Here is a 108,960-nt window from a genome sequence, read left to right as displayed (position 1 = left end):
AGTGAAAAAGACATGAAAGATACAATAGTAAAGATTAATAAAACTAAAATCTGGTTATTTGAGAAGATAAACAAAATTGACAAACCTTTAGCCAGACTCATCAAGAAAAAAAGAGAGAGAATCAAATCAACAAAATTAGAATTGAAAAAGGAGAGGTTACAACAGACAATGCAGAAATACAAAAGATTATAAGAGATTATTATGAACAACTATATTACCATAAAATGGATAATTGGAAGAAATGGACAGATTGTTAGAAAAGTTCAATCTTCCAAGACTGAACCAGGAAGAAATAGAAATTATGAACAACCCAATTATAAGCACTGAAATTGAAGCTGTGATCAAAAAACAAAAGCCCAGGATCAGATGGGTTCACATGAGAATTCTATCAAAAATTTGGAGACAAGTTAATGCCTGTCTTAAAAGTCTTTAGAAAATTGCAGAGGAAGAAACACTTCCAAACTCATTCTATGCGGCCACCATCAGCCTGATACCAAAACCAGACAAAGACAACTCAAATAAAGAAAACTACAGGCCAGTGTCACTGATGACCATAGGTGCAAAAATCCTCAACAAAATTTTACCAAACAGAATTCAACAACACATTGAAAAGCTCATACACCATGAACAGTTTATTCCAGGGATGCAAAGATTCCTCACTATATGCAAATCAATCAATGTGATACACCATATTAACAAATTGAAAGATAAAAATCATATGATAATCCCAATAGATGCAGAAAAAGCCTTTGACAAAATTCAGCACTCATTTATAATTAAAACTCTTCAAAAAATGGGCATAGAATGAATCTACCTCAACATAGTAAAGGCCATATATGATAAGCCCACAGCAAGCAAACATTATTCTTAATGGTGAAAAACTGAAAGCATTCCTTCTAAGATCGGGAACAAGACAAGGGTGTCCAATTTCACCACTACTATTCAACATAGTTTTGGAAGTCCTAGTTACACAGTAATCAGAGAAGAAAAAGAAATAAAAGGGATCTAGATCAGAAAAGAAGTAAAGCTCTCACTGTTTGCAGATGACATGCTACGGTACATAGAAAACCCTAAAGATAGTATCAGAAAATTGCGAGAGCTAATCAGTGAATTTAGCAAAGTTGCAGGATACAAAATCAGTACACAGAAATCACTTGCATTCCTATATACTAACAATGACAAATCAAAAAGAGAAATTAAGGAATCAATCCCTTTCACCATTGCAACAAAAAATTAAATATCTAGGAATAAACTTATCTAAGGAGACAAAAGAACTGTACACAGAAAATTATAACACACTGATGAAAGAAATCAAAGATGACATAAACAGATGGAAAGATATTCCATGTCCCTGGTTAGGAAGAATCAATATTATGAAAATGACTATACTATCAAATGTAATCTACAGATTCAATGTGATCCCTATCAAATTACCAATGGCATTTTTCACAGAACTAGAAGAAAAAAGTAAGATCTGAATAGCCAAAGCAGTACTGAGAAAGAAGAATGGAGCTGGAGGAATCAACCTTCTTGACTCCAGATTATACTACAAAGCTACAGTTGAGACAACATGGTACTGGCACAAAAACAGAAATATAGATCAATGGAACAAGATAGAAAATCCAGAAATAAACCCATGCACCTATGGGTACCTTATCTTTGACAAAGGAGGCAAGAATATATAATGGGGCAAAGACAGCCTCTTCAATAAGTGGTGCTAGGAAAACTGGATAGGTACATGTAAAAGAATGAAATTAGAACACTTCCTAACACCATACACAAAGATAAGCTCAAAATGGATTAAAGACGTAAATGTAAGACCAGAAACTATAAAACTCTCAAAGGAAAACATAGGCAGAACACTCGATGGAATAAATCAAAGCAAGATCCTCTATGACTCACCTCCTAGAGTAATGGAAATATAAACAAAAGTAAACAAGTGGGACCTAATTAAACGCTTTTGCACAGCAAAGTAAACTATAAGCAAGGTGAAAAGACAACCCTCAGAATGGGAGAAAATAATAGCAAATGAAACAACTGACAAAGGATTAATTTCCAAAATATACATGTAGCTCATGAAACTCAATACCAGAAAAACAAACAACCTAATCAAAAAGTGGGAAAACGACCTACACAGACATTTCTCCAAAGACATACAGATGGCCAACAAACACATGAAAAGATGCTCAACATCGTTCATTATTAGAAAAACGCAAATCAAAACTGCAGTGAGATATCACCTAACACTGGTCAGGATGGCCATTAACCAAAAGTTTACAAACAATAAATGCTAGAGGGTGTGGAGAACAAGGGAATGCTCTTGCACTGTTGGTGGCAATGTAAATTGATACAGCCACTAAGGAAGATGGTTTGGAGATTTCTTAAAAAACTAGGAATAAAACCACCACATGACCCAGCAATCCCACTCCTGGGCATATACCCTGAGGAAACCAAAATTGAAAAAGACACATGTATCCCATTGTTCATTGCAGCACTATTTACAATAGCTAGAACATGGAAGCAACCTAGCTGTCTATCGACAGATGAATGGATAAAGAAGTTGTGGTACATATAAACAATGGAATATTACTCAGCCATAAAAAAGGAATGCATTTGAGTTCTAATGAAGTGTATACAGATGGAGAAGTGTAAACAGATGGAGAGATATTTCATGTTCCTGGGTAGGAAGAATCAATCTTATGAAAATGACTGTACTACCAAATGTAATCCACAGATTCAATGTGATCCCTGTCAAATTACAAATGGCATTTTCCACAGAACTAGAATAAAAAATTTCACCACGAGAGCCTGTTATACAGAGTGAAGTAAGTCAGAAAGAGCAAGATAAATATCATATAATAATGTGTATATATATGGAATCTAGAAAGATGGTACCAAAGAATTTATTTGCAGGGCAGCAATGGAGAAACAGACATGGAGAACAGACTTATGGACATGGGCAGAGGGGAGGAGAGGGTGAGCTGTATGGAGAGAGTAACATGGAAACTTATGTTACCATATGTAAAATAGATAGCCAATGGGAATTTGCTGTGTGTCTCAGGAAACTCAAACAGGGGCTCTGTACCAACCTAGAGGGGAGGGGTGGGGAGGGAGATGGGAGGGAGGTTCAAGAGGGAGGAAATATCTATGGCCGATTCACGTTGACGTTTGACAGAAGACAACAAAATTCTGTAAAGCAATTATCCTTCAATTAAAAAATAAATTAATTAAAAAATAAAATAGAAAAAAAAGAATGTATTCCAATATCAGACGGCAAATTTCAATTGTCAAAACTGCAATTACTTTTGCACTAACCTAATAGAGAAGGGGTAATCCCCTTCACTTCACAGTTTCATTGTGTGTTTCCAAAATATATACCTCTTAAGGCTGATATGAATTTTGAAGTTGAGGCGTGGTGGGCAGGAGTGCAGAAAGGAGAGAGACCTGCCCCAGTTGGTGTAGGGAAAGGCTATGTGCAGGGCCTGCTTGGGTCTGGAGGGCAATCTCTGTTTCACTTCCCCTCCCCTATTCTCTTAGTTCCTGAGCTCTGACCTCTGGTTCAACCCTCCTAAACTCTCCTACCCCCACCCTCACCCATCCTGCACCTGGTTCCCAGGTTCCCAGCAGCTTGGGCACACCATCTGCCTATCCCCCCCTTCCCCAGGATTTTGGTTCCTTTTATTGAGACGTTTAAATAATTAAATGCCCTAAAGCCTTCCACATACTGATCCCAGTCCCTGACCTGGGGTGTTTTTCAAAGACCAGGAGCTGGGCTGAAAGACTGCCAACCCCACCACTTCTATTCAATTTCCCCGTTTTTTTTTTCCTGCTCAGCTGCTGGGTGGCTAATGGGTCTTTCCTCATGCTCTGGCTGCTCCAGCTGCCAGGCCTTGTACACACAGAAACCAAACAGAAAGAAAAATTCTGTAAGGGCGGCCCCACCTCAACCTGGGAAACGAATAGGAAGAGAGGGTAGGCAGAGAGACAGAAAAGACCAGGGCAGCTTTTCCTGCTCCTCATCCCTGCAAAGGAGCCGGGGCCACCCCCTCTAACCCCAGGGAGCTGCTTGGCCAAAGCGGAGGTGAAGGGGTGTGTGAAGAAGGAAGAGGGCTGGGGTTGTCAGTCATTAGGGTGTCTGGGGGCTTGGGCAGCTTCCTCGTGTCAATCACCCTGATGAATCACTGAAAGTTTGCTCCAGACACAAAGCAGCTGCTTCTCTCCCCCCACTGCCTCCCTCCGCTGCCCACGGACTGCAGCCCCACCCGCAGTCGACCAAACAAAAGGCCAGAGCCCAGTGGTGCGTGAAGGAGTGAATGGGCAAGGCCATCCGCGCAGCCGTCCCACCAGACAGATGGCAGCAGCGGCCCCACACGGGCTTCAAGCCTCTTTTCATCCATCTGCCAGTCATAATGGAGAACGGCCTCTGTCCCTCCAGAGTGCATCAGCTCGTCAGAGCTAGCCGAAAGACAGACGGCGGGTGGGGTAGGGTAGGGGGAGAGGCTGGCGGAAGCCGGAGGTGAGAGGGGAACGGACCCCGGATGTGTGGCTGGAAAAGAAAAGCGTTATTCAGAGTGCTGACGCTGCGGCCAGCCAGCCCATCTGCTGTCCTTTGGGGCGCTCTACCCCACGCTCCTCCTCTGCTTCTGGCCAGCTCTGTGCAGGGTCAGGCCCCGGAAGCGAGGCTTCGCTTTGGCGCAGCAGTGCTACACTGTGGTAGCTTGGGGCTTTGTGCTTGGAAGGTTTTCGTTCAGTAAAAATGCCTTGACTGGCTGTTGTTTTGCCTCTTCAAAAATAGGGCTGAATGGAAAAACCCAAGACTGGGAACAGGTGGAGAATGGTGGGATCTGGGTACTCTGTCATTAAGTAAAATAGTTTGGGTTGTTCTAAAGTGGGATCCTATCAAAATAACACATGGGTGCTTTCAAACATTAAGAGGCTAGGTGAAAAGGAGTGGACCAAGAATCAGGAGACCTGGCTTCCACGCTCAACTTATCATCTGCCTGCTATATAATTCTGGGCAAGTCATTGAGCTTGTTTAAGCCTCAGTTTCCTCTCCATAAATGGCAAAAAAATTACCTGCCACCTGTATATCAAAAGTAAGCTGATATGCAATCCAATGCTCTACAAACAGCAGACGCTCCACAAATAGGAGGCTTTGTTTTCTTCCTTCCTTCCTTTCTTTCCTTCTTTTTCTTTCTTTTTTTTTTTCCTGGTGGGATCTTAGTTCGCCAACCAGGGATCTAACCTGTGCCCCCCTGCAGTGGAAGCGCAGAGTCTTAACCACTGGACCACCAGAGAAGTCCCCCATGGAGGCTTTACTTTCAATTTCCTGACAGCTATAACTCCCAGGAGGTGGAGTGGGCAAGGGACTTGAAACATTTTTCAAAGTTCTTCGCATCTATTATTTTGTGAGGCAATTGAGACCAGAAAGGTCCAGGCAATGCAAAGATCTTTTTTTTTTTTTTAAAAGAGTAGGGGTGAACAGTCCTCCTGTTCCCTAATCGCCTGAATTTCTGATTTTTGTCTCCTTTCTCCCTCCACCCTCCAACATCAATCCAGTCTGGTTTGGGAGGATTAATGGGAACTCTAGGTTAAGGTGCTAAGAGATCTTAATAAATCCAGAATAAAAGGCATCATTACCTGTGTCTTAAAACAGTAAAAAGGTATAGCATATGCAAAGTTATGATTCTGAGGCCACAGTCTGCACTCTTCTGGGCTGAATGCCCCAGGTTGCTCTTTCTGCTGAAGAACTCAGCTGTAGTGCTGGAGTGAGGGGCTGGGGGGTGGGGTGGGTAGAGCGGCTCAGAGAACAGAGCTCACTGCTTTCCTCTTACCTGGCTCCCCACCCACCCACCTTGTTAGTGCTGGCCAAGGTGCCTGTGCTCAGAATTGTGTGGGGTTTCTTCTCTCTGCCATAAGATAACAAAGGCATTTCTTAAACCTCTTTCTCTCAATCCTTACTCAATCTAATCTTACTCATTTCTAATCTTTTCCATTTGTCTAGCAACCATCTAAGCATTTATGTATAATGTATCATTCTATATAGTTCCATTAGTTTGTATTTAATCCCATATTAGTGTTTTATGTATTCACATTTATAATTATCCCATCAACTCCTTTGGTCTGGCAACATCCTGTGGACAAAACCTCAGCTCTGCCCACCCCTACACTGTGTTTCTCACAAGGAACCATCTCTGGACATAAGAGAGCCCTTACTCCAGGACACATAATTGCCTGCCAAGCAGAAAACTGAAAACTCAACAGCATAAAAATGTCCTTCAAGCTGCATGTGCAACTGGCCCTGTGCTGGAGCCTGGATATAGACCCTGGATCCCAAGGCCTACACTGACCCATTTTAACCCCTCATATTCAAATAACACTATAATCAAGTGCTTTTATATCCTGTTCCACTCTCCTGGGTATCTTTGAATCTCATCCCAGGACACAGTGTTCCATTTTTTCTTTCTCCCCCCTGGAAGGTGCCATGGGAAAAGTCTATTGGTGACTATGACAGGGAGATTATTTTCCTTTTGCAAAAACTAGAGAATCCACAGAGACCTAGGCTTCCACCCTGAGCAGGTCCTAATAAGAAAGGAAGTGGGTCACAATAAACACAAGGAGTTCCTTTCTTTTGTACAAGAGCTGGGAAGTCAGCAGCTGAGGATGAAGCAGTCCATGTGGCCGGTTGGTCTCTACTGGATTGGGATTTCTCCAGCCGGATAGATGCAAAGAGCAAAGAGGGGAGAGAGGGAGAGAGAGAGAGGCAGATTGAGAGATATCACTGTGCAGTCGGGGGAACTCCACTGAAGGGCATAGACTAGACTATTCGGTCCTCCAGCCCTTATTGCGCTCAGGCTCACACCCAGGTACTGTATCAGACCCAGATGCTGTGGTGGCTACTGAGAAATACTAGAGGTGATCTCTAGGACCTTAAATTGAAATATGAAACCTAAAAAAGAAATTTGAGGAAGACATACACAAACAAAAGATCAAATACATGAATAAGGGAGGGAATGGCAACTTCTTCCTATAAGAATTCAGAGGGCTGTTATATAGTTAGTCAAGGCTAGGATAAACAGCAGGATTTCAGAGGACAGGCAGTCTGAGTTTGGACATAAAATATATGTAAGGTTAAGATTCCAGACTTCTTACCTTTTTTGACTATTTGCAATATGAACTGTGGCTCAGTATAAAAGTTTCCGGAATCCAGAAGACCAGAGGACTAAAGGGGACAAGGAAAATTAGAAGACAAGACACCCTGTGTCCAGTTTTACCTTAGTTTTTCTTTCTTCTTCTTTTTGTCCCCTCTATTCAGCCAGTCCTGGATTTGACCCAGTTCAACCACTTACTAGCAGTATGCCTGAAGGTAATTTGCTTCACCTTCCCTGAGTCTTAGTCTCTTCATCTGTAGTCTAAGAGTAATAATGTCATCCCATGGAGTTACTCTGAGGGTTTAATGAGATTATATTATAGCATTATATCTCATTTGGCCTTTTGTATGTGTATGTCTTCCTCAGATTTCTTTTTTACGTGTCATATTTCAACTTAAGGTCCTAGAGAGCCCCTCTGATGCTTCTCAATACCCAGACCACAGCATCTGGGTCTGATGCACTATATATGAGATTATATGCACTAGTGCCATTTATTATTGTGTTATTCTGTTAGCCCATTGCAAACACAAAGGCAGAAAAGAGGGAGGTAACATTCCCATTCATCACTTAATATTTTTTGAGATTTTTTTTTCTTTCTGATGTGAACCATTTTTAAAGTCTATGTTGAATTTTGCAATACTGCTTCTGTTTCAAGTTGTAGTTTTTGGCCACAAGGCATGTGGGATCTTAGCTTCCCGACCAGGAATCGAACCCACTCCCTGTATTGGAAGGTGAAGTCTTAACCACTGGACCACCAGGGAAGTCTCCAGAATATTGTTGAGAACCTACTAGATGCCAGGCCCTATGCAAGCACTGGAGATACAACGTAGCATCAAGATAGACAGCCCAAGCTCCCAAAGCCAACAGCCTTCCTGGGAGACATAGATGGAGTAATCATCCAGATGAGTGGATCACTTTGACTAAAATGGAAACACTTGAACTGCAAATACTGCCCTACCTCCTGGGAAGAGTGGCTAGGGAGAAACCCAAGACAGCATTTGTCTCCATACTGACTGTCTGGGGTTGGAGAGGTTTGGTGAAAACGGACTGTATGGTCGCTTCAGCTCTTCGATAAGATAACAGAGGCTCTGTCAAGATGGCCCCTTCTACTCTCGCCTGTGTGTCCAGCAGCAATGCACTCCACTTAATGGAGGGTGACCCAGCACCACCTGCCCTTGTCATGTGAGCACGAGTGTTGAGGGCGACCAGGCCTTTGTCCCGTGGTCCCTATGGCCCCACACTTTAGACCCCGATACTCTCCTCTGGGGAAAGGGGTATTGGGGTGGGAAACTAGTGGACATTTCACTTGTGAAATGACCGCTCTGTTCTGACCCAGCTGAAGCCCCTGCCCTGCTCTGCTTCTCCCTCTCGGCCGAGCACTGCTCACACACTCTCAGGAAGGCAGGTGTCAGGAGGCAGCTGCTGCCTGTGGCAGTTCCCCCAGGTACAGGCGGCCGGGCCCACCCCCACACTGCTTCCATTGGCTAACAGGAAGCCAAGCCAGACTCCCTCTCGCAGCCCGCAGCCCCCAAGCCAGCAAACAAAGAGCTACAGGAAACACCTGGAGGACCGGGCAGCTGGCAGGGAGACGCTCTGCCCAGAAGAAGAAAGGGTTTTCAGGATTACTGGGGTCAGCCAGGAGCTGGGGGAGGGGCGCAGCTGCTTAACCGTCCTTCTCTGGGTACCCACCAGCTGCTGAGAACTAATGGCTGAGTTGCTCAAACGCATGTCACTCCCCCACCACACACACACACACACACAGGGAAGGGGTCAACTCTCTCCAGCACCAGCTTTCCTGGAACTAGGGCAAAAACACTCATAAAGGAAAGACTCTGAGGAGTCTTGTGCCTCTGGCCCTCTCCTTCCTTCAATAGCCTCCTCAGTCTCAGCCAGAATGTTTAATCCCTTTCAGACCATGTAAATTTAAACCCATGGTCTAAGCATGAAGACAAAATCCTTAAATGATGTATCAGCCTATGGAATGTGAAAGCATTTTCCTGAAGATGTCTCCATTTATTTCCAAACTTATTTATCTAGATGTGCGCATACCTGCCTCGTGCTTATGCATGCTCTTGTTCGCTCAGTCAGTTATGCTGACTTGTGCTCAGCTGTGTCTGACTCTTTGTGACCCCATGGACTGTAGCCTGCCAGGCTCCTCTAGTCCATGGATTTTCCAAGCAAGAATACTGGAGCGGGGTTGCCATTTCCTCCTCCAGGGGATAGTCCCGATCGAGGGATAGAACTCAAGTCCCCTGCGTCTCCTGCACTGGCAGGCAGATTCTTTACCACTGAGCCACCTACTTACTGCTTATTATTTCAAGTTATGGTTCCAGTTGTATGTGGAACAGACCTAACTGAAAAGACCAAATGAAGTCCTACCGTCAGAGCTTGCTGGTGTGTAGATCATATGTTGGGAACTGTGTTGTAGGCAGGGGGTCTCAGCTCACAGAGCTTCCTCACCCTCTCTTAGGAAACTCCCAAATTGGAGTTTCCTTTTCAGGTCCCGAGGAGGATTAGAAGAGAGCATGAGGAGAGGTGGCTGCCCCACAGCCACCTGTGGGCATACCACAGTTCACTCAGCCCAGATCCTTTCATTCAACTGCCAGTGTACTCAGGCAGTGTGCTTAGACTATCTCATGCAAGTGGTGAACAGCACATGGACGCATAAAAAGAAATAAAACACAGTGGTTCCTCCTGTGGTAACAACTGGAGACGGGATGCAAGCTTGCAAAGCCACCAGACATCAGCCAAAAGCGAAACACGAAGATGTGCTGACTCTTTGTTATGAAAGTATGAACGGTGAAAAGTGACACGTATATATCATTAAGAGATTCTGAAGTAAGAAATGTGTAATAAAAGTGTACAAATATTGAAAAGCCCTGAGATAAGAATGTTTTTAAAGAGGACTAGTAGGATTATCCAGGGAAAGTATTTTGAAGAGGCAGCAGAAGAAACCCTAGAGTGTCCCCTAGGCTTTAAACCTGTTTCCACTGCCTCCTCCTCTAGGTACTGGTGCTTTGCTCCATCTGTGAGCCTGAGGTAACAGTATCTCACAGTGCGCTGTGGACATTTCAAGGGACAGTCCATGTGTAAGGCACCAGGCAGAACGTCTGGTAATAGTTGATGCTCAGCACACGGTCAGTGCTCATATTCTAGGAGAAAGTGTGTCAAAGGCTTTTCTATGAGGAGTTTTTGGCCATAATTATCAGAGTAGAGAAACTTGCAAATGTGGACAGGACCACAAGGAAAGGTGAGCAGGTGAGAACTGACAAGGTGAGGGGTCCTGGTGCAGATAGGCCACTGCACAGAGTGTTTGAGGTTGGAAAGACTGGACTAAGGGACTCAGAATGACCAAAAAAGGCAGCAGGAAGGAAATGGCATGATAAGTACAGTTTGCACTTATCCCAGGCTGCTGACCAGGCCAGGTAGTAAAGCAGGTAGAAGGCTGTTGTGTTATTTCAGTTGTGACATGTCCAGAGCACAGACTTGGACTCTGTGCTGGTGTAATGGGAGGGGAGAATCAGATTTTCCTGTTATATGGAAATGGAATGGTGAGAAGGCAAGTAAGCATAAATAGCTCATTTCACAGATGAGAAAACCAAGATTCAAAAGGGGGAAGTGACTTCTAAGTTGTCAAAAGTGTCTATTACTAGATATTATCAGACCTGAAACTAAGGCCCCGATTTCTCAGCTCCTAAACCTAGAGTTATTTTTGCCACCCCACAGCTAGACACTGGGAAGGATTTCTGCAGACAGGATCAGTGTTCAGAAATTGTGGAGTCTATTGTCTTTCCTTCACCTCAGTCAGAATTCCTGTATGACAGCAGCCCAGCCTTTGTTTTCTCCAGGTGATTACCCTCCAGGTAGACCCATTTAGGGAGTTAATTGTTAACTGAGGCTCTCCCAAATTATGATTTAAAGTGTGTCCACCCGTCTCTAAGTGATATTTACATTTCAACAACAGGTGCTTAAAGATCTACGAGACTGCAAGAGTCTAAGAATTTTTTTTTTTTTAAGAAGGAGCAATCACAGGTTGGTATTTTGAGCTGGGACCTCTCACTGAAAGACCTTAAGGGGACCTGAGTTTTTCTTCTACCCCTGATCTATTAATAAATCCCTTTCATCTATTAGCCTCTGCTCTTGGGCTTCCATAGAAAAGCATTCGCCTGCAATGCAGGAGATCCCTGCATTGTTCAATCCCTGGGTTGGAAAGATCTGCTGGAGCTAGTCCATGGGGTCACAAAAAGTTGGAGACAACTGAGTGACTAACACACACACTCCCTGGCTACTCTGACATTCATTCAACCAATATTCAAAAGCACCTACATCAGACAAACACTCCTCAGGTAAGGCCCTGGCCTACACTCTAGCTGTAAACTCAGGTTACAAGGACTAGGACAGTGGAAAAAACCGAGTATCCTGGGAACGCACATCCCAGGTCTACATCTTGATAGACAAGAGTTAACCAGATCAAGTGAGGGGGTAGGAGCGGGCAGAGCAGGCTTGAGAAGAGGCCCAGAGACCACAGTCCCAGGCACATGTTGAGGGAAGGGAGAGCTACTTCTAGTTGAGTCCTTGGAGGGGGAAGAGGCCCCAGATGTGCCTTTGTCTCTATCAGGGGTGTTCTTTCCTAAAGACCACGGCCACCGTGGCAGTCCACACTGGTGTCCTTAGTGCAGAGCCTCACTGTGGGGGCGGGGGTCAGAACCCCCACACCCTAGAGGTATCATAGGTCACAAACTGGCAGCCTAGGCAGATGTAATCTTCGTGATTAGAACTTAGGGAGATGTGAAATAGAAATCTACATTTCAGGTTTCTCTAGAAAAATTACAGTAGCTGGTATTACTGGTCTCCCAGGATAACTAGAGCTAATAAATGGGGTCCTATTCAGACAAGGCTTGCGCTAGCTCTGCAAGGTCACTGCGTGCTCTGTCCAGCTAGCCTCATCCATTGACTGGTCTTTCCCTCACCTCCCTGCTACCCACCAAACTTTAAAGGGTCCCTCCCTGCTGGTAAATCAAGTAGCTCTTGCTCCAGCCTGCCCAACCATCACCTCTTACCTGATGTGCTCTGGGCAACCCATCAGGTGTACTAGGCTAGGATTGAATTAAGACCCATCCTTGTTTATGGGAATGAGGGTGGGCAGTGGAACAGCCAGGGTTCTGGTGGGAACAAAATGACCTGGAGCTGATGGGAGATCAGAGAACCTGGCTTCTCTCAATGCCAGGGGAAGGCCTGGCTGCATATGTGGGGTACACTTGTTTGTATAAAATCGTTGTTATCCAGCGCCCTGGTAATCTTTTAGACTAAGCTCAAACATTTTTCTTGCTAGCTCTGTAAACAAATGGTGCAGAAAGAAAGGCAGAACTCTCTAGAACTCATCACCCTTGCCTTTCTCAACTTCCCCATTTCTCTGTCTTCTGGGGAGGGAGAGCAGGTAGGTGTGATTCCTTAAGTAGGCAGGATGGAGGTAAGCAAAGTCGTTATTGGAAAATTTCTTTCTCCACCCACTTGGTGTGTGAATGAGCATGTAGCCACTTTGGTATAAATCCACAGCAGAACCTGAAGCCAACAGGTTAAAACTGTTTAAGTTCCAATGAGATCAGCTGTCTGCAAAGAACACTGTCCATTTCAGCAACAATAACAAAGGTCAGACATCAGTTCATTCATTCATTCATCAGGTACTTAGAGAGACTGCTTGAATGGGGTTCTCTGTAGCTGCTCTTGGAGGCCCTTACAGGAACTATGACTTTTATAATGGTTTCCTTCCAGTTATCAGAATGTCAGAGTCCTTACTCATCCCGGGACCAATTCAGAGCCCTTGAAGAGATGAGGTCAAGTTCTACTTAAAACTACAATTCTCATTTGTTTAGTAATTAATAGAATACTGCAAAGCACTATTCAAGAATATAGATAGAATATGGATCTCATTTAATCCTCACAACATTTTGAGATGGATTCTATTCCTAATCCTATTTTACAAATGGGGAAATGAAGGCCTGGTGAAGTAATGTGCCCCAGGTTTCACAGCCAGTAGGTAGGTGGTGGTGGTGTTCAGTCGCTAACTTGTGTCTGATTCTTTGTGATCCCCCGGACTGCAGCATGACAGTGCTGTCCTTCACCATCTTCTGGAGCTTGCCCAAACTCATGCTATTGAGTTGGTGATGCCATCCAACCATCTCATCCTTTGTCTCCCCCTTCTCCTCCTGCCTTCAGTCTTTCCCAGCATCAGGGTCTTTTCCAATGAGTTGGCTCTTCACATCAGGTAGCCAAAGTATTGGAGTTTCAGCTTCAGCATCAGTCCTTCCTATGAATATTCAGGACTGATTTCCTTTAGGATGGACTAGTTGGATCTCCTTGCAGTCCAAGGGACCGCTTTACGGTCCATCTCTTACATCCATACAAGACTACTGGAAAAACAATAGCTTTGACTGTTTCACTTTGTTGGCAAAGTGATGTCTCTGCTTTCTAACACACTGTCAGGGTAGGTGGTGGAGCTGAGCTGAGATTAGATTAGGTTTCTAGGCAGTCTGACACTAGCGTCTGGGCTCCCAACCCCCTGGCAGCACTGCCTCACTAGACCTGGGAGTTGAAACCTTATCAGGCAGGAATCTGATCCAAACAAGGGAAGATTATTACTGATCCCATTTCCTAGCCCAAATGAACTTTCGGTTCAACTAACTGAAAATAATGAATAAGAAATGTGCTAATTTGCCTTCCAGTGATTGCCAGGATAAACAAGATGATTTAGAACCAAAAGCTGAAGAAAGGAACAGAGGTCACCTCCTAATTTCTGAGATAGGAAAACTTAGGGACTTATCCAAACTTACACAGTCAGTTGGGAAGAAGAACCTGGACCACAACCCATAGATTCTCCCTCCCAGCCCAGAACTCCCTACTGCACCACTCTTTTCAGCACTCTCCTGGAAGCCAGGATTTCCCACGATCTTTCCTGACCACAGGCTGGTAAAGGAGCAGACGTCAGCCTCACTGAAGTGGGTTTTTTTCCACTGGGGCTCATTTGCTGCAGCACCAAGGACTCTCCCACCCAAACCTTCTTATCAGGAGCCAGGATGGGCTGTTAATCTGCAGCTCCTAGAGCCCTGTCTACACTCTCTGGGGTGGTGCCTATCATCCAGAAACAGCTGACCGAGCACAGGTCTCCCAGGCTAGCACTGTTTACCAAGTAGAGAAGCTAGGAGCAGAATGGACCAACCAATACTTGGGCCCTGAACACAAAAAATCCACCAACTGCAACTCTTCAAGCAATTCCTGTTCACAGCCTGTTTCCTCACCTGGCTAAGGGCAGCTCTACACTCTTATTGACAGATCTAAAGTAAATAACACACTGCTCGATCACAGAACCCTCTATGTAAATTGAGGGACTACTAGTCTGTCCAGAACCAAGAGCAACTCCAAGACCAACCTGCCATTCTACGGTTTCCCTGGCTTGGAAACAGAAGTGGTTGATGGTATCCTCTTAACTTTCAGACAACCCTTCCTGAATTTCAGGACTTTGACTAAACAATGAAATATCCTTCATGAGAGGAGTCTATTGGGAAACAAGAAGATAGATGCTGATTTTGTACCTAATAGGAGAAGAGCAAAAATTCAACCCTAACCTCATTTGTCAAGGACCTACCAAAAAAGTAGGTCCTTGACAAATGAGTACCTAGGACATTTGTGTTAGAAGGTAGCCATGGAAATGGGGCCATTTCTTTTAAACAACTCCTCAACACAAATGGGTCTCTAACCAATTCTATCTGTGATACAGAAGAGCTAGCTTCCCTGACTGCCATCTCCTGGCTCACCTACCCTCCCAGTGTATCACACATAGCTTCCCAGGCCTACTTCCTATCTAGGACACCTAGGTCAAACTGCGTGTTTGTTGATGAAGGTCATGGAGGTATGAAGTATGCATATGGTGGGGGTATGCCACTGCTCATGAGTCGACATGTTTAAAATTAAGTTTAAGTACAGTTCACTTATGCAGTGGTCAAGAATCTGCCTGCCAATGCAGGAGACACAAGAGACTCAGGGTCAGGAAGATCCACTGGAGTAGGAAACAGCAACCCACTCCAGTATCCTTGCCTGGAAAATTCCATGGACAGAGGAGCCTGGCAGGCTACATAGTCCATGAGGGTCATGAAGAGTCACATGACTGAGTGACTAAGCACGCATGCATAGCCCACTTATGGCCAACAAAAAGATAGCCCAGGTCAAAAATTCACTTGTGACTTCAGTGTGAACTGCAGAGCTAGCAAGTGAAGTGGGCGTGGAGAAGCCTGTTTCAAAACAGACAAAAGTCAGGGACAAGGAAGGCTGCTCGTATGTCCTTACACAGATCCCATCCGTAAAGTCAGAGAGTCATAAATGGGTAACAAACCTTTGCTTTTGGTGTTTGATGTCAGAAGTAGCCACATTTTAGTTAACTGGTAACATTAACCTTCTGTCACATGTTCAGCACCAATGCCTGTATCCTGAGGCTCAACTGCTCTCACATAATAAGAATAGTCAGTGTCATGTGGGAGCCCCAAAAGATTACAAGGGAACAGGACAAGAATTTTAAAAATTCTGCCCCAATCTGGAAAGGGGTTCAGTGTCCTCTGTTCACTACCCCAGTCTGTGAACGGACCTTGTCTTAATCATTTTTAATATTTTTAGTACCTAGCACATACAATAAATGCTTGCTGAATTTAACTAATGAGTATGGCTGAGCAAGAACAGGATGCGTAAGATGAGCCCTGGGTAACCTAGGAAAGCTCAGATTAGATCATGGGCCCATCTAGCATTTTCACATGGAAGTTAGAATATGCATTAAAGGAAGGGAGTAAGAAGCTATTTCCCAAGAAAGAGGAAATGCTTGGAAATGTCCCTACCACCTATGCCACAGGACTTCTGAATCCAGCTAAAGAGAAACTCTATGAGACACAAAGGATTTGGATCTGAGGGAAATGCAAATTAGCGATGTGGGAATTTTATCTTCTCTACACCACAGGACTTCATCTGCTACATTTTTATTAAAGTAACCACAAAAAGTGTACATGTGTCCATAAAGCTGTACATTCTTCCATATAACAACACTGTTATACAATTAGTAACCTTTGTCATTTCTGTCAGAATAGCTTACAAATATATTTATTTTTACTTAAAAGGAGAGACAGGCCTGCTCAACAGTCCAGCTCTGGGTGTTTATTGTTTTTAAAGTGAATTTAAAAAAAGAAGAAGAGAGAAAAGATTAAGTATGAAACCATGAGGCTGCTTATAAAAAGGCAGGAACTTGTTTGCAGACAAGATGTAACAACAATCTGCAGGGATTCACAGCTTTGTTTCAACCCATATGCCAGAAAATGAGCACTTGGGTCTACGGGCCTGAAGTCAACATTAAAGCAACAAGGACTGGAAACAGGGCCTGGGAAGGTAGCTTGGGATTTGGAACGTTCAAGAGGCAGAACCGGCAGGAATGGGTAGGGAGAGTGTTTGGTAAATAGCACCTCTGAGTCAGAATTGAGTAGTTAAGCAATCCAGGAAAGGGGACCGGCAGTGGAGAGCAAAGTCCCTCACTACGGGCCACAGCCAGACAGCAGCCAGGTTCACCAGACTCCCAGCTGTGGCCTTCGCAAGGGGACTTGGGTCTGGGAAACTCAAGGCCTTAAAGACCCCTCACCAATGTCACTGAGAAACTGAAGCAATGGGATTTCTTCCCTGTGAAATTCTCCATTTTCCTCAGACCCAGAACAGTAAATATTGCACAAGTCTGTAGACAAACTTGGATTGTACGGAGAGAGACGGCAGCCTCTCCCACGGGTGCTCTGAGCACCAAGGAGGAAAAAACAATGCCCAACGTCTGGCTGTTAGAGTCAATTCTACAAGAGTACCAAGCAGTAACTTGGGGCATTCTCTCATTCAGCCAAGAAATACCTGCAAGGCTAAGCATAAAGCCATAGTCCTGAGGACAGAGGGAGAGAGAGTTTCCTAAGCCTACCAGGGCGGCCAGGAGGTTGTGACAGCCAGTTCTCCTCCAGCTCCTCCTGGGACCCAGAAGGCCATATTGCACAGTGAGAACTCTTGTCCTAGAAAAAAGGGTAGTTCCATGACCCAACCAGAAGGGGAGGGGTGTGGGGTAGGGTTGGTGGGTTGGGCAGGGGGGGCAGTTGGAGAGGAGTGTGTGCTTTTAAAAAGAAGGCAATAATCAAGGACCTGAAGTTCCCGTAGCTTTTGAGCTACTTCTCAAAGAGATAATGGTAGCATCATTAGGACTTCCATCTGGTTACAAAAAGAAGAGTTTTGGCCAAAAAAACATTCCAGTGGATACTCTTTGGATTCTAAAATTCCATTACAAGTCACCCCCAAGTTAATCGCCACACAGAGCAGCATTACAGCAAGGCAAGGGTCGGTACATGATGCCCTTCTGTCCCGTTAACCTCCAACCCCTGCCTCACTCCCCTGACCTCCAGAACAAAAAGCTTTATATTCTTGGTGGGAAGCAACATCTACAGGTCTCTGAGAACAGAATTAGAAACAAGTCACGGTTTCAAGAAAAGCTACTCAGGACAGAAGGAATTAGGAAAGGCCTTTTCATTCTGTGCCTAGGATCTCATAAAAAATAAAAATAAAAGAGAAGATTAGGCAATATAGTATGACTTGAGTCCAGGCTTGAATGCCCTTGAGTAAGAGAGGGGCCAAGGGTGCAGGTGTCCTGGCTGGGAGAGTGAGAAGTTTGAACTCAGCCTCTTTTCTGTCCTGGGACAGATCCTGAGCTCTCTTGTTCACAGCTGCTAATCCTGTTTGCCCCCTCCCACACCTCCCTAGGGTGTTAGCCAAGCTTCTGTCACCCTGACCAGGACACCGTTCCCCCCTCCCACAGGCAGACACTGGCTCCCAGATAAAGCACACAATTCTCTCCAAAGGCACCTGCGGAGGCCACTTCCAAGCAGCGTCCTTTAAGGATTTTTTTCTTTAAAAAATCTTTTGGTTTTTTTCTCCCCTTTTCTTAAAAAAAAATATATATATATATATATATATATATATATATATATAAATAGCTCTTCATTTAAAATACAGTTCCCCAGGTTGAGATATGTGGCCTGCTGTCACAGCAGAGTTGAGTACAGTAGAGTGCCAGCTGGGGCAGGCGAGGGATCTAACTGGAGACTGCCATGATGTAGTTCTTTGAAGGACTGCTCCTGCCCAGTATCATTTGGTTCTTGCAGGTAAGAAGCCCATAGGATGTGGCCACTGGGGCCTCCTGGTACAGGACGCAGATGGAGCCATCCTCCCCAATGCGGTAGGACACCTCGTAGGGGTCCACCCACAAGGTCAGCTCACTGGGCAGCAATTGGTGCAGCTGAGGCTGGCTGAGTCCAATCTGGCTAGCCACTTTACTGATGATGGGGTCCATCTTGTGGTTGATGCGGATGCAGCGGTAGCCAGAGCCCTTGGATGGTTTTTCAGGAAACCAATGGTGTTTGTAGTGCTCTGTGGAGACAGGATAAGGGGGAGATGCACTGGTTAGTGGCCATGGATGCGACCACAAGGGGTGGGGGGTGATGGGATGTGTGCTAAGTCGCTTCAGTTGTGTTTATGCGACCCCATGGACTGTAGCCCTCCAGGCTCCTCTGTCCATGGGATTCTCCAGGCAAGAATACTGGAGTGGGTTGCCATTCCCTTCTCCCTGGGATCTTCCCAACCCAGAGACAGAACCCAAGTCTCTGTCCTCTGTACTGGCAGGTGCGACACCCGGGTGAGGGTGATGACAGGAGAGGAAAGGGCCTAGTTATTTTAGGTAAGCAACATGGTTTCTCATGAGTTTTATGACCCTCCTGAAACCCTCCTGACATTGTAGCAAAAAAAAAAAAAAAAATTATGGAATCTGGAAAGACCCCTCCTTCTAAGACATGGGTGTATGTGTATCCAGAGGGTGTCCCAGAGCTCTGGGGCAATCCTTTGTGGCCAGTATATTGCCTTTGGCACATTCCCGGTTTAAGGAGGAGGATATGCCTGGGACTGACATGTCCAGGCAGGGCCTCTGGGAACCTCTGAGCCAAAATTTCAAGGCCAAGAAGGCTGTCCTCACTGTCGGACCCACAGCAAGTCATGTCTCCCACCCAGTACCTCGGTGGTTTCCTCTGCCTTGAAAAGTCAAAGACCTGTCACAGTGGCTAAGGGAGGCAGAACTGGGATGTTTTAACGAAACATACGTTGTCCCTCAGAAAGCGGGACTGTGTGGGCACGTTTAAATGTGGCTATTGCTGCCCAAGCCCGCCAGCCAACAGCTAGGAGCCAGGTCTCTCCCCAGCCAGCAGCTGCTTATCTCTTGCCCACCTCCTCATCTCACGCCGCGCCGCCCCCAAGCCCAACATAGGCCCGCGGAGCGCAGTTACTGCGTACAAGCCTCTCTCGGTACCAGAAAGGGTGGCAGATGGCTAAGAGAGGCCGGAGGATAGAAAGGGGACCCGGATTCTAACTTGAGGTGCCAGCCACTGCCCTAGGCACGGCGCGGCCGGCGCGTCCCGCGCGGCCGGAAGAGCCTCGGCTGGGAGCCCGAGTTGTTTGGAATGTTCCACTGCGCCTTCTCGTTCCATAAGGACCCTCGGCTGGTCGGGCTGTCGCCTGCAGGGTCTTGGGTCCAGTGAGAGAGAAGAGCCCGCAAGCAGACCCACAGGCACCCCACTTCCGCGGCACCCAGCGGCGACCCGGGGTCGCAGTCAGGACTCTGCGCCCACGACAGCGCAGAAGGCAGCAGCCAGCTGGAACCACAGCGCACCCGGCCCCAAGCACTGGGCCGAGGACCACGACCCGAGGGAGCGAACGGGCCGGGGCCGCTCGGCGGGGAGCCCGCCCTCCGTGGGGACTGAGCCCGAGGGCGCCGGGCCCTCCGCCCCGTGCTCACCCGTCAGCGCCGCCTGGAGAGCCCCGCGGAACACCTGCAGTCGCTGCTCGTTCACGCAGCCCCGAGTCCTCAGAAGGCTGGAGAGGAAGCCCACGGCGGCGGCTATCTCCGGGAGCATGTCTGCTCTCCTCTCGGCCCTGCGTGTCTGGCTCCTGTCGTGGGCCTGAGCGGTCTCTGACTGGACAGCCTGCCCAGGCAACCTTTTCTCGCTTCGCCGCCCCTCGGCTCTGCGGGGACTCGCCCGGAGACGCGCTTTTCAGGCCACGGAGAGAGGCGGGGATGGGGGGTGGGGCCTCCGGCGCCGGTGGGGGTGGGAGGGGGCGGTGCCTGGCGTCCGCCCCGCCCCGCCCCGCCCCCTTCGCCCTGAGGTCATCGCCCGCTGACGTCAGTGCTGGTAACGCGAGCTGAGCTTTTCAGGCCGCGGCGAGAGGCGGGGTGCTGGCGGCGGAGGTCATTGGCCGGCGGCGCGAAGGGGACGGGGCCTATATAAGCCCCGCCCTCGCGCGCTCGCCCCCGCCACCCCCGCCGCCCCCGCCGCACTGAGGTCATCGCCCGTGACGTCAGTGCTGGGAACGCGAGCTCCGCTTGCTGGCGAGGGAAGCAGGGGAAAGGGAGGCTGGGAGCGGCCGGGGTCTCTGGGAAGGAAAGCAGCGCGTCAGGCTGGGCGTGGTCTGACCTCCCCTCTCCTCCCTTCCACACGGCTTGAGGAACACCTCCGACGAGAGGCCTTCCTTGACGCCGCCTCCCCCAGGCGGTCCCCTTTTCTGACTCCCACATCTTCAGCCACACCCTGTCAAAGCCACTCACCCGTTTTACCACTTTCCCACCAGTCAGAGTGGCTTCTTGACTCTCCGGAAACGGAGACTAGCCTGTTTACTTCTACGATAATGCCAAGTTCCCCGAGTTCTGCTCTTCCTCTCCAGAAATGCCTGTCCTCTTGCCTAGAACCGTGGCCTACTCTCACCTAATGCTGCTGGGCGGGGGTGGCGGCAGTGTTGGCGGCGGCAAGACTGGCGGGTCCTGCTCTTCCACATGGGGGCCATCCTCAGAACCTGGCGCCGCCACAGGCTCTCCTTGAGGTCTGCTGAATGAAGATAACGCCTAACCAACATCCCAGGGTTCAGAATATGTAGGTGCCCCGTACATATATATTAATATCGAGTCAAACCCGATGGCCTCTGTAAATCTTTATTTTCCTTCACTTTGGGGGCAGTTTCCTCTTTTCTTCCCTTACCCCAGATTCCTCTGCCTCCTTCCTCCCCGGCTGTGTCTCCCATGGATCCCTTCCTGTTCCCCTTTCCTCATTATGTCCACTGGTTCCTCTTCCTTTTCTCTCCACTTTTTTTCCTCACAGAGATCTGGTTCATCTTGTCCACTTTGATATTTACTTTGTTTTTACCAGTGACTTTCCTATCCGCAAGTCTGTTCACATGTCCGTTCATCCCGCTCCTCCTATCTGCTCTGCCTCTCCTCTTGGATGTCCAGCCACTACATCAATGTCAGTATAAATTCCACTGACTTCTCCAAGGCCAGCCTCCTTCTTGACCTCCATTTCTATCAAATACCATCGGTTCCCCACTCACTCTACTCAGAAAACTCAGACTCACTTTTGGCTTGTTACTTTTTCGTTAGATCCAGTCTCAAGACCCGTTGTTTCTTCGTGTCTAGATGACTGCGGTAGACACGATCAAATCCAGTCCCCAAACCACACTTCTCACTGTTAGTAGATTTACTTTCCTAAAGTTCTGCACTCACGTGCTCTTCTTTTGCTCATATCATTCTGAGATATCCTCCATTTGTCTACTGCATTAAGTATGGACCCCTTTGTGTAATAGTTAAGAATTTTCATCATTTGGCTGCATCTACCTTTTTAGGTTTCTGCCACTTTGTGCTCCCAGGTGACTCTCCTCACTGTTCTCTAAGCATCAGAGCAGTTCTGCATCCCAGGGCCCCCAGCATTTGCCCATGATCCCTATCCCTGCCCTGTAATATGGTCCCCATTCCATGTGCTATGAATGTGCATGGCCTTGCTGCACTGTAACTCATGCCATTACCTCTTGGACACCTCGCTGCCTCCTTGCCATCTTTCCCAATCCCTCACACTCCTGAAGGCACAGCTTAAGCTGGGTCCTCCACTTTGAAAACTTGTGCTGATCATTCTCTCACTACAGAATTAACATTATCCATACCATTCATTTGGCATTTATAATCTGTTGTTTGATAAGATTAATGATCTTTTTAGAGGCTCACATCTTGTTTGCAGACTACTGGAAAACAGGTCACTATGCTCATATGTTCTATATTTCTAGGACAGTTCGGGTTTAAAATATTCTGCTCCATTGCTTCATATAACCCATTAAAATGCCCTGGAATTCTAGTGTTTTGGCATTGAACAAATCTCTTAGATGAGCTCTTCACTGACTCCTCCCCAAAGCTGGATCAGGCTGTACCTCTGCTCATTGAGGGGGAAAAAAATGTGTGTTCAGAGACAGGGCTGGAACTGGAAACAAGATAACTTAGAGAACATCAAACAAAAAGATCAGCTGTCAGCAAGACCAGGGAAACAGGGCAAGGTATAAACATGTGTGCAGAGTGATTTAGCACCAAAATCTGAAAATAACATCTTCCTGGGTATGCTGTTGACAGGGGTCTGCTGTTCTGGGCCTTGCTCTAGTCCATAATTGATGGGGAAAAGTTTTGTGACAGATCATCACCTGTTTTTTGCCTTAGGAAATAGAATTCTGTCCTTATGTAGGTTTTTTAATATCACTCACCAGGTCACACAGCTAGTGCTCAGTAGTGCCAGGACTAGCAGATCTGTTGACTTCAGATATCATGCCCTTCTCATTAGACCATGGAGCCCCTGTTCTACTACAGTGGCCCCTAGTCCCACCTCATCCCACAGAGCTGTTATTCTAGATGATGATGCAATGAATTGGAGGGGAATATTCTTCACTTTCGGAGAAGGCAATGGCACCCCCACTCCAGTACTTTTGCCTGGAAACTCCCATGGACGGAGGAGCCTGGTGGGCTACAGTCCATGGGGTCGTGAAGACTCGGACACGACTGAGCAACTTCACTTTCACTTTTCATTTTCATGCATTGGAGAAGGAAATGGCAACCCACTCCAGTGTTCTTGCCTGGAGAATCCCAGGGATGGGGGAGCCTGGTGGGCTGCCGTCTATGGGGTTGCACAGAGTCGGACACGATTGATGCGACTTAGCAGCAGCAGCAGCAGCAGCATTCTTCATTTTGAAATAGGAGCAAGGTCTTATCCCACAGATTCCCCCATTACCCAGGGAGTGTCTTAGTCTCATCATTGGTGGTTAATTTCTGAACTTTGTAGAGGGCATTGATAATAAGAACCAGAAAGCACTTCATGTACTTTCTCATCCTCTCTTCTTTCTACACACAAGCCTAGGGAGAGGAAGTTTAATGTATCCAACATGCAAAGTTTCCAAGTCACTTTACAGGATTTGGATTTTCAATCAGTTTGTTTTAAAGGCAAATACATTATAATAATCCAAATTACTTTTGGAATTCTCTGAAACTTCCCTTAAACTGCAAGGACCAGGGTCCTGAGAAGCTCTGAAGTCCAGATTTCACTTCTGTTGCCTGCTGCCTCCCATTTCTTGGCATAGCCAAGGTATAGTTCTAGCATCTGGATAAGAACCATGGGTCCCTCCCTCTCTCTTCTCTTCTTCCTGTTCCTCTTCCTCCTTACTCATCTCTTCCCCTCTCCCCAAATGCCTTGAGTTGAATTTTGAACATTAAATGTCCTAACACTCTGCTGAACTATGACTCTACCTACTGCCATGTTGGGCAGGTAGTGTGGAGGTGGGGGTGAGGCCAGTGTATGCCTCAACTGGACCTGAAATATTTCTGTGCATGTGACCCCAACCCACTGTTTCCCTGGATGCCCATCGCACCTACTTGCACAGCTTACCTGTGTGGCCTCTCTAGAGTGACCCACAGCTTCCCAAACAACCCTCCTCAGATCGAATCCCTACCCAGAACTGGGTTCCTCTCCTCAGTTCTCAGCCCTAGCTTTGTCTGTGGGGTCATCACGCATGCTCTGCTTTCCACTTCCCAATGTGGCACAATCAGATCATTGTATGTGACCATCTCTCCCAGCAGCCTGCTGAAGTTCTCCCTGCAGGGCCTTAGCTCGGTTGTCAAGACTACCTCCCAGTTTCCTGACCATATGTTGAAACCTGAGGTTAAGTAAAGTTGATCTGCAGGCTGAGGCTGGGCTGTGATCTTCTAGGAAGATTATATCAGCTCATTCTGACACTGTGCAGTGCATAGTTTCAGTAAGTCAGTGTGTGAGTGTGTATGTGTATGTGTGTATGTATGTGCGTATCCGTGTGGGTAGGTAGGCAGTATATATGAATGTACATGCTTAAATGTGTATGATATTTGTGGATAGAAGGGACTGTGGATATATGTTTGCAGATATTAGCATGTACATAGTATATATTGATGGAGAAGGCAATGGCACCCCACTCTAGTACTCTTGCCTAGAAAATCCCATGAATGGAGAAGTCTGGTGGGCTACAGTCCATGGGGTTGCTAAGAGTTGGACACGACTGAGCGGCTTCCCTTTCATTTTTCACTTTCATGAATTGGAAAAGGAAATGGCAACCCACTCCAGTGTTCTTGCCTGGAGAATCCCAGGGATGGGGGAGCCTGGCGGGCTACTGTCTATGGGGTCGCAGAGTCGGACACGACTGAAGCGACTTAGCAGCAGTAGAAGCAGTATATATTTAAGGACATCATTTTGTGAAGTGTTTGTGTTTGGGTGGAGTGTATATTTTGGCAGGTGTGTCTAAGTGTGGCTGGTATAGATGTTAATTTGATCTTTCCTCTCTTCAGGCCTCATCGGTGATAACCTTGCTCTGCTGCCCAGAGCTGATAAGAAACATCACCCAGGGAGGATGAATGCCTCTTCTAATCAGAGTGAAAATATTGCTAAGTATATTCATAATTCTTTGCAAACATCATTGGATAATGTTCAGGACATGTTTTTGAGTTCCCTATCACTGTCTCACAAAGTTGTACCCTTCAAGATCAGCTCTAGACCATCAGTCTAAGAGTTACTCTTTAGAATCAGGAACAGGAATCAAGGACAAAAAGAAGATAACATTGTTCCTAGAACTTGTTAAAGAAGACTAAGAAATTGGGGATGTTAGTGATTTTTAAGTATCTGTCTTTAATTCCCTTTCCTCACCCCAAAGTGAACTGAGAACAGGGACAGAAACATGTAGTGCAAAGATGATTAGGGTTAAGTGGAAAACTACCCATCTGGACTGAAGGAAGGCTTGGGAAAATATAAATATGAAAAGGACTTTCTAATCCCCTGGTCACAAAAATTTTCAAGTCTGTAAGGATTATTTCTGAGAAACTTTTGAGGGTTGGAGAAGAGTCAGAAAGCTAAAAGGTAACCCACTTCCCAATGGCTCTGAAGGAAGATGCAAAAAGAAGATGCCATTGCACAAAAAACACCTAAATTTGGCAAGAGAACTTCTTTATAGGAAAGCGAGCAAGTAGATCTGCTAAACAAGATATCTGCTTCAGGACTCAGACGCTCTGAGGTACACAAAATCTTCAGAGTGAAGGCTGAAGATCGCCACAGAGGGCAGCTGCTGGCGGCGTGCACCCTCTAACCTGCACTGGATCACCCTCAGTAGCTTCCCACACAGTTTCCAAGTGATGAATAGAAACAGCCATGACAGATACAGCCTGCCACCCAACCTGGGAGCCCATCGGACACCTGGTGGCCAAAATAACAGGCCTGCCTAAGCTTTACCGGGCTTACCTACAGGCAAACTTGGGAGCTGAGGAGGGTCTTGGTTCTGCATAGTACACAGTCTCTGGATTTCCTCTCTCTACCAATTACTGTCCATATAGCTCAGAAGTCACAATTTGGAAGCCTGTGAAGCAGACTCAATCACAATATACATTGTTTGGTTTGAATAGTGCTTAAGCATTTAAAATATTAGCTCTCAATTTTTAACTATTAGGTAGTGTCGTATCCGGAGAAGGCAATGGCACCCCACTCCAGTGTTCTTGCCTGGAAAATCCCATGGATGGAGGAGCCTGGTGGGCTGCAGTCCATGGGGTCACGAAGACTCGGACACGACTGAGCGACTTCACTTTCACGCATTGGAGAAGGAAATGGCAACCCATTCCAGTGTTCTTGCCTGGATAATCCCAGGGATGGGGGAACCTGGTGGGCTGCCATCTTGGGGTCGCCCAGAGTCGGACACGACTGAAGTGACTTAGCAGCAGTAGCAGCAGCAGTGTTGTATCAAAATAAACCCCTAGAATTATAATTTCTATTTAAAAATTAACATATCTGTTTACACTGATTCCACATTCTTATTTACCGATGACTGGTACCTAAGACAGGGAATGTGTCCTTCAATTTGTCCAGTTCCCACCCACTCTTTATAGCATCCCTGCTAAGACCAAGTTGTGATTATCACTTACCATGGCTGGATGCTGGGGTTGATTATTATAATTATTATTACTTGATAGGAAAGTAGGATTTATTGGTGGGCATGAGTAAGGAGGGGATAACACCAAGGATCTCGTGAGTACAGGGCTCACCATTTGTCCAAAGGCCACAACTGGGGATGTATTTGAGCCTATAGCCATCCAGGATGAGCTGCTTTTCTGCTACACTGTCTTCAAATTTATCCACATTAAACTTAATAAAGCCCCACTTCTTGGAGATGTGGATCTTCTGGCAGCCAGGGAACTTGAACCTGGCCCTGCAGAGTTCAATCACATGCTCCTTGTTCTGCAACTTGGTGCGGATGGACATTATGACTTGGCCAATGTGGACCCTGGCCACTGTGACCTGGGGCTTTCCAAAGCAACCACACATACCTGTCTGGAGCCTATCAGCTCCAACACAGGACATCTTGTTGATGTAGGTGACAGGGAAGGGTTGGAGCCACATTCGGATGTGGAAGCCACCTTTGCCACAGCTTTTCACCATGTACTTGTTGGCACAAATGGAGGCAGCCTCCAGGGCTTCGGAGGAGAGCTGCTCACACTCATCTGACACCATGTGGCCACAGAGTGGGAACTCATCCACTTTTGCCTTCTTCCACTCCAGGTCAAAGATGTGGATCTTACAATCAGGGATACCTCGGCAGAAGGAAGACTTTGAGTACGGCTTGTTCGTACAATATCTATAACACCGGGTGGGGCAGCGGCCCATGGTGACACCAGGATTTCCAGTGGTGAGCCGAAGGGAAAAGGCTGGGATTTATTATGATTTTTGTATACTTAATCTTCATTTGCATTATCTACCTTGATCCTGGAAGTGTTTGAATTAGCATCTCCCTATACAGAGCAAATGTCAAACTATCATTTCTAACCCTAACTTTCCTGCTGAACTGCCAACTGCTTTTTATTTCAGCTGAGAACTGGACATTTTGAAATATTTTTTCTGGTGTTTTAATCTCAGCCTGTAACAAGCCTGTAACAACAATGGTAATGCTATTTTGAGAGAATGAAATCAGAAGTTGAGCATAAGGGAAAAAATTATCTTGACTTGCTCAGTTCAGTTCAGTTCAGTCACTCAGTCGTGTCAGACTGAACAAGTCAAGATACTTTTTTCCTTTATGCTCAACTTCTGATTTCATTCTCTTTCAAAATAGCATTAATGTTCATTGTCTAGACACCAGGCCGAGTTTGGCCGACATCTTTAACCCTTCCCCTTCTGATCAGTTGCCAAGGCCTAGAGTTGGACCATAAAGAAGGCTGAACATCAAATAACTGATGCTTTCAAGGTGTGGTGCTGGAGAAGACTCTTGAGTCCTTTGGACAGCAAGAATATCAAACCAGTCAATCCTAAAGAAAATCATCCCTGAATATTGACTGGAAGGACTGATGCTGAAGCTGAAGCTCCAATACTTTGGCCACCTGATGCAAAGATCTGACTCACTGGAAAATGCCTTGATGCTGGGAAAGATTGAAGGTAAAAGAAGAGGGTGGCAGAGGATGAGATGGTTAGATAGCATCGCCGACTGAATGGACATGAATTTTTTTGTCCCTTCTAGGGACAAAAATCCCCAGAAGGCAGTGAAAGACAGGGAAGGACTGGTGTGCCGCAGTCCATGGGGTCACAAAGAGTTGGACATGACTTAGCAACTGACCAACACAACAACACAACTACATTTGCAACATCGTTCCTGCTTTTGCCTCTTACCATGGGCAAAATTCTCCCTCCCCAGTCCTTCTGTTCCATCTAGACTATTGCCATAGCCTACTGGTCACCTTATGGTAGAAAGTGGAAAAGAACTAAAGAGCCTCTTGATGAAAGTGAAAGAGGAGAGTGAAAAAGTTGGCTTAAAGCTCAACATTCAGAAAACTAAAATCATGGCATCCAGTCCCATCACTTCATGGCAAATAGATGGGGAAACAGTGGCTGACTTTATTTTTGGGGGTTCCAAAATCACTGCAGATGGTGATTGCAGCCATGAAATTAAAAGACACTTACTCCTTGGAAGGAAAGTTATGACCAACCCAGAGAGCATATTAAAAAGTAGAGACATTATTTTGTCAACAAAGGTCCATCTAGTCAAGGCTATGGTTTTCCCAGTAGTCATATATGGATGTGAGAGTTGGACTGTAAAGAAGGCTGAGCACCAAGGAATTGATGCTTTTGAACTGTGGTGTTGGAGAAGACTCTTGAGAGTCCCTTGGACTGCAAGAAGATCTAACCAGTCCATCCTAAAGGAGATCAGTCCTGGGTGTTCATTTGAAGGACTGATGTTGAAGCTGAAACTCCAACACTTTGGCACCTGATGCGAAGAACTGACTCCTTGGAAAAGACCCTGATGCTGGGAAAGATTGAGGGCAGGAGGAGAAGGGAACGACAGAAGATGAGATGTCTGGATGGCATCACTGACTCAATGGACATGAGTTTGGGTAAACTCTGGGAGTTGGCAAGGACAGGGAGGCCTGGTGTGCTGCAGTTCATGGGGTCGCAAAGAGTTGGACATGACTGAGTGACTGACTGACTGACTGACTGGTTATTCTGCTCTCCAGTCTCTCTTTACTTCAATCCACACTGAAGACTTGACAGAATAATTTTCTTTGAACAATATCCTAAACATGTCACTTTTTCAGCTTTTAAAAGACTTCAAAGTCTTCCCATTGCCTACAGCATTAATCAAGTATCCCTTTTCTGGCATTCAAGTTCCCGCACCCTAGGACGTCTTAGTATAGTAACTCAGATCACTAGAGAGTTTGGTAAAAATTCAGATTAAGCAGCCTCTTTCTTCCCTGAGGCTCTGATTCTGTGGTTTGAGATGAGATGTAGGCCTATTTGTCATAAGAACCCAGGCCACTCTGATGCAATGGTCCATGAAACTCACGCAACACAGCCTGTCTCAGAGGCACTCTTAGGGCACCTAAACACCTGCCACATCTGCCCAGACCCCGTGATCTGTGTCAGCGCCTCCCTTGCTGCAGCACCGGGCTCATAACTGTTGGCTGAACTGGTGGGGATCAGGCCTATGCAAAAAGTGGTCTGTACCCCCAGACAGCATTCTGAAGGCCACCTCAGAGTCACCTTGTTTATCCTTTATTTATATTATCTACTATTGCTGTTGTTTTGGCTGCATCACATGGCATACAGGATCTTAGCTTCCCTGACCAGGGATCAAACCTGTGCCCCCTTCAGTGGACTGCCAGGGAAAGCTCCCTCAGAGGCCTAGTTTAGAAGAGCAGATAGCAGTCTCTTTTAAACAGGAGGCCTCTTTCATCTTGATACTTGAGACACATTCAGACACACTTGTTTTTGTTGACCACAACAAAAACAAGTTTTTGTTTGGATTCTAATCCTGAATCGGCCACCTACTATCTATGACAAGGCAAATCTTTAATTTCTTTTATCCTCAACTGTTTTCATCTTTATAATGAGGACAATAAGTTCTTCCCAGAGTTATTGGGTAGATGAATAGTAATATATAGAAAGTGCTTAGTGTAATGCTTAAATATCATAGATAAGTATGTATACTTATTTTTGACATAAATATCATAAATAAGTAAACCACAGCCTGGTATTGCTAACAGTCAGAAGCAGGGTTTTCAGAAATCATCTACACAAAATTTTTAATTTTTCAGATGAAGAAAAAGAGACCATGAGATGGGAAAAGATGCCCAATGTCACACAGCTATTTAGGGCAGGATTAGGACTAGAACCTCTTGTCTCTCACCTCTAGAGAGCCCTTCCCATTTTTCTACATCCCTTCTTGTGACACATGCTTCATTCATCCCCTCATTCATTTATTCTCTTACTTAGGGAGTATTTATTGAGTACCCTTGGTGCCAGGCTCTGGAGGAACAGTGGTGGGTTTTGAAGTGGCAGCTGTTGGGAGGCTGAAGGCAGGAAACGGTCAGGTGGGGTGGGAGGTGGAGAGCCCACGGGGCAGAAAAATTCAGCTGTGCATACACATGGTGATGTTTCCTCAGGGGGAGGCAGAAATTTGGGACAGAGAGAAAGACTGGGAGCCTTGCAGGGGCAAGACACGGGGTCAGTGAGAAAGAGTGACCAGGAGGGTCAAAGACGATGGTACAGCAGGATGAAACGACCTTCAGAGAAAGTGATGAGGAGCTATGGTTGGAATAGGGAAGGCACAGCAGGAGGATGCAAACTCACCAAGTGGGCCTGGAGGGGTGTGGGCTGTGATGGAGCAACAAGCTCCCCTCGAGAGGGTCCTGTTTCAGGTAAGGTCAGGAGTTGCAGAAAGTGCTTGGATGAGGTTGAGGTTAGCAAGGACTTTGCTGGATGCGAGGGTTCGGGAGGGAGGTGGGGGGAGTCATGTTAGTGGAGGGCACTTACACAGAGGTGTGGGAGTGAGTGTGTTTGTCCCTTGCACAGTGGCCAGTGTGGGAAGGAGTGAAGGTTCAGTCCTGCCTGTGCCTCGGGAGACAGCTGAGCCTAGGGTCTCAGCCATAAAGACACGAGGCCCAGAGAGTTGCTCCCAGGGGTCAGTCAGGGGACTGCAGGTGGCCTCTGTGGCTTGGAAGACTGAGGCCTCCAGGTTCCTGGGGCTGGGCTCTCAGGGCCTGCTTTTCACTTCCCAAAGCCACCTTTCACACCTTCACGCCATCCTTCACCGCACTGGCTCATGCAGGCTCTCTCTCCTGCTGGGGGGAGTGATGGAAAGTGTTACTAACTCATCAGACTTGTGACACAGGCTGACGGTATGAAGGGGATCTGCTCCCCCAAAGACGGCGGTGCCCTTGAGGGTCGCTTCTCAACTGCTGACCCATGAGAGGAGTGCTCCAGCTCCGATCTCCTTCACCAGCATGGGCCTGCGGTAGGGCCTGAGTGTGCGTGACAGAGAGTGAAAGAGTGGCGGGGTGGGAGCTTGAGCAGGGAAGATGTGGACAGATGGTCAGACCAGGATTTGGTTGGAAAGGTCCCCAGAGATGATTTTTTGCTTTTGTAATTCCCTAGGTGCATCATAAGAGCAAAAGGATAGAAACTGTTAAAAGTCTGATATCCTGGAGGCCCCTTCCCCCAAGAATGTGACCTCCACACCTTCACCCTCCGGGCCTTCTCCAACAGTGCTAGAAGGTGTGACTGCAAGTGCCCAAAACTCAACAGTGGAACACATGGACTTGGGGACAGCAGCACATCTGAAGCTGAATTTATTGCCTCTTTCCCAAACTGAGAGGACAGACACGTTGTAAATACTCCTCATCCTCACTCCCTGAAGCCCAGGACAAACCCCCTTCATTTCCAGACAGAAAACAAGAGAAGAGCTGCCGCAGATGTTGTTTTGGCAAAACCTTAATGGGCTGGGCCTCCTGTGGCTAGGTGTCTGGGGTAGGCAGGAAGCTGGCATCACAGTTGTGATGACCAGAAACCCCCCGGGGAAGGGGCTAACGTGTGGGGAAAGACAGACTCAAGAAATGGGGACACGAGGAAGAATCTAAAGAAGAGGTACCATAGTGGCCAGCTCTGGCTTCAGGGCCCAAGGTGTTTCTCAGCCACGCATGGCTCCCAGCCCAGGAAGGCTGAGCATTTCATCCACGTGGTTCACAGAAGGGAGCCTGGTGGGCAGACTGGGAGTCACCTCCCTGAGCCACACTCTGCATATCTATAATAAGAGAGTGTGGGCCAGGAGACCCACCTTGCCGCTTCCATAATCTGTGTGAATCCCTAATGCAGGAACATGGGATCTGAGGAATCTGAAGTTATTCTCAGTAGCATTTAGTGTCATCCTCAACTGACCTTTAGTGAGAGCCCATAATGACAAGAGTAATCAGGTCAGGATAATAGCTGGGAAAATAATAATCAACATCCTTTCCCATGTTTCCTTCTGTGCTCAGCTCAAGGCTTCCTTCATGGCTCAGGAAGCTCCCCTGAGGTCAGGGGTTGAGTCCCACTGAGTCAGAGAGTCAGGTGGTCCTGGGTATTTTCAGCTGCTTTTCAGCATTAGAGATGTGGTCCCACGGTGAAAGCTCCTGAGGAGAGTGGAGACAGGGATATTATGAGATATGTCTAATAGGGCTTCGAGAAGGTTGAGCCCCTAAAGTTGAGCAGAATGAATTATGTTCTTAGTGGGGATGGGTAAGCTCCTAGAAAGAGAACAACTCCCTGACCCCCAGGTTTTGAATTCAAAGAAGAATTTAAGTTGTTCAGTCATGTCTGACTCTTTGCGACTGTATGGACTGCAGCATGCCAGGCTTTCCTGTCCTTCACTATCTCCCTGAGTTTGCTCAAACTCATGTCCACTGAGTCAGTGATGCATCCAACCATCTCATTCTCTGCTCCCCAACTTCTCTTTCTGCCCTCAATCTTTCCCAGCATCAGGGTCTTTTCCAAGCATCCTTATTTAAAAATGCATGTAAGTCCAGGAAGACACCAACCACCCTTTTATAGCCAGATTACAGGAGGAGGGAATCTGCATAAGAACTTGAATAGACAGAAGGTTTGGGGCCATCTCACTGAATTTGTAGAGAGGCACAGAAGTGTGGGTAGGGATTAGAAAGAGCTGAATTACCGTGCAAAAGAAAACAGGAAGAATCTGTAAGGAAAGGGCCTGCAATCAGCTCATATAGCAAAAACACTCATGGATCAGCAACACAACTCCTAAACTAATTTGACTTAAGAAAAAGAGAAGCTCAAAACTAGAGCCAACCTTGCTCCCAGAGGAATCTGGAATATTTTGAGGAGGGGCACTGGATTTGCTATAGGCCTTAGAATGAAGTTCTGAGCCAATCTTGGCTAGCACCTAAGAAGCAGTGGACCTCAGCTGACAAACACCCATTGGGAATATGGCCTTAGGTGTCACACTCACGCGCCTGATCTTTAATGAGGACAACCACCTCCAAAAGGAGGGTAACTGCCAGCCCACTGTGCAACTTACTTCTCAGCAACTCAGCACAGTTCTCCCTGGCAGGGAAGGGGTTCTGTGGGGAATCACTGAGCCAGGAAGTGGAGAAAGAGGGCGAGGTGAGTATTGCGGAGATTCATCTTGTCTGACCCTCCCATGTCTCGGTGCCATGTGTATATAAGTCATAAATCAATCACTTGACCCCAGGATCTGAACACCTTTTCTCCTCCTTGTTTTAAAGTGATCAAAAGGAAGGAGGCTTGGTCCCCATCCTCAAGGGTGGAAGGTGGAAGTTCTTCAGTCTACTTTGAAAGAAATGATTCCTGACCTCAAGAAACTCCAAGCTGGGGCCAAGGAGGAGGCATGCATACAGAGGACTTACATGCAAAGCTGCCAGCAAACACAGTCTGAAGTTATGAAGGGGGTTGGAATGGAGGCAGTAGCAGACAGTTGGTGTCCAGTATGAAATAGCTTGCTGGCCCTGGAAGTTCTGAGCTAGATTTGCAGGTCTTATTAGTAGGGGCAGAAGACAGTTCAGTACTGTACAAGCATTCACACGACTGCTCCCCCACTGGCTTTTGGCAATTCTGGTTTCCTTCCCGGGTTTAACTGGAAAGGTCATCTCAAGCATGCTCACCACACTTGCTTACTAGTGGGGGCCCCAAACAGTCCATCACTGCCATGGCAGCACAGATGGCAGACACCAAGTGATTTTGTTTATAAAGCTTAAGCTTTTCCATAGGGTCAAAGGGCATCCCAGAGTGGCTGGGTGAGGCTCCAGAAAGGCAGGTTCTGGAAGCCAAGTCAGCATCTGGGCTTCTGTTGCTCCCTTCCTTAGAAGGGGCACCTGAATAGGCTCTTCCAGGGTACATTGTCATCCTGCTTATTTAACTTATATGCAGAGTACATCATGAGAAACGCTGGGCTGGATGAAGCACAAACTGGAATCAAGATTGCCGGGAAAAATATCACTAACCTCAGATATGCAGATGACACCACCCTTATGGCAGAAAGCGAAGAAGAACTAAAGAGCCTCTTGAAAGTGAGAGGAGAGTGAAAAAGTTGGCTTGAGGCTCAACATTCAGAAAACTAAGATTATGGCATCTGGTCTCATCACTTCATGGCAAATTGATGGGGAGACAGTGGAAACAGTGACAGACTTTCTTTTCTTGGGCTCCAAAATCACTTCGGATGGTGACTACAGCCATGAAATTAAAAGACGCTAGCTCCTTGAAAGAAAAGTTATGACCAACCCAGACAGCATATTAAAAAGCAGAGACATTAGTTTGCCCACAAAGGCCATCTAGTCAAGGCTATGGTTTTTCCAGTGGTCATGTATGGCAGTGAGAGCTGGACTATAAAGAAAGCTGAGCACCAAAGAATGGATGCTTTTGAATTGTGGTGTTGGAGAAGACGCTTGAGGGTCCCTTGGACTGTAAGGAGATCCAACCAGTCCATCCTAAAGGAAATCAGTCCTGAATATTCATTGGAAGGACTGATGTTGAATCTGAAACTCTAATTCTTTGGCCACCTGATGTGAAGAGCTGACTCACTGGAAAAGACCCTGATGCTGGGAAGGATTGAAGGCAGGAGGAGAAGGGGACGACAGAGGATGAGATGGCTGTATGGCATCACCGACTCGATGGACATAAGTTTGAGTAAGCTCCGGGAGTTGGCGATGGACAGGGAGGCCTGGTGTGCTATAGTCCATGGGGTTGCAAAGAGTTGGACACGACTGAGAGACTGAACTGAACTGAACTGAGGGTACAAAATGACCACCAGAATTTTGCACAGCACTTTAGTTTCCAAAGCTGTTTTATAAGAACAAGTTGAACGCCCATATGATGCTCACAACCACTCCATAAGGCAAGAACCTTCTATACTTCTGTGATAAGGAAAATGAGGCTGGCAGCAACTATGAGGCTTGTTTAAGGTTACCCAGCAGAGGCTAGGCTGTCCTTCCCACCACGCAGCACTGGCCTATCCTCACAGCCTCTGGCTCGGACTTGAGGGCCCCAGAGCGTGACGGGGATCATTTGAGTGTGTCTATCAAAGGCCAGCTGTCATCTGCATTTCAGTCCTGCTCTGAACGTCTCAGGAGAAACATAAGACGAGCATTCTGGGAGACAGTGTCTGGGAAGGCTGCCTCCCTGGGCGCTCCAGCTCTCTGGAGGAGATGGAAACCCACCTCTTCCTTCCGAACTGGCTCACCTTTGCGGGACCGGGGAGTCGTTCGGAAGATGAGAGTAGGGCGAGAGACCTCGGGCGGCTGTTGCCCGGCTTCCGGCCCCGCGGAGCCCTCAGGACTCTGCTCCCTACAAGGGCTGCGCTTCCGGTGGTCGGGTAGTCACCTGCGGTGGCCACGTCAGCAATGGGGAGAGCCTGCGGCAGCGACTCGGCTGGGAGAGCGGTGACGCTGGCAGGGGAGAGGGAGGGGTAAGGAGGGGGGAGGGGAAGAGAGGAGTGGGGGGCGGGGGGAGGGGCGGCCCCGACTCGGCTGGGAGAACGGTGACGCTGGCGGGGGGTGGGGGGGACAAAGGAGGAGGGAGGGGAGGAGTGGGGGGGAGGAGGGGGGGAGGAGTGGGGGGAAGGGGGAGGGGGAAAAGGGACTGGGGGGAGGGGGCGGCCCCGACTCGCCTAGGAGAGCGGTGACGCTGGCGGGGGAGAGGGAGTGGGAAGGAGGGGGGAGGGGAGGGGAGGAGTGGGGGGAGGGGAGGGGAGGTGGAGGGGAAAGGGAGCAGGAGGAGGGGGCGGTCCGGACTTGGCTGGGAGAACGGTGACGGTGACGCTGGCGGGGGAGAGGAAGGGGGAAGGAGTGGGGAGGGTAGGGGAGGAGTGGGGGGGTGGGGGGAGGGGGACAGGAAGGGGAGAGGAAAAGGGGCGGGGCGGCCGCGACTAGGCTGGGAGAGCAGTGACGCTAGCGGGGAGAGGGAGGGGGAAGGAGGGGGGAGGGGAGGAGAGGAGTGGGGGGAGGGGAGGGGAGGAGAAACGGAGCAGGGGTAGGGGGCGGTCCTGACTTGGCTGGGAGAACTCGGACGCTAGCGGGGGAGAGGGAGGGGGAAGGAGGGGGGAGGGGAGGAGAGCAATGGGGGGAGAGGAGGGGAGGGGGAGGGGAAAAGGGGCAGGGGAGGGGGCGCCCTCAACTCGGCTGGGAGAGCAGTGACGCTGGTGGGAGAGGGGGAAGGAGGGGGGAGGGGAGGAGAGCAGTGGGGGGAGGGGAGGAGGAGGGGAAAAGGGGCAGGGGAGGGGGCGCCCTCAACTCGGCTGGGAAAGCAGTGACGCTGGTGGGAGAGGGGGAAGGAGGGAGGAGGGGAGGGGAGAGGAAAAGGGGCAGGGAGAGCGGGCGGCCCCGACTCAACTGGGAGAGCCGTGACGCTGGTGGGGGCGGGGGCGGGGGCGGGCCGGCAAGGTTAACTCGTGCCAGGGCAGCCAATTCTGAACTTCCTCTTTATTCTGTGTGTGTAAATGTGGGTTCACCACGGGGGTCGCGTGAGTGATTATTTTCCGTCCTTTTGAGGGCGCAGGTGTTTGTATTCTGGGCAGTCTGTTTTGTCTCTAGCTGTCAAGCACGCGCTTTTCACCTTAGAGCCATGGTGTGTATTTTTGCCTTGGAGACAGATGAGCAACTTTGCTGGGTAAGACAATCGCAGCTCTCCATTGTTTCCCTTGCTAAACAATCAGGAGTCTTGGTACTTGTGCTTCCAGAGACTCTCAGACCTCGAAAGTCTCACTGGAGGCACTGGTGTAAGGGACTGGCTTCCCTTTAACTAAGCTGCTTCCTTTTGCTGTGCTGTGCTGTGCTTAGTCACTTAGTCCTGTCCGACTCTTTGCGACCCCATGGACTGTAGCCCACCAGGCTCCCCTGTCCATGGGATTCTCCAGGCAAGAATACTGGAGTGGGTTGCCATGCCCTCTTCCATGGCATCTACCAATCCCAGGGATCGAACCCAGGTTTCCTGCATTGCAGGCGGATTCTTTACCCTCTGAGCCACCAGTGAAGCCCCCTACCACCCTAGCCAAATCAAATAAAAACAGGTCGGCCCGGGAGTTGAAGGGGAAGAAGCAGAAAAAAAGGAAGGTTTCAAGGTACCTAGTGCCAGGTACTAAGTCACTTCAGTCATGTCCGAGTCTATGTGACCCTATGGACTCACCAGCCCAGCAGGTTCCTCTGTCCATGGGGTTTTCCAGGCAAGAATACTGGAGTAGATTACCATTTCCTTCTCCAGGTCAGTAAACAGAAAAGGAAGAGAAATCACAAGAGAAGCTCAAGGCTCACATTTCAACCAGGCTTCATGGAGCCTCCAGCAGGTGGGGGGGCAGTGTCAGGAGTGGGGGCGCTGCTCATTTCTGAGTTCAGCTTGCCAGGGTGGAACCTGTTGGAGCGCCTCCCTCCCCCAGGCCTGCCTTGTCTCAGCTGAAGTTGGGAGGGAGGAATGGGTGAGGAGAACAATGGGTGGTAAAGGGATTCTAAAATGAAGCGAGGGGGGTTACACGACAGAGGGTGTGACAGAAACAGAACATGGAAGAGTCAGAAACCCAGCCAGAGGCTGGGGTGCAGGGGCACTTGGCTGCCCTCCCGGAGGAGCTCAGGCATAGGGGAAAGTCCCCGGGGCCTCCCAGGCGGTCCCTTTTCACCCACCCACTCTCCCGTCCCTAAAGACTCACTTCCTCTCTCTAGTTCCCCTGGTAGAGAACTGCCTGGGTGAAACTGTACCCCACTCCAAGGTCTGGCCCCAGTCAGAGAGTGGGAGTCACAGGCATGGAGAGAGTGACCTTTCTTGTCAGAGGATCTGCCCAGGATGTGGCCACATTGCCCTTTGCCGTGGCTGCAGATATCACCCTACCACTGAGGCCTAGGCTGGTGGTTTGGGGGCAATGGTGGGGCAGTAAAAATGTTTTAAGCCTAGGAATTTAAGACTATGAAGAACAGTTCAGTTCAGTTCAGTTCAGTTGCTCTGTCGTGTCCGACTATTTTCGACCCCGTGGACTGCAGCACGCCAGGCTTCTCTGCCCATCACCAACTCCTGGAGCTTACTCAAACTCATGTTTATCGAGTCGGTGATGCCATCTCATCCTCTGTCGTCCCCTTCTCCTCCTGCCCTCAGTCTTTTCCAGCATCAGGGTCTTTTCCAATGAGTCAGCTCTTCACGTCAGGTGGCCAAAGTATTGGAGTTTCAGCTTCAGCAACAGTCCTTCCAATGAATATTCAGGACTGACTTCCTTTAGGATGGACTGGTTAGACCTCCTTGCTGTCCAAGAGACTCTCAAAAGTCTTCTCCAACACCACAGTTCAAAAGCATCAATTCTTCGGGACTCAAATATCTTTATAGTCCAACTCTCACATCCATACGTGACCACTGGAAAAACCAAAGCTTTGACTGGATGGACCTTTGTTGACAAAGTAATGTCAGTTTCCCCCTAGTCAGTCTCTCCCATCAGGAAGCTTCCATAAGCCTCTTATCCTTCTCTATTGGAGGGCAGACAGAAAGAAAACCACAATCACAGAAAACTAACTAATCTGACCACATGGACCACAGCCTTGTCTAACTCAATGAAACTATAAGCCATGCTGTGTAGGGCCACCACGCAAGACGGATGGGTCATGGTGGAGAGTTCTGACAAAACGTGGTCCACTGGAGAAGGGAATGGCAAACCAGTATTCTGCCTTGAGAAGCACATGAACAGTGTGCTTTCTCAGGCACCAGTGTTCTGGGGCTGAATGATGCCAAAGGTATAGAGGAATAAGAACAATGGGGTAGCTTTTGTATCTCACCTGGGCAGCAGTGCTCAGTGGTTATGAGAGTGGCCTTGGGAGTTCTGTGAGGTCTCAGGAAAGTTCTGAGCCTCAAGCTCCTTGTCTGAAAAATAGAAAGAAAAATATTTATCTTATGATTCTTTTGAGGGTTAAAGATGATCATGTTTTGAAAGCATTTTGTACATGAATCCCTTCCACAGTATTTATGTATCTGGTACAAGGAAAACAATAAATAGTAACTGTTATTACCAATAGTAGTAGTAGCAGTGATAGAAGTCCTCTCCAGAACCCCACATGGAAAGTTAGCCAGCAACACCAGGTGTTCCAGGGCTGCCTTTGGGGTCCCTGTCCCTCAGTGTTCTTACCCCTCTGGTACCTCATCACCTCCGCCAGTTTCTCCTTCGTCCTGATTCCAGCCAGGCCTCAAAGAAATGACAGTGAGTGCAGAAGCACAAAATAGGTGTTTCCATGCTGGCTATACCCTTCCTGGGGCCTTGAGCTCCTTGTCACTGAAATGGAGGAGAATCCTTTCTGGCTGCTGTCCATTTTTGTGAAAGTCAAGGGACTAAAAAGTTTGTGAAAAGACTTTGAAAACTGTCCCCCTGGACCAACTATCCACTTGGCGAATTCTTTCTGAGCCTCAGCTCCTATACCTAATCACCCCCACCACACACACACACACACACACACGCACACCCTGTGCTTCAGCCATCATGGCTTTCCTTTAATCTAGTAGTGATGGAACCGGAAGGCAGTGTCAGAGTAGATTTGGGGAAGCAGTCTGTGTCCTCTGGGAGCTTGTGGAGGAGAGGAGGGCAGAAAGAGGGGAGGAGGGGAGCCAAGTCCTGGCGCTGCTCAGACTCAGGGATTCCTGCTGCTCCCATCACACAAAGCCCAAGATCAGCCCCATTTCTTCAGGGTACATTGTGCTGATTGGTCTTCCTCTAGGTTCCCGGGGCTGGGAGAAAGCTCTGCCAGCCTCTAATCCCTGCCGCTCCATTCTTCCCAGGAGGAGAGCAAGTGTTCAACAGGGAAGTCCCTTGACAACAGGTTCTACTTCCTCATGCAAGAGCTCTAATCCACCCCCACTCCTCTGCCCCACACCCTCAACCCCGCAGCCCATTTCCTCTCCTGCTGGTTCCTGGAAACAAAGAACCGCCCTCTTTGGTAGTAAAATAGGAGACTAGTTCATCTTACGCCTGCTCCTGGCCTCCAAAATCCCATACTCAGTCAGGTGCCCCTCAGGCTAGGCCTCCACGCCCGGGCCTGGGGCCACCCCCGCCCCCCATCTCTGTGGGCCATGGAATAGCCTGTAAAGATATTATCAGAGAGGCCCCCTGGGACCTCAGCTCTAGCAGGCCACTCAGAGTGAGGAGGGGCCGGTCCAGCGTGGCCCTGGGCTATTCCATTGCAGAAGCTGCAAGGTGGCTCCATGGGGGCAGAGCTCAGGGTCCCACAAGGACAGGGGGACTTAAGAACAGGTAGTGGGTTATTTGGGAGCAGACAGTGTGAAGGGAAAAGGGCTACTCCTCTCCCCTCCTCACATCCTCCCACTTAACCCCTGACCTCGCAGAGGACAGGAACTACGTGACACCACTGCTAGAACCAAGACCGCAAAGCTGAGCGCCCTTCAGCCTGCACACAAGACGCGTCAGGAGCCCCAGGGCTGGCAGCGCTGGCCCCAGTGTCCAGAGAGCTGGCTGGGGCCAGGTCCACCCCGGGCAGACTGTGGCTGAGAGTCAGTCACACAACCTCTCCGGTCACCTGAGCAGGGCCGTGTCCTGCCCTGCTCACAGAGAAGGCGGACAGAGGCTGGTCGTCCAGCATGGAGCCTGGACTCAAGAGCCCGGTGAACGTTCAGGCTCTGCCATCAATTTGCTGAGCTTCAGTCCCTTCCACTACACTCACTACTAGTGAGTGAGTGTGTTGAACCAACTGTTCCTAAGGTCCCTGTGAGCTTCGACAGGCTGTGATGACCTTCTCTTCGCAAAATGACCTCAATTCCTTTCATCTTTTGTAATTTGCCTGTAGTTCATTGATCCAATTTACATCCTTTAAAAAAATATTTTTTTTCAATTTAATTCAACATTCTCCAAAGAACTATTATACGCTAGACATTGAGCTGGGTAGTAGAAAATCAGTAGTGCCAAGATAGCTGTTTTCAAGGTGCTTCCAGACTAGTGGGGTAAGAGTTCAATTCAGTTCAGTTCAGTCGCTCAGTCATGTCCGACTCTTTGTGACCCCATGAGCTGCAGCACGCCAGGCCTCCCTATCCAGCACCAACTCCCAGAGCCTAGCCAAACTCATGTCCATTGAGTCAGTGATGCCATCCAACCATCTCAAGCACACTGTAATGCGATCAGGGTTTCTGGAAGTCGCAGGAGTCAGGTGTCCCTGGGAAGAAACTCATCCCCCTCCAGGAGGAAGGGGAAGGAGGATTAACCTTGAGTACTAACCCCTTTTGGCCCAACTCTGTGCTATATATGTTATAAATGCTACTTCATTTCATCCTTATAACAATCTTTGGAATTAAGTATTAAGCCCATTTTATACTTGAACAGCGACTTAGCAAGCAAGCACATAATTGAGCAGACTAAGATTCAGGGTACTTAAAGCCATATGGAGACTTAAATTCAAGTCAGCCTGACTCTAGAGGCCATGCTTTTTTTGTCCAACTGACAGAATGTGAAGGGTGTGAGTAGTTGAGACTAAATACTGCTCAGTATGAGCCCTGCTGACCTTTGCTAAATCTTCCTTGTCCTTCCCTCTGGCCAACAGAAGTGCCATCTCTTTCTTCCATGGGTTGGTTTCCATCCATGTTTAATGGCCCAGCTGCTCTGGTCTCCCTGTTTCCCTGCAGACTAGCCAGGGAGTTTCTGGAGAAGGAAATGGCAACCCACTCCAGTGTTCTTGCCTGGAGAATCCCAGGGACAGGGGAGCCTGTTGGGCTGACGTCTATGGGGTTGCACAGAGTCAGACACGACTGAAGCGACTTAGCAGCAGCAGCCAGGGAGTTTCACGCAGCTGAGCACCATGCTCTGACCTGTCCATGTTTAATGGCAGCAAGAATCTTATCTCACTTTCCTAAATTGTTTGGGTTACCCTAGCACAGGGAGCTGGGCATTGGGGGAGGCAGCAGATTCTTCAGTCACTTCTGTGCTGTGTAGAAGGAAGAAAAATTATTGGAGCATAAAATATGAAAGGGCAGGAGGCATGGAGGGTGGCATGGAGACACACTATAGTGGTCAGAACACCCAGCTGCGTGTTTGTATAGCTCTGACCGTCCTCTCCTCCACCCTGCCTCCTCTCAGCCATTTCCAGCAGCAATTGCACGGGGTCTTTTCACTGCACATTCAGAGTCTTCTTGGGAGGCCCAAAACTTGTTGAGGGGAAGGTGTGAGTGGATGAATTTCTATAGGGGCTTAAACACACATTTCTTTTGAGCCCAATCTTGTGCCCCCTGAATATCTGAATCTATTTATTTCCAGGGGAAAATACAGCAACATTTGTCACACGTATGAACTGTTGAAAGCAGGGACACAGGCCTATTGCAAAGGTCACACTGGCCATATTTCAGCAGAGCCCTGCCGTTAGCCTATGAGTCCTGGATCCTGCTGCTAGAGTGCCCTGAGTGGGGACGACAGGGTCCAGTCCTACCCCGGGTGCCCATGGAATGCCTGGAGCAGATAGTCAAGGTCTATTTGGGGTGTAGAAAGTCATGATTCAAACACAGCAGCAGAGACAACTCGGATGTTATTTACAAGCCCAGTTTCCAAGCTGAGAGGGAGGGGAATGGATTTGCTGCCTTCTCCAGTCTCTCCTGCTCTCTGGCTTTCTCACACCCTGTCACCAGTCCTTGCCTTTCTGTCTTCTTTCTACTACTCAGGAGCACCCAGGAGTATCTGATGTGTGACTCCCAGCTGGGAGCCCAGAGAGCATGTTCTCAGGATAGAGAGAGGTGCTTGGGAGTGGGGCCAAGGGCTCACCACTAGTGACAGAGGATCAAGAGAGGTTCCTAGTCATGGGATTGGTGGGGCAAGGAGGGGCAGAGAGGTCCCGCTGAGTGGGTTGACATGGCCCTGCCCCATAGGGCCTCTGTCTGGTGGAAGTTAAAGAGGGAAGGATCCTTTCTTAGGAAGACTTTTTTGGGAAGCAGGTGGGAAATAAGGACAGGGAAGGGTGATTTCATATTTACTTCACTCCCAATTCAAATGGGAAGAAAGCCAGTTGAATAAGTAAAAAATGGCCAGCATACAAATAAATGTTCACAAACATTGGACCCTTGATTCCTGGGTTGGGTTTTTGAAGGTTAAACCTCAAGAACTGGGAAATTCTGAATGACATTCCTGAGACGTATCAGGACTGAAGGCATGATAGAGATGGAACTGACTCTGCTGTGAAAATGTTATGCTACTTCATATATGTGGGGTTTACACACTGATGAAATCCTTTTTCCTGATCTGTTCGTTGATCTCTCAGCACACAAGTTTGGCCTTCCCACCAACACTTCATAGTCTTTATCCCTGAAATAGCCCTGATTCTGAAATGCATGTCACGTGTATAATAATGTTCCCTATCTTGAAATATTATAAGAATTAAATGAGATAATCCTTGTGGAATGCTTCGAACTGTACTTAGCACACAGTAAATATTATATTAATGTGAGCTGTTATTCCTGGAGGTAATAGTAAGAGGAAATAGGTAGGCAATTTAGTTCTAACATCAAGGCATGTTGCTGTGTAGTCCCCCCTCCATAGTTAATCCTTGTATGATAGAGCTTCACAGAAAGGAAAACTCCACTGTTGAGCCCCTTCTGTGCCCTAGCATACACCAAACCCTGAATATAACTGCATTCCATGTGCTTTTCTTTCATAAAGCCACAGACTCATGACTCAGTGGGCCTCTACTATAATGTAGCTACTGGCAGTTCAGTTTAGTCGCTCAGTCGTGTCCGACTCTTTGTCAGCCCATGGACTGCAGCACGCCAGGCCTCCCTGTCCATCACCAACTCCTGGAGTTTACTCAAACCCATGTCCATCGAGTTGGTGATGCCATCCAACAACCGCATCCTCTGTCATCCCCTTCTCCTCCCACCTTCAATATTTCCCAGCATCAGGGTCTTTTCCAATGAGTCACTTCTTTGCATCAGGTAGTCAAAGTATTGGAGTTTCAGCTTCAGCATCATTCCTTCCAATGAAATCCAGTACTGATCTCCTTTAGGATGGACTAGTTGGATCTCCTTGCAGTCCCCAGGACTCTCAAGCATCTTCTCCAACACCACAGTTCAAAAGCATCATTTCTTCAGCGTTTAGCTTTCTTTATAGTCCAACTCTCACATCCATACGTGACTACTGGAAAAACCATAGCCTTGACTAGATGGACCTTTGTTGGCAAAGTAATGTCACTGCTTTTTAATATGCTATTGAGGTTGGTTGTAGCTTTTCTTCCAAGAAGCAAGTGTCTTTTAATTTCATGGCTGCAGTCACATCTGCAGTGATTTTGGAGCCCAAGAAAATAAAGTCTGTGACTGTTTCCATTGTTTCCCTGTCTATTTGCCATGAAGTGATGGGACTGAACGCCATGATCTTAGTTTTCTAAATGTTGCGTTTTAAGCCAACTTCTTCACTCTCCTCTTTCACTTTCATCAAGAGGCTTTTTTGTTCTTCTTTACTTTCTGCCATAAGGGTGGTGTCATCTGCATATCTGAGGTTATTGACATTTCTCCCGGCAGTCTTGATTCCAGCTTGTGTTTCACCCAGCCCAGCATTTTGCATGATGTGCTCTGCATATAAGTGACATAGGTACTGGCAGATGAAGGTAAATTAGGCAGAGTCTGTACTGTCAGCTAATGGCGCTAGTGGTAAAGAACCCACTTGTCGATGCAGGAGACATAAGAGACATGGGTTCAATCCCTGGGTTGGGAAGATTCCCTGGAGGAGGGCATGGCAACCCACTCCAGTATTCTCTCCTGGAGAATCCCATGGACAGAGGAGCCTGGTGGGCTACAGTCCATAGGGTCACACATAGTCAGATACAATGGAAGCAACTTAGCACGCACGTGCATACTGTCGGCAAACTCACAGTCTATTTAGGGTGGAAGAAAGCAGGATGTCTGTGAAGGGTCCACTGACAGTGCAGCAGCCAACCTGGCCATCGGTGCTCAGATGATGGTACTGCCCCCCGGTGCTCCTAAGGGCTCAGAGAAGGAAAAGGGGGCCTGCTGCGTGAGAAGGGGCCTATAGAATGGATGGTAATTACAAGGCAAAAGAAAGGAAGTCCTGGGAGGGAAGAAAATGGACTACTGTTTGAAGCCCCATCACAATGTATCCCTACTCTTTACACAGTGGTCCAACACTTAGGTCAGCAGGTGAAAGGTGCGTAGGTGACTCAGGAGGAATTCTCCAGGATTGCTCTGCCAGTGGCTTCTGGAAGTCCCTTAAGGGCAAGGGTAATCTTACTGGAAGAGGATTACTATCCCTCTGCCCTAGCTTCCCTCAGTAATGAGCTCTTAGTATGGAGGGCTTTGGATAAGGATTTACTCATAGGACAACTACTTATAAAGCACTTACTCTGTGTCAGGTGTTTATGCATTGGGAATACAGCAACGAATAAAACAGACAAAAAATCCTTTCCTGGTGTGTACAAGGGGGTGGTGGAGGATCAGATAATACACAGGATAAGTAAGTGGAATGTGTACATTCTATGTTAGATTACATTGTGTTAAGTGCTAAGGAGGAAAATAAAGCAGGGGAGGGCGTGAAACTTGAGACCAGGTGGCTGGGCTGTGAGAAGGCCGCAATCCCCACCCCAAGGAGGCCACTCTCTGATGGGTGGCTCTCATTTGAGTATGAAGAATCTCCTGGCTTGCACAGAGAGACTGATAGTAGGTCTGGAGCCGGGCCCAGAAATGTGATGTCATGGACCCACACTGAGGAGCGTTGCTTTTTTGGGAAAACAAGTCCAAGAAGGGTAGCACTGATTTTTTTCCTGAGAAAGTTACCTGTGGGAACCCCAAGAAAATGGAACAAAAGGCAGCTTCAGCAGTGTCCCCCTGCCTTCAAGTCCTAGTGTATCTTCACATGCCACTCCTTCCTGGAGCCTGTACTATGCCCCTGTCTCTCTAGAGAATAGGAGGAACTTGGAGTTCCTAGCCAAGCCCTCTACTGGGCAGGGCAGAGCTGGGTTGGGCTAGAAAAAGAGGAAAATCCAGTCTGAGGATTGGGGTTCTGCTTCCTGAGTCACCTCTGACTGCCTAGAGCCAGCAAGGAGTGGCCCAAGCTCAGCCCAGACACTGCTGTCCCTGTATTTTATAGCAATCTAAGTTTTTAATCTTTTCATTTCAACAAAGTACGTACTGAGCATGTACTTTGTACCAGATATGGTTCTAGATGCTGGAGGTACAGCAGTGAGCAAAACAGGCCTCTGCCTTCTTAAAGCTTACATTCTACTAGGTGAACAGATGGTGAACAAAATAATAAAAATGTCTTTCTATTAATGATAAAGGCTAATAATAAAGAGGGAAGTGGGACAGAAAGTTCAGTGAATATTGTTGAAAGCTTAGATGGAATAGCCAGTGAGAGTCTCCTGGAGAACGTGACTTTTGAAAATGAAGACTTTGTGTAAGCAAAGGAGGCACGAGGTTTTCTGGAGAAATAGAATTCCGGGCCAAGGAAATGGCAATTGCAAAGGTACTGGGGCAGGGTGGTATGCAGCAGGTTTGAATTATAACACATTGGCCATTGTGGCTGAAGCTGGGAAAGCAAGGGGGAAAGTGAGGAGATGGAATCAAAGGTAGCAGCAACCTTGTTGTCTGCAGTGGGGAAGGGAAGCAAAGGTGGATTGTGGCAGAAGAGTGATCTGATTTGATTTATGTTTTTAAGGGATTGCCTCTGGCAACTGTGTTGAAAATAGATATGGGACAAGGAAGGAGGCAGAGAGACCAGAGAGGAGGCCACCAGAACATGTCTGTGGGAAACGACTGTAGTTTGAATTGGGCTATTAGCATTCAAAAGGTAAAAAGTGGCTGGATAGTTTAAAGGAAGATCCTGCAGGATTTGCTGATAGACAAAATGACACATGTACCCCAATGTTCATCGCAGCACTGTTTATAATAGCCAGGACATGGAAGCAACCTAGATGCCCATCAGCAGATGAATGGATAAGAAAGCTGTGGTACATATACACAATGGAGTATTACTCAGCCATTAAAAAGAATACATTTGAATCAGTTCTAATGAGGTGGATGAAACTGGAGCCTATTATACAGAGTGAAGTAAGCCATAAAGAAAAACACCAATACAGTATACTAACACATATATATGGAATTTAGAAAGATGGTAACAATAACCCTGTGTACGAGACAGCAAAAGAGACACTGATGTATAGAACAGTCTTATGGACTCTGTGGGAGAGGGAGAGGGTGGGAAGATTTGGGAGAATGGCATTGAAACATGTAAAGTATCATGTATGAAACGAGTTGCCAGTCCAGGTTCGATGCACGATACTGGATGCTTGGGGCTGGTGCACTGGGACGACCCAGAGGGATGGAATGGGGAGGGAGGAGGGAGGAGGGTTCAGGATGGGGAACATATGTATACCTGTGGCAGATTCATTTTGATATTTGGCAAAACTAATACAATTATGTAAAGTTTAAAAATAAAATAAAATTGAAGAACAAACAAACAAAAAATGTGGGTTTTGAGAAAAATAGTATGTGCCTATGCCAGGAATACCAGACCATCCCACCTGCCTCCTGAGAAATCTGTATGCAGGTCAAGAAGCAACAGTTAGACCTGGACATGGAACAACAGACTGGTTCCAAATTGGGAAAAGAGTACATCAAGGCTGTATATTGTCACCCTGCTTGTTTAACTTATGTGCAGAGTACATCATGAGAAATGCCGGGCTGGACAAAGCACAAGCTGGAATCAAGATTGCCGGGAGAAATATCAATAATCTCAGATGTGCAGATGACGCCACCCTTCACAGAAAGAAGAGAGGAACTGAAGAGCCTAAAATTTGGTTTAAAATTCAACATTCAAAAAAATAAGATTATGCATCTGGTCCCATCACTTCATGGCAAATAGATGGGGAAACAATGGAAACAGACTTTATTTTCTTGGGCTCCAAAATCACTGCAGATGGTGACTGCAGCCATGAAATTAAAAGACGTTTGCTTCTTGGAAGGAAAACTATGATCAACCTAGATAGCATATTAAAAAGCAGTGACATTACTTTGCCAACAAAGGCCATCTAGTCAAATCTATGGTTTTTCCAGTGGTCATGTATGAATGTGAGAGTTGGACCATAAAGAAAGGTGAGCACCGAAGCACCGATGCTTTCGAACTATGGTGTTGGAGAAGACTCTTGAGAGTCCCTTGGACTGCAAGAAGATCCAACCAGTCAATTCCAAAGAAATCAGTCCCGAATATTCATTGGAAGGACTGATGCTGAAGCTGAAACTCCAGTACTTTGGCCACCTGATGTGAAGAAGTGACTCATTGGAAAAGACCCTGATGCTGGGAAAGATTGAAGGCAAGAGAAGAAGGAGACGACAGAGGATGAGATGGTTGGATGGCATCACCGACTCGATGGACATGGGTTTGAGTAAACTCCAGGAGTTGGTGATGGACAGGGAGGCCTGGCGTGCTGTAGTCCATGGGGTCGCAAAGAGTCAGACATGACTGAGCAACTGAACTGATGCCAGGAAATCGCTTGTACACATTAAATTTTCACATAAGTGGGGTTCCCAGGTGGCTCAGTGATAAAGAATCCTCCTGCCAATCCAGGAGATGTGGGTTTGGTCCTTGGTCCTGGAGGATCCCCTGGAGAGGAAATGGCAACCCACTCCAGTGTTCTTGCCTGGAAAAGAGGAGTCTGGTGGGCTACAGTGAATGGAGTCACAAAAGAGTCAGACATGACCTAATGACTAAGTAACAAAAACAACAACCTTACAGATTAGGAAACTGACAGAGAGGCTAAGTGACTGGAAAAATCCTGTGACTAGCAAGTGGTGGAGCTGGTATTTCAATCCAACCTTCCGCCAAAAGCAGGCCCTGAGCTCTTAGCAGCTGTAAACATCCCATCCATTCACTCAGTAGCTCTCCAGTGCACATCTACTCTGCTGCGGGCGCTGGCCCAGATGTTGAGGAGGCAGAAATGAGTAAGAGAGAGTTCTTGACCTTGGAGAGGTCATATGGGAAGAAGAGACAGATATGAATAGAAACAAAACAGTGAGATAAGAGGGCAGAGTCCTAAACCCTCAGAGGAATGCGTAACTATGTCCCTGGGGACAGTATGAGCTGGATTTGGAGACCAGGTAGGACTCTGCCAGGAGAATAAGGGATGGAAAACCTTTCCAGGCTGGGGGAACTGCATGTCAAGGAGAGAGGTATGAGGTAGTCTGCCGCATTCAGAAGACTGGACATACAGGGATTTGGGAGAGGTTCAGGGAGCCCTGGGAAGCAGGACTGGGGCTGGAGCAGTTAGCTGGGCAGTCAGGCCTGCCGGGGAAAGCTTACCCTGAGGACAAGGGGAAATCCCTGCAGTCTTCCAAAGGAAAGAGAGGTGCTTAGGTCTGTTTTCCAAAGATCTCTCTTCATGTCACAGGTGGATGCCAGGGAGAAGACAGTTTCCCCTGTTTCAGGATGACGCGACTTGGGGAATCTGATGAAACAGTGAGAACTGGCACCTGTTTCCGGGAAACAAACAGTGCTTTCCCACCCACGCGCGCACGTGTGTGTGCGACGATAAATGCACCCAACACTGCGCTGGGATTCATACAGGGCCACGACAGCAGCCTGCCACACTCCCTGAGCTGCTCTGCTACTTTCTTCCCTTCTCTTGGTGTGCCTTAGTCCCATAGAGCGTCAAATTTCACTACCCATCAGGCAAGGCCAGTTTCTGACCTCTGTCTTATCACTATTTCCCTAGCACACTAAAGTGAGTATTCAAACTGCAGTACAAAGGATGTGAGTTTGGCCTAAGGAGAGAATTTGAAACTGTCAGATTCAGGGTGAGTGTGGACTGACTCCTAGCGGTGAGAAGTGGGACTTTGTTTGAAAATCTGACCCACATCCAGTGGTTCAAGAACCAACCTAGTAGTGAATGTCTGAGAAAACTCTTGTCCCATCCACATCTGTGATCCTTCAAGTTAGACCAGTGTTTAGAGACAGAGACAGAGAAATACACATGTATGCACATGTATTTATCTATATATATATATATATAGATAGATAGATATAGATATAGATAGATAGCATATTGAAAAGCAGAGACATTACTTTGCCAACAAAGGTCCGTCTAGTCAAGGCTATGGTTTTTCCAGTGGTCATGTATGGATGTGAGAGTTGGACTGTGAAGAAAGCTGAGCGCTGAAGAATTGATGCTTTTGAACTGTGATGTTGGAGAAGATTCTTGAGAGTCCCTTGGACTCAAGGAGATCCAACCAGTCCATTCTGAAGGAGATCAGCCCTGGGGTTTCTTTGGAAGGAATGATGCTAAAGCTGAAACTCCAGTACTTTGGCCACCTCATGAGAAGAGTTGACTCATTGGAAAAGACTCTGATGCTGGGAGGGATTGGGGGAGGAGGAGAAGGGGATGACAGAGGATGAGATGGCTGGATGGCATCACTGACTCGATGGATGTGAGTCTGAGTGAACTCTGGCAGTTGGTGATGGACAGGGAGGCCTGGCATGCTGCGATTCATGGGGTCGCAAAGAGTCGGACACGACTGAGTGACTGAACTGAACTGACATATATATATATATATATATATATATATATATATACACACATACACACACACACGTGTATGTAAGTATGTATTATATATGTATATTTGTATCTATGGAAAAAGACAAAGACAGACACAGGAAACGGGAAGAGACAGACAGAGATAGAAGATGGGGCAATCAAATATTTTCAACCATGATAATCCTCAAGGTCCCAGTTAGGGCAGACCTGCTAAAATTGGTTCACAGAATTAACGTTGATATGCAGTGGAGTCCAGCCTGATTCCCCTTCCATATTCCTAGCTCAGAAATTTGTATCAGCTTCTCTCCCTTATTGTCAGCTCTGGAGCAAAACAAAACAAAGCAAAAAACCCCCCCAGAGTTAGAGTGAAACAGGGAAAACTCAGACTCACAGGGATTCTCAGAGTGAAGGTAGGCTCTTGGTCAGTTCAGTTCAGTCTTTCACTCATGTCTGACTCTGTGATTACATGGACTGCAGCATGCCAGGCCTCCCTGTCCATTGCCAACTCCCAGAGTTTTCTCAAACTCATGTCCATCAAGTCAGTGATGCCATCCAACCATCGCATCTTCTGTCATCCCCTTCTTCTCTTGCCTTCAATCTTTCCCAGCATCAGGGTCTTCTCAAATGAGTCATTTCTTCACATCATGTGGCCAAAGTATTGGAGTTTCAGCTTCAGCATCAGTCCTTCCAATGAATATTCAGGACTGATTTCCTTTAGGATTGACTGGTTGGATCTCCTTGCAGTCTCAAGAGTCTTCTCCAACACCACAGTTCCAAAGCATCAATTTGTCAGCATTCATCTTCCTTTATAGTCCAACTCTCACATCCATACATTACTACTGGAAAAACCATAGTTTTGACTAGACAGACCTTTGTTGGCAAAGTGATGTCTCTGCTTTTTAATATGCTGTCTAGGTTGGTCATAACTTTTCTTCCAGGGAGCAAGCCTCTTTTAATTTCATGGCTGCAGTCACCATCTGCAGTGATTTTGGAGCCCAAAAAGTCTCTCACTGTTTCCCCATGGGCTTCTCCACTCATTAGCTCTAGGTGAGTGATCACACCATTGTGGTTATCTGGGTCATGAGGATCTTTTTTGTATAGTTCTTCTGTGTATTCTTGCCACCTCTTCTTAATATCTTCAGCTTCTGTTAGGTCCCTTTCTGTCCTTTATTGTGCTTCTATTCTGTTCCAGGCCAAAGAACTCAGGTTTCTGATGGCTATTCTCAAGGCTGAGCTCTGTCTCAGGGGTCGGAACCTGGGTGGGGAAGGGCTGGCCACCCACCTGCTCTCTGGAGCACTAGGGCTGGCATCTCTCACTGGGCAGCTAAGCTGGGTGTGTGTCAGCCACGCTGCCCTCCTTGGCCTTCCGGCTTGTCTGGGACCAGTAGAAACTGAGCTTATCTTGGGAGAGAGCTGAGTCCTATTCTCCATATGACTTTAGAGTGAGGGATATGGTCCCTTACTGTTTAAGCCCCTATCTCTTTATCTGTAAAATGGGAATAAAATATTTGTTACTGTGTGATATTACACTCAGAATCTGGAAAAAAAAAAAGGCACAAACAAAACTCCAAGCTCACAGACAGAGAGAACTGGCTGGTGGTTGTCATTGGAAGGGTTTGGGTGAGCAAAATTGGTGAAGGGGGTCAAAATGTTATCAAATTAGTAAGTTATGGGGATTAACTAATGTACAGCATGGTGATTACAGTTAATAATACTGTCTTGCCTATTTGAAGTTTCTAATAGAGTAGATCTTAAGTGTTCTTATCCCAAGAAAAACATTTTTTTCTAACTGTGTATGGTGGTGGATGTGATCATTTCACAGTATATGCGAATGCCAAATCATTATGTTGTATACTTAAAATGTTAATTAAATTAAATTAATTTTAATTAATGTTAATTAAATTAAAATGTTATATGCCAATTATACTTCAATAAAGATTTAAAATTAAAATTAAAAAAATCTGGTCTCCATTTTACAGATGATGAAACTGAGGCAGAGAGGTTAGGTCTTCTACCCAAGATTGGACCTAGGCCATCTGGCTCTACAGTCTGTGCCTCTAATCTCACTTCTTTGCTGCCTTTCTTCATTCCCAGAATCAGTGAAGGGCTGCTGCAGTGTACTGAAAGCTTTCAATTAAGGATGTGAAACTCTAATATCTGAATAAAGCCATTCACTTTAACACTAAGTTTAAATTCCAGTTCCTTCGGTTGCATTGACTTTGGGTTAGAAGACAGTTGCCTCCGTGTCGAGGCTGGTGTAGGGCAAATGTGTTACCCAAATATTCAAGTGCAGAGCCTATCCACAGTATAGACTGCTCCGTACCCGACGCCAGAGCACTGAGCCTGTGGAAACAAAGGCAGTAAACCTGACAGCATTGGGAAATGGAGATGGTTGAATGTAGATGGTTGAATGTAGTCTAGAATCTGGTAGAATTTTAATTTAAATGCTCAAGATATAAGTCATTATACATTTAGTACTTGTCACAAAACCTCTTCTGAGTCTTGTGGTTTAAAGACCATTAATAACAGTTGCTGAAATGTGAAGAGAAGCCAACAAGCCCCTCCCGAATGCCTGCCCCGCAGCACTGCTCGTCGGACGTGTGCCGCCCAAGCACGGGCGCCACCACTGTCCTACACAGTCTACACACTTGCGGCTGCTGCTAAGCCACTTCAGTCCTATCTGACTCTTTGCCACCCTGTGGACTGTAGCCCACCAGGTTCCTCTGTCCGTGGATTCTCTAGGCAAGAATACTGGAGTGGGTTGCCATGCCCTCCTTCAGGGGATCATCCTGGCCCAGGGATCAAACCTGTGTGTCTTATGTCTCCTGCATCGGCAGGCAGGTTCTTTACCACTGGCACCACCTGGGAAGCCCCTAATCCATGCCCACTGGCTCCAAATCACAGCAGATGGGCAGCAGATATGAGTGTGCTTTCTTGGAGGCTATGCCTGAGGTGGTGTCCCTGAGAAGACCTGTTTTGAGACTGCCTGCCTCCTTCAGGAGTTTGTGTACAGAGAGTGTGGGGTGGGGGTAGAGGCAGGCAGGGGGGTCTGTCAGGGAGAAGAAAGACTCTTCAGAAAGGCCTCAGTCTTCCTGCCTCAGCTTCTTCTCCACCCACCCGATCCCAAATCCCCAGACTCCTGGAGAGCCCTCAGGTCTCCAGGCTAGAAATGCCCTGGTGATGCGGGAGGGCTCAGGGAGCAGACCGTCCTGCAGGGCGTCCTTCTCCCCACCCCCTTTCCTCAGATCGCACTGTGGATGCTCTGAAGGGGGACAAGTGGAATCTAAGACAGTGATGGGGGAGACACATGAGGGGACGGGTGTGAGCAGACCTGGTCCAAATGCCCACAAGGAACCTCCCCTGTCTTCCTTTTTGTGAAGTTAACTTTTCCACCCATGAGCTCTAACAGCAATTCACTTATAAGATCTCCAGAGATAAATCCACGCACCTGTGGACACCTTATTTTTGACAAAGGAGGCAAGAATATACAATGGAGGAAAGACAATCTCTTTAACAGGTGGTGTTGGGAAAACTGGTCAAGCACTTGTAAAAGAATGAAACTAGAACACTTTCTAACACCATACACAAAAATAAACTCAAAATGGATTAAAGATCTAAACGTAAGACCGGAAGCTATAAAACTCCTAGAAGAAAACACAGGCAAAACACTCTCTGACATAAATCACATCAGGATCCTCTATGACCCACCTCCCAGAATATTGGAAATAAAAGCAAAAATAAACAAATGGGACCTAGTTAAACTTAAAAGCTTTTGCACAACGAAGGAAACTATAAGCAAGGTGAAAAGATAGCCTTCAGAATGGGAGAAAATAATAGCAAATGAAGCAACTGACAAAGAATTAATCTAAAAAATATACAAGCAGCTCATGAAGCTCAATTCCAGAAAAATAAGTGGCCCAGCCAAAATATGGGCCAAAGAACTAAACAGACATTTCTCCAAAGAAGACATACAAATGGCTAATAAACACATGAAAAGATGCTCATCATCACTCATTATCAGAGAAATGCAAATCAAAACCACAATGAGGTACCATCTCACCTAGTCAGAATGGCTAATATCAAAAAGTCTACAAACAATAAATGCTGGAGAGGGTGCGGAGAAAAGGGAACCCTCTTACACTGTTGGTGGGAATGCAAACTAGTACAGCCACTATGGAGAACAGTGTGGAGATTCCTTAAAATCTGAAAATAGAACTCCCATTCGACCTAGCAATCCCATAGCTGGACTTACACACCAAGGAAACCAGAATTGAAAGAGACATGTTCATCAAAGCACTGTTTACAATAGCCAGGACATAGAAGCAACCTAGATGTCCATCAGCAGATGAATGGATAAGAAAGCTGTGGTACATATACACAATAGAATATTACTCAGCTATTAAAAAGAATGCATTTGAATCAGTTCTAATGAGGGGGATAAAACTGGAGCCTATTATACAGAGTGAAGTAAGTCGGAAAGAAAAACACCAATACAGTATATTAACACATATATATGGAATTTAGATAGATGGTAATGATGACCCTATATGCGAGACAGCAAAAGAGACACAGATGTATAGAACAGTCTTTTGGATTCTATGGGAGTGGGCGAGGGTGGGATGATTTGAGAGAATAGCATTGAAACATGTATATTACCATATGTGAAACAGATCTCCAGTCCAGGTTGGATGCATGAGACAGGGTGCTCAGGGCTGATGCACTGGGATGACCCAGAGGGATGAGATGGGGAGGGAGGTGGGAGGGGAGTTCAGGGTGGGGAACACTTGTACACCTATGGCTGATTCATGTCAATGTATGGCAAAACCACTACAATATTGTGAAGTAATTAGCCTCCAATTAAAATAAATTAATTAAGAAAAAAAAAAGATCTTGTCATTAGTATACTCCAGTTACACCATGGTTACATAGACAAGGTCTCTGAACTTGAAGCTTGTAAAACCTACACCACTATCATAATGGCAAAGCAGTTACCATTTATTAAGTTCCCCCACATATTGGACAAGGTGTCACATACATTTCAAGTCTAATCCACTTCAGCAATTCTGCATTGTCCTATGATTGTCTCCATCTAGCAGATGAAGAAGCTGAGGATTAAGGAACCTGCCAGGGATGCACAATCAGAGGCTGGTAGAGATGAGATTACAACCCAGGTTGCTCCAGAGTCACCTTTCTCCAAGCTTCCAGAACATCCTGCTTCTCCGTCACTTGATCTGATGGACTGGTGAGTCCTTCAGAATGGGCTGGCTCCGTTTGCCTGGGCTCTGCATTTCTGGGCATTGCCATGGAGGAATGGGTGGCTTCAGCAAATTCTCAACACTAGCCTTAATGACAAACCTACGCTGCCTGTAAATGAGCATACTGGGTTTCTGTTTGCCCATCCACCTCCCGTGTGTTTGGTTGGCATGAGCCGGGTCTCCATATGTGAACCAACTTGAAAAAAACAAGTTCTAGACATGTTTTCAACAGGGTTCTGTCTCTGGGAGTTGGGGGCAGAGGCTAATAAAAAACTAGTTGAGGCTTGGAATGTGGGATCAGAGCTTCTTGCTGTGTGTCCTGGGGTTAGTTATTTCACTTCTCTGAACTTTATTTTCTGATCTATGCCACAGAATAAAGGTAAATGAAATAACTCAGTGAGCTAAAGTGCTCTGTGGTCTTCCATGGGTTATCACTGACAGTTGCATGTGTCTGCTGGGCACTGACCCTGGGTCCCTCTGGGGCGGGAGCTTCAGCGGGGCCTTGCTTCTGTCATATACCCAGATCATTTTGATCATTTTTCTGCCTCCTCAGTGTGAGCGTCACTTCCTTGTGGTTTCCCTTCAGTGTGAGTATCACTTCCTTTTAGGTGTTGGGAGGCAGGCCCAATACCTCTCCCCAGGCAGAAGCCTCCTACATAGCTTGTCACTCCATGGGAATAGCCCAGCACCCACCCTACTCTGCAAGCTCCTTGTCTGTACCCCCAGCTTGGGGAGGACAGGCCCACAGTGGCCCTTCAGTAAGTGTTTGAAAGGGGATAACCTGGGCTGTCAGAAGACCAGAGAACCGCTGACTGGGTCATGGGAAGGGACTCAGCAATTTGTCTGAGTTTAAGTGCTTTGTGGTTTAGATTCATCTCTGCCTTACTTGGCCGCAGGCCCCTTTGGAAACAGCCTGATTTATCCTTGGTGGAAAATGGTCCTGCAAGCTGTTCCCTCCTGTGGTTTTCTGAGAGGAAGGCAGCATCCCTCCCCTGGGCCAGGAGCTCCAGGGCAGAGGCTCTGCTCCCCCGCCCACCCCCATCAGACTGCCCAGCCAGGCAGCCTCTCTCTGGGACTCAGCAGGGATAGAGGCCAGGTTGGCTGACTTGACTTGAGCAATGACTTGCCTCTGGGCAGGACAGTGATCTCACTGAGCTTTTTATTTTGTGTTTTGTTTTGCCTTCTTGTCCAAGAACCCAAGGGCTTTATTGCAATCTCTTGGCTCCTTTCCTCTGGTCAGAGAAGCAAGGCCAGAAAGAAAAGCAAGAAAGAAAGCAAGAAAGAAGCTCCTTTCTTCTGTCCTGGGCCCACGATCACCTGGAGAGCAGGAAGGATAAGGGGTGGAGGGAAGTGGGTGGGGAGCTGCTGCAGAGGTCAGGGGCTGGACTTCCTCCCAGGACTGTCTCTGTGCCTGGTCCATCCTCCTGCAGGGCCTACAGAATAACTCCTTTCTGGGCTGGACAAGGAGGTGAATGGTTCTGGACTCCTCTGCAGCATCAGCAACCTCTCTGAGTGCAGAAGTGTGCAGCCTGGCTGCTGCCTGGAGCCTTGGACATGAGCTGATAGGAGAAGCTGCACCCACAGCTCAGGACGAAGCCCGGAGGCACACCGGGAATCCCCCAGACTGCCGGCCTCGGGCTTCTCTGCACTCAGCCACTTCCAAACCCATGGCCAGAGGAAGTCAGAAGATGGCTTGAAATAGGCTGGTGTCTCTAGCAGGCAGCCAGGTCTAGATCATCCCCTCCTTACCGTAATTCCCTATAAACTCTCCTCCGTGCTCGGCATCTCCAGGATCACATGAGGCATTTGTGTACCCTTCTAGTAGCTGAGAGACAGTGCACATGTCTTGCTTTTCTTGGCCACATGGGCCTCAGTTCCCCCAGGAACTCCTGAACTTCAGGCTGAAATCAGCCCTCATGAGTGACTCTAGCTTACCAAGGAGCTTGCCTTTTTCAGGGTCACTGAACAGTGGCGAGGACCTCTTCCCAGTCCTATCTGGTCCTGGCTCTCGACCCTTGAGTTCAGGGCAATATGCAAAAGAGTCCCAAACAAGTCCCAAGCTGGTCCCCTGCTATTAGTTGAAGCATCTCTCTAGCCTCAGGCATCTTGGTAGGTTTATTTGGTAATAACTCCTGGAGTCAATGGCCCACAATTCCTGAAGCTCAATCTCGTCATCTAGGAGAGGCCTTCCTTCCTTGGACCCCTTCCTTGCTGACTCCCCTGAATGGCCAAGAGCCTTAGCAACAGGTTCCATCACCAGTTGGTGGGTAGCCCCTACTTTCGTACACGATGATTACAGGACAAGGATTTAGAGCCAGAGGGGCCGTTTCAACCAGTTATTCTTTGTCTTTCTATTGGCAGTCTGTGTAACCTCTCAACCTCAGTTTCCAAATCTGTCCATCCATGTCATAGTTCATATCACATGGGATTGTACACGAACATACGGGATGATGCCATGACTCCAAAGGGCATGAACAGTGGGCTGAGGACAAGTGAAGGTAAAGGACAAACATGGTATACACTGCTGGAGTGTAAATTTAGTTGCAGCATTTAGGGAAATATATTTTGAAGTAATGGGCTTCCCTGGTGGCTCAGCAGTAAAGAATTCACCTGTAATGCAGGAGCTGCATGAGACCCTGGTTCAATTCCTGAGTTGCGATGATCCCCTGGAGGAGGACACAGAAACCCAGTCTAGTATTCTTGCCTGGAGAATCCCATGAAGAGAGGAGCCTGGCAGGCTACAGTCCCTGGGGTCACAGAGAGTCCCTGAAGATTGAACAGACTTAGCACACACACATTTTGAAGTACACTACAGTAAGCCCCTGTATATGAATGAGTTCCCTTCTGAGATCACATTCCTAAGTTCAATTTGTTTGTAAGTCCAACAAAGTTAGCCTAGGTACTCAACTGACACAATTATTTATATAGCAGTGTACCATAAAAGGTTTATAATACTGTTCACACAAATACTACATACATAAACAAATACAAAAAATAAAAACATTTTAAATCTTACAGTATGGTATCTTGAAAAGCACAGTAGTACAGTATAATAGCTGGCATATGGAGGCTGGTGTCAAGTGAACTGGCAAGGAGACTTACTGACTGGAGGCGAGAGAGGAGGTGAGAAAGGCAGAGCTGAAGGGTCGGCAGTGAAAGGAGATGGAGAGCAAGCTGCAATTTCACTCACACCTGATGTTTCACATCTTTGAAAGTTCACAGCTTGAAGGTTCATATGTATGGAACCTAATGTAAGTACTTTACTGATGTAACATTTGAACAAATTTTAAAGAAAAAAGAGAAGACTGAAGGAAGTGTTTTTATTTATTGTCACTTGCTCTGGGTTATACTCTAAACGTGGGGGGTCAGGGGTTATGTGGTTAAGGGTCGCTCTCACTGCCTTAGAGAGATTTGATGAGTCTGACAACGATGTGTGAGAGGAGCTGGTCCCTGCCCAGTGAGACCTCTTCACTGGCTCTGCCTCAGCTTTCCCACAGGCTTTTGCACGTCTGAGATCTCTCCTTGAATTAAGTCTCAGCTCTCTTGGGCTTCAGCACCCACACCAGGGCAAGAATCAGATCTGGGGCTCCCGTGAGGGGCTGGGCTGGTGTTTTCTTACAAAATTGCTAGCAGTATCAGAAAGGTGAGTGAGAAGATTCTCTTTTCACAGATGTCACAGTGGTGGACATAAAGGTAAGGCAAGTCCTTGCTGCTTACTCTAGCGGTTGGCGGCCCTTCTTTGTCCCGCCCTCTATTTTGCTGTTCGGAAGGTGGGAGTCACCCTGAACCCCTGAGGGTGGTTCAGGACAAGGGTGCCCACTGAGAGCACAGAGTAGCGGTCTGGGAGGAGACTGGGGCCTCGCACCAGTCCTGAACTCCTTCTCAGGACTTTTATGTGAGAGGAAAATAAGCTTGTACCTTGTTAAAGCCTTTGTTGTTGTGGGTTTTCTGTTACCTTCATTTGTACCTTATCCTGATGAGCTACCTAGCTTAGTAAGTGATGGAGTGGGGAATTTGAACCTGAGTCAATGAGATCTTAAGCCCACACTAGCCCACCACAATCTGATGCTTCTCGGGCCCTGCGTGTGCTCCACTGTACCCCCATCGTCTCTTAGGTGGAACTGTAAGGGGGTGGGAATTGGAGGAGGGGAGCTTGTCTGATGTGATTCTTCATACTCATTCATTCCAAAGACAGCTCATGGGCATTTGACGGGTACAGAGGCAACTTGGGGACCAAACCCAGGACCCTGAGAGGGTGGTGGAGATGACAGCTCCCCTAAGATCCAGGAAACTCCAGCTCTCTGCCACAAGACTTGCCACACAGCCACCCCTTGTGGCAGGTGAAAGCTGTACTCAGGTAGCCCTGGGTCCCTCCATTTCCACCGACAGACTCTGGTCTACTGGGTCCCCTCTAAAGAAACTTGGCTAAGGAAAACTGCTGAAAAGGTGAGGAACGCCCCAGGCGCATTCTCTTGCCACAGGGGTTTTAAAATGTCAGGTCAGCAAGGCATGGCTCCCTTCCAGTCAGGAAGTATATTTTCTCTTACTTGATCTCATGAGGAGTGGTTATCAGCTTCAGGGCTGAGTAGGAGTTTGAGTTAAAAGGGCTGTAATATCCTACTGGTAAAGTCTCAGAGCCTGCAAGTCACGGAGGAGAGTCTGAGCTAGGACTGACAACAGCTGGCTACATATCTAGGAAAGTAGTATTCCCAAACAGACAGGACACATTTAACTGGAGGGTTGATCTTGAGCAAGTCTCCTAGCTTGTTTCTCTCCTGGTTTGCATAATGGAAATGATAATCACTCTCTCTCATGATTATTGCTACGTTCAATGAGATACCAAATATGAAGAATCTATAAATACAAAAGATTACGATTCTGCATTTGTGGGGTAGAAATGAGAATTTCTGTTCTTTGGCACATTGTGCCCAGCCAGATCACTTTCCCAGGCATGGTATATGGCAGGTGTTGGACAAATGCTAAATGGCTAACACATACTGAAGTTTGCTTCAGGGAGCCTTTCCCAAGTGTCTACCTCATAAAGTTTCTATGAGGATAAAATGATATACCATACTTAAGGAAATTAATCCTATGTATGGCATACAGCAGGTACTCAGTAAATGTTACAGATTGCTATCCAAGAGACTTCGGCATCAGGGACCTCTTTTGTGTTAGGAAGGGGTAGAAATCTGGTGAGTGGGTCAGCGGATTGAATGTTACCTGTGAGGGAGTGAGGTGAGCAGAGAGGGGCAACTGAGTTTCCTCGGTTTTCTCAGCTTTGGGGAGTGAGGGTCCTTATACAGCTTATGAAAAAATCCAGTCATTATATATACTTACCAACAGAGGATGTCATTTCTATACAAATAAGTGCATTATTTTCCTCTGCTAATCTGAATCAGGTTTCATCAAGGCAGCCCAGGTTAATCGGGAATGTGTTGATTGGCCCCAGTTATGTGGCAGAGTAGACTTAGGAAAGTGCTTTAAGATCTGTACAGACATTAGAAAACGTCAGGATGAGGAGAACCACTGAGCCAAGCTAATGGGGAAGCTTTCTAGGAGGTGGAGTTTGAGCTGGCACTCAGGAACCTATGGAGGGAAAGCAGCGAGCGTTTCCAGGGGGAATTCCTAGCTAGGTGACCAGATCTTGGATAGAGCAATGGCAGTGAGAGTAGCTAAGGACACCAACGAGAGAAACTGGACTGAGATTCCAGCCAAGGGGTCTTAGGAGAACAGTGGATACAGGGCAGAAGTCAGAAAGAACATAGTTTTTATGGAACACTGACAGCAGCTTCTCCCACTGGTTTGGCTGTCTGTTAGGTATGACTTCAGGATCTCTCGTGGCTCAAATGGTAAAGAATCTGCCTGCATGCAGGGGACTCAGGTTTGATCCCTGGGTCAGGAAGATCCCCTGGAGAAGGGAATGCCTATCCACTCTGGTATTCATGCCTGGTGAATTAATTCCACGGACAGAGGAGTCTAGCGGGATATAGTCCATGGGGTTGCAAAGAGTTGGACATGACTGAGTGACTAGCATTCTCACTTCACTTCACTTTATATAACTTTGTCTGCAGTGGCCTCACCCAACATAGCACCTTTCAAGCAAGCTGCAATTCTGCAGGATTCCTTCCCTGTGCAGATTCCAGACACAGGTGCAATATTTAGAGATGTTAACAGCGGTAAGATTCCATTGCTTCTTTCCATTCTGAGTAGAGAAGTCTAGGAATTTCCCAGTTTTCCCTTGCCTCTGAACTAGTGGTAGTGCTCCAATCACAGTTGAATTAGGAGAGAGAAATTGCATAGTCATTTGAAAAGGAAAGTTTTGATATAAAAATTAACTATTTTCAGGGAATTAACTACAGAGTGGGAATAAAAGGGATTGTTTAAAAAAATCTCCTAAGGCTGATGAGAGTATACAAAGAAGGGACAGACAAGGAAGGAAGAGGAGAGGGGTTCCTCAAGGCTGGGGTTCAGCCCTTGTTGGGTAAGGTGTGGGTGCGGCCCATGGACAGCAGAGAAATTCTCTGAGTTGTCTTTGGACAAAACTGGTCCATAGTCAGAGATCCTAGACTGACGGGCAAGAACTACAGCCTTGGGCTGCCAGCTGAGTGTTCTGCTGAGTGTCCACAAAATTCCCAGGAAGTTGTTCTAGGGAAATGCAGCTGATCATGGTGAAGCCACCTAGGGCTCCCAAAGAACTCACTGAGAAATCTCTTTGGGAGAATGTTGTTTGTGGGACTTTCCAGTAACCCCTGCCTTTCATCAGGAATCCACCCATGAAGGATGTAGCTAAACTTGCCGCTGGGAAACTAGAAGAGATGTCCATAAAACTAGCCGTAGAGATGCCATGAGCAGGTGAACTGCTGAAACTTGCTGGGGGTAAGCTCCACCAGACTTCAGAGTCCTGAGAATAAGTCAGCGGGAAAGCAAAGGAACCAGGAGGAGGCTGTTCTCCTCCTGTCTCTCCAGTGCCCTCTGCTGGTAAAGCATAGCATGTGCCAGGGAGAAGACAGCCCAGACAGGTATAAAGCGTGCATTTGGAGCTGAAAGGTAATACATTGATAACTGATGCCGGATATTAGTGAGCTCAACTGGGGGTTGGGGATTTTTCCATAAAACAGTCCTGGAGAATATCTTTATGAGATATTACTGCCACCTGAGAAATGAATCCAAATGAAGAACCCCAAAGATGAAAGTGCAAAAGCAAAGAATAATTAAATCAATAAAACTAATAAAGCTATGTAAATTGAATTGTTTTGATTAATATATGAAACTCAAGAAAAATGAGATCCTTACAATTATATATACAAAAGACTTCATAATTATGATTCAGACTTTAATATCACAAATTACCTTGACAAGAAGTGGATGGTCGCAAGGGGAGTGTGTTCAATTTTTCATCTGTCATAAGCGATGTCAATAGCTATGGTTTTATTCTTGATGTTAACATGTTTAAGAGATTTTAAAAATAAGAAGTACCCTAAGTGAACTTATTCACAAAACAGAAACAAACTCACAGACTTAGAGAACAAACTTATGGTTGCCAGGGGGAGGAGGAGGGGAAAGGATCATTAGGGAGTTTGGGATTGACATGTACACACTGATTTATTTAAAATGGGTAACCAATAAGGTCCCACTGTAGAGCACAGGGAAATCGACTCAATGTTCTGTGGCAGCCTGAATGGAAAGGGAGATGGGGAGAGAATGGATACATGTATGTGCATGGCTGAGTCCCTTTGCTGTCCACCTGAAACTTTTACAACATTGTTAATTGCCTGTGTTGTTCAGTTGCTCAGTCGTGTCCAACTCTTTGCGACCCCATGGACTGTAGCACACAAAGCTTACCTGTCCTTCACTATCTTTTGGAGTTTTCTCAAACATGGGTTCATTGAGTCAGTGATGCTATCTAACCATCTCATTCTCTGTGACCCCTTTCTCTTCCTCCCCTCAATCTTTCCAAGCATCAGGGTCTTTTCCAATGAGTTGGCTCTTTGCATCAGGTGGCCAGAGTATTAGAACTTCAGCATCAGTCCTTCCAATGGATATGCAGGATTGATTTCCAGTTGGGATTGACTGATTGGATCTCCTTGCAGAGGAGACTCTCAAGAGTCTTCTCCAGCACCACAGTTCAAAAGCATCAATTCTTTGGGACTCAGCCTTCTATATGGTCCATCCATATGTCACATCCATATATGACTACTGGAAAAACTGTAGCTTTGACTAGACGGACCTTTGTTGGCAAAGTGATGTCTTTGCTTTTTATTATGCTGTCTAGGTTTGTTATAGCTTTTCTTCCAAGGAGCGTCTTTTAATTTCATGGCAGCAGTCACTGTCCACATGATTTGGGGCCCAAGAAAATAAAATCTGCCACTGTTTCCATTTTTTCCCTATCTATTGGCCATGAAGTGATGGGACCAGATGCCATGACCTTAGTTTTTGGAATGTTGAGTTTTAAACCAGCTTTTTCTCTCTCCTCTTTCACCTTCATCAAGAGGCTCTTTAGTTCCTCTTCACTTTCTGCCATTAGGGTGGTGTCATCTGCATATCTGAGGTTGTTGATATTTCTCCCAGCAATCATGATTCCAGCTTGTGCTTCATCCAGCCCAGCATTTTGCATGATAAACTGTATATAAGTTAAATAAGCAGGGTGACAATATACAACCTTGATTTACTCCTTTCCCAACTTTTAACCAGTCTGTTGTTCCATGTCCGGTTCCAACTGTTGCTTCTTGATCTGCATATAGATTTCTCAGGAGGTAGGTAAGGTGGTCTGGTATTCCCATCTCTTGAAAAAGTTTCCACCGTTTGGTGTGATCCACACAGTCAAAAGCTTTAGTGTAATCAGTGAAGCAGAAGTATCTCACTAAGAATAATTAGAACAGATCAAAAGAATGAAATACCTGCTTGAGAGCATGGAAACACTAATAAAGTACTGAAGAATCATGGATTTATCTGCTGAAATTGAGCCTTGCATCTGGGCCCCTTTTGCCCAATCAAGAAAATGCAGATGGGAGGTTAAGTTTTACTTTTGATAGCTTCACGGGGCTGGAATTGAAGTCTAGAATCCACTAAGAGTGGGGACCTTTGTAAAATTACCTCTCCCAATCCCAACACATGCACACTCATGTGCGTGCATGCGTGCACACACACTTTGAGTTGGAATTCAAAAGTGCCGTATCACAGGCATAAGTCATCTAGCTCTTACATACAGCAGCTCAGGTCAAAGTCATCTGGGTGATCCAGAAACATGTTAATTTCAGAAACTGGATTATATCAATAGTTATTCCAGACTCTTCTAGGTTTTCTTAGTTTGAAAGAAGCGAATAAGCCAGGAGCAGGAAAGGAGAACTGAATAAAACTGCTCACAAAGAGGTTGATCTTTCACTGAATACACTGCCTCAGCACTCTAGGCTAAGAATGGGGAAATCAAGATAAAGAAAGATCTATGGGGGGCGGGGAGGGGGAGAACTAGATGGTGGAGGAGTAGGTGGACATGGAGTACATCTCTCTCCACGGGTACCTCAGGAATACACCTCCAGACACAGACATGCATTCAGAGCACCAGCTGAGAGTGAACAGGAGGACCTGACCAGCGGAAAAGAATACATAGACCCACGCAAAACTCGGGAGGATGAAGGAACCAGGGGGAAAAACAGGAGTGTTAGTAGGACTGGACCTGCCCTCGGAGGGTGGGGGAACTGAAGCAGGGGTCCCATCCCTGCATCGGGTCAACTGTCTGGGTCAGAGGAGAAACATTTAAGGCTGGGAGTGAAACAGCTGATCTGTGGCAGCCTAAATGGAATGAGAATCAGACTGTCCTTGCAGCAGCCATACATACACTGGACAGGAACACAGGTCTCCTGGAAGGGGAGTGGCTAGGAGCTGGAGACTGGGGATTGTGGAGCAATCTCAGGGCAAGGGCTGCTGTTGACTGTGGAGAGACAGATGGAGGGGATGCGAGGGAGGAGATAGTGGTGAAGGAAAGCCAGGCAGCCATGGAAGCAAGGCGATGCTGCTGAGTCACACGTAGGGGGTGGGGCCAGCACCGTAACCTCTCTCTCCCCAGCCAGCATCGGCGGCTGAACAATAGAGAGGCTGGCCCATCCAACGTCTGACGCACTGAACTACAGAGTAGGACCCCACCCAGGGTGCTCCTTTAAGTGCCTGATGTGCCGATCTACAGAGTAGGACCCCAGCCAGGGGGTGCCCTCTAGCTGAACAACAGAGAAGGACCCCAGGCAAGGGAGCCCTCTAAGTGCCTGAACAGGTGGAGTTATGGAGAAAGACTGGCCAAAGAGGCCTTCTGATCGCCAGCTACAAGAGGCTTGCAAAAAGACTGTGATAGGGCCATAACTCCTGTGTCAGAGGCAGTCTGTGTCCCTGAACACTTGGCGCCGCCAGGGTCCCCACAAGCCAAGCAGCTGCACCACCTTCACATTCAACGGTCGCTGGGGCAGAGCTGCCACAGGCAAAAGAAGTCCTGTGTCTGTGCGCGCAGGACCACTTTGGTAGTGTCTCATTCTTTGTGACCCTGTAGACTGTGGCCTGCCAGGGTTCTCTGTCAGGGAGGGGGGTTCTCCAGGCAAGAATACTGGAGCACATTGGCCAATACTGGTTGCCATACCCTTCTAGAGCACTATATTTCCTGCTTCTCTAGCTGCCAGCCCATCTGAGTACCTGGTGCTGCCAGAACCCCTACAACCCAAGCAGCTGCACCACCTCCACACCTGGCCCTCACAATTTCAAGCCAAAGTCCCTCAGTGCAGCCTCGGGAGCAAACCCCAGTGGACTACCCACATGCAGAAAGTGAAAAGTGAAAGTGAGTCGCTCAGTCGTGTCTGACTCTTTGCGACCCCATGGACTGTAGCCTACCAGGCTCCTCTGTCCATGGGATTTTCCAGACAAGAGTACTGGAGTGGGTTGCCATTTCCTTCTCCAGAGGATCTTCCCAACCAAGGGATCGAACCTAGGTCTCCCACATTGTAGGCAGATGCTTTACTGTCTGAGCCACAAGGAAAGTCTGACCCACATGCAGAGGTAGAAACAAAAGCACAATTGAAACCCAGGGGCAGTGTAACTAAGGAAGAAGACCCAAAACTTTCCCACCAGCTGCAGATTAAATCCACATGATCAACTAGGCAGACTCTGTGTCTATGGAATATATAAAAGGCCATTGAGAGCTCCCATAAAAGAAAACACACTAGTTCTGATAGCTGTGGGCATTGGAGGCAAGATCACACAGGAGTAGGACCAGATTAGAATCTGAGCTGTCCCCACAGCAGGTCCAGGGATGGGCACAGTGTTGGAGGGCATCCTAGGGAGCTGAGGTGGACAGTGACCCCCAGCACGGGAAAGGACTCTGACAGCAGCGACTCAAGAGAAACATTTATGGAATAATAAATAAGAATATTGTGTTTTGACTTGCTTTGTAGATTCTTTTGAATTTTTTTTTCTTTCATTTCCCTTTCTGTTGTAGTTGTCGATTTTATTGGCACTATGAAATCTGATTAAGCTTTTGAGCTTTCTTTTTTCTTTTTTTCTTCTTCAGTCAACAATTTTTATTGATTTTATGAATCTCTGCCTCTACATTAGGCTTTTGCAGTTCTGTGGAGTTTTCCTCTTTTTTTAATTTTAATTTTTTAAACCTATTATTATATTTTCTAAATTTTTGTTTGCTTTTCCTATTATTCTTTTCCCCTTGCAGTTAACCTTTGATATATATATATAAATCTTCTTTATCTACCTCTATTTAACATTGCATATCTATTCTTTTTTCCTTATCTTTCTTTCCTTTCCTCTCAACATATTTGTTAGTTTTATTTTCATTGCTTTATTCTCCAGTTAGCACCTTGCTTTAGTTTTGTTTTCCAGTTTGTGCTTTAGCTAGTTTTGTTCTTAACTGGTGAATATATTGTTTGATTTTCTTTGTTCTCTAGGTCAATCTGTTGTACTTTATTTTCGTTGGACTGTTTTGACTTTGCTCATGGGTGTACATGTATATGTGTATATTCCATTATTTTATTTATTATTTGCTTGATTTTGTAACTGCCATTTATGTGGGGCTTATCTTTGGTTTCTCATTTTGGATATTTGTTGGGACTTCCCTGGTGGCTCAGACGGTAAAGCATCTGCCTACAATGCAGGAGACCTGGGTTTGATCCCTGGGTTGGGAAGATCTCCTGGAGAAGGAAATGGCAACCCACTCCAGTACTCTTGCCTGGAAAATTCCATGGACAGAGGAGCCTGGTAGGCTACAGTCCATGGGATCGCAGAGTCGGACACAACTGAGTGACTTCAATGTCAATGTCAATGTCATAACAAACCACTTGTGGAATCTTCATTCCTGACCAGAGATCAAACCCTGAGGCTTTGGAGTGGGAGCACTGACTCCAAGACCCTAGACTACCAGAGAACTAACCCTCGGGAGTATCAAATGTGAGAACTCACGGAAAAGAAGCCACTTGAATACAAGACCTGGCATGGCCCAACCACCAATAGCACCCTGTGCAGGACATCTCACCTAAACAACAAACAAAACAAAAATACAAACCCAATCATCAGCAGACAGGATTACTGCCTCACTCAGCCTTGCCCATCAGAGGAAAAAATCTCAGCACAAATCTCACCCTATACGAAGCTCACACAAACCACTGGACCAACTGTAGGAGGGCAGAAACCAAAAGGAAGAAAGAATTCAACCTTGAATCCTGGGGAAAGGAGACCTCAAACACAATAAGCTAAAAAAAAAATAATGAAAAGGCAGAGAAATACTACACAAATGAAGGAACAACCTAGAAACAGAGAAATCCAAATAAATGAAGAGGAAATAGGCAAACTACCTGAAAAAGAAGTCAGAATAGTGAGAGTAAAGATGACAAAAAACTTTGAAAACAAAATGGAGACAATGCAAGAATCAGTTAAAAAAGACCTAGAAGAATTAAAGAAGGAACATACAGAGACAGACAACGCAATTACTGAAATTAAAAACACTGTAGAAGGAATCAATAGCAGATATCTGAAGCAGACGAACGAATCAATAAGCTGAAAGATAAAATGGTGGAAATAACTTCCACCATTATAAATTATTTATTTCCACCAAAATGAAATAACTTTATTCTGAAGAGCAGAATAAAGTAAAAAGAATGAAAAGAATTGAGGATAGTCTTAGATACCTCTGGGACAATATCAAATGCAATTTATAGGGGTCCCAGAAGAAGAAGAGAAAAACAAAGGGTATGAGAAAAGTTTTGAAGAGATTATAGTTGAAAATTTCCCAAACATGGAAAAGGAAATAGAGAATCAAGTCCAAGAGGTGCAGAGTCCCATACAGGATAAACCCAAGGAGAAACATGCCAAGACACATGCTAATTGAACTAACAAAGACTAAACGCAAAAAAAGAATATTAAAAGCAGCAAGGGAGAGGCAACAAGTAACATACAAGGGAAACCCTATATGCTTAACAGCTGATCTTTCAGCAGAAGCTCTGCAGGCCAGAAGGGAATGGCAGGATATATTTAAAGTACTGAAAGGGAAAAACCTACAACCAAGATTAGTATACCTGGCAAGGATCTCAGTCAAAATTGATAGAGAAATCAAAAGCTTTTCATACAAGCAAAAGTTAAGAGAATTCAGTATCATCAAACCAGCTTTACAACAAATGTTAAATGGACTTCTATAGTGAGGAAATACAAGAGAAGAAAAAAAAAATCTACAAAATCAACCCCAAACAATTAAGAAAATGGAAATAGGAACATATATAATAATAATTACTTTAAATGTAAATGGATTAAATGCTCCAACCAAAAGACACAGACTGGCTGAATGAATACAAAAACAAGACTCATACATATGCTGTGTACAAGAAACCCACTTCAGACCTCAAGACACACATAGATTGAAAGTGAGAGGATGGAAAAACATATTCCTTGCAAATGGGAAACAAAATAAAGCTGGAGTAGCAATCCTCATATCAGACAAAATAGATCCTAAAATAAAGAATATCACAACAGATAAGGAAGGACACTCCATAATGATCAAGGGATAAATCCAAAAGGAAGACAAAAAAATTGCAAATATCTATGCACCCAACATAGGAGTACCTCAATACATAAGACAAACACTAACAGACATAAAAGGAGAAATTGACAGTAACACAATAATAGTAAGAGACTTTAACACCACACTCACACCAATGGACAGATCATCAAAACAGAAAATTAATAAGGAAACACAAGTCTTAAATGATACATTAGATGAGATGGATCTCATTGATATCTTCAGGACATTCCATCCAAATTCAGAAGCATCCACCTTCTTCTCAAGTGCACATGGAACATTCTCCAGGATAGACCACATCTTGAGTCACAAATCAAACCTCTGTAAATTTAAGAAAATTGAAATCATATCAAGCATTTTCTCTGACCACAACACTATGAGACTAGATACCAATTACAGAAAAAAAAACTGTAAGAAACACAGACACATGGAGATTAAACAACAGATTTCTAAATAACCAATGGATTACTGAAGAAATCAAAAGGGAAATCAAAACTTTCTACTAACAAATGACAATGAAAACACAACTTAAAACCTATGGGATGCAGCAAAAGCAGTTCTAAGTTTATAGAAATTCAATTCTACCTCAAGAAAAAAGAAAAACATCAAAGATACAACCTAACTTTACACCTAAAACAACTGGAAGAAGAAGAAGAAAACCCCAAAATTAGTATAAGGAAAGAAATCATAAAGATCTGAGTGGAAATAAATGAAAAAGAAGTGAAAGAAGCAATAGTAAAGATTAATAAAAGTAAAAGTTGGTTTTTGAGGAGATAAACAAAACTGACAAACCTTTAGCTAGACTCATCAAGAAAAAAAAAAAGAGAGAGAGAGAGAAGAATCAAATCAACAAAATTTGAAATGAAAAAGGAGAAGTTACAACAGACAGTGCAGAAATACAAAGGATTACAAGAGACTGTTATGAAAACTCTATGACAATAGGATAACCTGGAAGAAATGGACAGATTCTTAGAAAAGTTCAATCTTCCAAGACTGAACCAGGAAGAAATATAAATTATCAACACCCCAATTACAAGCACTGAAATTGAAGCTGTGATCAAAAATCTCCCCCCCAAAAAAAAGCCCAGGACCAGATGGCTTCACATGAGAATTCTATCAAACACTTAGAGAAGAGCTAATGCCTATTGTTCTAAAATGCCTATCCTTCTATCCTCTTTCAAAAAATTGCAGGTGAAAGAACACTTCAAAACGCGTTCTACAAGGCCACCATCACCCCAATACCAAAACCAGACAAAAACAACACAAAAAAAGAAAACTACAGGCCAATATCACTGATGAACATAGATGCAAAAATCCTCAACAAAATTTTAGCAAACAGAATTCAGCAACACTATGAAAAGCTCATACATCATGATCAATTTGGGTTTATTCCAGGGATGCGAGGATTCTTCAATATACACAAATCAATCAATGTGATACACCATATTAACAAACTGAAAGATATAAACCGTATGACAATCTTAATAGATGCAGAAAAAGCCTTTGACAAAATTCAGCACACATTTATGATTAAAACTCTCTAGAAAATGGGCATAGAAGGGACTTACCTCAACACAGTAAAGGCCATACATGATAAACCTACAGCAAACATTATTCTCAATGGTTAAAAACTGAAAACATTCCCCCAAAGATCAGGAACAAGACAAGGATGTCCACTTTCACCACTATTATTCAACATAGTTCTGGAAGTCCTACAGCAATCAGAGAAGAAAAAGAAATTAAAGGGATCCAGATCAGAAAAGAAGAAGTAAAGCTCTCACTGTTTGCAGATAACATGGTACTATACATAGAAAACCCTAAAGACAGTATCAGAAAATTACTAGAGCTAATCAGTGAATTTAGCAGTCACAGGATACAAAATCAATACACAGAAATCACTTGCATTTCTATAACTAACAATGAAAAATCAGAAAGAGAAATTAAGGAATCAATACCATTCACCATAGCAACAAAAAGAATTAAATACCTAGGAATAAACTTACCTAAGGAGATGAAAGAACTGTACACAGAAAATTATAAGACACTGATGAAAGAAATCAAAATGACATAAACAGATGGAGAGATATTCCATGTTCCTGGGCAGGAAGAATCAATGGTATGAAAATGACTATGCTACCAAATGCAATCTACAGATTCAATGTGATCCCTATCAAATTATCATTGGCATTTTTCACAAAACTAGAACAAAAAATTTCACAATTCATATGGAAACACAAAAGACCCCTAATAGCCTAAGTAGTCTTTAGAAAGAGGAATGGAGCTGGAGGAATCAACCTTCCTGATTTCAGGTTATACTACAAAGCTACAGTCATCGAGACAGTATGATACCAGCACAGAGACAGAAATACAGATCAATGGAACAAGATAGAAAGCCCAGAAATAAACCCATGCACCTATGGGTACCTTTTGACAAAGGAGGCAAGAATGTACAATGGAGCAAAGACAGCCTCTTCAATAAATGGTGCTGTGAAAACTGGACAGCTACCTGTAAAAGAATGAAATTAGAACCCTTCCTAACACCTACAGAAAGATAAACTCAAAGTGGGTTAACGACATAAATGTTAGGCCAGAAACTATAAAACTCTTAGAGGAACACATAGGCAGAACACTCGATGACATAAATCAAAGCAAGATCCTTTATGACCCACCTCCTAGAGTAATGGAAATAAAAACAAAAAAGTAAACAAGTGGGACCTGATTAAACTTAAAAGCTTTTTTACAGCAAAGGAGACTATAAGCAAGGTGAAAAGACAGCCCTCAGAATGGGAGAAAATAATAGCAAATAAAACTACTGACAAAGATTAATTTCCAAAGTATAAAAGTAGCTCATACAACTCAATATCATAAAAACAAACAACCCAATCAAAAAGTGGGGAAAAAGACCTAAACAGACATTTCTCCAAAGAAGACATACAGAAGGCTAACAAACACATGAACTCTTCCTAACACCTACAGAAGAAGATGCTCAACATCACTCATTATTAGAGAAACACAAATTAAAACTGCAATGAGGTATCACCTCACACTGGTCAGATGGCCATCATCCGAAGTCTACAAACAATAAATGCTGGAGAGGGTGTGGAGAAAAGAGAACACTCTTGCATGGTTGTTTAGATGTAAATTGATACAGCCACTATGGAAGACGGTATGGAAATTCCTTAAAAAACTACGAATAAAACCACCATATGGCCCAACAATCCCACTCCTGGGCATATACCCTGAGGAAGCCAAAATTGAAAGAGACACATGTTCATTGCTCATTGCAGCACTATTCACAACAGCTACAACGTGGAAGCACCTAGATGTCCATTGACAGATGATGGATAAAGAAGCTGTGGTACATATACACAATGGAATATTACTCAGCCATAAAAGGAAGGCATTTGAGTCAGTTCTAATGAGGTGGATGAACCTTGAGCCTAAAGTCAGAAAGAGAAAACCAAATATGGTATATTAATGCATATATAGGGAATCTAGCACACTCTAGTACTCTTGCCTAGAAAGAAAATCCCATGGACAGAGGAGCCTGGTAGGCTGCAGCCCATGGGGTCGCTAGAGTTGGACACGACTGAGCGACTTCACTTTCACTTTTCACTTTCATGCATTGGAGAAGGAAATGGCAACCCACTCCAGTGTTCTTGCCTAGAGAGTCCCATGGACAGAGGAGCCTGGAGGGCTACAGTTCATGGGGTTGCAAAGAGTTGGACATGACCGAGTGACTAACGCTTTCACTTTCTGTCAGTAATATTAATAAACAGGTGTCCTGCAAGTGAAACTGAAAGGTGCTCAGTCACGTTCTACTCCTTGCAACCCCATGGGGATAATAGTAAATGCAAACCTCTTTAAAGTAAGACCAAAGAAACATAAATTCAGCCTGCGCCTGGGGCCTCCTCTCTGTGACCTTATGTATTTGTGTTTTAACTAACATTCTAAAGTGTTCCAAGCTGTCTTTTAAAAGTCCTGCCTCCGCCTTCAGTTGACAAAGGGCCATGTTTAACACACTCTGGCATGATGTAGGTTCTGCCTCCAGGCAGAAGGTGCCAGTCCACAGCAGGCCTTTCTGATTGCCATTTCTTTTCTTTGCCCCGACTGGCCAGGCTCTGCTGCAAAACTGGCCTGCTACTTCACTAACTGGGTCCAGTACAGAGAGGGGGCTGCTTGCTTCTTACCCAGGGATGTGGACCCCAGTCTGCGCACCCACCTCATCCGTGCCTTTGCTGGCATGGACAGTCACCAACTCAGCTCCATAGAATGGGATGAAGAGACACTCTACAAGGAATTCCATGGCTTGTAGAAGATGTGAGCTGCAGTGGAGGGAGTGGGGGTGGGAGGTGGAGAAAGCAGGTGCCTCCTCTCAAAGCCAGAAACCTTCCCCAGCACTTCAATCTAGCTACAGACCTGCTATGTGGATTTGGGCCAATCTCATCTCTTCTCTGAGCTTCTTGTTCTTATATGGAAGAGGCGAGTGTAGATAAAGACTTTTTTAGGGCCCTTCCAGTTTAGGTCTACATGGAATCTGGATTGTGAAACTTTTCCTCTGCTGGGAATGAGGGCCCTTATTTCTCCTAAAATCTATCTATCCTTCAGCTCAAGTGTTATTACTACCTTAATAAAGCCTGTCTGAAGATCTGCCCTGATCTCTTGCTTTCTGAGTTCATTGAGTGTACAGCTCCCCAGCCAGAGAAGAGGTCCTTAAAGGCCGGAATATGTCTTTTGTTTCCCAATCTAGAGCTTCCCTGGTACCGATTCTGAGCATAGGGATTTAGATGTCCCCAACCTCGCCTGGCATGCTGTGATTCATGGGGTTGCAAAGAGTCAGACACGACTGAGCGACTGAACTGAATTAAACTGAATCTCACCCCATCAGCCCTGCAAGTCTCCTTGCTTCCTTGTTAGTGAAATGAGTCCCAGGACCTGGCTGGATCAATCCTGGCCCTTCTCTTGTCTTCCCCAGTAATTCCAAGATGAAGACGCTGTTGGCCACTGGGGGCTGGAGCTTTGGCATTCAGAAGTGAGTTGTTGTGGGCACCTACATGGCAGGGTCCCTGATGGGGAACTGGCCAGAGAGACCCCCGTCAGGGAATCAGCCATGTTGATTCCTGGGGAGTGAGAGGGAAGAGTGGACTCTGAGAGCTGAGCTTCCTTCTGAGTTCTCGCTACCTCACTGGGAGGCAGTGGAGTGGGCTTAGCTCCAGGCCATTATATATTGTCTTGCTTTAAATGCAGCCCAGAAATTCTGACCTCGTCTCAGGCCTCAGCCGTTTCCTCCATGAAATGGGTAGAGGGAGAGTCTCAACTAATCCCAGACAACATTTAATGTCTATACTTTCTGAGCTCTGAAACAGGATATCTGGGAATTTTTGTTCCCTTTCTGGGTGTCAAAGACAGTCTGTGAGATCGAGCTGGGATAGCAGAATATTGACATTTCCAAGATATTTTTGATTATTTATGGAGATAGTGGAATGGTATATTTGGAATCAGAGTTTTCCTAGAAAGTCATGAATACATGGTCCCCTAAATTTTAAGCCAGTCTTTCTAATATTTTTGGATCATAACCCCTTTTAAAAAACTGATGAATTTTATGATTCCCCTTCCCAAAACACTAGTTATATAGATTTTTCATTGAAATTCAGAGTTCTTAGCCTGGAGTTCTAGGGCACACAAACCCCACTTAAAAACTGATGCTATTAGATAAATCAAATTAATAAATTAAAAAAAATAAAGATAGAAATAGTCTTTAAAACCTCAAGACCCCCAAGAAGTCCAGGGACTTCTTGAGAAAGTAGGATGTAGTGGTGTAGTTCCTGGGGCACCTTAGGACTTTTAAAGAGCTCTGGATTAGTAACAGTAATAACAATAGCCACGAAGCACTCTACAAATGTGAGTTAGAAGAAAAGTGACCATGTCACCCTGCCAAGGAACTAGACCAGCAGGCTCTCAAGATTACCCAGATCCTCACTAACCTGCTGGGCTTCTCTTCCTCTTCATCTTAGAAACTGACTCCTCTTCTTTTTCCAACCTCCATGCTAGGTTGACAGCCAGCTCTGATTCAGAGTAGGACAAATCTCTGGGCAGGGAAGTGGCAGTAGGCTTCTGGAGGAAATTTTGGGAAGCAGAGCTCTTAGTGAGTCAATGTTGATGTCAATATTTGGAGGCGGAGCTCACTTCTACATTGTCCCTTTCCCTTAGCCAGGCCCATAATGCTAATGCTATGCTAAGTCGCTTCAGTCGTGTCCGACTCTGTGCGACCCCATAGACGGCAGCCCACCAGGCTCCGCTGTGCCTGGGATTCTCCAGGCAAGAATACCGGAGTGGGTTGCCATTTCCTTCTCCAATGCATGAAAGAGAAAAGTGAAAGTGAAGTCACTCAGTCATGTCTGACTCTTAGCGACCCCATGGACTGCAGCCTACCAGGCTCCTCTGTCCATGGATTTTCCAGGCAAGAGTACTGGAGTGGGGTGCCATTGCCTTCTCTGAGCCAGGCCCATACGCCCCAGCAAATAGCCAGCAGCTTCTGAAGCATGCCTCCAACACTGTCCTGGCCTAGATAGCCGAGTGCCAATATCCTGAGAAGTTTCTCTCATGACTCTGAAGAAGCATGACCCACTGTACCATATAAGACAGGCCCACACTGCCCTTCATCACCCCACAGGTTCACGGACTTGGTTCACTTCAGTTCAGTTCAGTTCAGCTGCTCAGTCGTGTCCGACTCTTTGTGATCCCATGGACTGCAGCACGCCAGGCCTCCCTGTTCATCACCAACTCCCAGAGTCCACCCAAACTCATGTCCATTGAGTTGGTGATGCCATCCAACCATCTCATCCTCTGTTGTCCCCTTCTCCTCCTGCCTTCAGTCTTTCCCAGCATCAGGGTCTTTTCAAATGAGTCAGTTCTTCGCATCAGGTGGCCAAAGTATGGGAGTTTCAGTTTCAGCATCAGTCCTTCCAATGAATATTCAGGACAGACATGGTACCTACAGTCAACAACTGACAGACCTTTGTCAACTCAGCCATCAGGTTTCTGCACAAATATGACTTTGATGGCCTTGACCTTGACTGGGAGTACCCAGGAAGCTGAGGGAGCCCTGCTTCAGCACTTCACTGCCCTGGTGCAGGTATGATTGGGTGAGGTAGGAGAGATCTAGTTGGTCAGGGGGACACATAGGTGCTGCTCTGCCCCAGGCTCAGCTGCTTCATTTATCTACAAAGTATCGACCTGTGGTCAGTTTTCAGACCCCTGCATGGGAAAATTTGCTTGGGGTTCACTGCGCTACATGGTCCCTGCCTGTGTGTTTACTCTGAGCTACTCTTGCAGGACCTGGTCAATGCCTTTCAGCAGGAAGCCCAGACCTCAAGAAAGGCATGCCTTCTGCTGAGCTCAGCCATCCCAGCAGGATGACCCTACAAAGAAGCTGGATATGAATGAGGTGGACAAAATTGCTCTGTGAGTCTCAGGCAGATGGCGTGGACTCTGTGTTCTCTGCAGGGGAGAGAGACCAAGGGCAAGCTAAGCCTCCCTCAGAGTGGGGACTCACCTGTACCACCAGCAGACCCAGAAAGGATTTGCTTACTATATCTGCTACTTCACCCCTCTGGAGTCCCTGTCTTTGGAGCCCTGGACCTTCCCTTAAGAATTCAGTTTTGAAATACTCCTGGGAGGGGAAAGAGGGAAGCCCTTAGCATCTCTAGGAGAATGAGTTGTCTAGCTCCTTCCCACCCCAAACCTATAGAATCAGAACCTTTACCTTAATGAGATTCTCAGGTAATTTATTTGTACAACTAAAGTTTGAGAAATGCTGAACTAGATTTCCCTTCAAAATAGCATAAGGAATCCTGAATGGACTCTGTCCTGAGGGTGCTGAGGGGACAGATGGGGGAGCATGCTAAAGGCGTGAGCTGCCAAGAATGAGAATGGCCTGTATAATGCAGTGACTGGGGAGTGCCACCTGGGTCTCGTGTCTCCCAGAGCCAGAGAGAGCCCACCCCCACCACCCAGTGTGCGGCTGGTCTCTCCCCAGGCCACACACGTGTGGGGAAGGAAGGAGCGAGCAAGAGAGAGAGCTCCACCCTACTCACTAGCCCCTTACCCGCTCTTCCCATGCCTCATGCAGGAACCCGGATTTCTGCAGCCTGATGGCCTATGACTTCCATGGCTCTTGGGAGAAGACTACAGGGCATGACAGCTCCCTCTGTAAGAGGCAGGGAGCGTGTGGCATCATGGACAGACTCAAGGTGTGAAGTGATAGAAGACGCCCTGCACAGGCCCTTTCCAGTGGCCCCTTTCCAGCCTTAAGAAACCTAATGGAAGGGAAAAGCAGGATACCAAGCAAGACATGGAGAAGACAGGATTTGTCTGTTTCATGCTTGTTTGTTTGCTTTATTTTCCTGGTGCATGTCACTGCTGAGGAGAAACTTCCACAGGACTGGGGAAACAAGACTCGGAGGGGCACAAACAAAACCTTGTGTGCACCAGGACACAGGATAAAGGAGCAGTAACCCCAAAAGAGGCTGAGCCAGACTTGCCTGCAAGTGTTTGGGAGTCTCTGGTGGAGGCGTAGGTCAACGGTGGGCTGCCGCAGGGTCAGGGACACAGAGGCCGCAGTCTTGGGAGGCATGGTGAACTGGCATAAGTCCTTTTGGAGAAGGTCACAATGGCCCCTACCATAGTTTGGCCTCAGGCCAAACTACAGCAAGGGAACATAACCTCACTCATCAGCAGAAAATTGGATTAAAGATGTACTGGGCATGGCCTTGCCTGCCAGAGCAAGACCCAGTTTTCCCCACAACTAGCCCCTTCCATCAGGGAGCTTGCATAAGCCTCTTATCCTCATCCATCAGAGGGGAGACAAAATGAAAACCAAAATCACAGAAAACTAACCAAAATGATCACACGGATCATAGCTTTGTGTAACTTTATGAAACCATGAGCCATGACATGTAGGGTCACCCAAGACAGATGAGTCATGGTGGAGAGTTCTGACAAGCTGTGGTCTACAGGAGGAGAGAATGGCAAACTGCTTCGGAATTCTTTCCTTGAGAACCCCATGAACAGTATAAAAAGGCAAAGAGATAAGACACTAAAAGATGAACTGCCCAGGTCAGTAGGTGTCAAAGATGCTACTGGAGGGGAGCAGAGAAATAGCTCCAGAAGCAATGAAGAGGCTGAGCCAAAGAGGAAATGACTCCCAGTTGTGGATATGTCCAGTGGTGAAAGCAAAGTCAAATGCTGTAAATACCAATATTGCATAGAGACCTGGAATGCTAGGTCCATGAATCAAGGTAAATTGGATGTGGTCAAGCAGGAACAAGAGTGAACATCAATATTTTAGGAATCAGTGAACTAAAATGGATGGGAATGGGAAAATTTAATTCAGATAATGAATATATCTACGACTGTAGGCAAGAATCCCTTAGAAGAAATGGAGTAGCCCTCATAGTCAACAAAAGAGTCAGAAATGCAGTACTTGGGTGAAATCTCAGAAACGACAGAATGATCTTAGTTCATTTCCAAGGCAAACCATTCAATATCACAGTCAGTTCAGTTCAGTTCAGTCACTCGGTCATGTCTACTCTTTGTGACCCCATGGACTGCAGCATGCCATGCATTCCTGTCCATCACCAACTTCCAGAGCTTACTCAAACTCATGTCCATTGCATTGCTGATGCCATCCAGTCATCTCATCCTCTGTTGCCCCCTTCTCCTCCTGCCTTCAATCTTTCCCAGAATCAGGGTCTTTTCAAATGAGTCAGTTCTTTGCATCAGGTGGCCAGATTATTGGAGCTTCAGCATCAGTCCTTCCAATGAATATTCAGGACTGATTTCCTTAAGGATTGACCTGTTTGATCTCCTTGCAGTCCAAGGGACTCTCACGAGTCTTCTCCAAGACCACAGTTCAAAAGCATCAATTCTTCAATGCTCAGCTTTCTTTATAGTCCAACTCTCACATCCATACATGACTATTGGAAAAACCATAGCTTTGACTGGACAGGCCTTCAATGGCAAAGTAACATCTCTGCTTTTTAATATGCTGTCTAGGTTGGTCATAACTTTCCTTCCAAGGAGTAAGCGTCTTTTAATTTCATGGCTGCAATCACCATCTGCAATGATTTTGGACCCCCCAAAAATAAAGTCTAACACTGTTTCCACTGTTTCCCCATCTATTTCCCATGAAGTGGTGGGACTGGATGCCATGATCTTAGTTTTTGAATGTTGAGTTTTAAGCCAGCTTTTTCACTCTCCTCTTTCATTTTCATCAAGAGGCCTTTTAGTTCTCCTTCGCTTTCTGCCATAAGGGTGGTGTCATCTGCATATCTGAGGTTATTGATATTTCTCCCGGCAATCTTGATTCCAGCATGTGCTTTTTCCAGCCCAGCGTTTCTCATGATGTACTCTGCATTTAAGTTAAATAAGCAGGGTGACAATATACAGCCTTGGTTTACTCCTTTCCCAGTTTGGAACAGTCTGTTGTTCCATGTCCAGTTCTAACTGTTGCTTCCTGACCTGCATACAGATTTCTGAAGAGGCAGGTAAGGTGGTCTGGTATTCCAATCTCATTAAGAGTTATTCACAGTTTGTTGTGATCCACACAGTCAAAGGCTTTGGCATAGTCAACAAAGCAGAAATAGATGTTTTTTTTGAACTTTCTTGCTTTTTCGATGATCCAGTGGATGTTGGCAATTTGATCTCTGATTCCTCTGCCTTTTCTATATCCAGCTTGAATATCTGGAATTGAACATCTGTAATTCAATCCGATACCCCAACACTAATGCCAAAGAAGCTGAAGTTTAACAATTCTATGAAGACCTACAAGACCTTCTAGAACCAATACCCCAAAAAGATGTCCTTTTCATAATAGGGGGCTGGAATGCAAAAGTGGGAAGTCAAGAGATACCTGGAGTAACAGTCAAGTTTGGCCTTGGAGTACAGAATGAAGCAAGGCAAAGGCTAACAGAGTTTTGGCAAGAGAACATACTGGTCATAGCAAACACCCTCTTCCAACAACACAAGAGAGAACTCTACACATGGACATCACCAGATGTCAATATCAAAATTAGATGATTATATTCTTTGCAGCCAAAGGTAAAGAAGCTCTATGCAGTCAGCAAAAACAAGACTTGAAGCTGACTGTGGTTCAGATCATCAGCTCCTTATTGCAAAATTCAGAGTTAAGTTGAAGAAAGTAGGGAAAACCACTAAGCCATTCAGGTATCACCTCAATCAAATCTTTTATGCTTATACAATGGAAGTGATAAATAGAGTCAAGAGGTTAGATCTGACAGATTGCCTGAAGAACTATTGACAGAGGTTCTTAACACTGTACAGGAGGCAGTGACCAAAACCATCCCCAAGAAAAAGAAATACAAAAAGGAAAATGGTTGTCTAAGGAGGCCTTACAAATAGCTGAGAAAAGAAGAGAAGCTAAAGGCAAAGGAGAAAAGGAAGATGCACATCTGAATGCAGAGTTCCAAATAATAGCAAGGAGAGATAAGAAGGCTTTAAGTGAAGAGTGCAAAGAAATAGAGGAAAACAATAGAATGGTAAAGGCTAGAGATCTCGTCAAGAAAAATTAGAGATACCAAGAGATATTTCATGCAAAGAAGGGCACAATAAAGGATAGAAACAGTATGGACCTATCAGAAGCAGAAGATATTAAGAAGAGGAGGCAAGAATACACAGAGGAACTATACAAAAAAGTTTTAATGACTGGGATAACCACAATGGTATCATCACTCATCTACATTCAGACATGCTGGAGTGTGAAGTCAAGTGGACCTTAGGAAGCATTACTACAAACAAAGCTAGTGGAGGTGATAGAATTCCAGCTGAGCTATTTCAAATCTTAAAAGATGATGCTATTAAAGTGTTGCACTCAATATGCCATTAGAAATTTGGAAAACTCAGCAGTGGTCAGAGGACTGGAAAAGGTCAGTTTTCATTCCAACCACAAAGAAGGGTAATGCCAAAGAATGTTCAAACTACCACACAATTGCACTCATTTCACATGCTAGCAAAGTGATGCTCAAAATCCTTCAAGCTAAGCTTCAACAGGTTGTGAACAAAGAACTTTCAGATATACACACTAGATTTAGAAAAGGCAGAGGAATCAGAGATCAAATTGCCAACATTCATTGGATCATAGAGAAAGCAAGGGAATTCCAGAAAAATATCTACTTCTGCTTCATTGCTAAAGCTTTTGACTGTGTGGATCACACCAAACTATGGAAAATTCTTAAAGAGATGGGAATATCAGACCACCTTACCTGCCTCTTGAGAAATATATATGCAGGTCAAGAAGTAACAGTTAGAACTAGACATGGAACAATGGACTGGTTCAAAATTTGGAAAGGAGTATCAAAGCTATTTATTGTCACCCTCCTTATTTAACTTATATGTAGAGTACATCATGTGAATGCTGGTCTGGATGAAGCTCACGATGGAATAAAGATTGCCGGGATAAATATCAATAACCTCTGATATGCAATGTTACCACTCTTATGGCAGAAAGTGAAGAGGCACTAAGGGGCTTCTTGATGAAGGTGAAAGAGGAGAGTGAAAAAGCAGGCTTAAAACTCAACATTCAAAAAATAAGGTCATGGCATCTAGTCCCATTACTTCATGGCAAATAGATGGGGAAACAATGGAAACAGTAACAGCCCCCCTTTTTTTTATTCCAAAATCAATGCAGCCATGAAATTAAAAGACGCTTGCTCCTTGGAAGGAAAGCTATGACAAATCTAGACAGAGTATTAAAAGGCAGGACATCACTTCACCAACAAAAGTTTGTATAGCCAAAGCTATGATTTTTATAGTAGTCATGTACAGATGTGAGTTGGACCATAAAAACGTCTGCGTGCCAAAGAATTGATGCTTTCTAACTGTGGTGCTGAAAAAGACCCTTGAGAGTCCCTTCTACTGCAAGGAGATTAAACCAGTCAATCCTAAAGGAAATCAACCCTGAACATTCACCGGAAGGACTGATGCTGAAGCTGGAACTCCAACACTTTGACAACCTGATGCAAAGAGCTGACTCATTGGAACAGGCCCTGATGCTGGGAAAGATTGAAGGCAGGAGGAGAAGGGGATGATAGAAGAGGAGATGGTTGGATGGCATCACCAATTCAATGGGCATGAGATTGAGTAAACTCCCAGAAATAGTAAAGAATAGGGAAGTCTGTTGTGCTGCAGTTCATTGGGTTGCAAACAGTCAAACATGACTGAGTGACTGAAGACCAATAGCTGATTAACAATATTGTGATAATTTCAGGTGAACAGTACAGGGACTCAGCCACAACATATACATGTATCCATCCATTCTCCCCCAAACCTCCCTTCCTATCCAATGCCACATAACATTGAGCAGAGTTCCATGTGCTATATGGAACTTGTTGGTTATCCATTTAAAATATAACAGTGTGTACATGTTCACCCCAAACTCCCTAACTATCCTTTCCCCCAGCAACCATGTCTCATTTTCTAAGTGAGTCTCTTTCTGTTTTGTAGTAGGTTCATTTGTATCATTTCTTTTTAGGTTCTACATATAAGGGATGTCATATGATATTTCCTCTTCTCTGTCTGATGTACTACACTCAGTATGAGCTTTCTATGTCCATCCATGTGGCTGCCAATGGCATCATTTCATTCTCCCTCTCTCTCTCTCTCTCTCTCACACACACACACATACACACACACACACACACACCATATCCTCTTTAGCCATTCATCTGTTGATGGACATTTAGATTGCTTCCACATCTTGGCTGTTGTAAACAGTGCTGCAATGAACATTGGGATGCATGTACCTTTTCAAATCATGTTTTTCTCTGGATATATGCCCAGGGGTGGGATTGCAGGGTCATATGGTAGCTCTCTGGAGAAGTGAATGGCTACCCCCTCCAGTATTCTTGCCTGGAGAATTTCATAGACTGGTAGACTACCGTCCTTGGGGTTCCAAAGAGTTGGACAGCTATAATTTTGGGTATTCAAGGACCACCATATTGTTCTCTATAGTAGCTGTACCAATTTACATTCCCACCAACAGTGTAGGAGGGTTCCCTTCTCTCCACATCCTCTCCAGCACTTTTTGTGGATTTTTTGAAGATAACCATTCTGGCTAATGTGAGGTGATATCTCATTGTATTTTTGAGTTTAATTTCTCTAATAATTCTAAAGGAGATCAGTCCTGGGTGTTCTTTGGAAGGAATGATGCTAAAGCTGAAACTCCAGTACTTTGGCCACCTCATGGGAAGAGTTGACTCACTGGAAAAGACTCTGATGCTGAGAGGGATTGAGGGCAGGAGGAAAAGGGGACGACAGAGGATGAGATGGCTGGATGGCATCACCGACTCGATGGACGTGGGTTTGGGTGAACTCTGGGAGTTGGTGATGGACAGGGAGGCCTGGCGTGCTGCGATTCATGGGGTCACAAAAAGTCGGACACGACTGAGTGACTGAACTGAACTGAACTGAATAGTTAATGATGTTGAACATCTTTTCATGTGCATATTGACCATATGTATTTTTTTTTTTAAGAAATATCTGTTTAGGTCTTCTACACATTTTTTGAGTGGATTGTTTGCTTTGATGCTGTTAAGCCTTATAAGCTGTTTATAAATTTTGGAGACTAATCCCTTATCAGTCAAATTATTTGCAAATGTTTTCTCCCAATCAGTGGGTTGTTTTTTCATTTTGTTTATTGTTTTCTTTTGAAAACTTGGGTAAGTTTTCAAAAGAAAAACTTTTGAGTTTAAGTAGGTCCCATTTGTTTATTTTTGTTTTTATTTCCATTGTTCTAGGAGATGGATTGAAAAAGATGTTGCTGTGATTTATGTCAGATAGTGTTCTGCCTATGTTTTCCTCTAGGAGATCTTTAGTGTCTGGTCTCACATTTAGGTCTTTAATCCATTTTGAGCTTATTTTTGTAAATGAGTTAAAGAAAGATCTAATTTCATTTTTTTACACGTGGCTGTCCAGTTTTCCCAGTGCCTTTGTTGAAGGGATCTTTCCAATATTGTAATCTTGCCTCCGTTGTCATAGATTAATTGATCATAAATGCGTAGGTTTATTTCGGGTTTTCTATCCTGTTCCATTCATCTATATTTCTATTTTTGCACCAGCACTGTATTATTTTGATGACTGTAGCTTTGTAGTACAGTCTGAGGTCAGGAGCTTGATTCCTCCAGCTCCACTTTTCCTTCTCAAGATTGCTTTGGGTATTTGGGGTGTTTTGTTTCTCCTTACAAATTTTGAGATTTTTTGTTCTAGTTCTGTGAAAAATGATGTTGGTAATTTGATAGAGATTGCATTGAATCTATAGTTTGCTTTGAGTAATATAGTCATTTTGACTATATTAATTCTTCCAATCCATGAACACGATGTATCTTTCCATCTGTTTGTGTCTTCTTTGATTTCTTTCATCAGCATCTTATAGTTTTCAGTGACTGAAATTCATTCAGTCAACTCTGACTCTTTGCAACCCCATGAACTATACAGTCCACGGAATTCTCCAGACCAGCATACTGGAGTGGGTAGCCTTTCCCTTCTCCAGGGGATCTTCCCATCCCAGGGATCGAACCCAGGTCTCCCGCATTGCAGCTGGTTTCTTTACCAGCTGAGCCACAAGGGATTCCTTAAATTCCATGTTTCAATTTTTAATAGATACACTAATTTACTTACACAGGACATATTACCATTTGCTATGTAGCATTAAAGTTTCCAGCTAAGAAACTGGTTAGTGAGATGAGAAGCACCAGGAAAAAAGAAAGAGTCGACCATCTGAAGAGGATAATAGAGGAAAGACAAAAGGAGGCTGGATCCTTTATGATGTAGTTTAACTACTATAATGATTTTGGAACCACCTACCCCCAGACTCCTTCTTGTAAGGGATACTTAAATGTCTTTGTTTCTTTAAATCCGAGAGAGAGAGAGAGAGAGAGAGAGAGAGAGAGAGAGAGAGAAGCTAGTTATAAACTTTTGTATCAGTTCAGTTCAGTTGCTCAGTCGTGTCTGACTCTTTGCGACCCCATGAATCGCAGCACGCCAGGCCTCCCTGTCCATCACCAACTCCCAGAGTTTACCCAAACTCATGTCCATCGAGTTGGTGATGCCATCCAGCCATGTCATCCTCTGTCATCCCCTTCTCCTCCTGGCCCCAATCCCTCCCAACATCAGGGTCTTTTCCAATGAGTCAACTCTCCGCATGAGGTGGCCCAAGTATTGGAGTTTCAGCTTCAGCATCAGTCCTTCATATGAACACCCAGGACTGATCTCCTTTAGGATGGACTGATTGGATCTCCTTGCAGTCCAAGGGACTCTCAAGAGTCTTCTCCAACACCACAGTTCAAAAGCATCAGTTCTTCAGCACTCAGCCTTCTTCACAGTCCAACTTTCACATCCATACATGACCACTGGAAAAACCATACCCTTGACTAGGCGGACCTTAACTTTTGTATAGGATTCATATAAAAAATTATTTTTGGAACAAAAGTAGTTAAAAACTTGGATTTAGAAGAGAGTCATATGAAAATGGACCTATGCAGATACAAAGCTGAAGAAGGTAGAATCATTTGGCTGCGTGTAGCCTTTAGCAAGATCACAAGTGCTCAAAAAATCTTTTACCTTTTCAACCAGACTGTCATGTTTTCCTTTAAAGTCTTCACTAACCTTCAATGTTATGATAGGCACTTCTTGTAGATAATAAAAGTTGGTTTTTAGTGTTCCATGCAGGAACCAGCTTTCATGCTTTCTGAGTACAGGTCTTTTGTCTCCTTGGGTAGATTTATTCCTAGGTATTTTATTCTTCTTGATGTGACAGAATATGTAGCATCTTGGCTTATATTAGACACAATAAACCAATCTAACAGTATCATATAAACCAGTGACTATTTGGGAGGCTGTCTTTGAGCTCAAGTTTCCAGTCCAAATGGTTCCTGGTCCCTTCATATACCCTCAATCCCATTTCCTTCACAATAATGGATAACTTTTGCTCCTTGTCACTAACTGACATTCTGGAAAGTGCTTTCAGAGGCAAGAGCTTTCCCAAGTTGATAGCATCTCAGGGGACATCACTCAGGGAAGAGCCACCCCTACCCCACCCCAGTCCCTGGAAAGGGCAGACCTGAATCCAGACTGGGGTGGGTGGGGGGGTTTCCTGCCCAGCTCTTCCTCACTGAGTAGGCTAGATGGTTTTATAAGCCCATTCTATGTTTTAAAAGTCAAGACTGGCCATATCATTTCTCCTTCTTAGCATAAACAAGAACAACAAAGTGTCCTAAATTAAAATATTTGTTAATTCTGAGGAGCCCACATCTTTGTGTGTCAGCTAGGTGGGATGTTTAGGACTTCTGTGACTCTTTCACAAATAAAGTATACTTCTTTAGGCACTGGGGCCAGGTGTCTAGATCTCACACAGCCCAACCCTCCACTCCCATCTGGAAAACTATGGGTCCCAGGGGAAGCCAGCCCGGGCATGTGGGGAAACACACAAAACCCTTCAGTTGAGAGGTGAGGGGCTAGAACCCCCACTGGCATGGTGCCCTCCAAACTGTGTGCTCTGGATCAATCTGGGGGAATGGAGGCCTTTCTCCTCCTACAAAGAGGCCTTCTACTCTGCATACTGTGTGCCCTGTCAGACTGCTTCTGATCAGAGCGGTGAAGTTTCCAAATCTGGATAAAAATGCCACAGAGCTTAGCAGGGTGCTCTGATCTCTGCTTTCAGAAAGCTCTAATTTGATCAAAAAGGTAAATCTTACAGACCATCAACAAGAAATACATGTCATTCAGTACAGTGAAAATAACCTAAGTGCTAAGTGGTTGCTAGAGTAATTAGGAAATCTGGACTAAAGCAGAATGGCTTCTTGGAGAAAATGAGCCCGTCATCCTGGCAAGGAAGAGTCTTCATTATTTGTTTATTTTACAGGGCTGTATAGTGTACCTCCTCATGTTGTAAGCCTGGGGGTGTTATGTCAAGCAGTACACGATGGGAGAAGGTCTTGTGCAGAGGTGGTGAAGAAGCCCTGTGCTCATTTGTTCTATTCGTGCATCTCAGTGTCAAGTGTTGTTCTAGGCACTGGGGATACAGAGATAAATAAAATTCTCTGCTCTTGTACTGAAAGTGAAACAGCAGTGATTGTAATGATCATAATCACAGCTCCCCTTTATTGCATTGTCTTAGATCTTATACATGCATTATATCTTTTGATTTTCACAATGTTCTTAGAGACACATACTTTTATTACTTCCATTTTATAGATAGGAAGGCTGAGGCTTAGCAGTCAAATAAGTTGCTGAGTAAGGCAAGGATCTTTGCTCACTGAGTTATCCCAAGCATCTAGGACAGTACCTGGCACACAGCAAGCCTTCAATAAATATTTACTCAGTCAATGACCATCAGACTCCAGAGCCCAAGCCCTTGGCTATAGGTCCATGTAGCTTCTCTCACTGGGTTGAGGGTCTAAGATAGGATCTAAAGAAGATGGGGGCAGGGTTGGAGCCCCAGTAAAGATTCATGAAACTCCTCTGGAGCCACCAGCCTTGGATGAGCAGACCCAGTTTGAAGGCAAAGAAAATGAACCCTGACACTCCTCATCTACTACCAGGACTCTGCCACACAATGGTGGCTATGCCCGCCTATGGACAATCCTTTACCCTGGCCTCCTTGTTGGACACCACAGTGAGGGCCCAAGCCATGGCGCATGGAATTCCTGGCCCCTTTACCAAAGACGGAGGGGAACCAAAGACTGCTAGCTTACTATGAAGTAAGAAAACCCAGAACCACCCTGAGTACTGTGCAGAGCAGGGGCTCCTTCTCCCTTAACTTCTGAATGAGGATGCCAGGCATAGTGAATTCTGGTCTGATAAATTTCATCCCATGTATGTCATTTTGGTTTTATCCTTAAGCCCAGGTGCCTCACTAAATCCACAGTTCTAGATCACTCAGTCTAGAACTTCCTCGGTTCTCCAGGCTTCTCAGACATGAATTTTTAGTCTCTAGTCTCCTCATGGGGCCAAGAGTGCCAGGCTGCGATGGCGCAGGAGCGGCTGAGAAGAGCTACCCCACGTCGAAGGAGTGGCAGCTGCGAGGGTGCAGGAGGGCTGAGAGGAGCTACTCCACGTTCAAGGTCAGACGGGCGACCTCGTCCAAGGTAAGGAGGAGCGACTGCGCTTTGCTGGAGCATTCGTGAAGAGATACCCCACGTCCAAGGCAAGAGAAACCCAAGTAAGATGGTAGGTGTTGCGAGAGGGCATCAGAGGGCAGACACACTGAAACCATAATCACAGAAAACTAGCCAATCTGATCACATGGACCACAGCCTTGTCTAACTCAATGAAACTGAGCCATGCCGTGTGGGGCCACCCAAGATGGGCGGGTCATGGTGGAGAGGTCTGACAGAATGTGGTCCGCTGGAGAAGGGAATGGCAAGCCACTTCAGTATTCTTGCCTTGAGAACCCCATGAACAGTATGAAAAGGCAAAATGATAGGATAATGAAAGAGGAACTCCCCAGGTCGGTGAGTGCCCAATATACTACTGGAGATCAATGGAGAAATAACTCCAGAAAGAATGAAGGGATGGAGCCAAAGCAAAAACAATACTCAGTTGTGGATGTGACTGGTGGTAGAAGCAAGGTCCGATGCTGTAAAGAGCATTATTGCATAGGAACCTGGAATGCTAGGTCCATGAATCAAAGCAAATTGGAAGTGGTCAAACAGGAGATGCTAAGAGTGAACATCGGCATTCTAGGAATCAGCGAACTAAAATGGACTAGAATGGGTGAAATTAACTCAGATGACCATTATATCTACTACTGTGGGCAGGAACGGAGAAGGCAATGGCACCCCACTCCAGTACTGTTGCCTGGAAAATCCCATGGATGAAGGAGCCTGGTAGGCTGCAGTCCATGGGGTTGCACAGAGTCGGACATGACTGAAGCGACTGCAGAAGCAGTGGGCAGGAATCTCTTAGAAAAAATGGAGTCGCCATCATGGTCAACAAAAGAGTCTGAAATGCAGTACTTGGATGCAATCTCAAAAATGCAGAATGATCTCTGTTCGTTTCCAAGGCAAACCATTCCATATCACAGTAATCCAAGCCTATGCCCCCAACCAGTAACACTGAAGAAGCTGAAGTTGAACGGTTCTATGAAGACCTACAAGACCTTTTAGAACTAACACCCCAAAAAGATGTCCTTTTCATTATAGGGTACTGGAATGCAAAAGTGGGAAGTCAAGAAACACCTGGAGTAACAGGCAAATTTGGCCTTGGAGTATGGAATGAAGCAGGGCAAAGGCTAATAGAGTTTTGCCAAGAAAATGCACTGGTCATAGCAAACACCCTCTTCCAAAAACAGAAGAGAAGACTCTACACATGGTAATCACCAGATGGTCAACACTGAAATCAGATTGATTATATTCTTTGCAGCCAAAGATGGAGAAGCTCTATACAGTCAGCAAAAACAAGATCGGGAGCTGACTGTGGCTCAGATCATGAACTCCTTATTGCCAAATTCAGACTTAAATTTAAGAAAGTAGGGAAAACCACTAGACCATTCAGGTGTGGCCTAAATCGAATCCCTTATGATTATATAGTGGAAGTGAGAAATAGATTTAAGGGCCTAGATCTGATAGACAGAGTGCCTGATGAACTATGGACATTGTTCATGACATTGTACAGGAGACAGGGATCAAGACCATCCCCATGGAAAAGAAATGCAAAAAAGCAAAATGGCTGTCTGGGGAGCTCTTACAAATAGCTGTGAAAAGAAGAGAAGTGAAAAGCAAAGGAGAAAAGGAAAGATATACACATCTGAATGCAGAGTTCCAAAGAATAACAAGGAGAGATAAGAAAGTCTCCCTCAGCAATCAATGAAAGGAAATAGAGGAAAACAACAGAATGGGAAAGACTAGAGATCTCTTCAAGAAAATTAGAGATACCAAGGGAACAGTTCATGCAAATATGAGCTCGATAAAGGACAGAAATGGTGTGGACCTAACAGAAGCAGAAGATATTAACAAGAGATGGCAAGAATACACAGAATAACTGTATAAAAAAGATCTTCATGACCCAGATAATCACGATGTTGATCACTCACCTAGAGCCAGACATCCTGGAATGTGAAGTCAAGTGGGCCTTAGAAAGCATCACTATGAACAAAGCTAGTGGAGGTGATGGAATTCCAGTTGAGCTATTTCAAATCCTGAAAGATGATGCTGTGAAAGTGCTGCACTCAATAGGCCAGCAAATTTGGAAAACTCAGCAGAGGCCACAGGACTGGAAAAGGTCAGTTTTCATTCCAATCCCAAAGAAAGGCAATGCCAAAGAATGCTCAAACTACCACACAATTGCACTCGTCTCACACTCTAGTAAAGTAATGCTCAAAATTCTCCAAGCCAGGTTTCAGCAATATGTGAACCATAAACTTCCAGATGTTCAAGCTGGTTTTAGGCAGCCAGAACCCATCACTTCATGGAAAATAGATGGGGCACCAGTGTCAGACTTTATTTTTTGGGGCTCCAAAATCACTGCAGATGGTGATTGCAGCCATAAAATTAAAAGATGCTTACTCCTTGGAAGGAAAGTTATGACCAACCTAGATAGCATATTGAAAAGCAGAGACATTACTTTGCCAACAAAGGTCCATCTAGTCAAGTCTATGGTGTTTCCAGTGGTCATGTATGGATGTGAGAGTTGGACTGTGAAGAAAGCTAAGCACCGAAGAATTGATGCTTTTGAACTGTGGTGTTGCAGAAGACTCTTGAGAACCCCTTGGACTGCAAGAAGATCCAACCATTCCATTCTAAAGGAGATCAGTCCTGGGTGTTCATTGGAAGGACTGATGCTGAAGCTGAAACTCCAATACTTTGGCCACCTCATGTGAAGAGTTGACTCATTGGAAAAGACTCTGATGCTGGAAGGGATTGGGGGCAGGAGGAGAAGGGGACGACGGAGGATGAGATGGCTGGATGGCATCACCGACTCGATGGACATGAGTTTGAGTCAACTCCGGGAGTTGGTGATGGACAGGGAGGCCTGGCGTGCTATGATTCATGGGGTCGCAAAGAGTCGGACACGACTGAGTAACTGAACTGAACTGAGTCTCCTTATGACAAGGAGACAATGCATGCAGTGCCTCTCATCGCCTTTCCAGCTCTGCCGTCTTCTCCTACAGGTCTTCTCCGGCAAGGGTGTTGCTGAGCACAGAATCAAGGACCAGAAGGTGCCCTATGTCTTTCAGGGCATAGTGGGTAGGTTTTGATGATGTGGAGAGCTTCAAAACTAAGGTGAGACTCAGCCCTTCTAGGAGAAGGTGGTTCTGTGCCCAAGGCCTGTCGAAAACAATGACAGTATTAAGAATCTCTACAAGAAGAAATATCCTTTTATTTCTTCAAGAAGAGATATCTCTTCAGGAAGAAATACCCCAGCATCTCACAGAACTCCATGTGATAACACTTTGTACCCTTATCACTTGGTAAGAAAAGACACAATGGCAAAAACTGCTCTACACTGAGTGTCACTCTGAAAATACTCGCATTTTATTAAATACAAATTATACAGTCATATAAGAGGAAAAATACATACAGTAAGGCATATCATTTTAAAAATTAATTTATTTTTTATTGAAGGATAATTGCTTTACAGAATTTTGGTGTTTTCTGTCAAAGCTCAACATGAATCAGCCATAAGTGAAGTGAAGTCGCTCAGTCGTGTCCGACTCTTTGAGACCCCATGGACACCAGGCTTCTCCGTCCATGGGATTTTCTAGGCAAGAGTACTGGAGTGGGGTGCTATTTCCTTTTCCAGGGAATCTTCCCAACTCAGGGAACGAACCCAGGTCTCCCACATTGTAGACAGACGCTTTACCACCTGAGCCACCAGGAAAGTCTGAATCAGCCATAGGTATACACATAACTCCTCCCTTTTGAAACTCCTTAAGACATGTCATTTTATTCAATCCATTGACAATATTTGGTGCATGTTCAAATTATAGACCCTTTGATTTACTTACATGACACCCTCTCCACTGCTGTCCAAAGTTGGTGGCTCAAAACTTGAGTAATTTACTTGTCTCCATATCTTTCTCCTCAGTGAGGTTGTCGGTTTCTGTAGAGGGACCTGCATTTGCTCATCTTCCTGTCTCATGTCAGTTATGAAGGGCAGACAGAGGCAGGTTCTTCTGGAGGTGTAGACAAAATGCCTTGGAGGAACTGAGGAGGCAGCATGATCCTGGCTGGGGAAAATGAGAGGATGGATTGTGGTGGAAGAGCTTTTGTGGAAGTCTTAAAGCAGGGAAGCTGGGCCTTCTGGGGAGGAAAGTGCAAGAGAAGGACATGGTGGGGGGAAAGAGGAAGACGGCCTCTGAGAGCAAGTTGAAGTCCTGAGTGGGGACTGGTGTCAAAAGGGAGGGAGACTGGGGCCAGACCACCCCTATCTTCTAACCCCAGCACCACACTAGAGGTAAGCCTTGGCCCCCTAACGGGGCTGGGGCCAGGAAAGCCTACTCGGAAGGGACACGCAGCCATCCCCTAAAGAAGCCCCAGAGAACTGGTGGGGGAAAAAAGGCCCTCGGGATGGAAAAATACGTGAAGATGAAATGGATTCAGGTCTTTGGGGAAGCTGTCATTCCCTATTGGAACTGAACTCCTCACAATCAGCAGACAGCACCCCAAACAGAAAAGGCTGAGATGTTAAGGCTTCCAGTCTAAGGAAGGCCACAAACCCATGTATTCCTCATACCCCTACCCTCATGCCCACCTCCACTGAGCTTATATTATGCATAAGATTCCAGAATGAATCATTCCTAGCAGGAATCAGGACTCGTGGTCCTGTGGGGGTGTGGAGAAGAGAACCCTGCATAGATGAGAAAGCTGGCTCTGGGCTTCTGCCCAGGCTTCCCCGGGCTCCTCCACCACAGTCTCACGCTCGCACAGCTCAGCTTTCTGAAACAGAGAGCTCTCCAGGGGCCATGGTTTGGACACTGGACACAGATGATTTTGCTGGCTTCTTCTGTAACCAGAGTTGGTATCCCCTCATCAAGACATTGCGGTTGGAGTTGAGTGAGTAAGGGGCTAGGAGCCAGAGGCAAAATTCTGGGTAAAGTATGAATACCCCCCTCCCCGCCCCACCTCCCTGAACCTTAGGTTCTGACTTCTTCTGAGGAAATAACTGCCCCAGTACTGTGATTTCCCAAATTCTTCCCCCAGGAGCTGAGGAAGCTGTTGCAACCGTTCTCTTTTCTCACTTTCTTCTTCCTCTTTATGGTTGTGCCAGTGCTGGCCAAGGGTGTTGGTGACCGGCACTTCCGGGCAGAGGGCGCTCAGCCTGTCTTCTCAAGGAGGAAGCCTGTGCTCAGCCTTCAGTGTGGCCCCCACGGGCCCTCACCGTTACTTGGTTGGGTCTGCATATGATGGCCACTTGTGGCACTCGCAGCCCTGGTGTTTCCTGTAGAGCTGTGCTCCAGCTGTAGGAATGGCTGTTCTCTGCCAGGGGTGTCTGACTTTCCCTGCCCCTAGGCTATGGCATGTTGCGCTGCTGCCTGACTATGGTCTACTGACTATGCTGCCTGTGTGTTGGCCTATGGGTTTGAGATCTTTTGGAAGAGTCTTGTTTGAATCATTGCTGTTTCCCCAGGTCTTCCATATATGCCTTTAGACCCCCCCCAGAACCTGATGTTTCTGCACCACCCCAGCCCTCTGAACCTGAGCATGGTTCCAGCCTTGGACAAGACGCTTCATGCCAGGGCAAAGCTGATGGGCTTCACCCCAACCCTCTGGAGCGGTCCAATTACTACAGTTGTACAGGGGGTGGTTGTTCCAGCAAAGCAGCCCGAGGAGCCTGGTATTCAGCTCCTCTTGCAAACTCTGCACCTGGAGTTGAGTCTCCAAGGCCCCTTCAGCCCCAGCACCTGGGTAAGGGCCCAGGACCATTCCACATCCCACCTCCCTAGCGCTCCCTCGTGGCTACAGTCAGGCTTCCTGCGTCTTTCCTCATTCAAGCTTTCTGTTCTCAGCCTTGGGCAGCCTCTGTCAGCAGCCCCGTTCTACTCTTCCTGGGCTGCCTTATTTTACTTGAAAAATAAATCTTTGGCTTGCACCTCACTGTCCTCAGATGTGATAATTTACAGAGGCTATCTGAGCACTCTGTTAGTTCAAAACCTACCCTGAGGAAGGCAGAGAACCAAGAGTGGGAGGTGACAAAAGGTATGCCTAGGTCAGAGCCCGGTAAGAAGGTGGTCCATGAGGGGTATGTCAGGTTCTGCTCTAGGTCTCTCCTCGAAGACTCCACTTTCCAGTGGGCCGCATCCCGGGTACAGATGACTGCATCTGGGGCATGGCCCTGGATCTGACGGGTTATTCACTGGCTCAGAAACCTTTGGAGAGGACTCTTCCTGATAACCTCACTCAAGTGTTATTCCCAAGATGCACACTAGATGGCAGCAGAAAAGAGCTTTTCCCTGCCTTAAAAGCTCTGCTCACGAAGGCAATGGCACCCCACTCCAGTACGCTTAAAGCCCATGGACGGAGGAGCCTGGTAGGCTGCAGTCCATGGGGTCGCTAAGAGTCGGACACGACTGACCGACTTCACTTTCACACATTGGAGAAGGAAATGGCAACCCACTCCAGTGTTCTTGCCTGTAAAATCCCAGGGACGGGGGAGCCTGGTGGGCTGCCGTCTATGGGGTTGCACAGAGTTGGACACGACGGAAGCGACTTAGCAGCAGCAGCACGGTCTCTCTGCTTTAGGATGAGAATCCAGGCCCACTGCTCCTAAGCTCTTTTGCCAGATGTGTGCACTCAGTCATGTCTGACTCTGTACCCTTTGGATTGTAGCCCGCCGGGCTTCTTCTTTATAGGATTTTCCAGGCAAGAATACTGGTGTGCGTTGTCATTTCTTCCCTTAGGGGATAGTCCCAAGTCAGGGATCACAACCTTGTCTCCTGAGTATCCTGCTCTGCAGGCAGATTTTGTACTGCTGAGCCACTGGGGAAGTCCTAGTTGCCAGAGGAGTCTGGGTCAATTATTAACCTCATTTTACAGGTATTTAAACTGAAGATTTATTGTAACCCAGTTCTGGGACCAGAACAAAGACTTAAATCGACCAATATGGAACAGAAGGGCATGCACACACAGCATGCTGGACAAATGTGTGGGCTTCGTTGCTCCATGCAGTTCAGTTTAGTTGTTCATTTGTGTCTGACTCTTTGTGACCCCATGGACTGCAGCACGCCAGGCTTCCCTGTCCAACATCAACTCCCAGAGCTTGCTCAAACTCATATCCATAGAGCCGGTGATGCCATCCAACCATCTCATCCTCTGTTGCCCCCTTCTCCTTCAGCCTTCAATCTTTCCCAGAATCAAGGTCTTTTCTAGTGAATTAGTTCTTTGCATCAGGTGGCCAAAATATTGGAGTTTCAGCTTTAGCATCAGCCCTTCCAATGAATATTCAGGACTGATTTCCTTTAGGATTGACTGGTTGGATCTCCTTGCAGTCCAAGAAACTCTCAAGAGTCTTCTCCAACTCCATAGTTCAAAAGCATCAATTCTTTGGTGCTCAGCTTTCTTTATAGTCCAACTCTCACATCCATACATGACTACTGGAAAAACCATAGCTTAACTAGATGGATATTGTTGGCAAAGTAATGTCTCTGCTTTTTAATATGCTATCTAGGTTGGTCATTAACTTTTCTTCTGAGGCGCAAGTGTCTTAATTTCATGGCTGCAATCACCATCTGTAGTGATTTTGGAGCCCCCCAAAATAAAGTCTGACACTGTTTACATTGTTTTCCCATCTATTTGCCAAGAAGTGATGGGACCGGATGCTATGATCTTAGTTTTCTGAATGTTGAGTTTTAAGCCACCCTTTTCACTCTCCTCTTTCACTTTCATCAAGAGGCTCTTTAGTTCTTCTTCGCTTTCTGCCATAAGGGTGGTATCATCAGTGTATCTGAGGTTATTTTCTCCCGGCAATCTTGATTCCAGCTTGTGCTTTATCCAGCCTGGCATTTCTCACGATGTGCTCTGCATATAAGTTAAACAAGCAGGGTGACAATATACAGCCTTGGTGTACTCGTTTCCCAATTTGGAACCCGTCTGTTGTTCCACATCCGGTTCTAACTGTTGATTATTGACCTGTATACAGGTTTCTCAGGAGATAGGTCAGGTGGTCTGGAATTCCCATCTATTTAATAATTTTCCATAGTTTGATGTTATCCACACAGTCAAAGGTTTGGCATAGTCAATAGAGCAGAAGTAGATGTGTTTCTGGAACTCTCTTGCTTTTTCGATAATCCATAGAATGTTGGCAACTTGATCTCCGGTTCCTCTGCTTTTTCTAAATCCAGCTTGAACATCTGCAAGTTCATGGTTCACATACTGCTGAAGCCTGACTTGGAGAATTTTGAGCATTACTCTGCTAGAGTGTGAGATGAGTGCAATTGTGCAGTAGTTTGAACATTCTTTGGCATTGCCTTTCTTTGGGATTGGAATGAAAACTGACATTTTCCAGTCCTGTGGCCTCTGCGGAGTTTTCCAAATTTGCTGGCATAATGAGTGCAGCACTTTCACAGCATCATCTTTTAAGATTTGAAATAGCTCAACTGGAATTCCATCACCTCCACTAGCTTTGTTTGTAATGATGCTTCCTATGGCCCACTTGAATTCACATTCCAGGATGTCTGGCTCTAGGTGATTGATCACACCATCATGGTTATCTGGGTCATGAAGATATTTTTTGTATAGATCTTCCACATATTCTTGTCACCTTTTCTTAATATCTTCAGCTTTTGTTAGGCCCATACCATTTCTATCCTTTATTGTGCCCATCTTTGCATGAAATATTCCCTTGGTATCTCTAATTTCTTGAAGACATTTCTAGTCTTTCCCATTCAATTGTTTTCCTCTATTTCTTTGCATTGATCAGTGAAGAAGGCTTTCTTATCTCTCCTTGCTATTCTTTGAAACGCTGCATTCAGATGGGTATATCTTTTTCTCCTTTGCCTTTAGCTTCTCTTCTTTTCTAAGCTATTTATAAGGCCTCCTCAGACAATCATTTTGCATTTTTTTTTTCCCTTGGGGATAGTCTTGATCACTGCCTCCTGTACAATGTCATGAATCTCTTTCCATAGTTCTTTGGTACTCTGTCTATCAGATCTAATCCCTTGAATCTATTTCTCACTTTTACTGTATAATCATAAGGGTTTTGATTTAAGTCATACCTGAATGGTCTAGTGGTTTTCCTTTCTTTCTTCAATTGAAGTCTGAATTTGGCAATAAGGAGTTCATGATCTGAGCCACAGTCAGCTCCCTGTCTTGTTTTTGCTGCCTGTATAGAGCTTCTCCATCTTTGGCTGCAAAGAATATAATCAATCTGATTTCAATATTGACCATCTGGTGATGTCCATGCGTAGAGTCCTCTCTTGTGCTGTTGGAAGAGGGTGTTTGCTATCAGCAGCACATTCTCTTGGCAAAACTATGTTTTATAGCCTTTGCCCTACTTTAGTTTGTATTCCAAGGCCAAATTTGCCTATTACTCTAGGCATCTTTTGACTTTCTACTTTTGCATTCCAGTCCCCTATGATGAAAAGGACATCTTTTTTGGGTGTTAGTTCTAGAAGGTCTTGTAGGTCTTCATAGAGACATTCAACTTCAGCTTATTTGGCATTAGTGGTTGGGCCATAGACTTGAATTACTGTGATATTGAATGGTTTGCCTTGAAAATGAACAGAGATCATTCTATCATTTTTGAGATTGTATCCAAGTACTGCATTTTTGACTCTTGTTGACTATGATGGCTAATCCATTTCATCTAAGGGATTCTTGCCCACAGAGGTAGATATAATGGCCATCTGAATAGAATTCGCTCATTCCAGTACATTTTAGTTCACTGATTTCTAAAATGTTGATGTTCACTCTTGCCATCTCCTGTTTAACCACTTCCAATTTACCTTGATATATTGACCTGCCTCTTGAGAAACCTATATGCAGGTCAGGAAGCAACAGTTAGAACAGGACATGGAACAACAGGCTGGTTACTGTTGGGGGCTGGTGTGAGACACTCCGCTCATGGCAAAGGTCATGAGGAAGGAGGCTCGACATACGCAAAGGCGGGATCGAGCCTCAGGAGTCCCCCTGGAAATCCTCGAGCATCTACCCCCATAACCAGAGCTTTACTACTTTGTGCTCTCACCTACACCTCTGACTTTATGGGGGGCTGTCCCCCACCACCTCTTTCGGAGAAGGAGTTAACCTAGAGCTCCAGTTAATAAAAACTCCTGGGCGTGACAAGAGTGTTTTAACCTACAAACTCCTCTGAAGGTTCTCTAGCCTGCCTGACAGGCTTGTCCGGCCACATGTGATTGCTCACAGCCTCCCAACCGTGAGAGGCACGAGATGCTTTAAACCTTCTAAAAACAGGTTCCTTAGAAAAGTTAGAAAGCTATTAGTGTAAGTATAATGGGCTGATTAGAAATTGTATTGGTGAAGGGTTTTTTCATTTGTTGAGCCAATGTTTGTTGCTAAGTCTCCATATCCCCTGCCCTTACACACATTAATGAATATATAGAAGAAATAAGTATTAACCTTTGATATAAATCACGTTAGACCTTAGGCTAAGTAAATTCTTTCCTTAACTAAAACCCACTACACCCTCACCCTTTAGGAATGTAACTTTATTTGGGTGGCATCTGTTTTAAGAATAATCACCCCTGGAGAAATAAGTGTCCTGGTTGACTGACCGCTGTCACAAGGAGAGGGTCGTAAATTGTCAGCAGGCCCCCTGGCCAGAAGATGATGTAACACCCCTAAGACCTCTGTATACATTTGTATGAAGCACCTGACTTTGATAAAAGTCAGGACTGCTGACCCTGTGTGACTTTTGCATAACATCTCAGTGTATAAAAGTAGACCATGGAAAATAAAGAATTGGGATCAGTTCCTCGAAAGACTGGTCTCCCCATGTCTCTCTCTCACTCTGGCTGAGTCTCCATCTGGAGCGCGGAACCCACCATGCTTACTAATTATGCCTGGGCTTCTAAGATCCGACTGGGGAGGCCTCAGTGTCTCCTCTCCTTCGGGAGAACGGAAGGACGCCTGTGGCCTACGTAAGTGGTGCAAACTTCTTGTCTTGAAGTTTTATTGGTCTCCGGCGTAAACCAAGCTACTCAGCCTCTTTTCTCCACTGAATTTTCCTACTGACCTATCCTTATTCTATTACTCTTTATATCCTTAATTAACGTTTAATTAAGCAGTTGTTTCCTGACCCTCGCCTACGCCGTCTCTCCTTCGAATACCCTGGATCAGCTGGGGCTGGACCCCGGCAGGTTACAAATGGGAAAAGGAGTACATCAAGGCTGCATTTTGTCACCCTGCTTATTTAACTTCTGTGCAGAGTACATCATGAGAAACACTGGGCTGGAAGAAGCACAAGCTGGAATCAAGATTGCCGGGAGAAATATCAATAACCTCAGATATGCAGATGACACCACCCTTATGGCAGAAAGTGAAGAGGAACTAAAAAGCCTCCTGATGAAAGTGAAAGAGGAGAGTGAAAAAGTTGGCTTAAAGCTCAACATTCAGAAAACTAAGATCATGACATCTGGTCCCATCACTTCATGGAAAATAGATGGGGAAACAGTGGAAACAGTGACAGACTTTATTTTGGGGGCCTCCAAAATCGCTGCAGATGGTGATTGCAGCCATGAAATTAAAAAATACTTATTCCTTGGAAGGAAAGTTAATGACCAACCTAGACAGCATATTAAAAAGCAGAGACATTACTTTACCAACAAAGGTCCGTCTAGTCAAGGCTATGGTTTTTCCTGTGGTCATGTATGGATGTGAGAGTTGGACTGTGAAGAAAGCTGAGCACCAAAGAACTGATGCTTTTGAACTGTGGTGTTGGAGAAGACTCTTGAGAGTCCCTTGGACTGCAAGGAGATCCAACCAGTCCATTATAAAGGAGATCAGCCCTGGGTGTTCTTTGGAAGGAATGATGCTAAAGCTGAAACTCCAGTACTTTGGCCACCTCATGCGAAGAGTTGACTCATTGGAAAAGACTCTGATGCTGGGAGGGATTGGGGGCAGGAGGAGAAGGGGACGACAGAGGATGAGATGGCTGGATGGCATCACTGACTCGATGGATGTGAGTTTGAGTGAACTCTGGGAGTTGGTGATGGACAGGGGGGCCTGGATGGTGCAGTTCATTGGGTCGCAAAGAGTCGGACATGACTGAGCGACTCAACTGAACTGAACTGAACTGATGGACCAATTACCTAACTTTCCAGATTCCTATGCAATATTGTTCTTTATAACATTGTACTTTACTTCCATCACTAGGCACCTGTACACCTGGGTGTTATTTTTGCTTTGGCTCCATCTCTTCATTCTTTCTGGAGTTATTTCTCCGTTCTCCATTAGCAAATTGGGCACTAATCAGTTGTTCAGTCATGTCCAACTGAATGCCTAAGCATACACTTTTGTACAGGATACTAATCTTTGAAGCTAGTTCTTGAAGCTTTGGGCTGAATCTTGGTCATTCTATTTGAATAAAATCTGCATAATCCATTTAACCTAATGATCCATTTTGTCTTGCCCTCACCCAAGGCTGTTTTGGGGGCAGTACGCAGGGAGGCAGTTAAGGATGGAGACAGGTAGGGAGAGAAATGAGCTGACTCTTTGCATGGGTACAAGCAGCACCAGATCCCTTGAGCAGTGACTTCCCCTCTATTCCCTGCCTGTGTGCCAGCCTTCTGAAAGCTGCTCTTCTTCAGTCCAGAGCACAGGTCTGCTTTTGCCCATGTTCCTTCCGCTGAGGTCTCAACTGAGACTTAACTTCCTGCTCAGAATGGAGTGTAGAATGGAAGTCTCCTTATGGTAGGGGGAGCACCAGGCAGGAGCAGAGCTGACTTCCTGCCCACCACCTACTAGTCGTGTGAGTTTAGGCAAAGAAATGGGAGCTCAGTGTCCTAGTCCGTCCTGCTGGCAGGGTGGGTGAGCATTAAGTACACATTAGCTGGATCAACGTGATCAGCACTGCCTCCCATGAGCCTTCTCACTGGGCTCTCTGCTTCTTGTACCTCTCTCAGCCAGTCCAACCTCCTCACTGTGACTAGCTTGATCTTTCTAAATTAGGAATCTAATCCTGTCATCTCCCATGCCCAAGAACTACCAACAATTTCTTCCTGTCTGAAGAATAAAGTCTCTGTCAAGTGCCAAGACCTTCCATCAGGCCCTAGTCTCTTCTCCTGCTCTCACATCTATCGTCCCACTCCAGGTACCCCAGCGGTCAGTGCTAACCTCAGACATGCCAGCTTTTCATATAGGATCCCTAGATGTCTACCATCATATGTCTATGTCTTCCTTAATCTGAGCCCCTGCCCCATAGCAAATATTGCTTTAAACAAGACTGTCTCCGTTGATCCACCAGTCTGCCCTACCCATCCACCCCTAATTTTATAAATCAGGTGATGCACCCTTGAGTGGAGCAGGCCTTTGAAGTCAGGTGCAAATGCTGCCTGAAATGTTAGAATTTGCTTGTCTTTGAGCCACACAGTTTATATAAAAAGGAATTTGGGGTCACTTATGCTTTAGTGCTTAGCCCATGAATTGCTGTTAGACCACTCTTCCTAACAGTAGTGACCACTCTGAGCCCCCTAGAGGAGTTCCTCTGGTCTTCTCTCTGAGCACACTCTGAGCATTCACCACCACGTCTAATACGCCTGCTGGAGCAGGCAAATCCTCAACCCCTGTGCAACCCGGGACCCAGCTCTGTTGGTGGGCCCACAGTACTGCCCCAGCATTATCCACCTCTGACTGTGCCACACCTCACCTGGAGCCACGGAAACCGAAGCACTATTGTCTTTATCTTGTTTCAACTATGAAATCTACCACAGGAGCAAAAGCGTGTTTAAAATATGAAAGTTCAGTATCTTCCAGAAATCAATCACAGGAGGTAAGGAAACAACATTACCAGGAACTTTGAAGCTACTCATGGGCCCCTCTTTAGTAGCACACTCTTCTAGCCGGACTTTGGTTAGTCATTCCTTCTTTTTTGTTAGTTTTACCAACTGTGTGTATGTTTCTAAATAAGATATTGTTTAGTCCAGCCATTTTTGAACTTTAAATAAATAGAAACACACTTGTGATACCTTCTGTGGCCCACTGAGTATGTTTCCCAGAGCTGGAACCCAATCTTCTTCACTGCTGTGCAGTATTCCCTCACGTGGCTATACCACAACTTATACACACTGCTGCCAATTGGCATTTTGGGTTGCTTCCGGCTTTTGGCCAGTGTGGACAATACTGGTGTGAACAATACTGGTGTGAACAGTCTTGAGCATGACTTGTGATGAGTGTGCATAGGGTGTGTCCAGGACTTGATCGGACCTGAGGCATGTTGAGCATGACTATTGCTGAGTGTGTATAGAGTGTGTCCAGGACTTGATAGGACCTGAGGCATGCACAAGTTCATTTTTACTGGGTGCTGGTGAATGTTTTTTCAAAGTGATTATACAAATTTTTCCTCCTATTGAAAAGTTTACATTGCCTTCCATCCTTTCTACCAATCCAAGAGGTGCAAATAGGCATCGCACTATGGTTTAAATTTGCATTTTCATGACTACTCATTACTTTACCATATTTTCCCGTATCGTAAGCTATTTGTATTCATTCTTTTGTGAGTAGAGTGAGTGTCTCTTGCCCATTTTTCTGTTGGGTTGTTTGTCTCTTTATTATTAATTGTATGAGTTCTTTACGTATTCCGAACACTGATCCTTTAATCTTTACAAGTTCGACTGTATTTTCTCCCAGTTTGAGGCTTGGCTTTTCATTCTTCTTGTGTGTGCTGGTTGCTCAGTTGTCCAACTCTTTTGACCCCACTGACTGTATGAAGCTAGTTTCTTCTGTTCTCGGATTTCTCCAGGCAAGAATACTGGAGTGGGTTGCCATTCCCTTCTCCAGGGTATCTTCATGACCCAGGGGCTGAACCCGGGTCTCCTGCATTGCACTCAGATTTTTTAACATCTGAGCCACCATGCAAGCTCCATATCTTGGTCCCCCATCTTGGTAGATGGGACAGTAAATCCTTCTGTTTTCTGTTTCAGGAATGTCTTGGCTATTCTTAACTCGTTCCATGTACATGTTAGAATCATTATGCCAAATTTCATTAAAAATTCTGTTTAGGTTTTAATATGAACTACATTAAACTTATAGGTTAATGTAGGGAGAATTGGTATTTTTATTGTTTCCTATTCTAAAGACATGGTATATCCCTTTATTTAGTTTTATCTTCTAAAAGTAGCTCAATAAAATTTTGTAATTTTCTTCATAAAGATGTTATACATTTCTTATGATACTTATTCCTAGGTTTTTAATTTTTGGTAAATTTTATCCTTTTTAAAAATTAAGGTTTTTCATTAATTGCTGCTAGTGTATAATAATGTCAGTGATGTTTGGATATAGATGTTATGCTCAGAAACTTTTCCAATCTCCTTGTTAATTTCAGTGGTTATTCTGCAGAAAGTTCTATGTAGACAATCATATTGTCTCCATGAATGTGTTGTATATTCCAAACCTTATGACCTTTGTGTAATTTTCTTGTTGTCTGCACCTCCAGGATGGTGGTGAATAAAAACAGTGACAGTGGGCATCTTTATTTTGTTTCTGGCTGGATAGATGTTTGCAACAGTCAATCTTAGGTATGCTATTTATTGTAGGGTTCTTGTAGATCCCTTTTATAAGACAAAGGGAGTTTCTTTCTATTCCTAATTTGCCGAGAGTTTTCATAAGAAGGGCTGTGATGCAGAATAAATGAGTCACCAGCATGAAAGGCACAGTGTCAATAGCAACGTTGTATCTTTGTATGGTGACATATCATAACTAGGCTTATTATATGATCATTTTGAAATATATGGAAATATCAGATCACTACATCACTTAACGGGAACTAAATTAGTGTTGAAGGTCAATTATACTTCAAAAACACCCAAACAAACTCACAGAAAAAGAGTTCAGATCTGTGGTGTGGTTTTCAGGGGCAGGGCCTTGATAAGATGGTGGAGTAGAAGGACGTGCGCTCATCTTCTCCTGTAAGAACTCCAAAGTTACAACACGCTGCTGAACAACCATCGACAGGAGAATGTTGGATCCCACCAAAAAAGATACTCCACATCCAAGGGCAAAGGAGAAGCCCCAGCAAGATGGTAGGAGGGGCAAAATCGAGTTTTGAATCAAACCAGGTACCCACCAGAGACACTCAGAGGCCTCAAACAAAACCTTGTGCTCACCAGGGCCCCACAGAGACTGAGCCAGACCTGCCTCTAAGTGTTTGAGAGTCTCCTGCAGAGGTCCAGGTCAGCAGTGGCCTGCCACATGGGCAGGGTCTCTGGGTGCAGCAGACCTGGATCACACAGCATGTGGCACAAGCCCTCTTCAAGGAGGTCACCATTCCCCACCATAGAGCTGCCAAGCACACGACCCACAAACTGCAGAACAATTATCCCAAATAAATTCTCACACTGTTAAAAAAGTTCTAGGGCCCACAACTGATTTCCCAACCTGGAGATCTGGCAAAGGGATGGAAAATTCCCAGGGAATTTGACATTGGAGGTTGGTGGGATTTGATTACAGAACTTACACGGGACTGGGGAAACAGGCTTTTGGAGGGCACAAACAAAACCTTGTGCACACCAGGACCCAGGAGAAAGGAGCAGTGAGCTCACAAGAGACTGAGCCAGACTTGCCTGTGAGTGTCCAGGAGTCTCCGGCAGAGACATGGGTCGGCGGTGGCCTGCTGCAGGGTCGGGGGCACTGAGTGCAGCAGTGCCTGCATGGGACCTGTGAAGGAGATCACCATTATCTTTATTACCTCTGCCATGGTTTGGTCTCAGGTCAAACAACAGGGAGGGAACACAGCCCCACCCATCAACAGAAAATTGAATTAAAAATTTACTGAGCATGGCCCTGCCCATCAGAACAAGACCCAGTTTCCCCCACAGTCAGTCTATCCCATCAGGAAGCTTCCATAAGCCTCTTATTCTGATCAGAAGCCAGACAGAATGAAAACCACAATCACAGAAAACTAATCAAACTGATCACATGGACCACAGCCTTGTCTAACTCAAAGAAACTATGAGCCATGCTGTGTAGGGTCACCCAAGACAGATGGGTCATGGTGGAGAGTTCTGACAACACATGGTCCACTGAAGAAGGGAATGGCAAACCACTTCATTATTCTTACCTTGAGGACCCCACAAAAAGGCAAAAAGATAGGACACAGAAAGATGAACTTCCCGGGTCGGTAGGTGCCCAATATGCTATTGGAGAAGAGTGGAGATAAAACTCCAGAAAGAATGAAGAGACGGAGCCAAAGCAAAAATAACTGTGAATGTGACTGGTGATGGAAGCAAAGTCCAATGCTGTGAAGAACAATATTGTATAGGAACCTGGAGTGTTAGGTCTATGAATCAAGGTAAACTGGAAATGGCCAAACAAGAGATGGCAAGAGTGACACCAACATTGTAGGAATCAGTGAACTAACATCGACTGGAATGGGCAAATTTAATTCAGATGACCATTATATCTACTACTGTGGTCAAGAATCCCTTAGAAGAAATGGAGTAGCCCTCATAGTCAACAAAAAAGGCCTTAAAAATGCAGTACTTGGATGCAGTCTCAAAAATGATAGAATGATCTCTGTTCATTTTCAAGGCAATATCACAATAATCCAAGTCTATGCCCCAACAACTAATGCCAAAGAAGCTGAAGTTGAATGGTTCTATGAAGACTTGCAAGACCTTCTAGAACTAACACCCAAAAAAGATGTCCTTTTCATTATAGGGGACTGGAATGCAACAGTAGGAGGTCAAGAGATACCTGGAGTAACAGGCAAATTTGGCCTTGGAGTACAAAATGAAGCAGGGCAAAGGCTAACAGAGTTTTGCCAAGAAACCCCACTGGTCAGAGCAAATACCCACTTCCAATAACACAAGAGATGACTCTACACATGGACATCACCAGATGGTCAATACTGAAATCAGACTGATTATATTCTTTGCAGCTGAAGATGGAGAAGCTCTATACAGGCAACAAAAACAAGATCAGGAGCTGACTATGGCTCAGATCATGAACTCCTTATTGTAAAATTCAGACTTAAATTGAACAAAGTAGGGAAAACCACTAGACCACTGAGTTATGACCTAAATCAAATCCCTTATGATTATACAGTGGAAGTGAGTAATAGATTCAAGGGATTAGATATGATAGGCAGAGTGCCTGAAGAACTATGAACAGAGGTTCATGACTTTATAGAGGAGGCAATGATCAAGACCATCCCCAAGGTAAAAAATGCAAGAAGGGAAAATGTTTGTCTGAGGAGGCCTTGAAATATCTGAGAAAAGAAGAGAAGCTAAAGGCAAAAGAGAAAAGGAAAGATATACCCATTTGAATGCAGAGTTCCAGAGAATAGCAAGGAGAGATAAGAAAGGCTTCCTAAGTGATCAATTCAAGGAAATGGAGGAAAACAATAAAATGGGGAAGACTAGAGATCTCTTCAAGAAAATTAGAGATACCAAGGGAATATTTCATGAAAAGATGGGCACAATAAAGGACAGAAATAGTATGGACCTAACAGAAGCTGAAGATATTAAGAAAAGATGACAAGAATATATGGAAGATCTATACAAAAAAGATCTTCACAACCCAGATAATCACGATGGTGTGATCATTCACCTAGAGCCAGACATCCTGAAATACAAAGTCAAGTGGGCCTTAGGAAGCATCACTACAAACAAAGCCAGTGGAGGTGATGGAATTCCAGTTGAGCTATTTCAAATCCTAAAAGATGATGCTGTGAAAGTGCTGCACTCAATATGCCAGCAAATTTGGAAACTCAGCAGAGGCCACAGGACTGGAAAAGGTCAGTTTTCATTCCAATCCCAAAGAAAGGCAATGCCAAAGAATGTTCAAACTACTGCACAACTGCACTCATTTCACACTCTAGCACAGTAATGTTCAAAATCCTCCAAGCCAGGGTTCAACAGTACATGAACTGTGAACTTCCAGATGTTCAAGCTGGATTTAGAAAAAGCAGAGGAACCAGAGATCAAATTGCCAACATCTGTTGGATCATCAAAAAAGCAGGAGAGTTCCAGAAAAATACCTACTTCTGCTTTATTGACTACAACAAAGCTGACTGTGTGGATCACAACGAACTGTGGAAAATTCTTAGATGGGAATCCCACACCATCTTGCCTGCTTCCTGACAAATCTGTATGACGGTCAAGAAGCAACAGTTAGAATCGGACATGGAACAACACACTGGTTCCAAATAGGGAAAAGAGTACATCAAGGCTGTATATTGTCACTCTGTTTATTTAACTTATATGCAGTGTATCATGGGAAATGTTTGGCTGGATGAAGTGGGAGCTGGACTCAAAATTGCTGGGAGAAATGTCAGTAACCTCAGATATGCTGATGACGCCACCCTTGTGGCAGAAAGTGAAGAACTAAAGAGCCTCTTGATGAAAATGAAAAAGGAGTGTGAAAAAGTTGGCATAAAATTCAACATTCAGAAAACTAAGATTATAGCATCTGGTCCCATCACTTCATGGCAAATAGATGGGGAAATAATGTAGACAGTGATAGACTATTTTGGGGGGGCTCCTAAATCACTGCAGATGGTGACTGCAGCCATGAAATTAAAAAATGCTTGCTCCTTAGAGGAAAA

At 45.6% G+C, this 108,960-nt stretch overlaps 2 protein-coding genes and 1 pseudogene across 2 annotated transcripts; 1 reads left to right on the top strand and 2 right to left on the bottom strand.

Moving 5' to 3' along the window:
• Nucleotides 1–18,183: 18,183 nt before the first annotated feature.
• BTG2 (BTG anti-proliferation factor 2) lies at nucleotides 18,184–20,284 on the bottom strand. Its single transcript, XM_055581683.1, has 2 exons — nucleotides 20,044–20,284; nucleotides 18,184–18,629 (listed from the first exon to the last, which is right to left on the bottom strand). Exons 1-2 carry the CDS (start codon nucleotides 20,159–20,161, stop codon nucleotides 18,295–18,297), a joined length of 453 nt encoding a protein of 150 aa, XP_055437658.1. The 5' UTR covers nucleotides 20,162–20,284; the 3' UTR covers nucleotides 18,184–18,294.
• Nucleotides 20,285–26,828: 6,544 nt separating this feature from the next.
• Nucleotides 26,829–27,274, bottom strand: LOC129653875 (60S ribosomal protein L10-like; annotated as a pseudogene).
• A 31,325-nt stretch (nucleotides 27,275–58,599) lies between these two features.
• On the top strand, nucleotides 58,600–95,118 carry CHIT1 (chitinase 1). The gene is given in 19 exon segments (XM_055583746.1): nucleotides 58,600–58,675; nucleotides 74,349–74,550; nucleotides 75,206–75,262; nucleotides 77,211–77,339; nucleotides 77,341–77,365; nucleotides 77,566–77,673; nucleotides 77,675–77,694; nucleotides 78,362–78,484; nucleotides 82,757–82,787; nucleotides 87,358–87,379; nucleotides 88,860–88,984; nucleotides 88,986–89,003; nucleotides 92,414–92,484; nucleotides 92,486–92,525; nucleotides 94,173–94,197; nucleotides 94,200–94,298; nucleotides 94,873–94,889; nucleotides 94,892–95,045; nucleotides 95,048–95,118. Coding segments are annotated over 19 exon segments (1,413 nt in total).
• The last annotated feature ends 13,842 nt before the right edge of the window (nucleotides 95,119–108,960 follow it).

This window comes from Bubalus kerabau, chromosome 5, assembly GCF_029407905.1.
Source record: "Bubalus kerabau isolate K-KA32 ecotype Philippines breed swamp buffalo chromosome 5, PCC_UOA_SB_1v2, whole genome shotgun sequence".
Taxonomy (NCBI): Eukaryota; Metazoa; Chordata; class Mammalia; order Artiodactyla; family Bovidae; genus Bubalus; species Bubalus kerabau.
This window is presented reverse-complemented; position numbering and strand designations above follow the sequence as displayed.

Bases quoted from the DNA above. Each gene is read 5' to 3' on its own strand.
- BTG2 (XM_055581683.1), bottom strand. From the start codon at position 20,161: ATGCTCCCGGAGATAGCCGCCGCCGTGGGCTTCCTCTCCAGCCTTCTG. The intron at 18,630-20,043 runs GTGAGCACGGGG...CTGTCTCCACAG, and splicing joins TCTCCAGGCGGCGCTGACGG to AGCACTACAAACACCATTGG.